The 144,179-nt window shown below is 38.0% G+C and overlaps 3 protein-coding genes and 1 long non-coding RNA gene across 21 annotated transcripts in view; 2 read left to right on the top strand and 2 right to left on the bottom strand.

The window, feature by feature from the left end:
• LHFPL4 (LHFPL tetraspan subfamily member 4) overlaps nt 1-8,151 on the top strand; it is a 38,544-nt gene extending 30,393 nt beyond the window's left edge. Inside the window, exons 3-4 of one of the 2 annotated variants that reach the window (XM_056804592.1) lie at nt 2,265-2,281; nt 3,208-8,151. In XM_056804592.1, the coding sequence (XP_056660570.1) occupies nt 2,265-2,281; nt 3,208-3,258 (68 nt within the window). In that variant the 3' untranslated portion in view covers nt 3,259-8,151. Of the gene's footprint in view, nt 1-2,264; nt 2,282-2,921 lie in introns of both variants that reach the window. The other variant, XM_056804591.1, reaches the window with a different exon arrangement.
• Nucleotides 8,152-24,832: 16,681 nt separating this feature from the next.
• SETD5 (SET domain containing 5) lies at nt 24,833-99,313 on the bottom strand. 11 transcript variants are annotated; one of them, XM_056804584.1, is made up of 27 exons: nt 99,175-99,313; nt 74,783-74,843; nt 71,118-71,304; nt 70,446-70,549; nt 65,984-66,176; nt 65,589-65,694; nt 65,068-65,276; nt 64,673-64,731; nt 64,129-64,316; nt 63,315-63,353; nt 60,198-60,440; nt 59,322-59,470; nt 58,790-58,907; nt 57,450-57,559; nt 54,500-54,755; nt 54,096-54,179; nt 53,346-53,600; nt 51,985-52,305; nt 50,899-51,141; nt 45,416-45,545; nt 40,743-40,996; nt 36,973-37,029; nt 34,539-35,012; nt 33,623-33,918; nt 32,487-32,623; nt 27,800-27,888; nt 24,833-27,418 (listed from the first exon to the last, which is right to left on the bottom strand). In XM_056804584.1, exons 5-27 carry the CDS (start codon nt 66,073-66,075, stop codon nt 26,819-26,821), a joined length of 4,509 nt encoding a protein of 1,502 aa, XP_056660562.1. In that variant the 5' UTR covers nt 66,076-66,176; nt 70,446-70,549; nt 71,118-71,304; nt 74,783-74,843; nt 99,175-99,313; the 3' UTR covers nt 24,833-26,818. The 11 variants fall into 11 exon arrangements, with proteins under 11 accessions (XP_056660562.1, XP_056660561.1, XP_056660563.1 ...); XM_056804583.1 differs by lacking the exon at nt 70,446-70,549; XM_056804585.1 differs by lacking the exon at nt 70,446-70,549 and having other exon boundaries at nt 54,500-54,752.
• A 1,464-nt stretch (nt 99,314-100,777) lies between these two features.
• LOC103095100 (uncharacterized) lies at nt 100,778-111,275 on the top strand. The gene is made up of 2 exons (XR_470770.2): nt 100,778-101,073; nt 102,277-111,275. It is a non-coding gene; the product is annotated as an uncharacterized LOC103095100 (long non-coding RNA).
• A 1,182-nt stretch (nt 111,276-112,457) lies between these two features.
• Nucleotides 112,458-130,920, bottom strand: THUMPD3 (THUMP domain containing 3). 7 transcript variants are annotated; one of them, XM_007500152.3, is made up of 10 exons: nt 130,773-130,920; nt 129,660-129,951; nt 127,787-127,864; nt 124,298-124,801; nt 122,335-122,465; nt 119,851-119,920; nt 115,758-115,873; nt 115,449-115,559; nt 114,006-114,129; nt 112,458-113,815 (listed from the first exon to the last, which is right to left on the bottom strand). In XM_007500152.3, the coding sequence occupies exons 2-10, from the start codon at nt 129,909-129,911 to the stop codon at nt 113,666-113,668; spliced, it is 1,536 nt and encodes a 511-aa protein (XP_007500214.1). In that variant the 5' UTR covers nt 129,912-129,951; nt 130,773-130,920; the 3' UTR covers nt 112,458-113,665. The 7 variants fall into 7 exon arrangements, with proteins under 7 accessions (XP_007500214.1, XP_007500215.1, XP_007500213.1 ...); XM_007500153.3 differs by having other exon boundaries at nt 129,660-129,948; nt 130,773-130,905; XM_007500151.2 differs by having other exon boundaries at nt 130,598-130,840.
• Nucleotides 130,921-144,179: the final 13,259 nt, after the last annotated feature.

Genomic DNA, 144,179 nt, shown 5'->3' with positions numbered 1-144,179 from the left:
ATTTCTCAAACCAGTTTTGGTGGAGACCATCTCATTCTACCCCAGGATCCTCTGCTTAGGGCGGTCTCTCAGGAGAAGCCCTAGATTCCTTCTAGTGACTCCCATTTGAGAGTTTGTTACCTGGTAGCTGAGGCTGACTGGCTAAGCCAAACATGGCCATCACAGGGAATCTTCTGCCATCTTCCCTCTCCAGGCCCACCTTCCCATCCCTGACCTCCAAAGAGCTGCTCAGGTCCAAATCAATGTGCCCAGGTGTTCCCTCTTGGCTCCTTCTCCCTCTCCCCTCTGTAGTTAGTTTTGTCCCCAGGCTTATAGCATGTTTACTTTCCCCTCTGGCCGAAGCTGACTTTCTTTTTCCTTAAGTGGTCCAGCCAGTCCACACAGCCTCAATAGACCTCCATCCTGTTCTCCATAACTAGAACTGAATGGCTAACTTTTTTTAAAACCCTTATCTTGCATCTTCAAGTCATTACTGTGTATTGGTTCCGAGGCAGAAGAGGGGTAAGGGCTAGGCAATGGGGGTTAAGTGACTTGCCCAGGGTAACACAGCTGGGAAGTGTCTGAGGCCAGATTTGAACCCTGGACTTCCCAACTCTGGGCCTGACTCTCCATCCACTGAGCCACCCAGCTGACTGCTGAACAGCTAACTCTTGATTCTCTGAAATAACAAGGCAGGAGGGGGCAAAGACAATTCAAAACTCTGGATAAGAAAAATAAATAAATTTGCTTTCGGAATGGAGCAAATTACACCTGCTAGACCTTGAAGAACAGAACACAGACCATCAGAACTGAAAGGGCTTTGAGATCATTCGGTGAATCCAAACCCCTCATTTTATGAATGAAGTATTGAAAACCATAGAAGAGAAATCATTTCTAATCTTTCAGTTAGATACTGCTACATGTAGCTTACCGTCCATTTCCCACCATCCTCAGCCTTATCCAGGTCTCTCCCCAGAATATTTTTTTTGGGGGGGGAGAGGAGGAAAGGATTCATTAAATAAATACATATATAAAATAAAGATCAAGTTTTTCCTTGTTAATAATCTTTCAATATTTTATTCTTTGCCAATTATATGCACAATTTTTAATGTTTTCTAAAAATTTGATTCCCAAATTTTCTTCCTCTCTCCTTCCTGTTCCCCTTAGATTTTTTAAAATCTTGCACCATTAAATAAACAAAACTCATAAAAAGGTTCTTCTCTATCCAAGAGAAAAACTGTGTACAATTACTCAAAACTACTGCTCATGTCACTATTTCTATAAAAAGACCAATCCCCTTGTGAATATTAGTCCACTTAGATATTTCCTTTGGATCGTGGAAGGCAAGTCTATGCAGGCTCTATTCTCTGAGGTGGGTATTGCTTTTGGATGATATTGGGAGTATTTGAGTCAGGGATATACTGGTAAATGTTTAACAACCGGCTCTATGGAAAAATGTGTGCGCTTAAAAAAAACCCTCACCTTCCACTTTAGAATTAATACCATGTATTGGTTCCAAAGCAGAAGAGCAGACTCATTCCAGAAGGGCAAGATTAGGGACTAGCCCTCTCTAAATCTAAGGGAGTTTTCATTCTAAGGGGCAATGGGTGAGATAGATTAGAGGAGAATTCTAATCCTTCCAGTTTTTATTTCAGGACCCCTCTCTCCCACAGCCCTACCTTCCATGTGTGGGTCCAGAATGTAGAGTTTTACCTCAAGATGCAAAGCTGGGATGTGGTGGGGTTGTGTCTTAGGTGATCTTTATTTAACACTATTTCTCTCTCTCTCTCTCTCTCTCTCTCTCTCTCTCTCTCTCTCTCTCTGTCTCTGTCTCTGTCTCTCATCCCCCTTATCTCTTCCTTCCTCCCCCTGTCCTCCTCTTTCCCCTTCCTCTTTCTCTTCCCCCTCTCTTTCTCTCTCCTTCCCTTCCTTTCTTTTTCCTCTCCCCCTTCTCCCTTTCTCCTCTCTCCCTCTCTCTTTCTCCTCTCTCCCTTTCTCTGTCCCTCTCCTCCCTCTCTCCCACTCCTTCGCTCTCCCTCCCTTTCTTTCTCCTCTCTCCTTTCTTCCTTTCCCCATCCCCATTCTCTCCTCCCCTCTCTCCCTCTTTCCTCTTCCCTTCTTCCCTCTCCCCCTTTCTCTCCCACCTCTTCCTCTCTCCCTCCCTTTCTTTCTCCTCTTTCCTCTCCCTCTCTCTTCCCCTCTCCCTCCCTCTATCTCTCTCCTCTCTCCCCCTCTGTCTTTCCCGCCATCTCCCTTCTTTTCCTCCCCTCCCCTCGGCCTTGCAGATTTTGTTGGCTCTGCGGTAAGTTCTGTGTTACGATCTGGTGGGGAGGTCCCAGGGTGGGGGGCTCGGTCCTGTCCAGTTTCTCACTCACAGGGACCCTGAAGGGCAGGATCTCAAGCCAGAAAATATGAGCTCAACTTGTCCAGTCCCCCTCCCCTGATCCCTCCATTTGAACCCCTGGGGCAGACCCTGGCATCAGACTACTCTCACAATAGTGCTGCCCCCCTGCCTTCCCCTGCCTACCTCCCTATCTCTAGTCCTGGCCAAGGGAGTGGATCGGGGTGGCTTCCTGACCTCTGGAAGGAGGGAAGGCTTGGGCTCTGGTTCCCAATGGCACCGGACTTTAAGGAGAAATAGACTTTCCCTGAGCCTCTCCGGGTTTCCTTTTCCCATCCTCCCTTCTAACGTCACCGGAGGTATCAGAGCCATCCCAGGCCAAGAAATTTGCTCTCACCAGTGGTGACTCAGTGACCAAATTTTTTGGTTCCAGACCATCGGGGGAACCTGCTATCCTCCTGGGGTTCCCCCTCCCTCTCCCCCTTCCTGGCACTGGCCCTCTAGGGTCCCCACCCACAACTGCAGGTTCAGTTCTCAGTTTGGGGGCTGCCCCGCCTGGTGCTGACTCCCTCTGTCCTGGCCCCCCTCCAACCCCTCCCAGAACATAACAGAGATGCTGCCACTGGGCCTCGCCCTCTCTGGAGGCCCCGGACTGGACTCTTTCCCGCCTTTTTCTGCCAACGACGGTTCAGTGACCTGCACCTCGAAGCCTCAGATGCTGCCAACCTCCCTTGGGCGGCCTCCCCGAGACCCCGCTCTCCCCAGCCAGCTCACCTAAGATGAAGATGACCTGCCTGGAGGGAGGGAGCACGGAGTCCTGGGGTCCTTCACCCCTTCCTCTCTTCACCCGACACCCCACTGGCCACTGACCCCACCGCTTTCCCCAGGGTCCAGCCAGCTGCAGCTTGGGGTCAAGACAAAAAGATCGACTGAATTAACTGCCACCATGCAGAGACGCTGGGGAGAGAGGCTGGACAGCTTCTCCTTCATCCCCCCGGGGCCAGGACCCTCCTCCCCTTTCTCGTCCTTTCAGGCTGAACCGGAGCTGCTCCCGGACCCGGGCAGGGGGCGGGGGTTGCTTTCTTTCTGGATCGGGCTCCCTCTCCTCCTGGCCCCCTCTCGGGAGGACTCCTCCACAGACTGGGCCCAGCCTCGACGCCCCTCATCTGCCGCCCCCCCCCTTGGCCTGGGCCTGTTTTGTACAGCACAGAATTCTCAGTTCTTTTGTTGGTGGGGATGGGGGAGGGAGAGTGGAAGAGGGGCCCAGAGACATTCCTCTCCTCCATCTGCCAGTGGCAGAAACTGGCCTGTTTCTTTGATACTTTTATGTGCAATTTGAACTTGCAGCTCACCTCCAAACAGGGTACTCCCCGTCCCCCCCCACCCCGTGCCCCATCTTCTCTCTGCACCCCTACCCCCAATGGGGGGCCTCCACTTCTACCACTTCATGCTTTAAGTCCATTGTTTTGGAGACTTGATGGGGCTGTAATTGGGGCCAAGGGAGCAGGTGAACGTGTGTGAACATGTGTGTTTGTGTGTGTGTATGTGTGTATGTGTGTGTGTGTGTGTGTATGTACTACAGGTAGTCAGAGAGGGAATGGGCTTCTTGCCTTATCTCCTTCCCCCATCCACCCACCCTCTGCCTTTCTTTCCAGAGTGGAGAGATGGAATCAGGGGCACCAGGGGAAGTTCACGGGGTCCTCTGGATCGTAGGAACAGAGCCACTAGCCTTGGGGACCTCAATGGGGTTTGAACCCCTTCTTTCAACTCCTTCCCCATCCCTCTCCAAAAGAGTGGGTGTCCCCATTCACTCTCACGTCCATGGGATTTAGATTGGATTATGAAGATGTCCCAACATAATTCCTCTCCCCCCTCCCTCTCCCCAGTGGATCAGAATCTTTGCTTATCCCCTCCCCTCCCAGGAAAAGACAGAGCTTCTGCTTCCATTCCTTTCCTGCCTCCCATCCCGGTCTCATCCCCTTTGTGGAGTCAGGAGACCAGGTCCCTGGATGGTTTGGGATAAGGGTGGATTCCCAGAGGTCCTGGACTTTCTCAGACCCTTTTCCTTCCTTCCCCACCCAGGGGAATCATCCCACTCATGCACCTCCACTCTGGCTCCAGCACTGTGCTCCCCTCTGACTCCTTCCCCTTCCTCTTCCCACAGGAAAAAAAAAAGAACTTCATAAAAAAAAAAACCCAACCCAAACCACACAGCAATGCTACAATACAGTTAGGGTGAGAGTGGGCATGCGGGATCCAATGACGCTCCCAAAGATGAGGACAGACTCATCAGGGGGTGGCAATGTATGCAATGAGCTCTTTGAACATACACACCAAAGTTCATATGAGAAGGCTCCAGGCTGAGGGAAAGGCAGGTAACAGTCATAAAACAGACAGACAGACGGAAACAGAGATAGAGACAGAGACAGAGAGAAATGATGAAGGGAAGAGACCCAGGAAGTACAAGCAAAAAGGGCTACAAGGAGGGAAAGGGGGGTAAGGGAGAGAGGGAGCCAGATGGCAGAAAGGAATAAGGAGATAAGGGTGGGGAGGGAGGGAAGGAAAGGAAGATAGACTTCGAGAAAGAGAAAAGGAGGCACAGGGGAGACAGGCTAAGAGTTGGGGAGATAGGGAGAAGAAACCAGGTGGAAAGAGACTTGGAGAGAGGCTGGTGGGTTAGAGGGAAGGAGAAGCAAAGCTGAACAGACACAGAGGGAAAGAAAAAAAGGATTACAGAAATTTGAAGAGGAAGAGGAAGACAAAGACTTAAGAAAGGGCATAGGAAGGTAGATCTGGAGAGCTAAAGATAGGAAGGGAAAAGGGTTGCAGATTAGGGAGTGACATTTGGAGAGGGGAGTGGGAAAGGGGAACAGCTGGGGAGGAAGAAGGGAGACAAGGATAGAGAAATAAGACTTGGGGGAAAAGGGAGAGGGAAATGGCCAGACAAGGAGAGAGAGGAAAAGATTTTGAGAGGTGAGAAAAATGAGGAGGGAAGTAGAGATGGAAAGAGACAAAGGGAAACAAGTGAAGAGAGAGGCGAGGCATTTGGAGAGTAATGAGGAGAGGGGGAGACAGTTGGGAAGAGTTGGAAGAGGGAAGCAGATGGAGAGGAGAAGGAGGCAAAGGGAAATGGAGAGGAAGGGAAAGGGACACAGATTTGAAGAGAGGAATAGAGAAAGAAAGATGGGGGAAATGGAGAGGGAGACATCTGGAGAGCAAGAAGGAAAGGGAAGAGGGAGACAGATGGGGAGAAGAGAGGAAGACAGGCAGGGAGAAAGAAAGGAAGACAGATGGGGGAAAGAGGGAAGCATTAAAAAAAGAAAATAAAAATGGGGAGTGAGGAAAACTAACTAATTGGGAAGGAGCCAAATAGAAATAGGGAAAGACAGAGAGGAAGACATTGGGAAAGGGAGTAATGGGAGGGAGAGGGACAATAGGGAAGGGATACAGTTGGGAACAGGGAGGCTTATGTAGGGAGGGAGAGGGAAACAGGCAGGAGAGAAAATGAAAGAAGAGGGTAAAAGGGAACTGGATGAGAAGGGAGAATTTATTTGGAAGAGGGAGACAAAGATGGGGAGAACTACATGGAGGAAGACTGAAATGTGGATGGAGAGAGGAGGAAAGAGAGACCAGTATGGATAGGAGAGAGGAACAGGGAGTTAGATGGGGAGAGAGGCAGGGATCGTCATATAGGGAAAGAGACTGTCAGGAAGTAGAGATGAGGAAAGCTTACCCTTAAATAGTTGAAAAAAGACAGTGTTGCAACTGAAGAATAAGGATGTAAGGCCCCCTGATCACCCCTCCTGAGATGCGTAGAATCAATCCTCTGAGCCTGGGCTAAGGTAGCATACAGAATATCCACAGTTCCCAGAAATCAAAGTCCCGCTTCCCTGGGCCTTAGTTTCCTTTCCAAATACTCTGGGATATGATTCTGCTGGAAACTCAGCATTACCAGGCTGGAGTATGGAGCAGGGAACTGAATTGGGGACAGAGCTCCTATTCAGACAAAGCTGATCCCTGTGGAGAAGAGAAAGGGAGCTTGGCTCTACAGGAGCAACCCTCACTGACATCACTGTCCAGGGCTGTTTCCCAGGGAGACCTAAGCAGAATGAGAGGTTTTGGAAATGGGTTTAAAGACAGAGGAGCCTGAAGGAATGTGGGCTCCAGTGGACATATAGCTCAGGGGACTGGCCCAGGAGAAGTTTCTCTTAGATATACTGTCAGGAACACCAGGTTGGCTCAGACACTTGGTGTTTTGGCCAGCATTCATTACCTAGAGTGGGGCTGAAGCCCACCTGGCTACCTCTTGCTTGGATGCTCTTTAGCAGGAAAGTATGGCTTGGTTGGGCTGATTCATTCATAGGGAAACAGAGGGGATGGGAGCAGAAGGGAGCTCCTTGCAGGGTCTAGTCTTAGGAAGGCAAAAGGGGCGCAGCTGGATTTTGTGCTCCAAAGAATGAAAAAAAAAACTTATTGTGTGCAAGGTGTTGTGATAGGTGCTGGGGATACAAAGAAAAGACAGCCCATGCTCAAAAGAAGCCCACATTCTAACAGAGGGAGACCACCCATAGAAGAAACTTCAGCTGTAAGTCAGATAGATGCAAGGGCTCCCTGCCCAGAGGGTGCATCAATACAGATAATAATGATCTTGTTCAATAGAGCCTTCTAGACACCCAAGTGATACAGGGTGGCAGCCATATCTGAATGACTGTTAGGGTTTGTCTCCTAAGACAACCCTGAAAGCTTCTTAGGACAGATCTATCTAGGCCATCCTATGTCAGGGGTTCTTAAAGTGGAGTCCTTGGATTCATGGATAAATTTCAGGGGGGGGGGGTTGTCCAATTAACCCATTGGATAGGAAGAAAATCATATCTTTATTTTCAATAATGTCTAAAATTTAGTATTTCCTTCAGTTATTTGAAAACCTGATTCTGAGAAAGATTCCACAGGCTTCGACAAACCGGCAAAGGAGTCCCTGACACAATAAAGATTAAGAACCCCTGGCCTGATCAGAGGCACCCAAATGTTTCCTCCATTCCTCTACCCTAGCCCAGAAAGATCTGGGAATAAGTAATGGCAACAACATTCCTAGCCCAAGAAGCTGCCTGGCCTCTTGGACATGCCTAGACAAGGGGATACCTATTTACCCTGAGTTGGGAACTCTCAGGGGGAATGACTTTAGAGCAGGAAAATTCCATCTTTTGGAGACAGTGGAAAAGGCTGCTCTGACAGAGGGGATGATAGAGTATAGGTTTTGGTCAGGACCTTGAAAACTCCTCACAGGCTCTATTGGGATAAATGGCCCAGTGACAGTGGGAAACCAGAGTCGGGGTTGGGGGGAAGGTCCAGGCTTTCAATTTAAGAGAAGGAGGGATGGTGTTGGTGTCATAGCAGAGCTCAACAACCCTCTCAACAACATGCCCTCCTTCAGATGAGACTGTAGTGAGACTTGGGGAAGTGAAGACAGGAATATCCTTTCTACAAAAGCCATGTTCAGTCAATATCTCAACCAAATTGTCCCTGCCTTGGTTGCCATCTTCTTTCCTGGCTTGCTGTTCCTGCCAGATGGAATGGGGGTGAAAGGGGGAGTGCCAGTCTCCAAAGAGCTGGATGCTTTGTCCCCAGGGGTGGTGATGGTGAGGGTCCTATGCCATCTGTTGTTAGGCTAGCTTGGTCTTGTGAATACTTCATCAGTCAATACAGTTTGAGTGTATCTTCACTCTTCATTGTTAGACACGGCAATCTCAGTTTTGGTCCTGGAGCCCCTTCGATGCTGGATTTTAGCTTCAGTGCAGGTGGAATGGTGTTCAATAAAGGAATTTATATCACCAGTTTTGACTGCTTACTCTCTGATTCAACTAATAGCTCCCAGACACCCCAGTGGGCCATGGAATGGCATTCTAGGTGGGTTTTCTTGGATGCTCACAGACACTTTCACAGCCCCTACCCATCTCTAAATTTGTGCTGGCAAAAATCTACCTTTTCATTATATGTCACAAAATTATTCTTGTCCCTTGACTCCGTGATCCCACTTCTAGGAACTATTTCCCAAGGAAGAGATATAATAACTATACAGATTTTGAGGCATTCAGGTCAGCCATGGCACTGATGATAAATTAATTCAAAAAGGTCATAAGCGAAGACTAAAGTGAAGGAAGAATTGGTGCATAACTTCTTGTTGGCAGACAAGTGTACATTCAGTGCAACTTTTGAGGCTGAGATGCAACAGAATATGGAATATTTCTCTGACATTTATGCTAATTTTGGCCTGACAATTAACACCAAGAGAAGATGTTTTCCACCAGCCAGTAAGGAACAGCAAATGAAGAAATTTGGAATGCTGTGGATAAGTTCACTTACCTTGGCAGCATATTTTCCAGGGATACCCGCATAGATAATGAGGTTGATACACAAATAGCCAGAGCTTGCTTAGTGTTTGGGAGTCTTTAAAGGAAAGGGTGGGAGAGAAGAGGTCCTGGGCTGTCTACCAAACTGATTGTGCTGATGCCATTGTTGTATGTCTGTGATATCTGGATGGTCTACCAGTGCCGTGACAAGAAACTTGACTCAATTTCACTAGAATTGTCTTAGGAAGACTGGAGATCATCTGGTCTGGTACCCCGACACTGAGGTCCTTTCTCAAGACTGAACTGCCAAGCACTCAAATTCTACTGCAGAGACACAACTTTGATGACCTGGCTGTGTGGTTTGAATGCCAAATGAGTGTTAGCCTACAAGATATTTCGTGGAGACTTCACCCAAGGCAAGAGCTCACATGGAGGTCAGAAGAAACGATACAAAGAAGGTCTCTGAAGAACTTCGGCATCAATTGTGAGACATGGGAGACCCTGATACAGGGCAGTCCATTGTGATGTGCTTGGATCAAAGGTGGCCCTGTGCATCATTGCAGTAGCTCAAAAGAAATGTGTGACATACAAATTTAGAGACATCTCCATCCCAAATGTTCATGGGGGCTATGTGTGCCCAGCGTGGGGTAGAGCCTCGAGAGCTGATGTTAATCTGAGCACTGTACACTGACTGCAATAGAGTGATACCATTTTGGTCCTCTTTGAGTACGAAGGACTACAGCCAAGATGATAAGTTATAAAATGAGATAAGAACTGGATTTGTGATTTTACTGGAATCGGAAACTCTAGTAAGGAAATTCCCACCATCAATGCAAACTGCAACTTCTCTTCAAATTAGTCTTGGAGGGCAAGTTGCCTAAAGCAATGAGGGGCTAAATTTGCATTGATGAATGGAATTTATACAAAGCTAATTAATGATATCAATGAGATGGTCAGACCCCTCCCCCCATCCTCTGACCCCTAAACATGAAGAAAACAATTAAACCTATGGGCACTTAAATGAAGCAATTTGGCCTGAAGAAAGCAGCATCAGGAAAAGCCCATAAGAGTTCAAAAAGGCAATCTAAAAATAAATGGCATTTTTTGTTATTCTGGTAAAGTATAACTGATACATTTTTTAAAAATCCTTTAAGTTGTAAATAATAGTTATGATTTCCCCCCCACTCCCCATTCTTTTGTATTGATCTAAATGCTTGGGTTTTGTTGTTGGAAACGAATGCCTGAATTCTAGAAGGGAAAAGAAATCCAAGTATCATGCTTGATGCTTTTTCTCTCTCTTTTTATGTTTAACCCTTACTTTCTGTCTTGGTAACAACTCAAAAAAGGGCAAAAAGGGTTAAGTGACTCGCCCAGGGTTACACAGCTAGATAATATCTGAGGCTTGATTTGAGCCCAAGACCTCCATATTCCAAGCCTGGTGCTCTGTCCACTGTGCCACCTAGTGGTCCCAGTGATTCTTTCTCTAAGACAGGTAGTGTGGTCTGATGTTCATTTTAGGGATGATGAGAATGAGGAAAGACTTTATTTCTCATTATAAGTAGCAAACATGAGATGCATGCATATTATCTGACTAAATCCAGAAGATACACTTTCAGCCATTATTCCAGTTTGCTGTATTGCTATTGCTCACAAGACTAGAAATGCATTGGATAGTTTGACTTGACCATGTTGCAACAAGATCCTAAAATTCCTGAGGCTGCTGTATCTACACCTGGAGTATTTCCCACCTGTCCACGGTAGAAAAAATAAGGTGTTTTGTTTTGCTTTTTATCTTTGGCTTGTGAAAAACTTCAAGAGCCAACCTGGTGATCCTAACAGTATATCTAAGAGAAACTTCTCCTGGGCCAGTCCCCTGAGCTATATGTCCACTGTTTAGTTAAGCACAGATTTTAAAGTTCCCAAGGATAACTGAATTTAAGAGCTGAAGGGAATCTTGGGAATCAACTAGTTGGGTAAAGGAAACAAAGGTAGAAGAGAACAATGACTTGTCCAAGGTCTCATAAGCATTAAGCAGAAGAGCTGGGACTTGAACACAGGTTTCTTGGCTTCAGATCCAATTTTCTTCCAACTATACCCTATTCCCTTTACTGGTTGTGTTCCCCAAGTCTTCAAATAATTATACTTTTCCAAAAACTATTCTTTGAACTTTAGATATGGAGAGCTAGTTTCCAGTTTCCTCCCTTAAATTCCCCATATTTTGTAAATTAAATCCAAATAGTGTAAGGATGATATTAGAAAATAAGAATTGTTTTATTAGTTTAGAGATAAGAAGTAAAGTGGCAGGCTTGAGACTAGAACTGGAGTTTGAAGCAGAGCTGAGAGCATGTTAATTTCAGATGTTGACAGTTATAATCTTTTTTCTGTGTCAATTACTCTCTCTGGCAGTTGGGAGTTGGGCTCTGGCAGTTGACAGAGACACACTCAGAGACTCTCTTAGGGCTGGAGGAGGTAACATCTTTGCCTCTCTGTCTGAGGAAAAGATCTGAAGAAGCTCGGTATTTTCCTTTCCCAACTTGGGAAACACTATTGAATATCTATTGTGGTTTTTATAGATTGGTTTATATTTGAGAAGACCAAAGAAAGGTCTGGTCTTTGGTTTGGACTCAGAGTTCTAACTTGATTCTCGTTGAGATTCAACCAGTTAGCCTTTGCTATTTTATAATTTGAAGACAAAGTTAAGATTTATAAAGATAATAGCAGTAGTTTTTATTTAGATAGTATAAATTTGGGTTAAGTCAGTTCAGGAAGGATTAGTGTAGCCTGTGAAACACAGGAGAAGCGGTTCCTTACGGAACCAGGAAGTTTATTTGGGTGGATTTAGAATCCCTTAGAATTAGAATCCTTCTTTATCCTTATATATTTCAACAAACATTTTATTTTTATAATAAAAGTCTCTTTAGCATCCTTGTGCCTGGCCCTGAAGGGAAGTTCATATTTGAGTTTCACTTCATCACTGAGGATACTTTTGATTACATCTATCAAAAGTATAAAAACAGTTTTGAGCCTATATTGAACAGTTTTTCCATCTAAATATTTAATTTTTATAACTTGCCAATTTATTTTTTACAATAGCAGAAAAAAATTTCCACAATATGTTTAATTAATCCAGGAAAGGAAAGGGCTTAATGAAAACAGCTGTAGACTTGGATTCTCAAATTACAGTCTCAGGCTTTTGGAGGTAGGAGGGGTATTGGACCTCAGAAGGTATTCTAGTTAAACTTCCTTATTTACAGATGAAGAAATTGAGGCTCAGAAGTGAAGTGACTTATATAAAGTTAAACAAGTGAAAGAACCATATCTTTTGATTCTAAACCCTTTATTCTTTCCTCTGCTTCAATCTAGGTTGGAATTTTGCTTTTGCTACTTGCAGCTATGCAACCATGATCAAGTACCTCTTGACTTTTGCTAACTCATCTGTGAAATGTTGGATCAGATGGTTGTGGGGTCCTTTCCAGCTCTAATGCCTAGCGGTTCAAGAGAATTTGACTGGAGATTCTAAGGCAGTCTCTCAGCTTCATTTTCCTCTACTGCAAAATTGGGATAAAGCTCAGAGCACAGAGCTGTGCTGAATAACAAATGAAACAATGGATACAAAAGTACTTAACCAATAGCAGTAGGCTCATACAGGGATTGTTTTGCCATCATTCTCCTTAGAAGTTCTGCTAAGAAGCCAAACTGAGGATACAGTGATGTCTTTCTGTTACTATGGTGATTTTGCCATGGTAATCCCAGGAAGCATTCTGCTCTGGCATGGGGAAGGCTTGTGCATATACAGAAGAGCTGACAGATACATGTTCCCAGTTCTAACCTGGTCCTTTCATTCCTTTGTCTCTGTAATAGATTGTGCTGAATTCTGGTTTAAGGATTCAAGGTTAGAGGTTTCACTCAACTCAGGAAGATGAGGGAAAAAAATTAAACACAGATGTGTCAGTTGGAGAGGTTGAACAGAGCCCATTTTAAGTGCAGGGCAAGCCAATTAATCCTATTTCCCTCAGTTTCCTCATCTGTAAAATGAGCTAAAGGAAATGGCAAACCATGCTAGTATCTTTGCCAAGAAATCCCAAATGGGATCATGAAGAGTTGGACACAACTGAAAAACAAATGAATAAAAATTACCAACATTTTAAAAAAAGACATCAATTCAAAAAAATTTAAAAGCCACATTCATGAATACTAAGCTGTTAATCTCTCTATTTTATCTGTATCCCAAATCTAAGAGAAAGGAAACAGCTGTATATATATATAAAACATTTATAGCAGCTCTTTTTGTTGTGGCAAAGAATAAAAAACTTAGGTGACATCCATCAATTGGGGAATAGCTGACAAGTTGTGGTATATGATTATAATGGAATACTGTTGTACATCAGAAATGAGGAACAGGATGAGCTAAAAACATCTGGATTACTAAATGAGCAGAATCAGAAGATCACTGCATATAGTAGCAGAAATACTGTATAATGATCAGTTGCGAAGAACTTAATTATTCTCAGCAATGTAAGGATCCAAGACAACTCCAAGGGATTCCCCATGAAAAATGTTACTCACAGCCATCAAAGGAAATGTTGGGAGTCTTTATTTCCTTCATGGGTTTCTTCCTGGATGTATGATATATCTACAACATGTGGAATATGGACATATGTATCACATGGCAGCAGTCATAATTTATATCAGATTGTTTACTATCACGAGGAAAGGGGAAGGAGGGAGAGAATTTGGATGGCAAAATGTCAGAAAACAATCGCTGAAAATAGTTTCTACATGTAATTGAAAAAAAAAGATTAAAAAAAAAGAATCTCCTTATTCTGAATTGCAAATGGAGCTTTGTAGTATCTCCAGGTAGGTGTCAGTATAGCCAGGCTTTATTATGCAAATTTCAAAACTAAAGTTACTTCAATATGAGATGAAATGATTAAATATAAAGAGTATTTTCAAAGAAAATGTAATTATTTTCTGGACTTCCCATCTCACTTTACTATTAAAACTGTTTTCTTATCAGACATAAGCATTATATTCTCATACCACTAGTTGGCTTAAAACCAGTTCTAAGTATAGCTTAAAATTGTCCTTATGGGGATTTGAGGAGCTGTGAAACCTGACACTATACATGGGAGGAAAATCACAATTAAATCAGAGAATAATATGGTCAAATAAGGTTTTTTCCCTTCACTTTTGTTGTGAAGGAGAGAACTTTGGCCTGTGGCTAGAAGCATGAACTCACTCAAAAGACCCTATAGCTTGAGTAGGATCTGGAGGGTGTAATTTTGGGTGGTTTGGGGATGGATTAGATGGTTCCGATAGGGCCAGTATCAGAAGATTTAACTGATTTAGGAAGGCAGTGTCAGTAGGTTGGCTGTGGCCTGATAGGCTAATAGAGCTTGTCCTGAGGTAACAAACACATGGATGTTGGATTTATTATAACAGGGAAGGGTGAAAAGGGGATTTGGATAATACTAAACCAATCACTACCTAAACCTCCCCCAGATCTAAATATCTCCTGAGAGTCTTCACAGATTCTGAGCTAACCTAATCCTTACCTATCTGTCTAAAGACCCCGGTCCCTAATATAGATAAACCTACACTAACCTAACCTCCTCCCTCCCCCCTTTGATGGTAACAGAGGTAGTGAGAGTTTTGGCACTTTTGCAGGACAGGGTCCAGGGAGAGGTCCTGGGTCCCAAAGGACCCCAGACCCAATCTTACAGACAGATGGCTCAGACGGTTCAGGATCACACCAGGAAGATCAGTAGATGACAAGCCAGTAGGTAAGCAGGTAGGATGGGAAAGACAAGGCAGAAACAGCCACAATGGGAAAGCAGCCAGTCCCTCCAAGTCAAACCCAAGACAGACCCAGCTCCAACCTCAGTTAACTGTCTCACACTCCCCCCCCCCCCACCATATTCTAGAATCTTTTTTCTACATCTGCATCTCCCTGCAGACCCATCTCACATGCTCAAATCGTCTCTTCCTTGTAATAGTTCCCCCCTGTTGCACAAAGCCAAAATAGTGTTGGAAATAACGTTTTGGCATTTGTGCACCAACAAATTTAAATCCCACCTAAACTAAAATTCTTACCCATTAGTCTAAAAACTGACTAATCTTATCCTATCTACCACTACCTTACTCTAGGGATTCAAATCAAGGAAAGGAAAAGGGAAAAAATTATACAAAGAACAGTTACAAAGTTTAAAATACAAAGCAAACATACGCATAAGCAAAACATCAAAATAAAAATACATTCACAAAACTTCATGCAAAACAAATAAGGCATAAAATACTGTTCTTATAAACCAATACCAAAAAAATCCTATCAAAACTACTTCCCTGTATAAAACAGAAAATAGCTAAGTTTTAGAAAAAGTACAATAAATACAACATTGCATAAGTTTTTTACAAAAAAGTCAAAATACAATCAAACGCATATGAAACTTCAAAACAACGTACACAAAACTGTTACATAGAACTGTGCTTCTAATTATCTTATCTAAAGAACTCAATCAGCAACAAATATTAAGCACATACATAATTTAACACATATAATACACAATGCTATACACATGTATACCATACACATACACACTATTTACATACATGTTACATATACACATACACACTTAATGCACACAGAAATACCCTATAATACCTTTTCAATACTAACTATAATACACACTATTTACATATATTTACATGTTTTGTGATATGTACTATGTACCACATATTGTAATGTATGTTGTAATGTAGTTTTCTACCCTACCTTATCAACCCTAAACTCAAATTTAACTACATCCCTATATACTTCCCAACATCATCAAAACAGAACATCTGAACTTGGGCATCCTATCTTAATGAAATCTCCTACACACTAACCTATCTACCTATGCTACTACTATTCTAACCTATCTAAAATCTAAATACTATCCATATACCTACGTGGACACATATATAACTAAATCCTATAGCAAGTAACTATCCATTGATTTGCTACTTGGATCAATGTATCCTAATCATGTTTTTATGTTTATAGTTATGTTGTGTTTTGTTATGTTTCTGTTGTATGCAACATACTTACCACAACTTCAGATCCTCCATCTTGTCTGATGAAATCTCTTCTCCAAAGCTCATGGCAGTAATATGGGCTGTTGAATGCATTGTAATATGAACATGTAATATTACCTAACACAAAATCTTACAACCAATTGTTCATTAATCACCTGATCCTCTTCATTGAAAAATTCTCTTTAAAAGTCTCTATGTCCTTGTCCTCTGTAAATCATTTACTTTTTGCACAATGTCCTCTGTTGTATCTGGATCCTACTCTTCTCTTCCACTGGAATGGTCCTCTGCTTCCTGATCTTTTTGACTGTAGACTCAATTTGACTGATGAAATCTCAGCTTTCCACCAACTTTTATTCTTCTTCAATTTCTCCTTTTATTTCTACTATTTCCACCTTTAATCATCAATTCCATGAGCTAATTTAAATGAGAACAACGGAACCAAGAATCTCTTCCTAATACTTTCACTGATGTAGGTGAAATTAATACAATAGTATAAGGACCAAACCCAACTTTCTTGTATAGCTGATGTTTTGGCAAATTTTTTCACATATACCATATAACCTGATTGAAAATTATGAAGAGAATAATCCAATGGACCAGATTGGATCAATACTCCCATATCATGCAATTCTTTAAAACTTTGTTGTAAAGCAATTAAATATGAAGCAATTTGACAATCTGTCCCCAAGAGAGATGTATAAATAGCCTTACAAGTTTTTGCTTGCAATGGAGCATGACCAAAAAACATTTCATAAGATGATACATGCAAGTCTGCTCTAAGTCTTATACACAGGAAAAACAAAGCTATGGGAAGAATATCTGGACATTTTAGATGAGTTTAAGGACAAATTTTCCCCACCAAAGTCTTGAGTTCCATGTTCAAATGCTCCACTTGACCTGAACTTTGTGGATGATAAGGAACATGAAACTTTGGTGTTATTTCTAGATTCTCATAGACTCTTTTCAGATTATCTTGTGTAAAATGAGATACTTTGTCCAAGCCTATGGTAATTAGAACACCAAACCTAGGAACAATTTCTCTAAGCAACACTTTCACCACAAAACTAGCTGTATTTGTAGTAGATTGAAATGCTTCAGGTCATTTTGTTAAACGATCTACAATTACAAGACAAAACGTGTATCTTCCAGTTTTTGGCTTGCTTAGTCTATTTGCAAACTCTCAAATGGGCAGTATGCCAAAGGTCTATCACCTAAACCTTTCTTTCTAAATTCTCCTTGATTGAATTTTGGTAAATAGAACAGCTTCTACAGATCCTATTTGTAACAGTACTAATTCCAGGTGCTACCTCTGTCTCTTCACAGAATCCACAACAGCTTGTGTATCAAAATAACCTTTTTTATGAATGGCTTGACACAAGTAGGTGTAAAAATCTTTTGGTAAAAGTGGTTTCCCAGTATCTGCGACCCATACACCATGTTCTTTCCTAACTCCAAATTTCTCCTTCCATGTTTGAATATCAGAGTATACATAAGTTTGTTGTAAATCAGTAGACTCAATAGTTGAAAGATTTATTACATGCACTGGAGCATTATGGGCTGCATACTTTGCAGTAACATCAGTTCTATGATTTTCTTTAGACACCGAGTTGTTACCAAAAGTATTACATCTGCAGTGAATTACAGCCAGTTGTTTTGGCTTCTGGATAACATCGTTTATTATTTCTGCATGTGCAATTGATTTTCCTGATGCAGTAATAAAACCACACTGTTTCCAGATTTTGCTTGTTGCAAAACACACTGAAAAAGCATACTGAGAGTATGTATAGATATTTGCACTTTTAGCATAGGCTACAAGACCGGTTTGCTACAAAGCTCTGCTCCTTGAGCACTTATATTTCCAGGTAATGAGCCAAACCACAGGGTCTCAAACTCTGTGATCACTGTAACACCAATACAACGAATACCATTACACAAATATGAAGAACCATCAATGAACAAAACCCAGTCTGGATTTTCAATAGGAGTGTCTTTCAAATCCATCCTAGGCATTTCCACCAAATCAACTAGTTCCACAGACTCATGTAATGGCTCACCATGTTTTGGTAGATCGGGATGAAGTGTAGCCAGATTTAATATACTACATCTTTTCAACTGGATGTTCTCACTACTCAGGAGAATAATTTCATACTTTGCAATTCTTTGATCTGAATAAGCTTGAGTATAAAATTTTCTCATTAGTGCTTCTATTTGATGTGAACAGTTTACAGTCAATGGACATCCCAAAACTAAATCAGCTAACTTCTGGACTAACACAGCAGCAGCTACCCCTCCCTTAGACAAGGTACAGTACCAGCAGTCATAGGATCAAGCTGACAACTATAATACCCAATAGTAGATAACTTTGTCCCAAAGTCTGTGTTAATGCCCCAGAAGCAATTCCTTTGGTCTCATTAACAAATAATTGAAATGGTTTTGCATAATCTGGGATGCCCAAAGTTAGAGCAGATAAAATGGCTTCCTTAAGCTTAGCAAGAACTTGAAGATGTTCAGGCTTAAGTTTCAGAGGTTCAGGTTTTGTGTTCCTAGTCAAATAAGTTAGACACTTGGTTATCTGGCTGTAACCAGGTATTCATTGTCTACAGAACCCAGTTGTTCCAAGAACAGCTCTGAGCTGCTTCTTAGTTTTTGTAGTAGTCAGCTTTTGGATATCAGCTAGTCTTTTCTGTGTGATACTCCATGAACCCTCTGATAATACAAATAGATATTGCACTCTAGGGAAAAACCACTGTAAATTTTGCCTTGGAGATCTTATGCCCATGCTTTAAAAATTCCAACAAAAGAATCCCACTATCTCTAAGACACACTTTAGAATTTGGGGACACAAGAAGGTATCGTCCACAAAATGTACCAGTTTTCTCTCTTTGAATGTTATACTCTTAAAGTCTCTGTTTGAAATGTGCGGAAATTGGCTAGGTGAATCTGAGAATCCTTGAGGCAAACGAGTCCAGGTTCACTATGTCTTTTCCCAAGTAAAAGCAAGGATCTTTTGGAAATCCTCATGAATAGGAATTGGAAAAAAAAAAAAGCTGAGCATAAGTCTACCAGTGAAATATCTTGCCTGGCTTGGAAAGGAAGAAATTATAGCAGCTGGACTTGTACAACAGAAGGAATTTTGATCATATAATCAACAGTCCTTAAATCTTGGATAAAACAAGCCACAGGTTTACCATTCTCATCTAGTTTTGGCTTTTTAATAGGAAGAATGGGTGTATTAAATTCTGAGAAGCAAGGGATTATGATCCCTTGTTGGATTAGAGATTCTATAATTGGTCTTATTCCCTCACTTGCTTCTTTAGTCAAGAGATATTGAGGTACACAAGGAACTGGTCCTCCCTTAGTCCTCACCCTGACTGGAGTAGCAGATTTTAAAAATCCCACACCTGTAGAACACTTTGACCATAGATCTTTAGGGATGTCATCAGGTTTTGATAAACTGAACCTGATTTACCCTCTGTACTCATTGAATCTAAGAAAAGCAATGGAAAGGCTTTCAAAGATTCTTCTGGAAGCTGTAATGAAATTTCACCAGTAGGAATACAGTGGATTGTTGCCCTCAATTTACATAACAAATCCCTTCCTAAGAGATTCATTGGGCAATCTGCCATACACAAAAACACATGTTCTACACTTAATGGACCCAAAGAAACCATCTTTGGTTGCAATTTGGCTACTCTTTGTGGTCTTCCTGTAGCTGCCTCTACTTCCAATGTACCAACAGCTCTACAATTTTCAGGAGAAGTTTGTAATGTTGACTTGCTTGCACCAGTATCAATCAGAAGATCATAGATCTGGTCTCCAATAGTCACAGAAATATGTAATCCTGTGCTATTAGGTGGTTGGAATGTTATCAACACTGGATCCAACACAGTGACATCAGTGCAAAGCTCAGTCATCTCCTGTCCATCTAAACAAAGCTTGAATTGTGTGACTTTGCCAGGATTTTACATCTTTATCACCTTCATCAGATTTAACATTGGTTCCCTTAACTTCTACATCAGTTCCATTGTTCACATTTCCAATCACATTACTGTTATCCATTTTACATTCTCCATTATTTTCCATTATTACACAATCATTAGAATTTGCTATTATTATTACATTATAATTTTTCTTTTTCCCTACATCCATTAACATAAATTACACTTCCTCTTGCTTTAATTACATTATTTACAGATTCATTAGCATTATCCTCAGTACCCCCAATACCATAAACTTTAAATTCATTTTGCATTGATTCACCCAACACTTGAGAACTCTGGGTACACCTTCATAATGAACATGCATCATTGTTTTGGTCTCCTTTCTGGACTACCTGGCTATACTTTGATCTAGCTCCAGACTTTACCCAATTGTGCAAAGTATTCAGATCTGGTGCTTGGACCCCTTGGCAACAAGCATTGGGACACTCAATGACACATTAAAATTATTATTATTGTTCCATCCATTTGAATTGTCTCCATCCATTATTATATGCATTATTAAAACCATTTCCTCTATTTAGTTGTCTTGAAAATTGTCCCCTAGAGCAACAATCCCTTACAAAGTGACTTACACAACACAAAAAACACTGAGGAGCCTCAGACCTCCTTTCCCTAGGACTATATTAATTTTTAGGCTGCACTGATCTCAATGCTGCTACCGCTTTAATTTCGTTGATTTCACTATCTTTCACCTTTTTATTTGCTTCTTGTAATTGTTTTTTCAGATCTTCTATGGCACTATCCTTTTCATCTGAACTGTTATCTTTGTCAGCTGCAACCACATAACAAGCTTTTCTCCTTAATTCCTCCAGACTCATTGGCTCCCAATCGAGACAGTTGTTTCTAAAAAAATTTCTCACTACAGTACAAGCATTCTTAACAGTCTCCTGATGTGAGCAATTGTCTCTTCATATAGTACATCGAGACCAAACTACAATAAGGCAGTTTCCATAAGTTTTTCCAGGAATTCTGCAGGTGACTCCCCAATATTTTGTTTTATATGTTCAAATTTTGACCAGCCATCAGGTCTCTTAGCATTTGTCTTCATCACCTCAATAACAGATTCCCTTGCTTGTTTCAAAACTCTGAAATTGTATACTGAATTCAAGTCAAGTTCCTCATAATTCTCTGGCCATTGTGTTAGATCAGGATTATTCCGGGTTTGTTTTATGAATTGTTCCCTCTCTATTCTAGTTAGAAGTTCTTCCAACAAGAGAGAAAAATCCACAAAGTTAGGTCAAAGATATTAATCACCTTCTTGAACTCTCTTATTACCTTATGGGGTTCATTGAAATATCTAGGACTTCTTTTTATGGAATCTAAATCAGCTGAGAATTTCTTATGGGATTTCAGATAAATAATCCCCCTTTCCGGAGTAACAATAGGCAGGTCTCTTAAAGGAAACAACGAAGCAGGTATTGCATCCAATGCCTCAGTTTCCCTTTTTAGCCTAGAGATATTCTTTAGTACTTCAGGGATCGATTTCCCTCTGCTTGTTGACCATTACCAATATCTTTTTAATTAACAGTAGCATATTTTTCCACATTATCAATCTTTTGTTGTAATAATATCATCTGCTTCATCTCAGAGTCCCTAAATCTCATTGTAAAAACCATCTTGATTGTATAGAAAAGCACAATAAAAATCCATTTAAATTTATATATAATAGAAAAACCCAACAATACTACTGGTATGTAAGAGAATACTCTTTGTATTGTCAATCTCATTACTGGTCTTATCATATCCTAACTTAACAATCCATGCACAAATTCTGGAATAACAATCAATAATATATATGGTATCATCAGCACATAACTATAGACAACTTCCATTATTCCCTGTAACATGTTAGCAGTCATACAAGAATAATGTGGGAACAACACTTTATACAAGAATGTTTCTGAAAAATTTGAAGCCACTATGAAAAAGCAAGCCTCTACTAAAGATCTTACTTGGCTTCAGCACTGGACAGTAGCTGCTATTTTTGACTGACAGCTCTGTCACAAGTGTATGTAACTAGAGTGCTTAAAGGACAGCTCCTAGCTGTTAACTTGGCTCCAGGAGTAATTCTATAACCGGTCAGTTCAAAGTTCCCTCTCAACTGTCTGTGAAAAATACTGACAGCCTTTCTCAAAAGCAATTCAGGTTCAAATCCTCTGGCTCGACAAACTGTAATTTTGGGTGGTTTGGGGATGGATTAGATGGTTCGGATAGGGCCAGTATTAGAAGATTTAACTGATTTGGGAAGACAGTGTCAGTAGGTTGGCTGTGGCCTGATAGGCTAACAGAGACAGTCCAGGTAGAGCCTGTCCTGAGGTAACATACAGACCACTATATAACAGGGATGGATGTTGGATTTATTATAACAGGGAAGGGTGAAAAGGGGATTTGGATAATACTAAACCAATCACTACCTAAACCTCCCCCAAATCTAAATATCTCCTGAGAGTCTTCACAGATTCTGAGCTAACCTAATCCTTACCTATCTGTCTAAAGACCCCGGTCCTTAATATAGATAAACCTACACTAACCTAACCTCCTCTCTCCCCCCTTTGATGGTAACAGAGGTAGTGAGAGTTTTGGCACTTTTGCAGGACAGGGTCCAGGGAGAGGTCCTGGGTCCCAAAGGACCCCAGACCCAATCTTACAGACAGATGGCTCAGACGGTTCAGGATCACACCAGGAAGATCAGTAGATGACAAGCCAGTAGGTAAGCAGGTAGGATGGGAAAGACAAGGCAGAAACAGCCACAATGGGAAAGCAGCCAGTCCCTCCAAGTCAAACCCAAGACAGACCCAGCTCCAACCTCAGTTAACTGTCTCCCATCCCCCTCACCCCTCCCATTCTAGAATCTTTTCTCTGCAGCGGCATCTCCCTACAAACACATCCCATATGCTCAAATTCTCTTCCTTATAACAAGGGGGGAAATGGGAAATTCTCTACACATTTATTTTCCTACAGCTGCCTGGGTTGGTGTTACCTTTAATCTTTTTTTTTTTTTGGATAACTGCAGATCTCATCAGGAGAATAGAAAGGACAGGGGTCTATGAATCAGAAAAAACCAGTTTCTAGTACTGGATTTGGCAGTGACAGTAAAGTTCCTGGTTTTTGCCTGTAAAATAGATACTTCTTCCTGTCCTAATCATACCTGTTGCACTGGCCACAGTTCACCCTATTGTCCTTTTATGAATAGGGCTCTCTCTTCTGTTTTGGTGACCTGTCTCCTGGTTTTCTTCTTACTTGACTGCTCTTTCTCCTTCAGCTTTGCTGGTTTCCTTTGCACATCTGCCCTCTAAATTTGACTGTTGCTTAAGGCTTCATTTAGCCCGAGACCACTTTTTCTCTGCCAGTAGCTCTTTACACACATGTAAAGATCTTTGTAACCTCATTAGCCCCTATGGGTTTAATTCATCTCTTGTGCAAATGACTCAGATCTCCATACTATCTATCCAGTCCATCCTTCCCTGGATCTTCAATCCCACACTATCAATTTTCTATTAAATCCTTCACACTCCAAGTCCTAGAGACACCCATCAAGTCCAAAACAGCTCGTCTTTCTCAAACCTTTCCCTTTCTGTTGCAGGTGTCACAATCCTCATGCCTTTCCATTTGCACCTTGGTGCCCTCACAAACAAAACCTTCTCTCTCAGTGCTCAGTTCCATTGCAACTAAAGCAATTTTCTAGGGAGAGGAGATTTGGTGAAATAATCTGGCTTCAGACACTTCTTAGCTGGGTGACCCTGAGCAAGTCACTTAACCCCCATTACCTAGCAAAAGTCAAAGTTAGAGGGCAGATGTGAGCGATAAGCTCTTCTGTCTTGGAACTGATGAATAGGATTGATTCTAAAATGGAAGGGAAGGGTTTAAAGAAAAAGAGCAGATCTGACCATGTTCCACACTCCAATACTAGTGGCCTACTATTTTCTCTAGAATAAAATTAATGTTTCTTCTCCTTGGCTTTCAAAACCCTAGCCCCATTCTGGTGAGCCTATGGTACATGTGCTGGAGGGGACTGTTCTCCTGCCCAGCAGCCCAATGGCAGCACTTTCTCCTTCTCCGAGTTAAGAGGATGATTCCCATGTGGTATCAGGGTGCAGTTTGAGCTCTAAAAGGTTCCCATCTCTGCCCTCACCATCAGGCCCAACTTACCTTTTTAGTCTCAATGGATATGAGCCCCACAGGCTTTCTCTTTGTTCCTCACTAATGACACTCCACATCTCTTGTCCTTCAGTTCTTTTCTGCTGCTGCTCCGCATGCCTGGGATACTCCATCCTTCCTCTCTTCCTTTAAGGGTCAGCATAGGCACCACAAAATCTTCCCTGACACCCCACACCCCTGCCAACTACTGGCTCCTCCTTCCCAAACAACCTTGCCATATTATATGTGTGTGTATCTCTAAACCTATGCAGATGCAAGTATTTAATAGCATGTTTATGCTACTTACACATATTTATTCATCTCTCTGATTAGAATGTGTTTACTGCAAGCAGGGACTATTTTATACTTTGTATTTGTATCCCTAGTGCCTAGCACATTGCCCAGAATGCTAAAAGCACTTAATACTTATTGACTAATTGCTCTGCCTATATTGGTCTTATTGTAAACAAATGAGACTCTGGAGCTTGAGGTACTTTCTAAAGTTCTAATGATTCTGTAGCCACAAGATAGGAAGCTACATAGTCTACCTCGTCTGGGAAGGTTCTTGCTATACTTGAGGGGCATCCAAAGAGGTTGCCTATTGCTGCTAGTCTCTCTTTATATTTCAAGACTTCTTCACCTATATGCAACAACCACTCATTAAATCCTTTTGGAAAGAATGTTTAGAACAAGGTACTTGTTCTAAGTACCTAAGTCTAAGGAACAAATGTTCCATAGCGGTGTGAGGCAGTTTTCTTCTAACACAAGAGAAATACCCCAAATCACACCATGTTTCATTTATGTATGACCCTGGGTCATAAAAAAGTCAGATTAGTGCACTGATAGGAAAACTCTCACTCCCTCAATGGGTCAGTCTCACTTTGGCATAGGAAGGATGGTACTATTATGAACAGGTTAGAGGATATCATATTAAGAGGAAGTAAAGTTTTAACTTTTTGATTATCAAGGTAAGTATTTTATTATAAAAATTATTACATCTCTTGTGAAAGTTCAAATGTTACAGCAAGGTGTAAACACTCCACTTGAGAAAGAAGTGATACTTCTTCCCTTCCAAGAGTTCTCCCCAACCCCCCACCCCCCTCCCTATCCCCCAGGAGGTCTGGTCTCTACAGCACCCTGCCCACACAGAGTGGCTGGGGCTTCTGCATGTGCCAGGCAGGCTTTCTTCAGCCTGCCCACTATGCTCTCTCCTCTGCTCATGGTGAAGAGGAGAATGTAAACCCCAGCCCAAACGGAGAGGCATTTACACACATTTTATAATATACAAAGAAACCAGCATCCCAGGCGACATGATTCTCATTCCCAATGCTCTCCCAGACTGATGGGCTCTTGCAGGGGGAATGAAGTACTTTGTTGGTTCAATTTTTAAAAATCTCCCCTTTTTTGAGCAAACACCTGATTTCAATTTTGGAAATAGTGAAATTTTGTAACAGTCACACACAAAAGAGAAGACTGTGCATATGATAGTTGTGGAAAAGGGGGAGAGAAAAGAAAGTGGACAAGAGGTAGGGAGGGAGGCAGGGAGGAAATATGGAGGGAGACTCACAGTATTATCCTGTCCAAAAGAAAAGAAGGTCCACTGCAGCACCAGGGATTATACCTGTTGTATATTAGCTAAACCTACGATGGTTATAACTGAATATAAAATTAGATAAATAAAAACACGCCAGATATTACCGTAAACAAGTGAAAGAAAGAAGCTAGCGACTGTATGGAATTGAACGACTGTGCTCCCCATGTAGGCCAGCTCCAGAGCACCCCCAGTGTGTACAGTGGGTGCGAGGCCCAAGCGGGGGGCATCCAAGCTGCTCCGGTGCTGGCCTGACAATATCCATGGGGTGCATCTGGGGCTGCGGGTAGCCTCATGATGGCACCCTGGCACCACCATCAATACCTCCCCCAAATGCTCAATGCCTGCTCACAATCTGGGGGCTGGCAGCGGCAGCCCTGCCGTCACACATGCACAGTGCCCAGTTGGGGACCAGTGCAACAAATGTGACGGTCTACTTTGGATCCTCTTGGAGGCGGGGGTCGGGAGAAACAAAGATTCATGTGATCCCCAAACCACACTGAATCCCAGCCTCCTTCCTGGTCAAACCTATGAAGACCTGCCAAGGAGCAGCACAACTGGCCAATCAGATCCAAATTCTCTTTCCACCCACTGGAGAGGTTAATGAATCTATGAATGGCTAAGAAGGGGATGGCGGGGGGGAGGCGGGAAGGAAGAGGAGAAAGGAACAGGTGGACAGCAGCAGAGAACGGACAATCAACCCCTGAATAATCCAGAGCTGGCTGAAGCCTCGTCTTTAGAGGAGACATCCCTTAATCACGACACATGCTCCAAGCCCCCCTCCCCCCAACTACCCACTGCTTGGGGACTCTAGGATAAAAGAAAGGAAGCATTTGTTTCTGCTGACAAACCTGGACTAGATTTGTTAGTGACTGGAATGGTCATTTAAGGGAGGAATGCCCACCTGCCATGAGTGCTGGAGAACCTGGCCCTATGCAGATGGCTGCTAATCGTACTCCCCTTTATTCTTTTTCTGAATTGTTTTCAAATTGAAAAAGATGTCCTCATTGCAAAAGTGACTACAGGTGATGGGCACAATGGGAGATGGAGGCTCGACACAAGTCATTGCACTTAGAACCGTTATTAACCGAAACACCATTGGCTTTTCAACAATGTACCCTAAAGAGCAGGGAGAAACTTCTCGGCAGTCTCCACTTCAGACAAGATTTACATCTTCCTCCAAGCCTCGAAGCCAACAATGCTCACAAGTCTTGTTCTCCTCATCCAGACCCAATCCTCTGGTGCCTACATTCCCCTCCACAGCAACTTGCCTGGCCCAGGATCCAGAGGCCACTGGAAGCAGCTATGGGCTCATTTGGTTCATCAGTCTGCCCAGAATCCAGAAGCCCTAGGAAAGTCCTGTCTGAGTTTTGACTCCAGACCCTTGCAGCTGCTGTAGTCTGTATGGGTGCACTCCCTCACCGCCACGGTGTGGGTAATGCTGTGAATTGGAAACTGTGGATACCCTGGAGGTCTGGAAGGCAGCTGACTGTCCAGAGCCGGGCAGGCTGATAGTCCGTAAGTCTGATGGCAACGATCTAGAATTTGGGGGGAAGGAAGTGGAACTCCAAGTTCCTGTGCTGGACTGAGAAACAGAGTCTGAGGGGAGAGAAGAGTCTGAGGGGCCTTGCAAGGGAGGACTAGCAGCAGTAGAGGGGCAGCTCCTCTTCTGGATGCTGCTGCTTCCACAATGTGGCTGGCTATTGTAATACCCTGGTGTCCCGGCAAAAAGTCCCAGTGAGTCTGTGGGTGCGGAGTGGGCAGGGCTGGAATAGGATGTAGAAGAAAGGGAGGACTCCGAAGAACTGTGGGAAGGGGTATTTCCAGACCTCAGTGCTGCAGTACGGTAACTGTATCCTGGAGATTGAGTGGGGTGTCCTTTGAAGGGGGAAGAACTCTGTTGAAGGAGGCTCTGTGACTCTGTCCTTGGACTGTCACACTGTAGGAGCTAGAAGGAGAAAAGGGGAGAAGGAAGCGTATGAGAGAATGAATGGGTATTGTACCCCACTCTCCCTGAAATCCCTTTACTGCATCCAGGTTTGCACAGAACTAGAAGTTAACTAGCCTGTGCTAATTTATTAGCACGTTCTCAGAGGTGACACAGGTCCTGAAATAGATGCTATCAGTACATCTGTTTTGCTTACCTAAATTACCCACAACATGTATTTCTAAAACTGATCTCAAATACTTAAAATGATTTTTCATGTGATCCACAGTGGCAGTCATATCATCTCAGAACCTGCAGATCTAATGACTTCATGAAAGTTTCCCCACATCAGATACCTGCCATGGCCTGTAACACAGGACTCAGTGGCAAGCCCTTCCTTACCTGGTAGCTATATCTGGAAGGGCTATAAACAGCAGATCCTTTGGAGAGAGCAGAGCTGGTCATCTCTGGGCCTTCTCCCTCAGTAGGATCTGGAGGGTAGAACAGACAAGAAGCACCTCACTTTTATGGACTTGAAAAAGGACTAGAGCCTGCCTTTAGAGAGCTTCAGTACCAGAAGACAGGCTACCAAAGGATGAGCTCTGGACCATAGCAATGCCTACTAAGAGATACAGGGGAAGGCTATTAAGATTCCTCTTAATAACCACCACCTCCACCACCAAAACCCCCTGCCTTCTGTCTTGGAGTCAATACTATGTGTTCGTTCTAAGGCAGAAGAGTGGTAAGGTCTAGGCAATGGGGATTAAGTGACTTGCCCAGAGTCACATAGCTAGAAAGTGTCAGAGGGCAGATTTGAACCCAGGACCTCCTGTCTCAAGGCCTGATTCTCTGTCCACTGAGCTACCTGGCTTCCCCCTAAGATTCCTCTTGAGGAAGGGAGAATTCACATCTGTAAAATTTCAGAGTCCAGAACTGTCTTGATACTTTTACTCCAATATGCATTTAGAAAATATTTCTTAGCTATTTAACTCATACAAAAATTGTGCTGTTTTTAATAAATTCCTACTTTTTTTCAGTGTCATTAAGTTTTGAGTAATGTCTCCACCCCCCCACCCCCATCCTATTTTTCCATAAGTACTTGGGTTTTTAGTGTGCAATTTTGTATAGCATGGTACTTTTGGGGAACAAATGCCATTTGAAAGCAGAATTGACTAGCATAGTATTTTATGGATAAAGAATCTTGGAGACAATATCTCATTTAAACCTCCTAAGACCCCATGAGAGGAAATAGAGCAAGGATGATATTCTCTCTACTTATACAGAATTACAGTTCAGTGACTTGGCTAGAAACTTAAGATGGGATGGAAATATTAGGACTTAAATTCTGAGTCTAGTGTTCTTTCTGGGATCCCCTGCTACCTCAACAGGTCATAAGGCTTTCTTTGTCTCCCCAGCATTGAGCACACTGCCTGGTAATGGAAACACTTAATAAATGCTTGCTAACTGACTGAAAACAGCTCATTCAACCTGATTGCTGCTATCAGAATGAGCGGAATATGGGAGAAGGCCTTAAGTGGTTAACTCAGGGCTCTTACAAAAAATGTCTGTTCTGATTCCCTTGCCATTCTCCATTTCATTGTTTTATGGAGTAGGATTTCCAGCTTTTGAGAAAGATCAAAACAAATTGTAAAAAATAAAAATCATTAACAAACTAGAAGACTAAAAACAAGAATATATAGTGTGTCAGTAGAGGCAACTCCAACCTGATCGTTTTAAACAAGCTACAAATGCAAAAAAAAAAATGAAGTTGATACAATAGAAACTGAACTATACTCTCATAATTTCTTGGAGAAATGCAATCAGCAGATCAAAAGAGCTTAGAAACCTCTTCAGTCAACAGATACTTCATCAAATTAGAGAGAGGGAACCAATGACAACACTGGGTAGGAATGCAAATTTGTTTGCAAATCACAAAGAGAAAAATAAGCTTAAAGAAAGCTTAGGCACATGCCAGCTAACAGACCTTACCTGAGAGAGTTAAAAGAGGAAGCTGGACAGTGGACAATTGATGGACAAAATACACGTATTCTCATTTAAAAAACAAAAAACAAAAAAAAAACTTACCTTGTGTCTTAAAATTGATCTTAATTATCGATTCTAAGGCAGAACAGTAAGGGTTAGGCAATTGTCTAGCATGACACATACGTCTATGGGCTGATTTGAACCCAGGACCTTCCATTTCTAGGCCTAGCTTGCCATCTTCTGAGCCACCTACCTGTCCCAACAAGATTCTTAAGAGTCCCCTCTTCCCCAAAATAATAATGAAACTGCAATGTTTGAGTTTAATAACCTAGTCCTGGCATAGGGTGCATGAAGGTATGTCATCATTGCCTGATAGGGGTTGGAGATCAAGGTGCAGAAGGTGTGCATTTTGGGACAAGGTAAGTGTGTGTTCTAAGATTCCCCCGCTCCTCCACAGGGTGGTAGTGGTAATGGAGGGAGAGCCATTGAAGCATTAAAAAAAAAAAACACACACACACAGCAATGGAATACTATTGTGCTCAAAGGAATAATAAAGTGGAGGAATTCCATGGAGACTGGAACAACCTCCAGGAAGTGATGCAGAGCGAGAGGAGCAGAATCAGGAAAGCATTGTACACAGAGACAAACACACTGTGGTACAATCGAATGTAATGGACTTCTCCATTAGTGTCAATGCAGTGATCCTGAACAATCTGCAGGGATCTAAAAAACACTATCCACAAGCAAAGGATAAACTGTGGGAGTAAAAACACCGAGGAAAAGCAACTGCTTGACTACAGGGGTTGAGGGGATATGACTGAGGAGAGACTCTAAATGAACACTCTAATGCAAATACCAAGAACATGGAAATGGGTTCGAATCAAGGACACAGTGGAATCCACAGTTGGCTATGGGAGAGGTGGGGGGGAGGGGAGGGAAGGAAAAGAAAATTATCTTTGTTCCCAATGAATAATGTTTGGAAATGACCAAATAAAATAATGTTTAAATAAATAAAATAAAATGAGGCAATTAAAAAAAAAACACAGCAGAAAAGGAAATTTCAGAAAGAAACATGGAATAAGAAGAACTCCCCTCCTATCCAACCAGGATCACTTTTTGAAGGAGATAAACTTGAATTTATTATATACTTAAAAAAACCAACAATACCCTTATCTTAAAATCAACACAAAGTATCATCCTAAGGCAGTAGAATGGTAATGGCTGGGCAATTGGGGTTAAGTGGATTGCCCAAGGTCACATAGCTAGGAAGCATCTGAGGCCAGGTTTGAATTCAAGACCTAACACCTTTAGGCCTGGCTCTCTATCCACAGAGCCAACTAGCTGTCCCCTTTCATTATGTATTTTTAAAAACTGTGAAGCCAGAATTGAATTCAGAATTTCTCATCTCCAGGCCTAGCTCTATTCAGACACCTTCCCCTTTCCCCTCATCTGCCCCTAGCTTGCTTTTTAAATACTAACAGGGGATAGCTGGAGACACAACCTGTTTGTAATAGAAATCTGTGATTCCCCCCACTCCTTTTATTTAGTATGTGAAAGTACTTTTTTTTGTTTGTGACATCAAAGAATATGGGATACTAGATTAATATTACACAGGAAGGTCTGTGTAATTGAGGGCATTTGTTCAAGATATATGAAAATTGGTGATGGTAGCATTTATAAACCACTTTAAAGTTTGCAAAAGATTTTACAACTGAGTAAATTGACATGGATAGAAATTAAGTGACTTGTTCACTAAAGAGGTATAACAGGTGTCTTAAGATCAGATTCAATCTGGAGTCTTGACTCTTAGGCCCAATTCTTGACTCCACCACACCACCACTTAGTGCTGACCTTTTCATAATTGCATTAAGCCCCAGAACACGGAAAAGTTCTTTTAAATAATCTAAAAAAGAGTTTAGTATAACCAAGGGGTAGGTGTGAAAAGTATGCATAACACATTAAGTTTAATTAGCTGTAATATCTTTCTTAAATCTAGACAATCAACAAAACAATAATCAAGAACTGATTTAGAGTGATTGGGGTGGTGGTTGTTGTTTCTGAGGTATAAATACTCATAGTGAAAATTTAACAGTTGGGGCTTATGAACCAGTTTGAGCGGGCACCAGAACAACCTTGGACCTAATCATCCACAAAATTTTGAAAAATCAGGTGGACACTGTCCATACTATGATATGCAGTTAGATAGGACAATTCTAGGGCTAGTGCAGGTGTGCATATACTTTGGATAAACACTACAAATGGATAACATGCTAGATAGAGAAAAGAAGATTAATTTTTTTATGGAAACTGTACATTGCTTTATTTTTTTTAGGCCTTTATTTTTTCCCCTCAATTACATGAAAAAACAATTTTTAACCTTCACTTTTTTCAGTTTGAGCCAAATTCTCGTCCTCCCTTCCCAAGATAGCAAACAATCTGATGAAAAGTTTATGTGTACATTGCTTTCAAATAACCTCAAGTTTCTTTCCAAAATGAAGGTCCATCTGTTTAAATTTCATCATTCTTCTCATGATACTAGCTGCAAGTCATCAAAATTTCTGAAGAATTCAAACAAAAGGCCATCTCTCCCAAGGGGGAATGACATATTGCAGGTGTTAGCAGGTTGTAACATATTACAGGCAAAGACCTACATTGCAGTAGTATTATAAAAGGAATTTTACCAGAGAAAATTGTAATGGAAAGAAAGGTAAGTCATGTAACCAAGTAAAGGATAATCCATGAGAACACTTAGTGTCCATCACTGTCCCTTGGCATTTTCAAAATATCACCTGAACCAGAAGACCCAGTAGGTTGGATGGTTTTATGGAGGGACAGGAGCCATAATTATATGCTGTGATCTGTGTCAATGAAAAGAACAACTGCCTGAAGGCTGACTATTCTTATCAAAGAAAATGATAGGAATGTAGGAAGGTGTCATTTGGGCAAAGGAGAAAGACCAGAAAAACAAATGATGTTCAAGAACAAGAGTCATAGAAGCACAAAACAGGTCAATGTAAAGTTGGAAATCCAAATGGACAGCAGATGTCTACTGCTTCCAAACTCTGGCTCTTGCCTACCTCATCTCCAGAGGCCTCACTCTGCTTACCTGATTCTTTCTCAGTGGTACTCTCCCAAGCTGGGGAAGTCTCTTCTTTCTGTGACACCTTCACACTGCTGCTTCGAAGGACCTTTTTGAGAATGCCTCGTCCCTCTCGGAGACGCTCCACAGATGTGGGAACCATCCTGGGGAGGCAAGAGGACCTTATTTAAATGACAGTTAAAGAGCTCTCCAGGAATTAACCCCACCAGGAGTACTAAAAATCATATTCCTTAGGACCAATTCCACCAAGATGAGACATGAAATGGACATTAATACACCAAGAACCAAAATGTGACCAGTTTACCCCATTCTGAAAGGCAGATTTTTATGTCTTCTTTCACCCTATAGATCCTGGCTACACAGCTATCTAACCATGCTTCATTTCAAGGCAAAGTTCTCCGGTTCTCCAAGAGTCCTTCTCTGAAGACCTCAGCTCTCAATGACCATCCAGACTCTCCTATTTGTATCACTCATAGAATAGAATTTTGAAACTGGAAAGGACCTTGAACAAGATCATTTGGTCCAAGTAGTTCCTTTTCTCAGACAAAAAGCCTTGGAGAAACTTGCCATAGTCTACAAAGCAAATTAGCAGCTCAGCTAGGCTTTTAAGGTCTATTCTCATCACCACAATGTAAACTTGTTCTTTAAGAATTGCTTTATCCTTGGGATTTCTAGAACACTGATGGTCTAGATTTTTTATCTGGCATCTGACAACATACCAGGTGACTGATGGTTATTCTGTGTTCTGAGCCATGATCTTATCCCTCTGTACACCACTACTTAGTAAAGCACTCAGCATAAAATACTCAATAAATGTAATGATGAAGGATATCATTAGAGTGGAACCAGCTCTACTGCTCGACTTACCTTTAGAGTAAATGAGCAGAGGAGATCATGGTGGTGGCCACCAACATTCAAAATTAAATGCTGAAAGGCAGTTTCTTGGATTCAGTGACCTTTCTTAGGTTAGCAGTGAGGGTGAAAGCTGTGTTTTGGTACCATTAGACAGACTGACTGATAGAAAGGAGGGAGGAGGTGGCTCTATAAGAGAAGCACTCCTATAACTCTCCAGGAAAAGTTTAGAATGACTTTAGAAGAACCCTTCTTACAAAGAATCAAAGTAAATTTCCTCCAATACTTACCATCTACTGCTGATATTCTCTTGAGGTCTGCAGTGAGACGAAGTAGTACCCCTAGGGTCTGTAGGGCTTATATCATCCACTGGGGGAACAGAGGAATGGGATGGGGAAAAACCCCTGTGAGGGGAAGATGGGGCTCGGGCTAAAGATCCCTGGACACCAAAGGTTTCAGTGTCAGACACTGAGCTATTGCTGCCCTGCCGGCTGGGAGTCCCCGTACACCGCACAGAGTCACCAACCAAATTCAAAGAATTCTCCTTAGCTTCCTGTTTCCGTTTACGGTACTCTAGCAAAGACACCTGAGGAGACACACAAAAAAAAAAAACAGGGCTTCAAGTAAGAGATATTTACTACATCATCGGAAAAAGATGACAAACAAAAGATTAAAAAATGTCTAAAGGAGAGCTCTTCTATGCATCAAAGTTACTGAAATCATAAATGATGTAGTCAAGTTTCAGCAATCTTCTTGGTGTGAGAGCTAAAATTCAATCTTAAGATACACGAAGAAAGAATAATTCAAAATTAGCAGTAAGAAGCCCTATTCTAGATATTTAGTATACCAAGTTTTAAAGGACTTGATATTCTTGCTGTATGTTCTCAAATCCATAATATATCTAGGTATGCAGGTCAATCACATTGGAGCAACAAATGATCTTAGAGATAATGCAATTTTTTCAGCCTACAGGTAAGGAAATGGAAACCTAAAAGAATTACTTTCCCTATTTTATACATGGGAGAAACAGCTGTTCATTCTTTAGCATGCCAATTTAGCAGATCTTGATCTCATTTACCCTTCTGCTTTGGGTTCTCTGAAATTCTGTAGTTGTGTATACTAGATTAAATCTATGGAAAAGGAAAACTTTGTTGACAGTACTTCAGTTATAGTTCTTTAATGTGGAAGAAACATGAAAATACTTGCCTTTTTCCTTTGAGGTGGGTTCTGAGGGGCAGGCTTGACTCCATCACTGGCCTTCTCACCACCAGGTGACATTGATCCACGTGATATATCTTTAATTAGACCGTGTTCATGTCTGCTGGAATACCCTTCTGCAGGAGAACTACAATACCTTGCATCAGAATTTAAATGTTTCCTATCTCCCACCAGGGGAGAGCCTCGCAACAGTCCATCTGCTCGAGGCATAGCGTTCAAAGGTGAGAAGGCATACATTAAATTAAATTCTGTCCGGAAGGCCTGGTCTGAATTTCTTAGAAGGGTCTGTTGTCCATCTCCATTATTGCCTTGGTGGCTGCTGTCTGATGTGGAAGGGATGGAGGGCTGAGAAACCAGGTCAGATTGACCTGAGTTGAGCAAGACTTGTCTCTCCAGGCAGTTGTTAGTGTTAGGCTCAAGGTATCCTACCTTTGCCATATCCAGATCTGTCCGGAGACCAAGCTGGAAAAACAAAAACCAACGAAGACATGGGGTAGGGGAGAAAGTGAGTGGGGCAGAAAGGAAGGGGAGTAAAGGGTACAGGTGAGAAAGTAAGGCAGAAAAGATGGGGTGATGGTAGTGGAGGAAAGAAAACCATTAATGTGTGCAAAAGCTCCACATAATGACAGTTACACAGGCCAGATGTCTAACAAACCCCCAGCCTTTTCCTACACTGTGTTAAGTCTTTCCAGAGGAAAGCACTCAAGAACTAAGAATTAAAGAATTGGTCAAATGAGGCTATCTCATCTACTCAGCTTTTTTTTTTTTTTGCCGAGTCACCTTGTAACACAATAAGGGACTTGCAGTAAAATAAGGGAATTACCTGAGCCCCATGCACGTTATAGAAGTGAGACTGGTGTCTTAAGATAACTGGCTCCTGATGTATTCATTTCTAAATTAATACTGATGGAGGCTAGGAGGGGGAAGGGCGAAGGAAAGAAGGGTGGGGGGGAGAAGGAAAGGGGGAGTATTTAAGTTACTAGTTCAATTAAGATGAATGGTATTAAAGACATCAACCAACCAGTACTTCCTTCAGACATTATCCATTCATTTTCACTGTTAACCAGATCTGTTTTACACATCCAACTTGGTGATCATTCAATTCTTGGCTTACCATTTAAGGTAAGCATACCAGCACAACAGAAGACCAATAATACAGCCCCAATAAAGCACAGCATTCCAGAACCATCCATGCACCTAAACTCTTATTTCATCGGCTATGCCATTACTTTACAAACTACCACATACTTGCTGCAAATTGCCAACAAGTCATATACACACTGACAGTCAATTTACAATAACGGATCGGTTGTATAACCCTAACTGAAGGAAAAACATCATTCTTAACTATTGATATTCCTTCAACATAGAATGGCACACCAAGACCCTGCATCACTATAGCACCTATGGGTCTTGAGCACAAAGAAAATACAAATTTCTCCCTTTTACATGAAGTGCCAAAGCATATCCCAACTTCCTTTCAAACAGTGAAACACCAACACCTTCACCTTTCAGAGACTACAACATGATCTATATTTATCCCACGCTTTCAATTTTAGGACTTGAACATCTATTTTGAAAGATTTTACATTTTTTCATTTATGAAGCTCTGGCACTAAAACCTCCATGTGCTCTGGCTATAGCATTACAGCTTCCAGAAACAACAGACATGGTTGGTCTTGCTGCTATTTCCAATGCTACTTAGTAGTCAAGTCAATGAAACCACATGGTAAAAGGGTAGCCACCAAAGGCAAGGGTGCCTCATCTGAATGAAACCCTTGAGATTTATTTAGTGGTTCTCTGCAGTGTTTGGCACTAGTCATATCAGACAGTCATTCAGGGAGGTAGTTCTATCTAAAAGTCAGGCAGAATAATCATCACATCCCCAGAAAAATATACTCAACACCTAAAACACAAGCGAATATATAAGACTTATGTTTTTCCTATGGTGTATCAGGGAGAAACTATTTTTTCACCAAACTAAAACCAGTCCCTTCCTTTCATGAGCATGGAAAAATAAACACAAAAATAGCTTTCAACTTCTGGTTCAATTAGTTTCTTCTCCTAAAACTGTTTGGAACCTCGCTTTCTTAATTATTCCTTCTTTTCTGAGGTTCTCAGACATTTTATTAATATGCCTTCAAACTTAACTTCAGTGCCTACCCATTCTTTACACAAGGCAATTGCTTCACTGTTCCACATGCAAACAATACAGGCACCTGACTTTCCTTGATCTATATTTTGATAATCCTGAGCAGTCACACATTCTAAGATTCATTCAACTTACTGGTAAAGGTCAGCCACCCTCCAGCCCATAACCCCATTCACACTCTTCCCTTGGTCCCTCCCCACACACTCAGGTCCACACTCATGCACACTCACTCTCAGCCTCCGAGTGTGATTGAGATGGTGTGATAACTACCTCGGGTGACAGGGACTCGGGCCTATGCGCAGGGGAACTCTCAGGGGAGGATATGTTCTAGAGGAGGGAAAAGCATCTTGTTATTCATCTACTCAAAGTCAAGAAGCAAAACAAAAACAAAAAAACAAAACAAAACAAAAAAAAAAGTAAAAGCAAGCATAGATGTTAGCCATGACTTTTCTTATCAGAATGCACAGGGGAAATACTCAACCGTAGAACTCATCTCAATGGTCAATGACTTGGTATGTTAAATGCTTCCTAGTGCATTAGAAAGCATTTAAATCAAATCAACTGTTATTTTTTTCCCCATGCTTCAACTAAATATCCCAAGGGGATAATAATTGAGTTAGATTGGTATGGTTCTACAGTATGATATTTCTTTATATTCTAGGTCAGAGGTTGGCAACCTATGATTTTTGAGTCATGAGATGGCACCTAATTATTGGTGGTACTCTACAGTTCCCCAATAGCTAAAATGGTTTCCTTTATCCCCCCATTTCCTCTTATCTTTCAGCGGACTAAGAGGGGAGGGTTGTGGGGGGAAGAGGAAGAATGCTGCTTATATCCCTAGTTGTAACTACTGTTCTGAATAGCTATCAAGGGATATGCATTAGGAATAGGGAACTTCTTTCAAGAGAAAAGGTAATATTTAGCTCTTGGCTTAATTTCTTATAACCCACCACAACCTATCCTCTCCTTCCAAACAAGTGTCTATCAGGTTCCCAAAGCATCTCTCCCAGATACTGAAATTCACAAATATATTATAGATCTGAAAGAGTTACAATATAAGATGCAGGGCCTGATATCATACAAAGACATATTTAGTGCTTCATCTTAAGATGTCATCCTCAAAGATAAACATCGTAAGACTACTAGAATGTTTCTTCAATTTAGATTGGGGAGATACAAACTAAATGACTGGAATAGTAAGATCTAGACTGTCAGAACTGGTGGAAAAGCTAGTATAAAATACTGGACTGATTTTGTCCAAATGGAAAGTTGAAAAGCAGATGGAGTTATGGGCTTGGTAAATGGTGGCCAGCGGTAGTGAAAAATAGTCTTAATTTCAGCACAGGAGCCTTGATGGTAGGAATATGGAGGATCTGGGGACCTGAATTGGGGAATTTTTGTCAAGCTGTTGGATGGAAGGGTGGATGTAGGCCAAAAGCACTGGAGCAAAATCTGGGAAAAGGGGGATGAAGGGAAGGTTGTAGGGATCAGGATAAGGGATAGGTGAGAGATATTTGGCCTTTCTCTAGTCTTTCACATTTAACTTTATTTCCAAATGTCCCTCCCTTCTTTTGACTCTGAAAGTCTTTTTGTCTTGGTCCTGAATAGCTCAAAATTTTTCAGTCTCTCCCTCCCAATTCAAAATTATTATACTTCTCTATCATGGACAGTTATGTCTGTTATATTCAATGGAGAAAACAATCATACTCCTTATTCTTTAAAATTTATTAAGTGGAAAAGTTGAACCTGCCTGACTTTCCTCTTTCAAAAACAAAACTCCTTGTAATTAAGCTATGGTCTGTTTTTGTTTGCTTTCTTTTTTATCTTGTGGGTCTAAACCCTTCAAAAACAAAGGACTCCCTCTACCCCTGGACTAGAATATAGGAAAACATGGCAATTAGTGCAGTGACATGGAACAGGCCAGGAAGATGAAGTTTTGCTTTACTGATAAGAAAAGCTTTAATTTTCCTTAATTAAATCAGATTTTAGAACAGTTGTTAGTACTATCTCCTTCCTAAAATTACTTTGTATTTACTTATCTGTATACATGTATTCACTTAGTAAAATGTAAGTTCTTCATAGGCAAGGTCAATTTTGGTTTTGGTTTTGTAGCCCTCGTGCCTAGCACCATGATATTTAAATGCCTGTTGATTTCAATGCTTTCTGATTTTGGGAGAGTAATTATAAAAATTTATAGAAGAGGCTTACTAAATATTGCTTCAATGTTATATTAAAGAACAGATAATAAAATTAGTTTTGGTTGGTAATAACAATCTCCTGCTACATAGGCGGTATGCCAAGTATTAAATTCAACTGACAAGGGAAACTACTCTTCAGTTTTCTAAATTCCTTCTTGATATTTAAAATAAAAATTAGATACCACCCATGAAAGATTAAATGAATATGCACAATCTAAACCTATTTTTGGACTACTGCAGCTGGGAAGCTTTGGTGTTATTGTTTCCCAGAGTCAGAGAAAGTAAGATTCTTTTTAAATGGTGAAAAATGGGAACAAGGGGCTGAATGGCTAAGTTGATTCTCAAAAAGAGATTGGATATTAATTAAATTAATAGAGGGGCAGTTAGGTGGCTCAGTAGATTGAGAACTCGGCTTATAGATGTGAGGCCCTGTATTCAAATTTAGCCCCAGGAACTTCCTAGCTGTGTGATCCTGGGCAAGTCACTTAACCCCAATTGCCTAGCCCTTACTGCTCCTCTGCCTTAGAACTGATACTAAGTAACAAGACAGAAAGTAAGGGTTTAAAAAAAAAAATAAATTTGGTTCTAATTACTATACAATTGCTTCTCCCCAGGGAGAACTTATTCTGTGAAATCTTTATACTATGAAACTTCAAATTTGTTAACTGAAGAGTTAGTTTCAACTACAAATACAAGTGAGATCAAAATTCAAAGAGTGAATTGTTTGACTTAATAACAAACTCCAGAGGAATCTAGTGAAGTAATTTGCTTAAATGGCAAAAATCTCTGGAAAAATTAATTGTAGCCATTAAGATATATTCAAAATAATCTTTCCCAAAGTGTTCCATAAATCATATAATCTGGACCTGGGAAGGCTAATTCCAAGGTGGCAATTTTGTGAATAATCCACAATATTTCTGACCTGGCATTCTATGATCCACTGTGCTGCAGGCCAAGCACTCACTTAAGCTCTGCAGGAAAGGCAGAGATACCTCTGTGATCAGCTAGAATACTCACTTCTAAACAATTACATCTAGAGGAATGAGATCTACATACAGGCAGAGCCTTAGGGGCAGAGCTGAGCATGCTCAGTTAGAACAGACTTTGCTAAAAAGCAGGAAGAGATGGTGTCTTTTTAGTTTATGTATGACACCTATTAAAGCAACATGCATAGATGGATGTTTAATGAAATCCTACTCAGCAAACCTCGTCACACAAGCTGAAATCCCAAGTGGTTTAGGATTACTTTTAGAAAGAGCTGAAGTATAAACTGAGATACATTTCTATCATACACTGGACAACAGATGATAAAAATGTGTGATACTGCCTATTGGATAGCCATTTGTCTACCCCTCATTTCTGAACAAGACAATGAAGTGAACATGAAAACACTCATGTGCCACAATGTTCCATGACATTATAGAATGAGGCAGTAATATGAAATTTTTTTAAAAGGGGGAAAAGAGGGGGAAGACTCTTCCCTAGTCAGTCTAACTAGCATCTTCAGATTGGTGTCAGGTGGTTGCTCTGTGGAGCTAGAGGCTAGGGCACACTACAGATAAAGCAGGAAGGCCAGCATGCTCACTGCCAGCAGGATTGAAGGTTCATGAACTGGCATGCAAAAGAAAGGGAATGGGATGGGTGGTATCACTGATTCTGTTCTGTGGAGAATGGTGGTGGTTCCCAAGATATGAGGCTAAGAGGTGGCCTTGAGAGTTTTCACTTGCAGAGACAGTGTGAGGCACATGATTAGACACATTTGTGGAATGATTACAGCTGTTGTGGGTGTATAATGTACAGAATCTTCATATATGGCCCCTCCCAACACCAAACTCCAATTACCTCAAACTGCAGGGGAGTATTGCAGCGACTAGTAGCGAGAGATGGAATTGGTGAGAACATTAGGCCATATCCATTCCGACATTCCTCCTCTCCTGGAAGGGTTGAGCAGGGCACAGTAAGCTGTGGGCTCTGTGAGCTGGGGATGGAAGGGATGGGAGGTGGAGGTGTGATTGGAGATAGAGGCCTCAGTAACTTGGTAACGTTCTGCTCCATCAGATATCGAGACTTCCATTTCTTTAATGGGCTCAGTAAGTCTGAAATACAAAGCTTGGATGAGAATTTGAAACTGTAGCTTAACAGGAGGATCTGCAATAAAGTCATTAATCTCCAACCCACAATGCTTTTAAATTCCTTTCTGCTGGGAGTCTTGTTCCATTAGTAACTATCCCTATCAAAGAAGAAAGCCCACAAAACCCACTGTAATTTCCAAAGCCCTCCCAAATTCTCTGGGAAACTATAAACCTACAAATCTATTCCCAAGGTTCACCCAAGTAGCAATCTCTTTCAGCCCAAACTAAAAAGGCAACTTCCTTAACGAGAATCTATGAAATCCTTTAAATGTATCGGGCAGAATAATGTCAATTTTTATAAACACTTTTCACATCTCTGCCCCATACCAACAATTCTATCACTAATCTCTACCTCACCTAAGTATTCTCAAAATATTTTGGCTCTTGCCTTTGTCAACTTCCTTAATAATTTCTTCTGTCTTTTCTAAAATTAGCAGAAAAGAGAATTTCCCAATTCATACTTGGGCTCTCAATTTTAGATTCCTAGTTTTAAAAATTATCACTAATACATGAATAAATCTTGCAAAAAAAAAAGTCCAGAAAGAAAAAAGATAGACTAAACATTCTTTTAGAGAATAGTCCTAATTTTCTATACTTCTTGGTTAATATAAATCTGTAAAAATTTACTTATAAAAAGACTTCATAGACTAAATCACAATTTATAGCCTCACTTATGCTAAAAGCTATTATTCAAACAGGCAGTGTCCCCTAACAACGGATCTGCTTTAAGTTTCTCAACTGCTCAGCTGTTTCCCTGTTCCTGATGATACTGGATTCTCTTATAAGATGAAAGTTGTGAGGTTGGGTTCAGAGAAGCCCTGACCTCAGCTTCACAACCTTCCAGAATTCAGCTTTGCTCATATTTAGGCCTTTAGTTGGTATATAGCCTTCTGCTTCCCCCTAAATTTTCTTCTGACTCAATTTCAGTAATCCAAGTTCTTTTATTTTGCTCATTATATATGAAACAGTACAATTTCTCACCTCTCTTTTCTGGCCTGTAAGAAACTCCTGCAAAAATATTCCCAAAGTTCAAGGCATAAGGTTAGGAACTACAGCAGGAGCTGAGCTATCATTGTTGCCCAATAATCCTCAATTCCATTCTACTTGAGTTATTGTAAGGTCCTCTCATTGTGCTTCTTTATCAGCTCCAAGATGGATTTCTATATAACATAACCCTACCAGCAGCTGGGCATTTAAAAGGGAAAAAAGCTGTTAGAGAGGAGGTCCTATCTGAATTACAATATAATTACACCTAAGGATATTAATGTCTCATCATCCTTTTAGCTTAAAAAAATGAACGATTTCAATGCTTCTTCCTAAATGACTGTTACTTGAGTATTGAAACTTTGCCTCTGGCCTATTTAATCTCATTTCAGTAAACCTGTTATTACTGTATAGCATTACAAACCTGCCCATTACTCCTCAAACATAAACTGACAGACCTAACCATCCTAGGTTATCATCCCATACACCTCTTCTCTCTTTTGCAGCTAACCCCTTAAGAAAGCAAAGGCTTTCTACAAAAGGTACCTCTACTTTCTTTCCTCTCAATCTCATTTCTCTCCTGGCTATCCTACTTTCAGTCTCCAATCCACCCTGCACCCTTCATTACTGGGGAAACCACATCTATTCATAAAATCCCATCAGCTTCACTCTCACTCCCTCTGAAAGGTAGAGGTAGAAAATCCAAAGTCTCTATTAAAGGCAGGAACCTAGGTCAAAAACATTCCAATCTCCAACTAGCTGAACTACTTTTGGAGTTCTCCGACTTTACCAATAGGCTCCCACATTGGATGCTTTCCCCAGGGCCCTGTCCCCACCCTCCACTTCTTTTGATGTGTTGTCTTTCCCCATTAGATTGTGAACTCCTTTAAACCAAGAATCACCCCGTACCCATGTCTGTATCCCTCACTTAGCAGAATTCTGAGCACATAGCAGGTGCTTAATAAAAATTTAATGACTCCTCTTAGCTCTAAAGTTTGACTTCCAACCTTATTCACTGAAACGGCTATCTCCAAAGTTCTACTTTGGATAATGACCTTTCTACAGTCTCTATACTGTCAGTCCCCCTCTTCTCTTTTACAACTTTCTTTTATCTAGTTTTTCATGATACTAGGGAAGAATAGTATGAATATAATCATATATTAAGTAATATTAATATAAAATATTATGATAAATTAGCACAATTAAAGGATAATATGTTAATGAATATATATATCATTAATGAATAGTACCATGCTATGACCACTTCTTCTTAATTCCCCTTTGCTAGATAGTCATCCAGACCATTCCTCCTTCAAGAATGTGTCATAGGTCCTCTTCTCTCTGTCCTATCCTATTTTACTTAATGTTCTTATTGGCCCCTATGGATTTGATTATCATTGTCTTGCTGATAATGAATTTACTTATCCAGCCCTAATTTCTCTGTTGGCTTCCAGTACTCTTGTCCCTCAATCACATATTCAAAAACTAAACTCATAACCTTTACCTTCCTCTCTAACTTACCTAAGAGTGTCAAGGGCACTATTGTCCTCCCATTCGCCGAGGTTTACAAACTTACATGTCATCATCAACTCCTTGCTCTCTTCTCATTGCCCATAGCTAATCTGTTGCCAAGACCTGTTAATTTTGCTTCTTTCTTTTCTATAAATATATGCCTCTTTCTCTCCTATGGCATTTCCAAACCCTCTTGTACACAGGCCCTTTCTCATCTGACACCTACCAGCTTGCTCTTCCTGCTATGTCTCTCCTCATTCCAGTCTCTCCTCCATTCAGCTACCAAAGTAATCTTACTACACAGCAATTCTAATCTTGTCTTCTTCCCTACTTCTACCTATTCCCTCTTTTCCCCTCCGTACCATTTGATAAACTCCAGTGGTTCCCTATCACTTTTAGAATCAACTAAAAAAATTTTGTTTGGCATTCAAAGCCCTTCATATCACCCCACCAGCCTTCTTATACCTCCCCAGGTACTCTATAAACCAGTGACATTGGCCTCCTTGCTGTTCCATGAACAAGACACATTTCCCCATTCTGGACATGCCCCCTATGCCTAGAATTCACCCCCTCCTCACCTCTGTGTCCTATTTTCCTTCAAGTCCCTACTAAAATCCCACCTTTTACAGGAAGTCTTTCCTAACTCCCCTTAAACAGAGGTCCTTAACTGGCTGATTATTTCCAATTTATCCTATAAGACAGTTTGTTTGTACACAGTTATTTGCCCTTTGTTTTTCTTCATATCCCCTGTCCATAACAAAGTGCCTGGCACAGAGAAGGCACTTAATGTAAACTGACTAAAGGTATCAGTCAGATATGCTCCACCTTTACTGGGAAATAACTCACTTATCTAGAATTCTGTCAGGAAGTAGGAAAATCATCCCTAGTTTCTCCAATCCTTGCTCCTTTCTTTACATAAATGGGTATCCCCAGACCTATCACTTAAATTAATCTAACCTTTTCATAACCAATTCTGCAGTTATCTGTACACTGTCTAGCTCCTTGTCTGTCGTCCTGGGAAAATTGATCCCTGATTTGAGATCTTTCTCTGAAAAGATAGATGTAAAATAACTATTTAAGACAGAAATATTATTTCCTTTTTTTTTTTAAGATTGAGCATATATAAATTCTCACACTAATAAATATAGAAAGAGCAGAAAAGTTACTAACCTATGTTGGCAGAATGCACTCCTGAGAAAAAAATTCTACCCCAAAATGCAGACTGATTAGCAATAAATCTGCAATTTACAGTTGCTTGAATCTGACCAAAACCACAAAAGAGGGATTTGAACCCAGTTCTTCTTAAGGTCCTCTTATCCATTACATCATATTGCTCCTTGACATTTTATATAGTACTTTAGAAATCAAGATCTATAATTTAAGAAAAACTTTTATATGGCCCTATAATTAATTTCATGCGTCTTAGGAAGTCCCAGAAGAAATTCTTTCTATTAATGCAGAATGATGGCTTTTCTGCAACTTATGTCTTAGACTGAGAAGCCTAAGTATTGAGAAGTTAAGTGACTTGCCAAGGGTCACACATCTAACCAGTGTGTATCACAAGCAGGCCTTAAATGAAGGCAGGCCCCAAGGCAGGTTTCTCTATCCACTAGGCCATGGAACTTGGCTTCTTAAAAACCAAACCACAAACCCTATTAATTTTATAACTATTTACAAGAGTCATGTATGACTATCTTGGTATTGTGAAAGAATAAATTCTTTACAGAGATGATGCCAAGTGAAAACTGGAAGGAATCAGGATTCTGAGTGGCCAGGGCTTTACAACTACTATAACTCCTCCCAATTTTAAGGAATTAACATTTGCTTGCTTTTAAATCAATACTTTGGCTAGTATACATTCCTGTAATTATATTCAAGCATTTATACCTGCATTGTCTTTGCAGATGCTAGAAGAGTTACTGTTCTCATTGCTTTGGTATAGATGCTGAATTCTACTCTCTTGGGGTACAGATGAGGTTTGAGTCATCCCTTCTTCCAGGGCTTGCTTCATCCAGCGCTGAAATAACAAAGGTTCGATAAATGGTCAGTGACAATACTTTTTAAAAGTATGTTGACTTATGTAAAGCATATTAACCAGGTTACCATGTTAATGAGTGAGAAATGTCAATCCACAAACTCAGTTTTACAAACTAACACATAATCATATCCTGTGCTTCAAACAACACACTGCTCAATCAATTCCTTAAAAAGAACAAAAGTCAGGAAATAGGCTTTTAGAATGGGGTCCAGAATAATAAAATCAATGGGCAGCTGAAGTTCTTCTCAATTTTTGTGGACTACTTAGGCATTATGACATTTCCTTCAGAGTCCATTCTCATACTGAAAGCCAACCAACTTAAAACAAACAAACAAACAAAAAAACCCAACCTAAGGATCTCTAAATGTCACTTGTTCCAACCTGAAATACCTCCTTCTAGAGGGAAGAGACTCACAGGAGGAATCTGAAGATAAGTAATTTTCCATTACAGATATCACAACATGCTCCCACTGATTGAACTCTCAAATGTAACATCCTATAATGTTTTTCTGATAAGTGCTACAATTAAATTATGTACAATTAATGCTAATAACCTTTGGCAGAAACCAAAATGGGGAAAAGTCAAGGAGAAAGGCTCTAGCCATCTGCAAATTTCTATAGTGATTATCATTGCCTATATTAAGAGTGAAAATAAGGAACATTTGGGTCAGATTATATAAAGTTAGGATAGTTAAATTATGTATCCTGTGGAAGAGAAAAAATTTCTTACCTCTAATTTGTGTTCTCTTAAGATACACAGTTGTAGGATCTCACCACTCTGTGGCTCTCCTGCCCTAACACAAGACAGATTGGATTTTGATAAACATCAATTTCTGAGTCAAACCCTCCCCCAAATGGGAAGAGCAAGGGTGAATCATCATAATTTTACATCTTGAGAGAACAAAATTACAGGTAAGTAAATATTCTCTTCACCAAAATAGAGCAATTCTAACAGATTTTCACTCTTGGAGACTCAAGCCATTCTTCTAGAAAAACTGGTCAAAAAATGTCATTAAGTTTTCCTTGAAAGCATAATATGGTATCTTGGCTGCATGTCAAAAGACAAAAATAAAATTATGAACACCAAGAGTGTTAAGTATATTTAAAAGCATCTCCCTAAAAGGCCATTTGATAAATATCCACTTTTTAGGATACCATGTTGTCAGAAAAATGCAGGCTCTAACCTCTTACCTTCAAAACAATGGTTTCATAAAATCACAGCTAGACTGAAATTCACATAGTTCAATCATATCATTGTAGAAATGAGGATATTAAAAATAAGAGTCCAAAGAAAATAAGTAACAATCCTCATTGCTGTAGATGTCCTCTATATTGGATCTCCTTCTTTTGGAGCAGTCTACACTCATTTGAGGTCACTATACTTTGTCCAGACAGAAGTTTAATTATTTGGGGGGTTTTAAATGACAAGTAGGCTAGCCTAAAAAAAAAAATTAATTGGTTCTAATGATATGGTAAAATGAAACCACTAAGAGTTCAGGCAGAGAGGTTAAATATCTACAGTAAATTCTCTAGGGCATTTCATAGTATTCTAGGATGCTATATAAAGAATCTTTATTCCTAAAAGGTTTCAATTAAATCTAAAGATTTAAAATATTTTTAAAAAAATCTAGAGTCCTAAATACTTGGACTAAAAACTCTTCTAGTTGTTATGCATATTATTTCTGAAAATGACTAACTCCCCTTTCTGAACCATTACAACCTTCTCTGAATAGCAAGTTCTGGCACTGTTGCCTATGTGACAAGGAAATCACTTTAAAAGACTGTAACATTGTTTGTTACAGACTGTTCCATGTATGTCTATCTTGTTCTTCAGGAGTTTATTACATTAGTATCTTACATTTTTTTGGCATTCCTCCCAACCCTGGCCCAAATACCTTTAAGAGTATTGAGCACCCAGCAGATATTCAAATATTTGCTACTTTGAAAGTATGTGAAGACAAGTACATAATTAAAATGAATAAATCTTTATTATACACTATTAAGTTCTAGTTCAAAGGGCTTTGCTTCAAATAAACAGCAAAGTGCTCTAATGAATCAACAATGATAGCCTTTTTATGTTATCTCAGAGATTTACAGAGAAAATATTGGGGCATTATTGATAGGATACAGCCTTTTAGAAATCTTTATCCACCGAAAAGAAACCCCAAGGCCAAACTGGAAAAGAATACTCCTCCCCACCCCACCCCCTCCAGTTTATTATATTCCTTAACATATAGGTCAATTCTGTAATAAATAATAACTTTAATTCATTCTAGATATTTTGGGGATCAAAATGATAGATACAACATGGGCTTATGTTGGAGCTTTTCACATGAACTAGTTTCACTCTTAAAAGGTAGAATAGACGTTTCTCAAGACACCAAATATTAAATATCCAAAGGTTCTAATATAATCTAATATAATCAAGGAAATGTGGTGAGGTCCTCCCTTTGAAGATGAATACTTTACCAACAATTTAAAATTCTATACCCTTCCTTACATTTTACCCCTTTTTAAAGGCTATATCTGATTTAAGTTACTAATCAGAAGATTTAATTGACTTGCTTATTTTCCTGAAGTTGTATTCTTGTTTGATATAATACCTATTATTCTTTTTTTAAATGAAAAGCAGTCTTTATTCTTTGATTTACCCTATATATTACACTCTTTACAATGACTTTTTTTTAAGTTTGTTTTTTTTAAAATACCTATTATTCTTAACTGGAATATATGTAGGTTTCATATTTAGTTTGGGCAAAAAGTGTATTCCAAATCAGTAGTTTATGGTGATGTTTTTTCACATTCTTTATGAAAGGCAATTTGATATAGAGGAAAGAATAGTGCCTTTGGATTCAGGAATACTGGAATTTGAATTCTGCCTCTGGCAGTGACTTCCTATAAGTCATTTCACTTCTGAGTCACAGTTTTTTCTTAAAAGAAACGGGAATTAACATCTTGGGGGATGTGTAGACTGCTTCATAAACATTAAGATACCACATATATGCTGTTTATGATTATTTCATTAAAATCATGATGCATTCTCACAAAAATTTTTTAAAAATATTTTAATCCTTTCAAGATAGAGAACTATTTAATTATGTGATTGTTCTGATGCTCTTAAGAGAAAAGTGACTATAACATATTCCACATAAAGCAAAACAGATGACAGAGGATAAAGAAAACATTGAAGGCTAGAGATAGAATTCTGGTCTAAGTGAGAATACCATCCTTTTGCCAAGTTACAAAGATAAGAGGTAGTTACATACACAAACAAGATAGCTTGAAGAAAAGCCTCTGCCCACCATATGTGATATGGCTGCAACCACATCTTTTAACTGCCTCAGGTGTCCATTCAGGTAAGTAAGATGAGTAGAGGAATAAATATAAGGCAAAGGAGAGCTGATATTATAGTCAGTCTAGAATTAGAACTGGAAGGTATCCAAAGATACAAATCCAGTCCAGTCTCCTCTATGAAAGACTCTATTTAACTCCTCTCAGATAGTCCTTGATCCTTAATAGGGCAGGGAAGGATATTACATTACTTACTATGGTAACATGTTTAAGTACTTAATCCTCTCAAGAGTTCATTATATCTAGTTCTGCATAGCCAGTTAATGACAAACAAAAGGAAATTATTTTTCTCTGTGTCCTAAAAATCATAACTCACACCTACTTCTGACTAAAAACTGTTTCCTAAGTCTTATAAATGAAGCTAGCTCTAATTTCTACAAAGGTCAACACTCAATATGCAGAACTTATGCTATCTAGGTTTTTACTACTCCTAATCAGTACATAGGCATGTGCCCATCACATTCTTGTTAAAATTGGGCAGGAAGAATGTTAAAGACAATGGAGATTTATCAAGTATTTGTTAGGCAAACTTATTTTTCTTTTCAGATAGCATCAGAGATGTAAGAACTGTAAGGCACAGTCTACCTGGTTGTCTATGTATAAGGAAATACCTGAGATTAAAGCCCTCTTTTCTAGTTTGAGAAATATCCAATAAAAATTACTTTAAAGCACTTTGGGACTTTTTTTAAAATAAAAAGCATGCCACCATTACTTGTACAAAATACTAAAGCAGCTCATTATTAGAGTCATCAACAACTGAAGTCTCTCTAAACTGTTCAAAGTAGTACCTTAAGTTCCACTAATTTCACATACAAATTGATGAGGGTCACAAATACTTCAATAAAGCATGCAAGAAGGAAGGAGCCCACACTCTTGGTGAGTGCTGCTAGACTAGCAGTGGGTGCCTTTCCTCTCTCTAGGATCCCTGTGCCCTCCTCCCTTCTGTATCCCACCCTCTTTGCTTATCCCTTCCCTACCCCCTTTCCCACCCTCCTTGTTCCTTCCCCACTGCCCAAATTATTTCTGCTCTGCAAGGGAGGAGGCAAGCTGTAAGTGTGGAGGGGTCAGGAAGGACCTGCCTGGAGTTGGAGGCTTCAGCACATCAAATAATTTATATGGAACATCCTCATGTATGTGATGCTATAGTTCCAGTGGAGGAGGGCAATGTGGCTGTCAGCCATGGCAGACACTGAGGAAAGCAGCCTGAATCCAGATCTGAGGATAAGAGAAAAGGGAGTTCCAGGGAACAGACTCTGCCTCCAAGGAAAAAGCTCTCCTGAAGTTCTGGTAATAGGGACAGGGCATTAAAAGGTCACCCCTATCCTGAGCAGGCAAGGCACCGTCTCCGGAGAAAAAACTCTGGAAAATACCTAAGGCCTATGGAGAATTCATGAAGAATGTGACATAAGAGCAAACAGGCATCATTGCAACTAGATTAAAATACAATAGGTAATCGGGTACTCTCAATTTACCCCACAGACACTGGGGAAACAACAATTCAAGTAATACAGTCAATTGCATTAAGGGGATGTTCAAAAAACAGGAATCTCACCAGTTATAACTCATTTTTTTCCTTCTAAACTTTATCAGATAATAATGACTGAGTTACTTTAAAGGTAAGACTTAGCTTTTCACTTATAAAAGAATGCTAAAGGACATAGTTCTTTATAATCATAATGAAAATTCCAATCAAGATCTCTCTCTCTCTCCCCACTACCTACAGTCATCAACTGTTACTTTCACTCAGCAATTTCAAGGGATTTCACAAAAGGCAACAACAAATACTCACAAATTTGATCATCTAGATCATCTAGAATGTAGTACACACTCCACTTTGGCCCCAATGGTTTCTTGATGCATTAGTATTCATTATAAAACCACATATCAAGGATATGGCTATATGGAGAGTATGTAGCCAGCAAGTCAGGCAAGTAGGATTACAGGTAGCCTAGGTGAGAAAACAACAAAATCTTGGACCTACCTTCTTACAGGAGCTGAATGTGCCATCAAGCAGAAGGGGCCTTCGACGCCTCTCAGGGATGAAGGGCGAGCCAAATCGGATGTAGTGTTTGGGGGTGGTGCAAATTAACGGGGAATGGACAAGACCAGGCAACATGTTGAGGGTTGTGGCCAGCACGGTGGGGTCCGTGGTGATCCGTAGAGGGCACTCAACTGGGCATTCATGCTTCTCTGCTTTATCATTCAGCCATTCTGTAACTAGATACTAAGGTAGAAAAAGATTGTTAGAAGATGCTACAGGAGAATATAAGTCAGCAATGCAGCTAGTTTCTCATCTGAAAAAACAAAGAGGGCAGGAAGGACTGCAACTAAATAGATCCAAGAATTTGGAAACCAGTTTTCTGCCAAACTTCTAAGGCAAAATTTTTCTTGACAATCCTTGCTATCTGACAGTATATTTTGCAGTCTCTTCTCTTTATGGCTCACTAAAAAACTATTTGATATATCTTTATAATTTAAATGAAATAGCCAAGGATAGCAAGAAAACTGCATATCAAACTACTTTCCCAAGAACTTAAAACAAACAAATATCCCTTACCTTCCAGCTTAGAATTGATACTGCACAGACCTAAAGACAGGAGGTCCTAGGTTCAAATCTGTCCTCAGACACATCCTAGCTGTGTGACCCTGGGCAAGTCACTTAACCCCCATTGCCTAGCCCTTACCATTCTTCTGCCTTGGAGCCAATACACAGTATGGTTCCAAGACAGAAGGTCAGGGTCTTAAAAAAAAAATAAAATGAAACTGACACTATATATTGGTTCCAAGGCAGAACAGTTGTAAGGGCTAGACAATGGGGGGTCAAGTGACTTGTCTAGGACCACACAGCTAAGAAGTATCTGTATTCACATTTGAACCTAGGACCTCCCATCTCTAGGTCTGGATCTCAATCCACTGAGCCAAGCAGCTGCCCCTTCCAAAGACTTTTTAACATTAGAATAGTTTAACTCAACAAATACATAGCTCTCCCACTCTCGGGTATTACAGGTTCTCTTGTTTTAAAAAGACATAGGCCTGGCCATAACAATCTGATGTTAACATTTCTTACCTTTTTGGTTTTAGGGTATTTGAAAACAGCTCGGTTAACCTGGGTTCCAGCAGCCAATACTACTGCTGGGTCAGACCCTGTCAACGGCCTGTTTTCTCCTATATTGTCCACACTTCCAACTTCAGCTGGGGTCACTGAGTTGCCATTTCCTCCCTCATCCAGAAGAACTTGTGATAATTCCACCTGCTGAGAATTGGCCTGTTTTTGACGCTTTAGTCTTTGGGCTGAACTAGTCCGGTACCGAGAAATTCGACTTTTGGGTCGAGGCCTAGAGGGTCTTGATGGAGTTGGCTTGATAACAGGTTTTTCGGCAACGGTATCCTATAACAGCAACACGAAGATCTTAGAAACTTATTAACAGCAACTTCCTTCTGAGTACCCAAAGATAAACAAGAAAAACTCAGAAACACTAATTTTAAAAGAACTCTCAAGTATAAAATTCCCAAACTCTAACCCCACACTTGTATATATTTTAAACAGCCAAATAGGCAATGATTGTCCAGTTTCTGAAAGGGAATTAAGAAATAAGAAAATGTATGTATGTATAGTAGTTTGCAAACCTTAAAGCAATATAAAAATGTAAGGTGTTGAAGACAATCTGATAATTCTATTGCTTATAGGCTTTTCTGGAGACATGCAATTAACTGGAATTAAGCTTGGGCAGGTGTGTGGCACAGTAGATAAAGTTCTGAATTTACAGTTAGTAAAATCTGAGTTCAAATCCCGATTCAGATGCCTATTAACTATGTGACCTTGGACAGTCACTCAACTTACTTGTCACATGGGGATTAATAGCACCGTGCAATTCCTAGGACTGTATGGAGAATAAAATTATATGCAAAACACCTTGTAAGCCTCAAAGCACTATAGAAATGCAAGTCATTATTAGGTCCCTTTTAGGGTTCTTAACAGAAGGGCGCTGGGAAAGGGATAGTTTGGTTTTTATTCTTGTGCAAAAAATATATCAAGTTTTCGTTTTTCTAAAGCCCGGCATTTAGAGTTGATAGTAGGAAGGGACATTTTTGAGGAATGGAGCATTATAAGGACACAATTATGATATAAGGAGGGTCAATACAGAATGAAGGTTCTGTTAGAAAAGATTTTCTGTGAAAGGTTTCTAGTCATTACAAATAACCATTCAATTCTAGTTGGCTACCTGTCCTCTTAAATCCCAAATGTCATCTTTAAGTGTTGATGTAAAGAGATTAAAAACTGCCTTGTACTAATGTTAGGTAAAATTAAATCTTATCACAGGATATCTTGGTGGTTTGAGGACCTCTACAATATGAATTCCACAGGATATAGAATTTAATAATACAATGACACGTCCTTCAAAGACCTGGCCCTTTTGTTCCTCTTACCCCTGCTTGGGCAGACCTCCGGGTATTTACCCCCATGTTATTTGGGGGGCCTGGGGCAGGCACACTGAAAGCTGAGTTTCTGTCTTCAGGTTCAGAGCTCTCTGTTTTTGACTCTTCTAGCACAGGAACCTCAGAGCCAGGGGTCACCTCTATGTCTAGGCGGCCCCTCTCCAATGGCTGCTCTCGTCGCCTTTTCCTCTTCTCTAAATTTTCAAACATATGCATGATTGCTTCAACTTTCCTCTCTTCTCGAGACTGGGGAAAAGGGAGGGAGGATGGAGTATTAACGAAGGACTTCAGAAAATAATAAAGTAGAACAAGAAAACTGGTTAAAATCGAAAGAACACATCAAATTAGAAGGGAAAAACATCATCAAAGCAATATTGAGATGGAAATTCAGATGAATCAGTTTGACTAGGGTGAGAAGATACTTGACAACAGGCTCTGAGCTGGATCTATAAGAGACAAAGAAATGTGTACAAGAATATTACCTTGACCCTCAAAGAAGTTTATAATGTAATTACAAATTAAAGATATGTACATAGAAAATCAAAACCAAATGAATAACTTGTTTAAAATCACAAAATTTAATGAAAAGGTGATAGGCTGACTAGAGAACAGACAAGTATTTTTTGGCTTGAAAGTATCTCTGATTTAGAAAGGAGATGCCATACTTTTATCACCAAAATGTAGAGAAAGTTTGCATGAAGATAGCAGAAATGAAAAAAGAAATAATAAAGGCATACTTACCCTCCTGTTAGGGCCCAAGATTCCCTGATCATCCACAGTCTCTTCTGTATCCTCTTCCAGCTTCTCTTCAGGATTGTCTATGTCCTATAAGATAAAGGCTAACATTCAGTAGTAGTCTTGAACGATGGACATAACAAGTAAATTTATTTTAGAAATCTGAGAGTGACTGGAAACAACTTTCTATGCTTTAATATAAAACCCATTCCCTAGGGTGGAACTTGGAAAATAATCGAAAGGCGGTAAGCAGAAAAACTGCAGATATTCATGATCTACTACCCAATCTAGACATCAAGGGCAACAAGAATTACAAATAGGACTCTAGAGCTCTCATGTGGCAATCCAGACTGTTAATTTGAAGGTCACAACTGTTAATCAATTATTATCCTAAGAACAAGAGAAATTACCTCATTATCACTGGCTACAGTTACTCCTTCTGGAGCTTCCTCTGGCTGCTGGTTACTGCTTTCATCCAAAACATCATTCTGCTGTTCCATTTCTAGCTCCTTACGACGTGCTTTCCGCCGTCTTGTCTCTGCTCCAATGGACAGTAGGCTGAGGGGAGGTGGGGGTGGAGGATCTGCAGCAGCATTTGGATTCCGTCTCTGTATAGGGCAATTCCGATTCCCCTTGTGACATGCACAGTCCACTTTATAATTACTGCTCCAAAAAAACAAACACAAGTGCTCTCCTCAGTGTCCCTGAAAATCATTTACAGTATTGGTCCATTCTCTTGAAAATATTGGTATAGCCCTCTCTTTTGGTAATCTCTGAATATGCAGTGCCACTGAGACATTTTGGAACATCAAATGAATATTCTCAAAATACTATATTAAAGTATATGGCTCCATGTTTACAAAGTCAGAAAATACTATTAAAAGCAACCCTTACTCTTGCCATTCAAATGCACACTCTGACACACTCATGCAGAGTTTTTAAGCTTTAATAGTTATAAATTGCACTGCTTTAAAAAAACAAACAAACAAAAACCTGGAAAAACATGTGAACTGATGCAATGTGAAATGAGCAGAACCAGAACACTGTATACAGTAACAGAAATACTGTACAATGATCAACTATAAAGGACAAAATGATTATTAGCAAATCAAGTTTCCAATATAACAACAATGGACACAATATGATGAAAGATGTTATTTGCAGCCAAAGAAACTATTAGAGTCTGAATGCAGATCAAAGCATGCCATCTTTCACTCTATGCTTTTTTAAAAATTCTAAGTGTGATATGTGTCTTCTGTCATGGATGTATTCCATGAAAGCACTTATATGACTTATATCAAGACTATTTACAACCTGCATTAGTGGGGGGAATCTTAATTGTAAAGTGTTAGGAAATGATTATCAAAAATTATTTTTATATATAATTTTAGAAACAAGTGTAAATTAAAAAATAAATTGCCTCAAGACAATGGAAGATGTGTACATATACTTCTGCAAATTTCAGGGCTTAATTAAGCATTCCCCATCCATTAGCACAATCTGTTCTACTAGGCTGAAATTATCTAGTTATCTGAAATAATCAAGAAAGGAAAAATAAAACATACACTTACAGGGAGGGAAGTGAGACCAAATGTTTCAGCACGTTTTGTTATTCAATTTCAAGTAATTTATTTAGTGTCCACTACGTGCCAGATACCAAGATAAAAATAAAATAATCCTTGCCCTTAAAGAGTAACATAAGAAAAAAAAGTATATCCTACTAGATTTCTAATTTGAGCAGTTTTAAAAGGCTAAAAATGTAAGCTTAGTGGCCAATGGTCACTTTAGTAAAATTTTGAAGGGACCTAGTATCTTATATGGATCTTGTACAGATAAAGGCAAATTCTTGGTAACAGACTCCCTCTTCTTACCAAGGGTAATCCACGTTAATTAACCCCCAGGAGCTTCTTTTAGATTCTTTAGCTTCTATTAATATTCCACAAGTGTATCCCTTTTTATTTAACATATTTTTCCATGGTTACATGATTCATGATTCCTGCCCCCCCCCATGCCCAAAGCCAACAAGCAGTTCCACTGGGTTAGACATGTATCATTGCTCAAATCCAAATTCCATGTTATTCATATCTGCAGTAGAATAATCATTGAATATGAAAACCCTAATCATATACCCACTGCACTACATGATCAATCATATATTTTTCTAATACATTTCTGGTTCCACAGTTCTTTCTCTAGATGTGGATAGTGTTCTTTCTCGTAAGTCCCTCAGAATTTGTCCTATTCTGGATCACTGCATTGCTGCTAGTAGAAAAGTCTATTACATTTGATTCTGCCATAATGTACAATGTTCTCCTGGTTCTGTTCCTTTCCCTCTGCATCAATTCCTGGAGGTCTTTCCAGTTCACATGGAATTCCTCCATTTCTTTATTCCTTTCAGCACAATAGTATTCCATCACCAACAGATACCACAATTTATTGAATCATCCCCCAATTGATGGACACCCTCTTATTTTCCAATTTTTTGCCACCACAAAGAGCGCGGTTATAAATATTTTTGTACAAGTATTTTTCCTTATTATCTCTTTGGGGTACAAACCCAGCAGTGGTATGGCTGGATCAAAGGGTAGGCATTCTTTTAAAGCCCTTTGGGCATAGTTCCAAATTGCCCTAGAGAAGATTGGACCAATTCACAACTCTACCAGCAATGTTCCAATTTTGCCACATCTCTTCCAACATTTATCACTTTCCTTTTTCTGTCATGTTGGCCAGTCTGCTAGGTGTAAGATGGGACCTCAGAGTTGGTTTTAATGTGTATTTCTCTAATCAGGAGGGATTTAGAACATTTTTTAATGTGCTTATTGATAGTTTTTTTTTTCTTCCTGTGAAAAGCTGCCTATTCATGTCCCTTGACCATTTGTTGACTGGGGAATCAAGTGTGCTTCTTTAGCACAAGAGAAACACCATCAAGCTTTGGGATGGGAACCAGAAGACCTGAGGCTCAAATCCTAGCACTACCATTGAATACATACTCCTTATATGATCCTGGATACATAACTTGATTTTTTCTGGACTTCATTTTCCTCAACTGTAAAATAAGAGGGACTCTGATTTTTAAGTCCCTTTTAAGTTCTACAACTATGATCTTATGATCCTTGGTTTGCATTTTATGTTTAGTACAATAGTAATTTTATCTCCTCTGAAAACTATAGGCAACTTTATATCTTTTGACTTCCACTAGATAGCACAATTAACTGCATAGAAAATGCTTTTCAAAATTAATTTTAACAAGAAAATGTCAACTACAAAGAAGGGGATCAAACAATATGGAACAGAATGAAATCAACCTTCATCCATAAAAAAGAAAATGATTGTATTAGGAGAGGTTTCTGGAGGCCTTACCAGTTGCTGTATTCATAATCAAAGGCAATGGTGACTTCTGCATCCTTGGTGATAGCAGAGGCTGCATAGATACACAGGTGGATCATTCCATCTGCAATCATGTGTCGTACCTTCAGAAACAAAGAATACAATCATCAAGGCATCAAAAAAGTCTTGGGATTCACTGTAAAAAAGAAAAAATAGCCCATATAGTAATTATTCCCAAACTTTTAAGAACTCTTTATTATAATTTTTTGGTTGACTGCAAGATCTTCCTCAAAACTGGTGCATAGCATTAAAAAAAAGTGACTACATTACACATGCATGGGCAAATATAACAACCCGAGTCTCAAGTTTGCTAATTTGTAAAGCAGACATAGTAACACTTAAGGTACTTACTTACCTTAAGTGTCCTGAGGAGCAAATGAGAATGTATAATGCCCTTGTTCAAACTTTAGTAAGCTATATCAATGTCAGTTGTTATTAGGTATAACCTTATGTAGCATCAATACACTTAATACATTCATTTGATTGTTATAACAATCTTCTGAGGCAAGCAAGTTAAGTGATATTACTCTCCCCATTTAACATATAAGAAAACTGAAGGTTACATTCTTGATCAGAGATTATATAACTAGTAAAAGAAAGCCCAAACTGGCATGGTAACTCAAGTCTCCTGAGCCCTAGAGGAGAGTGTTTTTTATAATTGCATGTGTTTTGAAAATATTTGGAGACATGCTAGAGGACACAAAGCCATGTCTGGAAATGAATGCTCTAATCCTTAGAATCACCACTAGTATATATTTATTCCAATCTCTATCATGAGACTAAATTTCTTTTGCCATAAGCATTTAGTCCCTCTTCACTGTAGTCAGTCATCTGGTTGTAGGTCTATTCTGATTGATGGTTAATGAATTCTATTTAGAAAAGTGTAGCACAGTATCTTTTCTACATTGACAAATAACATAAGCCTGAGAAGTTGTAGCTAAATGATGTTTAGTCTGTGAAGCCAGATAGCAACATTATCTACCATCCAGCTATGTCTTTCATAGTGAATTATTACCCATTTCTTATCTATTCTAGTCACTAACTAATGTTCCTAATTTTTCACCTTAGAAAATTCCACTTGCTGTGTCTATGTTTTCTCTCTAAAGAAAATTCAGTTTCTTCCTGTCAGGATAGAAACATTGGTGTTTGAGACGTCCTCAAGAAAGGTCACAAACATCAGCGTGAAACTTCCCCAAGAAAGGCCAAAAACACAGTATCTCTATGGATGAGATCAGCAGGATATTTCGGTAGTTTGTTCTGGATGGCTTATATTTCCATTAAAGGAAGAACAGCCTAGTCCACTGAAATCTTACCTCTGCATTTGGGGTACAGGATCGCCTGATGAACCGAGCATCATTACCAAAAGTGCGGGCATCAACACACATCTCTACACCATTGAATTTGGAGTAGAACAGCACAAAGGGGTATGGTCTAGGGACACAATGAAAATTCTTGTAATTCTTAACACAAATGCAAAGGCCACCCCATGACTCCAAATATGAAGCATATGCTGACACATCCTTTGTGATGCTCTAATTTAGGAAACATTGTACATTGTCTGCTTCTGGTTAAAGAATAAAAATAAGCCCATAGCACTGTTTAACACATAGTATAGGCTTCAATGACAAGGCAAGGCACATCTGTTTCAAAAAGGAGTCATCATTTTATACAATCAAGAATTTCCAGCTTTGTTTGTACTTCACTATAAAAGGGCCTCAGCTTATACAAGCTAACCTTCTCCCAAAAGTGGTTATCTTATAATCTAGGAGGAATTTCCTTCTAGGAATATTGGTCAATCAAAGTCCTTTTTAGCCTTTGTCTTAGTTCAATGAAAGATGCTCTTACTTTTTGAAGAAATGCCCATTGACCTCAAATTGCTGCCGTAACATGACTTTCCCTCGATACTCTATTATAAGGGTATCCAATGCCAAATCTCTTGCTGCCCTGAGGATCTTCCGGTGTTTTTGAACACGAGTAACTCTTCCCAGCTGGAGCTGAATAAAAACCAGAGAATAAACATTAGAAATGAAAACAGAACAGATAGCAGTAATTTAGAAGAGATTTTAATATTTCTGGTGAGACTAAGGCCAGCAGAGAAAATGGTATCAAATAGCTTAGTGTTCATCTATTCATTACAATACTTAGCCCAGGGAAGAGAAACTTTGAAAGACCTACAATGACCTTGAAATAACTCCTGTTATTTTCTAGGGAATACCTCCCATCTAGTGAAATTGTCAACCCCAAAATGCAAGAGAAAGTGAGAAACCAAACATATTTGGCTGATTTTTAACGAATTTACTTGCATTTCTAACCATTCCCTTAAAAATGAATTACTTATCTTTAGAAAGAGTCTAAAACAGATTTATCTGTTATTCTTTCCTATTTTCTGCCTAATTGCTGTGTCATCCTCAGGATATAGATTATTCATCTACTCTTAATTTTATAAAAAATATATCCTCTAATGAGGTTTCCAGTTGACACAGCAACAGGCTGGTTAAAGTAGATCAACGTCTAGCTTGCTATTTTAAGGCCAGTGAATAGGAGGGTAGAAACTGCCACAAATGGGATAGGGGGGTGGGGGTGGGGAGATGAGAGAGAGAAAGGAAGAAAGAGAAAGAAAATTTTACTACATGTTGACTTCTCTGTCAGGGCCAGTGCTGTGTCGTAGTTCTGCAGCCCTTCACCATTTTCTTAAGAGACCCTATTCATGCTGATCCTTACCTGCATTTGGGAACCAATCACTGTATTATTACAGGCCAGTTCAGTCTTATTGATGGTGTCTAGGACAGCAGCTTTGCCCACAAATTCCTTACTGGAATTTAAATGCCGTTCAAGAAGATTTTGTACATCTGCACTGTACTGATTAGTGAAAGCTTCCTCATACTGATCAGTCCACAGCCGTATTCGATTCTCCCACCCTTCAGTTGTATTCTCATCTAAAGCATGTGCCTCAGAGGGAGAATTCTGTAGAGAGCAAAGGTTGAGTAGTATCAAAACAGAACAGTTCATAGAATGAAAAAACAATACTGATTTTTCCAAAGGATTAAAAAAGTGTCTTCAGTTAACAATGTGGTTTGCATAGGAAATGGAACGTCAATGGGCCTTGCATAAATCATATACTTCTCTAGGACTGGTTTCTTACATTATGAGGAGTTTAAATTAGATTTAAACTCTATGCTTTCTTTCTAGCACTAAATTTTTTTTAAACATCTAAACTGATGTTTTGGACTTCTTTTATTGTATAAAGCATGAGAGAGAGATGTATTCTTCCTATAAGATTTACCACATTTTAAAAAAGGAATCTTTAGGAAAGTTAACTATGGAATCTATAAACATAAAAGGAACCAGATTATGTTTATTTTCTTATTTGATGAATATATTTAGAAATAAGGCAGTATGGTTAGCAATAATTTAAGTACCCAGACTTTGAAAAATGGTAGTCATAAAAAATTACAGAGAAAATAGAAATTCTCTATATTCTGATATTGGGGGGGAAAATGATAATTTCATAATTTAATGATATAGTCTCAGCAATACTAACATGAGGTAATAATGTAAAATATATTTGTGCTAGTTTTCTTTTCTCACATATATTTATTGGTCACTTGCATAAATTAAATTCTTCTTTGTTTTCTCATTCTTAAGTTCTAAATCTCTGTCCATATTCCAGTCTTGAGTAAAAATGATTAATCAGTCCTTTAAGGTGTATTTTAAGTGGGACCTAGAAGTGGATAATAACTAAAGCCTTCTTCTAAAGTTCATCAAATGGAGGGCTAGCGACTAGATAGCCTTAATAGTATATATACATTGTTCCCATGACTGAGTTTACCACCTCCCCTAAACCCAACAAACTCCAGTAGAATGGAAGTGGAAGTAGTACTGGCTCTGAAAGGAACTGGGTCTGGTTAAGGAGTATCTATTAAAAGTTGAAAAGAGTTATGTAGAGCCCAGATAGATGGGTGCTTATGGACCTAGCTAATCCAGGATTTCTGTAGGTTTTTTATATTTCTGAAATTGCTACCTCTAGCTTCTGCTGTCCAAAGTCATACTGCTCTAGAGTATCACATAATCTCTCTCTCTCTTTTTTTAAAACTCTTAACTTCCACCTTAGAATTGATACTGTGCATTGGTCCCAAGGCAGAAAAGTGGTAAAGGGTTAGGCAATGGGGATTAAATGACTCGCCCAGGGTCACATAGCTAGGAAGTGTCTGAGGCCAAATTTGAACCCAGGCTCTCCCAACTCTGGGCCTGACTCTCAATCCACTGAGCCAACCAGCTGTCCCTTCACATAAATAATCTTAAACAACTTCCTCTTCGAATATTCTTCATACAGCTGCAAGTAGCCTAACTTCTATAGACTTAGAGACAAGAATATTTCTAGATTTAAAAAGGAATTGAATGGGGGAATCACAGTCACTTTTCAAAGCCAAAATCTAACCAAAAACTCACCATTTCCTCAAGCCATAGACATAGACAGCCAACAAAACTAAGGTGAGAGGAAGGTTGGGTAAAGTGAAGTACGAAACTCTCTAACTACTCTGCCTGTAAGAGTGGGCTCTCCTTTGCATTCTACCATGTAGCATAGTTGTTGAAGTCCATTGTCCCTATTAGACTTTAAAGCTTCATGAGGACAAAGGCTTTTTACCTTTAAATTCTTTGAGCCTAGCAGAGTCCCTGATACATAGATAGTACTTAATAAATGTTTGTTAAAAAGGAAAGATTCCATTAGTAGCAAAATTTCCTTTTATTAAAGTCCAAAATTCCTTTATGGAAAAACTACTCTAATTGCCTTGTTCTCCAAATGTAACTACATTGTTTCTGTTACTCATTCACCTAGAAAAATTATAGACTATAATTTTGAAGATCTTTTATTTTAAAAAAGGGAATACAACCTTACATTATATGGGTCTCCTAAAACCAATCTGGTATGCTCTAAGTGTTATAAAAGAATAAGAATAATTCCTATCAACAATATAGCTTTCCTATCCTACTCTAACTGGTGATTAAATAACCCTTCATGTCGGGCTAGCCAAGAGCTTCTGTATCAACACACCAGGAAACATTTACTCTTGATATTAAAAGTCCATGGAAATGACAGAAAAGATTAGCTTCAATTTTTTTGAAAGATTATTCCCAGGGACAGCTGGGCAGCTCAGTGGATTGAGAGCCAGATGGGAGAGATGGGAGATCCTAGGTTCAAATCTGGCTTCAGACACTTCCCAACTGTGTGACCCTGGGCAAGTCACTTAAACCCCATTGCCCAGCCCTTACAACTCTTCTGCCTTGGAGCCAATACACAGTATTGACTCCAAGACAGAAGGTATGGGGGGGGGAGAGGGAGGGAGGAAGGAAGGGAGGAAGGAAGAGAAACAGAGAGAGACAGACAGACAGAGAGAGAGAGAAAGAAAGAGAGAAAGAAAGACAGAGAAAGAGAGAGAGAAAGAAAGAGAGAAAGAGAGAGAGAGAAAGAAAGAGAAAGAAAGAGAAAGAGAGAGAGAAAAAGAGAGAAAGAGAAAGAGAGAAAGAAAGAGAGAGAGAGGAAGAAAGAGAGAAAAAAAGATTATTCCTTTACTCAAAACAAATAAAAACAAAACCAAGTGTGAATGCAAAAGATCCTCTTGAAATGAAAGTCAATTTCACTATGGGAAAATATTTTAGATACAACAGAAAAAGCACAAAAATTAGATAGCAATCATATGACACAAATGGGTAGCAAATCCAAAAAATCCAAGTACCAAGCAACATGGGGAAAAAAATGAATCAACCAAAAATCAATGTAAAAAATAAAAAACAAAATCCATTCAATATATAACATCATTAGGGAAGATGACCACTCACCTTCATCCGCAAGGACTTCCGGGATCCTTCTCGAAATGCCTATTGCAAAGAAAATAAATAAAAAATAAAAAACAGAAGAAACTTGGTATCAAGGATAAAGGAGTACTTATGTAAGAGGTCTAACATTAAAGTAAAAACAAGTTTCCTAGCTTACTCCCCCCTCTGAGTACAAATAAAAAAGAAAATTTCTTTAGTACTATTAGGAGAGAAATCAATATGGCAAAACCCAATTTCTAATGATCTTTTATTCTTAGGATAGGGATATCACTGGTGAAACAAGCACCACTTAGTTCAAAGTCCATATCCAGAAAGAAAGTATACTAAATATCTTATACAGAACCTTTTGATCCTATGCTTTTGAAATCAGAAATAAAAAAACCAATTACTTTAAATGAAGGGCAAAAGAGAAGTTGTCTACAGCACCAAAGTTGCTTTGATGGGAAAAGTTTAAAACTTTATATAACATTTCCCATGGAAATGGTGGGGATATGTGCCAGTGACCTTGACATTGAGAAGTATTTTATTAGTATTCTTTATATGGGAAGATTAAAAAAAAAAGATACATTTGTATTTTGTAGGAAGGGGTATGGATCACAGTGAGCACTGATGGAAGAACTACAAGTTTAGTTCATATAGAAAATAGGAAATCATTCTTTAATACCAGCATGGGCAGGGATCTTATACACAGGGATAAGACAAGTAAAATCAACAGTGGAGATAGTATGATTGACATCAGCTTGTTCAAAAGAATACGGATGATTTCTCTTTCTTTCATCCAAGCCCACTGCAGTTGTATCTCTCAATTTTGTCATACCTTAATCTTTTTCGTCTTTGGTGCTGTACGACCTTTTTCTGGACTCTTTTTCCTTTTCTTAGGTTTAGTTCTTCGGACCCGGTTAACAGTCAAGGTGATACTTGTAGGTGTGTGCTGTGTTGCTGTGTACAGCACAGTGGAGGGAGATAGCTCTTCATCCCAGCTCTCAGTTGCACTGCTGTCCCCACCTAAAAACAGAAAGGAGCTCTCATCTACTATCCAGAGTATACCCAGCCCCATCAAGCCTTAATTAATGACACTCAGATGAATGGGGAATCCATATTACCTCTTCTATCTAACCAACATTGTACTGACACCACCAAACTTAGGCATCCTCACTGGCTGTATCTAATTAATAAATGGGAGGAAAACTACATTCAGGGAATCCTAAACAAACTAATGAAAGATGACAGTCTAACAAAGATTTAATCCCCAACCCCCAAACCTTGGGACCACTTTGGTTCATTAGAACACCCCTCAGAGACAGCTTTCACAAATCACCAAATACTGAGGGGGTAGACTATTTAGTCCACATCATACTTACCTGATACGTTGTCCTGTTTCCTCCGATGAAGTCTAATAACCTTCCCCCTGCTCATTCCCCTACAAAGGGAGAAAACTTGTAGTTCATCCTCTCGTGTGAAGAACACTGCAGTATACATGACTACAGGGTCTGGGCATGCAATACCCGCCCCCTCTCAACCCTCCCACATACCAAATGCTTCTAGGACTTAAAATTTTTGGGTAAAACACATTCCCTTTCACATTCTTTGTTTTTATCAATTCCCATCTAGTACAGAGAATGGAAACCAACTTGAAGGAACCATTTATATCCTGAACATAAATAACATTTCAGTCTACTCTCTACATATACACACACAAAAAACACCCTCCAGTTCCAGGAAGCCAAGATTGAATCTAGGGGGAATGTGAACCTACCTGCACTTGTCACATTTAAGAAGAAAGCCATCCTGAGAAAGTCCACAATGACACCAGGTAGGAATAGATTCCCCTTCAGAGCTCTCACTGTCTCCAGAATTTTCCTCATCAGGTGAGTGGAGGCCATTCAACTCTGCATGAGGGATGATGGTCTGGACAGGGGGAGAAGCAGGGGGGGTCGGAGGAGGAGGGGCTCCATAATTATGATCCTGAAAATAAGATTTTTTTGAATCAATAGTGTTCCAAACATTGGCCCTCTCCTCTCAAAATATTTCATATATTCAAATGAAGAGTAAAATAGTACTCTCAAATTTTTGTTTCAATCAAGAAAGTTACAATACAAAATGTTAAAGTCAAGATGTAACAAAATAAGAGATATAGGACTAAGATCTAAACAGTGGAAGGGAAATGTGATAGGGGTAGGTGCATCATGCTAATAAATATTTAAAGAAAAACATAAGGCACAAAAATGGAGAAGACATTAGAGTAATGGTAGTAAAAATGAATATGCCTATACTCACAGCATATGGTAGTCCTCGGTACCCATGCCTCTGAGCGGTCCCATAGTTATGGGTGGAATACACGTTCTTCTCACAAACTGCTGGACTAGCCTCCACAGATTCAGGACTGTAGAAAGGTGAAAAATCAAGGCATGATAGCATAATAACTAATTCTACCCAATCAATTAATATTCCACTTCCCACTCTAACCCCTCCTCTTTCCACAACCACCAGCCCCTAGAATAGGAGAAAGAACTTAGTGAAACAAAGTAATCTGATTAACATAACCAAGCCTATAAATAATAGTGGGAGTGTTATTAACTGTGTGATGTGTGTGACATGAAGCCAGTACAGGCAGATGTCTGAAGGCAGGCACCTGGGATACAAGGTGTCCCTAATGACAAACATAAACGTACCAGCTGAGCGGGGAGTTTCCCCTAGAGAAGCCACTCTGGGCTGGTTTAGACTCAGAACTATTCTTCTTAATTGGATCTCTTAATACTTCCATGAAACCTCACATGACATTTGCAGTGAGTGAGATGATGAAAGTGCCTTCTGCACTGCCCCAGGGGCCAGGCCCTCTTCCATTCACTACCAAGACAGGATACCCTGAAGAAAGTACAGGTAAAAACAATGGCATCTTATATTTATAGCACCTCTTATCTTGAAGAACCCCCAAACACCTCTCAAAAATACGTAAGAGTAATAATTTCTCAACCATTAGTAGTGCAACCATAGTAAGGGTACAAATACTTAACAGCTGCATGGTAAGCCTATAAAACTTTTCATAATAATCAAAATACTATACTTGTAATTTGAAGTAGTCTGGGGGTAATTACCCAATTTGGTCAGGAAACCAGGATAACATCCTCTCCTTTAAGAAAGTTATTTGGGCACTGGTAAACAATCTTAGAATTTCTTGTTTAATGTCTTTTGAAAGATGTTACCCCTAAACACATACCAGTTCCTCTTGCTCATGCGAACTCAGGTTTCAAATCAGTAGCATACAGTAAAACCACAAGTCACAACTTAAGTTTAGGGAGAACTTAATTCTAAATGAAATTAAATGAAAACCAGAAGTTTACTTTAGCATTTATGATAGAGAATAGGCACAGGTGGCAACAATTAAAGCAAGGCACTTTTGTTACAGAAGAAAAAAAAAACATTGAAACTCTAACCATTATCTGGTTAGGTCTTTGGAATTAGTTAAGAACTAATTAAGTTAAGAACGAGTAAGATTTTGGTATGACTGCACAACAATAGTGTGCCTATAATCAATAAATTAACTAGAGGAGCAATGAAGTAATAAATTTCACAAACAAAACACATAAGGCAAGAATAGTTTAACTTTAAAATGCGAATTTTGGGGACAGCTAGAACCACACAGTAGTGTATACTATTGATTTAAAGTGATAGTGCAGGGTTAGGGACTTTTTTGGCCAATTAGAGACATAACACATTATAGCTTAAAAAAATTATAAAATATGAAAGCCTTAAAAGCCGTTGACTGAGAAGGAAGGTCTGTAATTCAATGCAAGGAGACATCAGATAAAAAGTGAGGGATAAAATAAAGTTATGAGGTATATATCCAACTCACCCAATTTTATGCTCCGAAACTGTGAGAAGAGACCTTATTAATAACAGCAAAGGATAATTTCTGGGTGAAAAAGAACTTAAGACATAGGAAAGGATTCTCTGTTAGTGAAGGGCATGCATTTCATTACTAAGTATGTCTGCAAGGAGCTGGGGGATACACCAATAATGCAGGTCAGTAGTCTTAAGAAAAAGAGTGATTTAGACATGGCTCATTGAGAAGAAATTAACTATCGGGAAACAAGTGGGATTAGAATTAAACCCAACAACTAAGGTGAAACCAAAATGTAAGATATGAATGAAGAGAAATTAGATAGAATCTTTTTTTTAATGGACAGTCAGAGGAAGGCATATTTCATAAAAAGTTAATAAATGACATTTACTAAATACAAATACACCATAGTGCTAACACTTATCTCATAAAAGAATTTTTGCCCCACTAAACATATGGAATGAAATACAATTATCTATCAGAAAATGGGTTGGGGGGGAAGGGGAGGTAGGGTAAAGGAAAAAATGCATGGAATAAAAGATGCCTAAGGAGATGTAACTGCATTGGTTGTATCTCACCCATCTCCAAAACAGGCTAAATATGAACGTATACACTTCATGAATGAGTCTAGGGGACAAAAATAAAATGTTCATAGTGGGAGTTAATAGACAATCCCACTGGACAACAGCTACTAGAAAAAAGAATAACATCTAATATATTACTATTGCATGCTCAATATCAAGGTTTAAGTAGTTATCTTGCAACTTCAATTTCAACTGGTCAAGTATAATATCTAAATTTATTCTGACAATTAAGACAACCACAGATTTTTATCCAAGACATTCCTTGAAAGGTGGTTTTATGCCATCCATATTTTAAAATATGGATTAAACAGAAATTTAGGCCATAAAGATATTTTTATTGCCCAGTCAATATGATTTAGAGGTTGATACAATTCCCTTAAATATAATGTTACATAAATACGAGCCTTAGCCTTTCCTCTGCCAAATCCCCCCAAAGTATTACAGGTCATATCTGGAAGCCATGCTTATAAAACAAACAAACAAACAAAAAAACCCCCACTATTTTTCTCATCCTTCCCTAAGACAGTGGTTTTTAATATGCACCCACCTGTTCAGGCCTTGTTACTTAAAGCCACATCTTTGAGAACATTTGAACTCTGCTATTGCAGAAGATCAGATCAGAAATCCAAGAGAGCTTTCTTTACATCCATCAGATCACAGATCTAGAGCTGAAAGGGACCCCAGAGGCCATCGAATCCAACTCCTTCATCATTTTATGATGAGGAAACTGAGGCTCAGGAAGGATTAAGTGACTTGATCAAAGTCACTCAGATGAGAAGGGCCAGCAGAGGGATTTTACTATTCCCTTTACTCCAGTTTCAAGGTTCTCTGCACTGTAACATCCTGCCTCCAGAGCAAGGAATCCATGGGTTCGTGACAAGTTTTCCAAATCATCACATTTCTGTTGCAGAGTTTAAATTTAGTAAGTAGGATTTAGATATTTTACTTAATTCTGTACAACATGCTAGTTTCACTAGGACGTAATTTTAGGCAATGCCTAGGAAATGCCATGGGCATCAATGGTCCTTAATAAAGATGAATTTAGTCAAGTGATTCAATGCTAACATGTATATTTTGTTGAGACAAAATTTCCACTTATTCTATAAAGAAAATGGAATAGAATAATTTGTGATTAGTTGTTACCATGGTAACAATTATACTAGGAAGTTATAATGGTTAGGTTTCTGTTCACCCTAGGAGTGTGTTGGGAGATAATAGAAATATTTAATCTGTAACCTATCTTGAACTCCTGATTGATTATAGTGGCCTACTTACAGAGACTAAAGTATTCAAGAGGGATGTATATGGACTCCTAACAATACAAGTAGTTCAGCTTCTTTCCAAATGTCTGGATAATAGTAAACTATGATGCTATCAATTCCATAACAATTCAAGAAATATTTCTTAAGTATTTTTTACATGTGAAGCCTTGTTTAAATGTTACCTAACTTCCATGTTCATTTTCAGTTGTCAAAATTGAGTTAAGAAGACAGCTTCAAAGAGATAAATGTTAGTAAGCACAGGTATGCATACTGAGAAACAGGGAGAATTTCAGGTAGCTGTCACTTAAGACCTGCAAGTAGTAATATGCCAACAAAAGCATGGACCAGGCTCCCAGGATGTTTTGCTGAGCTGAAAACTTAGAAAAACTTACAGAGGTAGGTTTGGAAACTAGTCATATTTTGTGGTCAGTGGAAAACACCATATATTTGTGGTCAGTTCTATCTCATAGGAATAATGGTAGAACTGAACTAAGAGTTAAATGTCTGCTCATTCCTATGGCTTTACAGATCCAAATAGCATGAGTTTAGCATTCTTTGTTAAAGCTCCTCACAAATGCTAATGACATCAGCTCTTAGATTTAACAGTAGGGGTGGGGAGAGGTTGATTATTTACTAGGTAGATACCAACTAAAAACTTTCTATCAGTGCTGCTTATCATACAATTAGAAGAGGTGCTTTAAAACTATCATGGAGGTAAAGACCTCCTGAAATTGGAAATCTTGACAAAAAGAATAAATGAAATCTTTTGACCATGTCTGAAAATGAGTCTTTGGGATGAAACCACACCTCTCCCAACCCAATTCTCTTTCCATTCCTTAGCTATAGAGAAGTAGCCCCTAAATGACATTTTTTTTCAAATCAAAGTAAACTTACAGTCCAGGGAAGCTTTCTTTTAAATGCCCCACCAGTGGAATTTGTTATGTAGATTGGCTGAACCAGAGAGTATAGAGAAGTTTAAATAATACATATGAAATGGTTTTAGCTTTAGGAAAGAAAACTACTATTAGCTGCTTAGGAAGTGATATTAAAGGGGATCAAGATGGAATACAGAATAGTCAAATTTTAATACACTCAAACCACTAGATTGCCTCTCCCCCCATAATCTAATTCCTAGTACTGCTCTGGAACAGACCTGGGTTCTAGGTGTGAAGGAATCTTTTCAGTTCTTGTTTTTTTTGTTTTTACTGGTCTGTTGCAAAATGATATAGCCAGAATGCTTTGTCTATAAACACAGATTTTAACTTCCTTTCCAAAAGTAAGCAGTTGTATTAAGGGCAGAAAAAAAAAGAAAAGAAAAGAAAAGAGGAGAATCTATGAATATAGGAGAAACTGGAGTAACTCAGGAAGTAGGGGAGGGGCAAAAGAAGGTTATAAAAGGAAAGGTGGATGGATTTATAACATAGAAAGTTGTGTAATGAAGGCCTACCTTCATATTCATTTGGCAATTAAATTCTTCATGGATTGACAGTCTATTTTAGGGACTGGGCTTTTGGTTTTCGACAAACTCTGAATTCCTAAAGTGGCTCAAAGCTGAAAAAAAGTTTGGTACCACTGATTTTGAAGGTCCTCTTTCCAGTAGATGGTTATAAAGAACAAATAGATGATATGGCTTTCCTGTTTTCTCTCCCAGATGTCAGAAGTTGCAAGTAACCTGCCATAGATAGTTCTCAATAGGGTCAGTCCCTTTACCCTAAGATGATGGGGAATACAGGTTTGAAGTGTTCAAGATAAATCAGACAAAGGAAAGTAGTCTACCCCCCCCCAACCAGAATAGAATTAAACAATCAGTAACTCTAAAAGGCAGGGGTGACACATCTGCTTTATTCCAACCTATACCAAAAAGAAATCAGAATGAAATAATTCTTTTGCAAATTGGATTGTGTTAATTATTCAGTCACTACTCCTATATCAGGAAAAATATGTTTATTTTCTCTCCCTTCTAAATTGCCTTTCCCTTTAGCCCCTGTAGACATTCACAATTCCAATGAAGTAGATTTACTTTAGAAAATCCTAGGCTTTAGTTCCAAGTCCCTAAGAATCTAAGCCTTAAAGGTACCCTCCAAATTTCAAAAAAAAAAAATGGGGAAGTAGCACTTACTCTGAACCAGCAGCCATATCTGAGTAGGATGTATCTGGTGTGGTGACTCCCAGAGGAACGGCAATGCTCATGACGTCCAACACAGCAGTAGGTGGAAATCACGGGATCCAATTAATGGAGACTGGCCACTCTGAGAGCGGGGCTGAGCCGCAGAGCCTCGACCAACATGTCAGGGACATGAGGAATTCTGTGACAGAAGGCAAGATATTTCATGAATATTTCAGTTTTTAAGCAGCATAATAATTTTTAGAAAAAGAACTGTGGCATATTCCCTTTATTCTTACCCCTTGATACACAACAACCAAGAATCTTTCTTTTCTTCTTAAAAGACTTTCTACCCAGAAAGAGAGTGCCTACTCAACCTTATTCCCAAGCTGATTTTCCAGTCACTTTCCAAACTCTACAGCTATCCACAGTCTGACTTACAAGTTAGTTTGAATCTGATTGGAAACAGCTGTTGTTTCTTATTATTTTGTTTCTCACAGACTTCTATAATTCTCACAATTCTACTTTAATGATTCCCTGAAAGGGCAGAGGATTCTACTCAACTGCTAGATCTTTTGGATAACCAATATTGCTAGATTTGAATAGAGAGATCACAAAATGGCAATTTTATGATAAAGAAAAAATAGCAATCTCAAAATGAAAAAGTAATCAACACACATTAAGACAAAGAAGAAATGGAGAATGGCTGGGATGAATTGATTCCCAAACTACTGGAATCTAAGAGCAAACGAAGAAATAGATCTATCAAATTGCTGAAATAAAAAGGGCATGATATAAAACATGAACCAAAGAGTTTAAAGAATTAAGTAAAAGGGGGCTAAAATGTACTAGATACTGACTATGAAAAGAACTTATTAGGTCTAAAAACTCAAGTTTCTCAGAAGAATACAAAAAGTACTTGCATGAAAGTTTTATGGTGAATAAGATCAAAGGTTCATCATAAGACAAACAGATGTAGAGAAAGGAAATCCATGCAAAAATATTGCATACATGCAACGTGGTGTCTAAGAAAGAGCCTTGGACTGGAGGTCAGAAGATCCAGTCTAAGCTCTCCCATCAATTTTTTTCATGGTTTAGTTAAGTCATCCAGTCTCTTTAGGTCTTAGTTTTCTCATCTGAAAAATGGGGCAGACAAAACAATTCTTTAAGGTCCCTTTCAGGTATATAACTTTTAAATTCTCATCTATGGTACAAACCATTGAAATGTCAAATGGTTACTAGCCAGAAAACAACGTATTAAGAGGTCAACTGTACCTATTAAATCAACTCAATAGATAAACAACAACAACAAAAGGAAATTAAAGCTATACTTAGAATAGCTAAAATTTAAATTCTTAAAACCTGAACACATTGAAACAAGTAGAACTGGACAAGACCAGTTTGGGAAAAATAGAGGAGAGAATTTGTCTTCCTATCAAGTCAGACAATTTTTGGAAATCTTAAAAGATTTCACAGGCTTAAAATCTGTGCTACTTCTACTGAAGTCCCATACCTAGAATGCCTCATCCTATAATTGAAGGTCAGGCTTCTCAAAGGTTATACCAGTATAAGCATTGGTAACTCCTGTCAATTAAAAAAAGTTACACAAGTATTGGTCCTTTAATGCTAGTTTTTGAACTACACATGACATGCTCACCACCAAAAAGTTGGTCCCAAGGTGATGGTTTTGGGGTGGGGGCAATGCTCATAATTGGCTCTTTTACTGAATGGCAGAATTGTGCACAGCCTTTGTGGAGTTAGGTACTTATACCCATGTAATCTTAGATTTTTACAAGTACTTTAATAATTTCAATAGTTTAAAATGGGGAAAGGCATTGCTGTTTTTGATTACTACTTCAGAATCCTAAAATGACTATATTCAAGAAGTTCCCCCAAGTACAGGGCACAAAATAGTATCATCTAGTTAGATGTATAAACATTTCATTTAATTTCTATAGGCTTGGGGCAAATTGGGTTCTTAATCTGGGATATGTCACTAGTAAGAGGCAAATAAGGATGTATTTTTGTTGATGGGTTTAGTCTGCTTGTAGAGTTAATACATAAGTTTGTCTTTAAGTAACTGTTTACTCTAAACCCATGTTTTCCTACCACTATCTCCAAATTGATCCACAAAATAGTTATTACAGTTCACCCTCCCTACCCAATATTAGACACTGACATAAAATTTCCCACAATAGGCACAGCAGGCATTCCCCAATAACAAAAAGCTATGAGGGTTGATTTCTACTCTAAGATTCTAAGCCAAACTAATTTGAAGTGAAAGAGAAGCTGCTTCAGCACATAATGTCTTCAGACATTAAAACAAAACAAAGAGGAAAGGATGGTCATGATCTCATGATCCTACCACCCTTAATCAGAAAAGCAAATTTAAGAGTCATGTACTATTAACTGCAGTGAAGGAAAACCCCTCAAACTTACTAAAAAGCTTTTCTTTTATTCAACTATACTTCTACATGTCAAAAAGAATTACCTAGGGTTCTGGGTCAAAGTCAGCTTGGTAAATAAATGTGGACTGTTTTTTTGATATTTTTCTCTTTGGGAGAAATTTTCTGAAAACTGGGTTATTAATAGCAAAGTTTGGAGGAGATGATGGGATGGGTTAGCTAGCATAGTCTGCTAAAACAAATGAGGAAACAGCACAAAGTATCTATGAATAATTGTTTCATGTTTTAATTTCATTCAATAAAACATTATTTGGATTTACCCCCTTCAAGAAAGATTGGCTTAATAAGAATGATGAAATTTATTAATAGCAACCAATTGTTGTTGTTGGGGTTTTTAGTTTTTAATTGAAATTAATAGATCAAATCTCCATATTGATTTTCAGTGAAGATTCCATCCATTTTTGAAACAAAAAGAATCGGGTTTTAATCTTTCCTTCTACAAAACTGTCCTAGAACAAAATCCCCCAAACAAGTGAACCAATATATCAGTTAGGCCATTCTCATTCTAAATTAAAGGCTCCCACTGTGGCTGAGATGAAGGATTAGGATATCCAAGCTCAAATCTTGTAGTAAAATTAACTTCTTTGCAGCTGAGAAATTTGTATACACTCCTTGATTTGCCCTCAATCAATCTACTCAATCAACAAGCATTAGGTGCCTAGATAGTAATGGGTATTACGTCAGGTTGGGGGTGGGGGAAGAAAACCAAAAAACCAAACCAGTCTCTGTCACCTAGGGGCTTACAGTTTATAGGAGAAACACATATACATAAAAATAAACATAAAATATATACTAAATAAGAACATGGTATTTTGGGGAGGTCAGGGGAGGCATTTGCTAAAATGAGGAAATCAGGAAAGGCCTCATGTAGAAAGGGATGCATGAGCTCTACAAAATATAATACAGATGACAAACTTTTAGGTCATTAAGGACCCATATTTATTTACAAATTTAGGTATTATAATGATTTGAACTTTGTAAGTAAATGAGAGATCCCAGTATGGAAAGACTCAGAATCTCCAGAAGCCCTATTTCAAACATTTTTAGAGATGCTTTGGAGAGGACAGGAACACTATGAATGATACAATTCTCCCCATTGGTTACACAGGAGATTTCACTGAGGTCACTGAAAAGGCATCTGCTAAGTAGCAATATGTCAATTTAAAGGACGGGAAAAAGGAAAACCAGCCAAGGGATTTTATTTGGCTCAGTCACCTTTATATTGACCAGCAGATGTGAAGTTCCAATAATCTCTTTGCCAGTGTCCTCTGAAGATCTGGAAAAAGTTGACAGACAAATAATTAGTATTGAAAGGAATGCCATTGGTGGACATAATAATGAACCATTCCAGACCCACTAATACTCTGTTTACCCTCATGCCCAATTCAGTACGTCTTTATTCAGAACTCTTCAGTGTGATACCCATAACAAAGCCTGGCACAAAGTAAGAAAAGGGGAAGAAAATGGTCTTATCTTTAATTAAGAGAAGACTGACTGCTATACTGTCACTGCCTGGCACATTAGCCTATTTAAATCCTCAGTTTCATCTATATTTCCCATGCTAGCCTTTCTTTTCTTTAACATATCCTGGGGAAGTAAGTATCCTTGCCTAATACCTTTTTCTAAACTCCAGCTGTTTTTCTATGATCAAGTCACTCAAGAATTAAACAAAAAGGACATATGAACTATTATTATTATTATGAACATGTGCCCAACCCATCTCCCACTACTATAATTTTATCTTGCCTAACTGGCAGAAGGGAAAGCAACAGAAGGTGGACCCCTGTCATGGAGAAGTCCCTTGAAACATGATGAATTTGTTGCTGTCTTGGTACTGGCTTCAGGGTCAAAATAAGGTATCTACCAAAAGGAAAAAAAAGGAAAAGGAAAAAGAAAAAGAACAAAAGAAAGAAAAGCAGTTAACTAGAGTTTTTAGAGAAAATTGTTGATTCTTCCTTTTAGAATCAAATTGGGCTCACTTCTCAGTAAGCCAAAGCCATCTAAAGGGCAGTGTTTCTTCCAAAAATCTGCTAAATTTAACACTTGTCAAAATCATAACACCTCAGCACTAATACAGTGTATAAAGAGGTCTTCACCAGATTTCAATTATCATGCATTAAAGATGAAATATATTTTATTTCTACTTCAGAGGTTTCCTAATATTAAAATTGGAGACGCAGTATACCTTAAAAATAACTTGCAGAAAGGATAAAAAACATTTAGAGATAAAAAGCATAAGTATCCTCAGAATTATCCTCCCACCCCAAAATACAAGGAAACTATTAACAGTTCAATCTGAAGGGTGTCAAAATCTCAAAATACAAAGACTAAAACATTTTGATGGTTATAGTTAGACTAGGCTCAAGAGAAGCAATGTACTGAAACAGAAAAATTAAAACTACTGGAGAACAGTAACCTCTATGTGTAATAAGCAATAAAGAAGAATAAAGGACAGAGAAAGGGAGTATATATATATATACAGTAAGGGTAACATGACTGCACCAAAATATGAACTCCTCCTCATCATCACTATTCCCAGAAGAATCCATCAGAATCCAAATGAAGCCATAGTTGTCTGATCCAGGTGTAGAACCAGCACATCTTTTAGGACTGAGCACTCTCGAGGAGTCATCATACACGTACTGGGAAAGGCAGTTATAAAGAACATGCCAGAAAATGTTGATAGCTGCCCTGTCCTTTAGAACAAGATTCTTCCTTATTGGCCAATAGACTCCGCTACTGTCATTCTGACATGACTTACTGAATGTACAAAAACTCATGATCTTTCTTGGCCACTCCCAGAAAAAACAAACAAAAAGTGTTATAAAAGCAATTCCAACAGAGATTTCAGAGAAAGAAATTGCATCAGCCAGGTGAGCCGGAAGCAGCTGGGAGAGAGTCCAGTGAAGAGCCAATCCAGTGAAAGAAATTCAGAACAACTGTGCTTCAGTAATGCTGTGAAGAGGACTGGCAGGAAGAGGAGAGCAGCTTCAGAAAAAGAACAGGCCTCATCTGCTTCAGACTGCCTTTGTACAGGGGCTGCAGACCTTGGCCATTCTCCCAGAGATGATGCAATCCTGATGAACAAGATCTGCTGCCAGAGAAACAATTGTTAACAGCCTATGCAGACAGCAACCTAGCCAAGGAACTATCTCTGATCAACTCTCTCCATAAACCACTTCAGAATGTAATACATCTGCCCCCCTAGCTCCAAATATCTATCATCTCCATTCTCCTTTTAAAAATGGCAAAATATGTATTAGCTTGCAGAGTTGTACACATGCATTCAGACATAAGCTCCCACAGAGCAGTTTTGGATCTCTCCACTTAACACCCTTAATTCTCTGTCCCCCAAAGTCATCCAAATGGCTACACATTTCTGAAATTTTTATTTTTAAATCTGGGAACCTTATAGACCTTGACTCATTCTCTTTTAAAATAAGAAAAAAATAACCAGAGTAGATAGTATTTTGAATTTTATGAAGACAGAGAAGAAATTGAGTGAAATATTTTTTCTTCAAAATTTTGCTACTCCTATTAGGAGTGGAAGAAATGGGTAGTGGTGGGTTATGTGTGTGCACACGTGTGTGCATGTATGTGTGTACCTGCGGTGGTGTGTGCACTAAGGAACCTCAAGAGTGGATTTAGACGCCTCAAAGACAAACTAGAATGCCACCGAATCTTTACAAATTGAGGGAATTATACTCAGATAAAATTATACTCAGATAAAAGTCAGGAAAAAGGTTCATTTTAGAAAGGTTTACAAGGTTTGAAACAAAAAGGCAATTCTGGTTAACTTGTTTAATCAGAAATTTCTGAGCAACTTGTACTGAGGATTTTACTGTACATTTAGATTGAGTATATTTTAGCAAAACACTTAGCTATTGTTAATTTTCCCCTTTTGATTGGCTATAAAAAGCATAAAAAGGAGGAAGAATTCCACAAAATTCTTTCTTTGTAATTATTATGCCATCCTGATTTCAAACCACAGGTATTTTAAAATGCATCTAATGAATGAAGATATACATATGTATATATATATACACACACACACATATATACATATATATTGCTAGCATTATAGGCTGATCACTACTTTTAAATATAAATTATTTGATGCTGCCTGGCAGTCAAGGTTCTTCTGCCTTTCTATTCTCTCCATGCACTCTACATTCTGGAATAAACTTAATTCTCTGGCCCTGGAACAAGTTTTGTTCTTTCTGACTTCCATGTTAGAAATTCCCTATTCCTGAAATTTTACTTGCTGAAATTTTATCCATCCCTTAATGTCTAACTCAAATGCAGCCTCTCCTCCATGAAGCATTCATTGATCTTCTGTTGGTCAGAACTTCCAAAGACCTTAACAGCATTGCTTTTCACTTCTCTAGTTCATTTATATATTATTTGGCATTATAGTTAACTTGTAGAATACCCAGGAAAGCTAACTAGTAGTTTCACCCTAAACTGCATTTGCTAGGGTTCCTTCCTCCAGAAATTACTTTGTATATATACGTGACCCAAGAAGTCTTTAAGCTAAGCATAAAATTGCACTAAGACTTTCTGGGACATTCGGAAGGTTTTATTTAATTTTCCATTCATACGTTGTTTCCCCCCAGTGAAATATAAGCTTGATGGCAGACCTAGTTGATGGCAGTTCAGTTTTGTCTGTGTCTTTAGTAGGACAGTGTCTGTCTGGCATACAGCAGGCACTTCATAAATATTTGTTGAATGAACATCTGGGTTTTCTTATCCCCTTAGCATACTCTATGGGAAAAGACTGTCTTTGTCTTAAACTCTATTACTCCTCAACAACTAGTACAATTCTGTACACACAGTTGGTACTCAATAATTATTGAAGTGAAACAAATGTTAACACTTTACTGCCTAATTCAGTTTTAGTCTCCTGCTTCTATGAAGTTATATTGAGTGGTAAATTCTGCTTCATATACTTTAGTTGATTTTAAGATGGAAAGCTCCCAGAAGGTATAAACTACGTTCAAACACTATTCTTGGAACAATGCCATGAGTTTGGTACTGTAGGAAGATTAATATTACTGTAAGATTTAGATGGCTCTTGGTCCTTAAGCATCAAAGGTACAAGCTACTTCCCTTATTATTTGCTAAATAACTGTAAATAAAGTTTTTGGTACCTTTCTATCTTGCTCCAAATTTTATAGTAATCTTCGAGGTGATAGAAAAGAGTTAAAAAGACCAGGAGACAGAATATAGGCATAGGGAATATCAAGAAATAACAAAGGAAGAAGGGAAATTAGGTACTAAGGGTTAGAAAATTACTTTAGGATCAAATGGTAATTTTTTACAATTCGAGGAGACAGGTTATAGAAAACAGACTTCAAAGAAAGACAAGTATTACCCCGAAAGCAAGGAAAGTTTAGTAATAAGCTTAGGTAAGGTGAGTCAGAATGGATCAAAAGTGTGAGGAAAAAGAATGGCCAGAAGTGAAATGAATAAAATGAAAAATGTTAGGCAAAGACCTAAAAAAGCAAACACTTTAATAGAGAAAGAAAACACATACATGGAAGCAATTGTTAGAAGATGGGAGAAGGTACTTTTGAAGTGGCATGTCTAGGAAATTGCACGGGAGAGCTCTAGACTAGATAATATTAAAGATCACCAATCAGAGCTCAGTTCTTAGTAGTGGGAATTTAGGAAAAGGTAAATTAAATACTTTAAAGGATCAGAATCTAAGATTATAGCATGTAGTACTTTAAAAAATTGAAACACTTTATTTTAAAGTAAAACCAATTTTAATGTGCCTGGTCCTTCTAGTGTTAAAATGGACTGGGTGAAAAGAACAGTAGATTTAAGGGATTTGGAACCACAGTTAAGAAGTTTACACCACTCCTCCCCATTCTTTACCTTGTTTCACTGTCTCTACTCCCTCTATTCCTTGTCTACATCTCACTTTCTCCCCAATGGCCGCCCAAATTTGGCACAATAAGTTTAGTAAAATGAAGTAAAAAAATATCTAAGCTGTCTAGGAAGAGTTGGAATAATTTCAATTTGTAAGAAGTCAGCTTTAGTTGATAGTTCTTATTAATAAAGGGTTGAAAAAAAACCAGCAACAAACCTAAATTCAAAATACAGCATACACACACACACACACACACACACACACACACACACACACACACACACACACACACACACAATTTCAGATGATTTACAAAGTGAATTAGAAATATCCTGAAATAATGGTGACAGGGTGGGGTGTCATTTAAAATCTTTTAAAAAATAATAAATGTTTGCTACTAAATCGTAATAAGCAAACCATTCATTATCCTTTAACACTGAATGTTTGAAAATAAGTGATTTGGGGGTAACATTACATCTAGTTGAGGAATAATTTTTATAAATTTTCATCATATAATTTAACAAACTATATTTTTATGAACAAAACTACATTTAAACCTACCAAGATAATCTACTGTCAGCTTCTGACCTTCTAAGTCAAATGAAGCCCAGTATACCTCATTTTCTTTTCTTCACTTAGTCTCATGGAAATGGATTCTGAGGAGTTTAACAGATAAATACTTGTCAAATATGTCTTCAGATCTGATGAGAAACCATTAGGTTTTTAAACACATCCCTATATTTTTTCAAGGGCTACAACTTCAAGGCAAACTTCTTTGTCCAGCAAAAATAAATAAATCTACATAGTTACTACTCTGCAAGCAAATACTTTCCCTGATTTTTTGCTTTGTTTAGTTCACAAATAATTATTGAACACCTACAGTGTGTAAGACAGTGCTGTGCTAAGGAATAAGAAATATGGCAGGAAAGATTAAAAGGAATTTCCTGCCTACTTATGTAGTTTCATTTCTAAGGGGGTTTTGTATATAACAAAACATACAAATAATAGTATAAAAATGGTGTATTTGTATTGACTTTTTTTTACAATAAAGATAAAACCACACTTAAATATTCCGAGGAAACATACATTACCAATAATACAGCAAAGATTTCTTTCTTAATCCTCTAAAAAGACTTTACTGGGAATTTTATGAAGTCCTGGGACTGCTTATAATATAAACAATCCTAGGAAAGCACAAGTCAATAACCTGACTATACATACAGGTTCCATACCACTTGGTAGATCAATGATCTCATTGCAGGAGCAGAAAAGGAACTAAAAGTTTAGCAAAAGTGGTACAATGAGCAACAAGTGCTTTAACACTTTTGAGAAAGAAAGCTAACTTTTCCTCTAAGTCTTTAGGGTGACAAGTGAGTTTACTATGTTTTCTATTCCTAGAATCCCTAGGACACTGCATTACAATACTTACTTCCAGTACTGAACTTCAAAATAATTCTAAAATAATCTCTACTTGATCTAATAGTCCTTGTATTATTCTTTCAAGACCAATGATTTTTCTAGTTGGGGATGGGGTGGGGTGGGGTGGGGGAATCTTACAGGCTATAAAAATAAGATGACTAGCTAGATGCAATTTTTGAATCTGAACCAAAAGCAACATTCTAGAACCAAAGCATTTTCCCCAGCTGTCCTAAGAGAATTTCTTTGTTTTTAAATTATATTCCTTAAAAGAAACTAGGATGCATGAAATCCTAAATTTTTTTCTTTTTGAACTAGAAGAAAAACTGCAAATCAGATACTATCCATTTATAATCTAGCTGACAACTACAAGATTCTACACGGAAAGTGTAGGTAAATTATTTTAAAAACTTGGAATCTAAATTCCAAATAAGTTCTGTAAGTGCTGTCCTAAGAGCTCAGCTTTAAAGGAATCTAACATGTCTTATTTTTAGCTATTTGAAGTCAAAGAAACAACCTAATTGTACCAAAACTCATAAAAATGTGTCTGTTCTACTTTATACTCATTTTCAATTTAGTTATATATACATATATTGCTATTATGTACACAGTATTGTTTACTGAGGGATAAGAATGAAGCATATTAATGTATATCATACTCAGTAAGCTGACACCCAACTGCTCTGAAAAACCAACCAGTATAGACTAAATTGTGCATTTACTATCAGATATTTTATTTTTTGCTATATGGACACTAAAGAAACTCCTAGTCAAGGGCCTGCATGTAGATAACTAGAATGGAAGACAATTAGCGTCAATTCTTTTGATCCATCTCCCAATTTATTGCCCCTTTCCCATCCTAAATCTATGGTCTTCATGTACTATTCCAAGTTCCAACTCTTTTCCCCTCCAGTTTTTGGACTCTCCAGTCCATTTTGCATTCTACTTCTGGCTTGAAACCTTCCTAGCCCTAAGGCCTACTGGATAAGTCCAAACTTCTCCACAAGCTACCACACTTTTCTCATAAACTGGCCTATCAACTTCTCTTACTAACTTCCCTCCCAGCCTTTGTTCCTCTATCTATCTCTGACCAATCCCAATCCTACTTTTTTCCAGGTTAGATCAGAACCTACTTCCCCCATAAAAGCATTTAAAACTAATTTAATTTATAAATTTTCTTCCTTTATACTGAACATAACTACAGATCAAAGAGAATATTATAAACCTAACAACTAAAAAGTATTGCCTCAAGTAATTCCCCCTTACATAATGATCAACTGCTTTCCTCCCTAGTAAGGTCTCAGAAGAATAGGTCTTGGATTACATCACAGAAACTCAGTTAAAGGGGATAATGTCCAGATGATAAGGGGGAAAGGGGACTGCTAAAAACTGAAAACCTCTGCAATTAAAAAAACTAAGCTGACACTTATTTGCAAAGAAATTTTATTATCTATTATCCCAAATATAGGTATTAGTACTAATTAAGCAAACCCTTTCTAGTCATCTATCAGCACATGTAAAAAATATCAACAAAACTGTGTATAATACAGCTTCATGTTGTGCCTTATTTAAGCATCAGGTCCACAAGCACATATGTAATTGTTTCAGCAAGGGCAAAATTTTTGAATCTTTAATTCTTACATTTTCAAGCACCCTCATAGATCATCCATAGTTCCATATCCAAAACCATGAAAAAACTGAAATCAAGACAGGTAAAGTGACTTGGCCTGAAAGTCATACAGCTAATTAGTTCGTGGTAAAAGTGAAACAAGAACCTAGGTTTCTTGACTCCCTGGTTCTTTACAATATACTAGCATTAATACATTGGTCAGATAATATATTTTATGGTTAATGAACAAAAAAACAGCACAAGTTTCTAATTTTTATACAAACAGGATCACTTCTAATACATAATTCCCTTTCACACTAGGACTCAAGTGCATTAACTAGTGCAAATTTAAAGATTAAAAAAATTTTAAAATATATTTTATATTTATATATTTTATGTATTTTTAACTTTATTTGCTTTTTTAAACTGATTTCTTCTTTCAGCACAAATGTATTTTAAATACAAATAATTACAACCAGATTTTTTAGTTTTATCCTATTCTATTTTCTTTGCCTTCTGGATTAAGAAAAAAATGCAGTGAAGAGTTTTCCTTTGAGGTATTCTTAAATTACAGTTCTATTGTTTAAAAAAAAAAAAGAGCTTCATACCTTTTTGAAGGGGGAAACTCTCATTTTATTTTTTTTATTGATTAGCTCTACCATACTGTGATTTGAGATCCACATTTGATCAGCTTAGAAATTTAAAGAACAAAAATCGTCAACCATTTAACACTAGAAGGACCAGAAGTTTGAAATATATTAAAAGACCAATTTGGGTTGACAGTACACATTTAAAAATTTTCATAATGCAAAGAAGATAAAAATATTTCAAAATAAAAGTACAATTTTAGCCTGTACTGATCTTTAACATGTATTTTGTTTACAGATAGGAGACATTATAGCGGATTATAGTAAAAAAAATTTTAATTGTTTGTGTCAGTTGATGCCCTTAGTCCTTCTGGTGTTAAAATTACTCAAAGAAGGTGATCATCAACTGGTGAATAGCTAAACATAGCACATAAATGCAACAGATTATTATCAAGCAAGGCAATAAGGCAAAGCAAAGATGAAAATGAATTCAGAAAAACATTGGGATTTTTATGAACTTATGTAAGGTGAAGCAAAACTAAAACAAAACACCCAACCTTGAAACAACTCTGTTATGTACAGTGATAAAACCAATGTAAAGTCTGTACTCATATCCCATGTGTAATTACAACCAAGTGTGGCCCTGAAGATAAAAAAAAAATCAGAACATTTCACTCCCTTCTACGCAGAGGTGATGGAATGGTGGTTATGGAGCATAGCATGTGTTATTTAAACACAGTTGATGTTTTGATTAATTTTGCTAAATTATTGTGGCTCCTCCCCCAATACGGGAGATAGCTCTCTAATGTGTGGGGAAAGGATGTATATGGAAGTGAATATGTATGTGAAATAGCAATGTGCTATGACCTCTAGATTGAAATCCATCTTCCAATTATGTATTTTGTTTTTCTGGTCAGAGAATATACTAAACATTATTTATGTGAATCTTGCAGTATCTGAATATTCCTATTGATAAAGGACATTCTAAATTCTAACCCCCTTTGCCTACTATGCCATTCACTATCCACCATGACTAGCTTTCTTAACCTCCATTCCCTACCCCTTCTTTTTTCTCTGAAAAGACTTATTTTTATTGTTAACAAACAGCTCTTCACATTAGCCCTGTAGATATGTTAATATTTTTTTTTAAAATGTGGTTATGTTGCTTTCCTCCAATAGAATATATGTTCCTTGATGGCAGCAATTGTTCTTTATATAAGCTGAGATAGTAAATTATTGCTTGTGGACTGAATCTAGCTACTGCCTGTTTTTGTATGGCCTACAAGTTAAGAATGTTTTTTACATCGTTAAACTACATTTTGAAATAAAAAAAAAACTATTTTAAAATTTACATTAAAAAGTAAAAAAAAACATTTTAGCTCAAGAACTATATTGGCTTCCAGACCACAGCTTGCTGAGACTTGTGCTTAGAAAAGTGACATAGTAGGCACAAAATAAATTCTCATTGAACTGAATTGTCCCTCAGATATTAACTGATAAACTTAATAACATTCAATCCAGGAGTGAGTCTTTATAAAACACCAAAGAGAATAACCATGAATCATTGAAATACTTGAGTAAAATCCTTCCAATAAGTAGTTATTGTACACACAACAATTCAGTCTAGGCCCTGTTAACATTTGGGCAAACTCTGTGACTAAACTGGGAAACAACTTATTAGAGATGTAAAAAATGGGGCTCCAAATTTAGTTATGAAAGAAAAGAACAACTTCAGGAAAACTGAGTTCAAAGCAAATATAGACAAATTGCCACTTTCTGTACCTTCAATGGTGGTAGGGTTAGAGGGGGGGAAAAAAAAAGCACTAATAATTTGGGCTCCTTACACAATCTAAGATGAAGTGTTGTTTTTCCTGACTATACCAGATCAAGAACTGTCAGTTCTTCTAGACTAGAAGATAAATCTAACAGCTTTTTCAATGTTCGTTATTATTGCTGCCAGAATGATCTTTCTTACATGTAAGATCTGGTCAGGTGAAACCTGTTTATCTAAAATTTCCAGTGGCTCATTTCTGTACCCCGAATAGAGTTCAAAGTCCTCTGGCACTCAACCCCCCCCCCCCAATCAGTTGCTAATCTCTCTGATTGTCTTAAACTGGCAAAGCATGGTTTTAGAACTCAAGTAAGACATTACATTTCTTCCTCATTTCATCTCATTAGATTAGGCCCAATGTTGTAGTCAGGAGTGAGTTTCATCCAATGTGTCAGCTCTCTTGCAGCTTTTGTGTCGTTTGTTAATTTGATAAAAATGCTATTTATGTCTTTATACAAGTGACAGATAATAATGTTAAATGACAAGGACCATACAGATTCCAAGTTGTAATAGAATCATTAAAGATTTCATCATCATTAACTATATTCTTTGGAAGTTTTAGTAAGCTACTCTAATAAGTTTCCATCTAAATCTCCCATGTAGAAATTTGTAAATTGTTTTTGCCTCTCTGCCATCAGTCCAGTACATGTTCAAAACTTAAGATGTCCCATTTCTGACTTTTTCATTTTTATAAGTTTTCTTTTGTAAAAAAAAAAAAATCTTTGATTTATCAAGTAGTCTAGAACATTTGTGAATATATTGTGATTACCAGAATAGCAAAGTACCCCAGGCACTAGTAAAGAAGCTTTGTTCTACTTATGCACTTTTTGTATTTTTTTCTAAATAGGAAAATTACTTACATTCTCATAACCCAAACTGAATTCCCAGAGCATGTCTTCATTGAGGACAGTGCAATGGTGGAGAAAGAATGAATGGTAAAGTTTTAGATCAAATAATTCCAGCCATCTGTTCTTCCTGGTTAGGTTGTTAGAGTAGTAGCCCCAGGGTATCACTATATACTAATTTGGGGGGGGGGGTCAATTAATTGATTGGGAAAGATGGAGGGAAATATTTGGGACTCATCAATGTTGGGAGTTTCTAAAGAGTAGATGAAATTTTGAAGAGTTGTAAGGTGGAGGTGAGGTTGTAATTCTTTTTTCTACCCAAGAAGTCTGAATTTACAATTTATATTTAGTACCAGATAAGGACTTGGTTAACCTTTTTTGCTTCTTTTCACAAAAAGTCCTTTATGATTCTCAATTCTATCAGTCTTTGAAATAGCAAAGGAAAAGTACAAAGGGATTCTAATTACAGATACAGGTGATCTATGAGAGGAAGTAAAATAGTAGGGCAGAAAAAGCAAATTTCTAAATACAGTATACTGTGGTAGATCAATTTTCTAGCTGTTTTGTCCATGGAGCTCAAGGAGAAGTGGGAGGCTGAACATATATCGTGGACTAGAATCTTCAGGTAGTCCTAAGAGATACACTTTCCCAATACCCCGATTCAGCATATTACAGTAACTCTCGATTTTACAAAAATTTTACAAAACGAATCTGGAATAAAAAGATTGGATCATAAGAAAAGAGGGAAGAATTAGAGGTATAGTTATTAATCTGTCCCTCTCCTAAACAAGCAACTAGAATCAGATTTCAGAGTTTAAAGGATTTTTAGAATCAAGTCTATCTGTTCTTTAAAGTTATTTTAAACTTGCAATATTACAAGCAACACTGGATACAATCACAATAGTTAACTTTTAGAAGATGTTTTGCTTCAATTTCATTTCTTTAAGTAAACCATTATTGTTTTGGGAATGTTTCAGATCACAAAACTCAAATGTTTTATTTTAAAATTTGCTGTATTAAAAATAATTGATATATATACACACACCAAATAAATGAACTGAAATGGAACCGCCTTTAAATTAACCCTAAAGGTTCTGTCTTCAGTCCTTTCATTTCTCTTCCAGTTTTAATAAAGACTACTAAAATGAACTCAATCTCATCTCTCAATTTATATTTTCACCCAACATCTTTCTTATTTCTATCAATGGTACCGCTACTCTTTAGGGTTGAAGGTTCAAAACTTTCATGGACTTTAATTATTATCAAGTAAAATAAAAACAATTAATCCTGGCATATTTAAAACTCACAAAACAAAACAAAAAAAAACAATTTACCCCCCCCCCAAAAACACTCCACAATGGGTACCGTTACAGAATTGTCAAAAACCTTTTCCTTTTATTATCTCAGTCTATTAATTCCAAGCAGAATTCTGCCCTTTTTTTCCTTTTGTCTTTTTGCAAATTTCCCCCAAAGCCTGGAAAGGTCTTTCCTCTTTCCCCTTCCCCAAAAGGCCCAGGTCAGATGCTTTCTCCTTCCAGACAATCTCACCATCCAGACATAGAATAACAGCAGATTGTCCACATATGCAATTTTTACTTCCAAACCCTGATACACAGTAGGTATGCAATATTTAATTCAATATTTGTATTTTTCTGTATCTGATATTCAAACTAGGTTTGGGGACACATTTCATTATCAGACACTTGATTAATATGTCTTCTTCCTTGTCTCTTCAAACTTCCTAATGCCACTCTATTATCCTTGAGGACAAAAGTACAAAAATAACAATTTGTTTAAAAAGCATCCTAAAACTCTAAAGTACACGATCCTTTAGATATACCATCCAGAGAATAACCACCGTACCATCATTCATTAGTAAATATATTCAATGATTAAAAAATAGAAAAGAAGTCCATTTTAGAGCACATGTACACTCTTCAATGGCTCTCCATATAGATGAATACACATGATATGGGTGACCAAAGTAGATAGCAAAGCAGATGATTTTGCTAGATGTCCATTGTCTGCCATTACAACCTTTTTCCTTTCTGGAACTCCATTCCATTCTGAGGATTTGATCTACTCTATCTCATTTTATAGATAAAGTAACTGTGGCTCAAAGAGGTCATGATGGTTTGCCAAAGATATCACATAGCAAGTGTTGAGGATGGGATTTGAAGAGTGAAAATGAAATTTATTCTTGCAGTTTTTCTGGGAACATAAAAGGTAGATAAATCTTTAAAGCCTAAAGTTAAAAAAATTTTTTTCTTCACTAATTTTGCTTGGCTTTTATAAATGACCAAGAAGGTAACTTCTAGTAGTTAATAATAAAGAAGACATTTGTTTTACCCAGACACTACCATATTGTTTCATCTTTCCCTTTTGATATTCTGATGATCATATCCTTAAATGAGCAGAATTCAAAGTGCTATAAAATAAATTTCAAGTTCTTATAAAAAATGTCACTGGCTTCTAACATTTGCTAATTGTGAGCTCCTTCTGTGGATTCTCCTGAAATGGAGACTTAAGGAGAATAATTTATGCTCATAATGGGATTTATACAGCACTTTAGTCTGCAAGGCTATTCACCACATTTATTCCTCATAACAACCCTGAAATGTAATGATGAAATTATCATCATTCCTACTTGTCAGATGAGGAAACAGGCTTCAAAAGACTGGGAGACTTGCTCAGGGTCACAGTTTTAGATCCTTCAGCTCCCCAAGTTCAGCACTCTACTGCTGCTATATTAATAATAATATGGCCCATGTTGCCATATTGCTTCAAATATAGGTTACAACTCTATTCCTACAATTTGGCCTGATCAAAACATGTATTCACAGCCTATAAGCAGTACAATTTTTCAGTGCATAACTGTAAATTATTTCCCTTTTTATTTTTGAGTAAAATCTACATTTGGACCAAAACATAAACTAAAATGAAGGTACAGAATTTTTTTAAATGGTGAGAGATCTAGTTCATTTTATATCATCTGATATATTATAGCAATTTTAAAGATATTTAAACTACAAACATCTTCGAATCTGGAGTTTTACTGAGAAATAATGTAAACATTTTGGCAGCATTTACAATAAAGAAGCAATTAACTATTGAAATCGTGCTGTGTATATTATCTTCCGTGGAATAAGCTAATCAACTTTCAGCATCATAGTGAATATATGTTGTCTATATTATACTCAAGAAAGAGTTTCAGTGTGAAAATTTTAAAACAAAGTCAGTCTAGTAAGCTGCTTAGTCAATTTAAGGACTTATATTCAAATTTTTTTTTGGAGGCAGAGAAATTGTTTTGAAATTGATTAGAATTCATGGTCTGAAAAATGTACTTTTTACAAATGAAAACTTATTATTGGTTTGTGAACATGCATACAGAAAAGCAAGTACATATAGTAGGTATGGGGGAAAAAATCAAATGTTTTGGAAGTGATTTAAATCAAATCTACTGACTGACAAGTTATTGGAGCTATCATTTGGAAAGTATAGCAGAAAAAGTACTTGATGAGTCTAGAGACAATGGCTTTAATCCTACTCGAAATGCTTCCTAGCTAGCTGTGATCATGGGTAAAGCACAACCTCTAAAAGCTTCAATTTCTTTATCTATAAAATGGAGATAATACTTTCACTGCCTTACAGCATATTGTTTGGAGGACAGCACTTGGCAAACTCTGAAAACACATAAATATGTGTTTGGTATCCCAAGATATGGAACAAAACTCTACAAGTCTGGACTGTTCACTGACTTTATGTTAAGAGAGATCCCAGAGTTAAGAAATTTTTACAAATGAAAAATGAGCTGCTAGAGGTGCAAAAATGTGAAGGAGTATATAACTCTTAGCAAACAAAACCCAACTTGCTTTAGAGATGACAATTTTCCTTCTCAGAAAATTTTCAATGGAGTTGGCTAGAAATTTTAAACAGAAATACATTTTTTGTTATATAGCTGGGAAAAAAAGATGAAGAACTTCACAAAGCCACATAATTTTAGATTTTACAAGGACCATTTCTTTTTTTAAATGATGATTTACTAAATTAGCACTGAGACTTGATTGAGGTTATTATATACACACATTTGAGAAAAAGTGATTAATAACTGTCTTTTAGAAAGACAGACACTCTGACTTTTCAGGCTTCTTCATACCTTTCCAAAGTAAAATTTAAAGATAAAAGCAGGTACTTAACTGAAACCTAGATTCTTTCCAACTATAAAATAAGCAATAGTTTCTCCTTGTTGGGGATATGAAGCTGACAGACAGTCTGCTTTCTTAGCTGACCCTCAAATACATTTATTTCTGTTGCTCCTAGCAATACTTCTAGTCTTAGTGGCTTGGATGGGCAGGGTAGCATTTGGGCTGATGTCCTTTATACCAAATTAGCTCCAGGACTGGCATTGTTTCTTATCTGGTCTAAAACAAGGTGGTTTTGCCAATTTCAGACCCCTATATGTGATATTCTGGAACTGTTTTCACCTCTGGAGTTTTTATTTACCAAGAGCTCCATGAACCATTTATATAACAAGACAATCAGTCCAATGTTTCTGTAACTACTTCAACATAATTACATTTATTTTAATTAATTAAATACCTTTCCACCAAAATAACTAAACTAACAAAATAGGAATATAAATTTGTATATAGGAGCAAAACTTTGGATTCATCAATATTTTCTGCAAAAGTACTAAAAGAAGCACTGATTCTATGATTTTGCCTCAGCCCACCTCTCCTTTACTGACAACTTTAATAGTTTTAGCGTAACAAATAAAACTAGGCTCTCTTGGTATGAGAATAAGTAGTAGAAAAGGGTTTTCTCCATTTATCTTAAATTTGTTTTTAGCAGTTAAACTTTGTTCTTTAAGCCCTAGTCATGACTGTTGTTATGAAGCAAACTATAAACTTTTAGTAGATCACAGAATAATTCAATGTAAAAATACTCTTTAAAAAGACTAACGCTTCTATTTGATAGATTTGCTGAAGTTAGATTCTATACTGATATAATTAGACTTGAAAAACAAACTTAAATAACCATACTCTTACTAGACATTTCCCATCCTCTAATTGGTTTCCTTATAGGAAACTAGTCAATTCTCAATTGTTGTTATAAACTAGATGATAGCAGAGAGGGTTCATTTTAATATTCCTAGGTTGCTAAGAATGTTTTAATGATTATTACTAATTACCTTACTTGTGGTGTATGTATATATATGGCTTATCTCAAAGCACAAGTCAGTGCTGGAGGGGAAAAGGCATAGACTTTTTCAACATAGGAATCAGAAAGGTTAAGGCACAATCCCCTTCAAATACAAGTTAAGATTATCTAGGGAAGTGAAAGTACAAAAGAACAGATCTGTAGGATATCATAAATTACAAACTGAACATATCAGTATGACTAAAATGCTGAAATGAGATTAGGCTTTTAACTAAGGCATAATTTCCAGTAAGTAATCTTTGTACTATATCCTTGTTTGGATGACTGCTAGAATTAGAAGAAACTCCCCCCTGATGGCTCCTCAATCCCCCACCCTTCCAAGGCATTCAATTCAATCTCCTCATTTTGCAGATTAGGGAAAGGAATCTCCAGGAGGTTAAGTGACTTGCCCAAAACCACATAGGTATTAATTTAACTGGCAAAGCCATGATTTCTTTATAAATCCTCCAACTAAATCCCACCCTTATAGTATGGAGGAATTGGAGGGGATGAATGGTGGTCAAAGAAGAGCAATAAAACTGACCCAATAATTAAAATTTTATAAGGTATTTTGAAGGGAGAGGAGCCAAAGGAACTGAATCTGTGGATAACTGGAGGGGGGTAGGGGGAAGCTTAAGAATAAAAAATATTCTTTTAATAACCTTAAAATAAATAATAATGGTAACTAGCTAATCTCATCTCAATTGAGTTAAAATATGGTAAAGAGAAATATAGTTAAGGGCATAAGAAAAGCTTTTTTTTTTTTTGAGCGTAAGAGAACTGCAAATTAAAATTAGTACAGGCCCACAGGACTCGGGCTTGAAGGGCTCATACTGTTGGCAAGTGAAAATACCCATAAAAATCCCAAACATGATCTACAGCATTTTGGAGGTTAAAAAAAATTCATTCTGGCATCTAATCATAATATTGACTGTGAATAACTGGTGAAAACCCAGTAAGAATGTTCTCAAATCTTTGGGATGAATCAAAAACATCTAACTATAAAATCTCTTACACCAGGAAATCTTTAGGAAAATCCTTTATACATAATACACATAAACATTCATTTAATCAGGATTAACACCGATCATTTAAATTTTCCTGTCACCCTCCCTTTTTTGGTAATTAAAAAAAAATTATGGCTAGTAGTAAGAGGGTAGAAGGACTGCAAAGGAAAAGATAGGTTGGGTTCATTGATCTACTTTTATTTTAGACTGCTGCTCCTTCAACAGCAAAGGCAGTATTCCTGTAGTAGCAGCCGTGGAAGTTAAAAATATCTGTTTGGGAGGGGAATCTTAAATCTGCCCATGATCATCATACCCCTTAAGATATAGGTGATGATCCCCAAATTCTAGTCTCTGCTATGAAGTTCTCTAGGCAAGGTTCAGACAATAGCTCTCAGTAATTCCAATGGAGGATGTTCTCTCCATTGTTTATATCAGCAGATTTTTGCTCAGGTTGGGAGTTGACCAGAAGATATGATTTAAAGATGATTTTATTTAGATAGCAGAAAATGAACTACATAATTTCCAAGGTAATTCTGAAAGTCTTTAAGAAAATCAACTATGTGAAAGAACTATGAATGAAATTACACTGAAATTCCCGAAGTTATTTCCTTTGCAAAATTCTGTGGAAAAGATGCTACCTTCATTTTAATGATGAAAAAATGGAGAAGCTCCTAAACTTAAAGCAGTATTCAGAAAAATTAGAACCTCAGGTCTTCATATTCAGTTCAAAATAGAAATGCAATCAGTTTTGTTGGTTGGTACTAATATAGCACCCTGTCAATTTCTCTCCACATATAGTGTAAATATTATATTTATATTATAAAGAAATGTCACAAAAAGCCTAAGCAATTTACTCAATATAACAATGTACATAAATGGCAGACAAAATTCTGCTCAGTTCATCAAACTAAAAAACACCTATTTAAAACATTTTGGCAGATAGCTACAGGCCCAACCAGTAAACCAAAATAATAATTTCATTTATTTAATAACTATGATGCAGCTTAACTGGAAAGCAAGATAAAATATATTTATTTTAAAAGTAGTTTAATGGCATTAAATTAATTTTAATACAGGTGTGCCTCAATTTTTCTTGGGGGAAAAGAATTTAATTTACAGAATTTAATATGTAGAAATATATTTGGGGAGTTTACCATTTAAATAAACTTTGTGGTTAATCATTTTGTAAAAAGAATTCTTTAAAAAGGCAATCAACAGTAACAGCTTTAAGCATAGATTTTCTATATATTGGGTTTTTCTTAAAGCAATCATACCTTTACTGCCTTACATAATAAAAAAAAAAACCTGAAGGTGAAAGCAGTTTTCCCTATATGGATCATAAATCTTAAGAATGTCAGGGATGACTTAGGTATACCTCAAGGCTATGATGGACCATAACTCTTCCAACCCTGTGATTCTTGTATTGTGATAACCTGGATAAACTACCTTCAGTTGAGGCTAAGGCCTAACAAGTCAAAGGAAGCTAGGTCTGACCTAAAAAATTAAAACAGATGAATAATCTTCTCTAGGAAAGTGGTGATGAAGATAAAACAATAACTAGTCCTCTCAGTGACCCAACATTGAAATGTGGGAAGATGTTCATCTCATTGATTTATTGTGAAATTGGAACCTAACAATATGTAACCTTCTCACAAAGGGAAACAAGTTATATGTTCTAGTACAATCCTAACCAAAATAATGACATTGTATGTCTCTAAATCTCCAGTAATTTCATTTGGACACAGTATTCCTTTTGATTTCCTAATGAGAATTCAGCTGTGAACTGCCATAAAGCAACCATGGGCAGTACTGATATTACAACATTTAGTAGGAGTGAAAGGTAGGATTTGGTTTCATCTAAATCTGTAACAGACTTTAATTTTTTTTCCCCTTAGAGAGAATTTTATCATCATACCACATGCTTCAGGACAATTTGGGGGTTAAAAGTACACAGTTGGCACAAATTCAATGCTCAAGTGGAAAACTGAAAATGATTTCTTTAATTGTATGCCAAAGTGAATAATCTCCCAGGGAAAAGAACCGCCTCTTCCTGCCCCTCCCCCATCAGCATAGCCTCCCTGCTGTGCAAAGAGCCCTTTGTCCAGCCCTGCACTTATCTAGCTGTTTGGCCATATTGACAGGCCTACTGGAGGCATAATAAGGGAGTTAGTCTGACATCAGCAGCTGGCAGTTTGAAACAAAAATCTTGCTATTCTACTTTAAGCAAACCCTGCTATAGTGGTCTTTGGCTTCCCTCGTGGTGTCTAAATCTTCTTCCTGTTTTATCTCAGTTTCCAAATACAGTAGTCCAGGAGCTAAAAACACCCACCCAACATCCCCAAGTATGGGGGTTGGAGAACAGAAGTTAGAGTAGATAAAAAACTTGACTCAGTTATGAACTCTGTTAGCTAACACTAGATAGTCTTTTATACTTTTGTGCCTCAGTTTAGTCAAAATGGAAACAGGTAGAAGTATGTGTGTGTGTGTAAGAGAACAAGAAATGGATTCCATTTATTTTACTTTAGTTACTCCACCAAGGCTCTTGTTTTCTTTGAATTTGATTAGGGTGGGAAAGGGCACAACAAGCAAAAAAGATTACAGTAGTCTTAGGTTATCAGTGAAACTGGTCAATCTAGGAATCTTATAATACTATATACAATACACATTTCTCCAATGAGAAGGACTCCTTGTCTTCATTCAAAGATAGTGGATTGACTTTTTAGCTGTATACCCCTCAGGTATACAGCTTGTAAAGTGGATAGAGGTTTTAGTTCATTATAACATAAATCCACTGGTAAAGTTTTAAAATGAGCTGTTGAAAATAATTTAAAGCTTATCAGAACAGCAAAATTTTATGAAGCATCAAATCTCAATAAATAAGAAAAAAGTGACTTCTAGAAGGCCTACATTTGTTTTAGAATTGTCAAAAAGAACAATTTTAATAAGAATCAAAGTGATGGGGAAAAGTATATAAGCATAGATTAATACGACTAAGCACCACGGGTTCCTAGAGTACTTCCTTTCCTTCCTCCCCCTCAAATGTAAAACTTCCTTATAAACCATGTGAGTCTACTTAAGTAAAGGGAATAAATTGCAACTCTGAATTCAATACTTCAAAAAAAATTTTCAAGTCATTTTACCTCATAATTTGGAATTCTTTGAACTAAAAGGTGCCACTCAAGCTTGTCTAAACACAAGAATTACACTTATTTTCATGGGGCAATCACCTTCAAGTGATAGGGAGTTTCATTTTCTATCAAATTCCAAGTGACAGTAAGCTATAGCTATATCATGAGGTTTACATTTTCTTCAAGTTTCAAAGTCAAAGTCATTGCTCAATGGCTGTAAGAAAATTCCTTGCTTCAACAATGGAACCTTTCAAAAAAAAAGATTCAGTTACTAATATCTGAAATTATTTCCTAAAAAATTAACTGTTAGGGAGGACCTCCAGCTTCAAATTAAGCTGAGAACCACCAGATTTGAAACCTAAATTTATGAGAAAAATTTATTCTTTTCATGATCTTTCTACACATATATTTCCAGTGAGCTTTGGTGGTCAACAATTGGGGCCTAATATTTCACAAATTACTTCTAATGTAAAAGGAGGAACATAAGGAAATAACATTCTCTACTTCTGAGAATTGATTTGATATTTTTCTTACAGGCAAGAAAAAAAATAGCCATTTATTTCTCTAAAAAGTAATATGTAAATAACACTTAATTGTCATATAAGGTACATATTTTTGGTTATAGGGTTTGAAAAAACTTTTAGATAGGGCAAAATGTATTTTTGAGATTTAATAGACCCTCCTGCCTATGCTCATTTCTAAAAATCTTTTAGACTACAGTTTGATTTAAACAACAAAACAATACAAGTGAAAAAAGCACATTTATTTGATATGGCATCTTTCACGATACAAAGTATTTTGAAATTACAGTTATGGTACAAAATACCAGAAAAATTTAAAAATATTCTTTAAAAAAGTTGTCATTAGTTTGCTTGGATACTGGCTAGCAGAAAACACAGTTCACATTTGTGAAAGGCAAAAACTCATTTTCATTCATCTTGGTTCCCTGTCATTTATAAATACAGGAGTTACCACTATTATATCATAAGTATCTGTGGGGCTGAAGTACATTCACATGAATTTGAACAACAAAAAAAAAAACCAACTTTTTTTATTATGTCACTAATTTTCCTGTTGGGGATTTAAATTTAAAAACAAAACCAACCAGCTTTTCTTAATTATAGGTAGTAGGTTGCAGTCCATTTGAGTGGTGGTTCTCATACAAGTACTGCCATACTTAGCAGATTGCTCTGCTAATATGGAAAACTTTTTGATGAAGAGAAGCTGTGGGGGGGGAGGAGTATAAATTGCTCTGATGCAGTCTTCTCAGGTGTCCAGTACTAGAGATACTTTCTGTATATTCCTTCTGGTCTACTCCATCTCTTCATGGATGGGTCCAGGTGTATCAAGTTCAAGGACTGTATCCTTGTAATGTCAGATGACCAAATATACCCAATGAGACAATTAAGAGTCAAAACTTTTCCAGCAGATATTATTTATCTACATTTGTTAGTCTGTATACATAATGCAGCAATTTAAAAAAAAGGAATATTTGATGTATTAATCACCATTTGGAAAGAAGTAATTGGTTTATCCTCTTAAGATTCCAAAGTCTAGTTTTAATAACATGCTATTCTACAATCTGCAAATAGAAAAATTCTCAATAGTATGGCATGATACTTATATGCATTTTACATTGCAAAATTTTTATTCAATAAAGATATGTCCTAATTAATAGAGGGAAAGGACATAAACAATAGGGTTTATGTAGTATGATTAACTAGTAGGAATGGAGGAAAAGAATGTGGACAGTAGAAAAAAATGTACTGCATATGTGTATTTTTTCCTCCAGCCCTCTTTTTAAGGAAGAATCTCAATTCTCCCTACTTTAGTTTCTCAGGGGCTCAAAAAAGAGTAGATTGGAAAAACCTGGGATTTTCAGTAATATCCTAGAATAGTCCTTTATGATTACCAAAAAATGCCAGTAAAATCCAGTTTTCTAACTACTGATATAAATGGGTAGGTTATGAATTAATTTTCCTCTCTATATAGACAGAAAAATTTTAGCAACAGATTAGCAGAAACCAAGGTTCTTTCTCAGTAGTAGAACCAGCCATCTCCCTAAGTGCAGTTCCCTGCAGCCAACAGCATTAATGGACGCTGCACTGCTGTCCTTCCCTGGAGACAGCAGCCAGCACTACTCAAGCTTCTCACGTAGCAACCAGAGCTCCAGAGCCAGCAGCTGCTGCTGCCTTGTATACTCACCCCTGAGATCCAACCCAAAGGAACAACCCTCTTCTCTATTCACCCCACCCCCACTCCTTACACACTTTCCTCCCCATCAGTGCTTCTTGCCAAGCAGACCGGAATTTTACTCACTTGAAAGAAACCACCCCAAGGTTCCATCTTTTAGGTATTAATTAGAAGGCCTTTATTAGAAAATCGAGATTTACCTAAAAGGAAATTTTTTTCTTTATTTGAGCAAAACCAGTGTTTTGAGAATAAAACTGCCTTTTAGAACGACATTTTTTCCAAGTATGTTAAAATCTTATATTTGTTGCCAAAGTGACAAATCCTTGTACCATATTCTACAAAAGGAAATCACAATTCATTCTTCTGTCCACAGTCAGAGCCTGAGTTAAAGCACACTCTAATCACATAATGGGTCAGAACCCTGGAAGGCAACTAACTTCTAAATAAAACTGGTACAGCTTACTTTTAAAAAAATTATTTTTCCTGATTCTCTTAGGCCTGCAAACACAAGCCTATGGATTTACTCTGTGCTTCATTCTTAAAAGCTCGAATTTCACACAATAGAAAACAATCACCACCTAGCAGTTTTTCTTTAACAAATATGCAAACATTAATCATTACAAAATTTAGCAAATTTATTGATGTGTTCAAAATTTCATGAAAAGGGCTTACCACCTAACTTGGTATCTGGGTTCCCAATTAAGTGAAAAAAAAAATTCCCGAAACATGGACCCAATAAACAAGGATGGGGCCCTGGCAACTGAGTGAATGTGACCTTGCCCACTATTGTATGTCATTAAAAACAACTTGTTTCAATAAAGCGCTGAAGGAAATTGAGGGAGAAGCTGGGGAGACACCCAGCCCTGTGAACACATTTCAACTGAAAATGGAAGAGACAGACAATATAATTGGCAAACCTCAAATGGGGCCTAGAGCTCTAGGCAAGAAATGAGTTATTAGCGAACACATTGCACAAGTAATATGAGAAAGCAGAAAATGCAGGTCAAAACGCACCCCCGCCCCAGACCAGCAAGGCTGGCAAGCAGCATCACGACCCTGGGGAGAGATGCCCCCCTCCCCCTGGAGAGAAGTGAGAGCCTCAAAGGAGCAAGAGAATAGATTAGCATATTAGGGGTTTTTCCCACAGTTTAACTTTCCCTCTCATCCTACAGCCCTTCCAATTCTGATCTAGTCTACCTTGAGCCACCGGTTTCACATCTCCTTCATAACACTGAAGTTAAGAATTCCTATATCACACATTATTCTGCCTTTAGTTAAAAAAAAAAATAATAAGTCCCTAAAACGATGGCCCTCCACGCCCAAGGCAGGAAAAACGACACGAGCTGGCCGCGCTCCAGCTTGGAATCGTACAAAACCCAAGCCCTCGGCTCCCTCCTCGGAGATGCGAGGAGCAGGCCGCGGGAAGTCCAGGAATGTGCAGGGGGGGAGGGGTGACGAGAGAGCTTGGAGGAGGCAGAGGCTACCCTGTGGGAAAGGAAGCAGCCATCAGAGAAGGGAGCCGAGACACGGACTAGGAGCTCCAGGCTTGGAGCGGAGGACAGTCGAGTGAGGCCTCGGAGGCGCATTGCCAGGGTCCACGGAGTCGAGAGTTGGAAGCCTGGTCGAGCAGGCTCTAGGGATCCGCGGACCCTGCCCAGGCGCGGGGTGGGGGATTGCTGGGGGAGGGGCGGGAAAGGTCCCGACCCGGTCCAGGAGGCATCCTGAGAGCCTGGGAACGCTCCTAAGGAGAGGGATGCGGGGGTGGCGGGCGGCGAAGGTGGTGGTGGGGGGAAGCAACTTCTGAGGTTTCTTGCGACGCACGGCTCAGGCCCCGGGCCCGGAGGAGGGCAGGCCCAGGAATGGGGGAGGGGGTGATGACCCCACGCGAGGCAGGCCTCTTTTCGTCAGACCCCTTACCTGTGTTCCTCCCAGGCGCAGAGGCCCGGGCCCGGGCCCGGGCTGCGGTGTGTGGCACTGCTGGGGAGAGCAGGACTCGAGGTAGGCCCAGCGAGGCGCCGCGGAGTTTCCTGGCCGGTGATGGCCCGAGCCTGTGAGGTGGGGGTGGGGGTAGGGGCAAAAAGGCGGAGCGAACCGAGGGCGGGCGCGCGGGCGGGGAGGGGGATAATGGGGAGGGAGTGTGGGCGGACTGGCGGGGCAGCTATTGCTGCTGTTGCTGCTGCTGCTGCTGCTGCTGCCGCTGCGCGAGTCTGTGAGGAAGCTGGCGGGCGGCGGCCGCCCCTCCCCCAGCGGCGGCGGTGGTGGTAGCAGCTACGGCTACGGCGGCGGCGGCGGCGGCGGCGGCAGCGGCGGCAGCTCACTAAACCCGCTGCCCGAGCGGAAACGCCACTGACCGCACGGGGATCCCCGGCACTGGCGCCAGGGGCACCCGAGACACGCCCCCTCCCGCCGCGCCATTGGCCTCCACGCCCAGCGCTCCACACCCATTGGTCATGAGGCCGCCAATCAGGAGCAGCCGCTGGGGTCGCCGGCAGAAGAGGCTGTGCGCGGGGGCACCGGCTCGTCAGAGAGCCAGCTGCTAGGTAGGGGAGCGGAACTCTTCAGGGGGTGTAGGTTGGCCTGCTGACGGGGAAGATGGGTGAAGCCACCAGAGGCGGAGGAGGTGGAAACCGTAGTGTCTCGTTCAACGGAAACTGAAGGGCCGGGCCTGCCCGCCGCGTTGGAGGGGGAGGGAGAAGCAGAAGGGAGCAGATAAAGCAAGGACAGAACCCAGCTATGGCTCCTGCGGCGGGAGGAGCTCTTCAGGCCCGCCTTCTCTCGTTGATTGGGCGCCTCGCCTCCCGCCGCGTGTGAAAACACAAATGGCGCTTGCTGGTTGGAGTGAAGCTCCTGTCAGTTACGGCCTCGAGAGTACGCTGCTGCCTAAGCGTTCGGACTGCCCCATGGGCGGGGTAGGTAGGTTGGGGCGGGGGAAGGGCGACCTAGAGGGGGACGTGAAGGTGCCTCCCGCTTCTCCCGACCCGTAGCGGCCGGGAGGGGGTGGGCCTGGAAACAGCCTCTCGGGTGCCCCCGCCCTTTTCCGAAAGAGTTCGGTTACCCGCCGTCTGGATGGCCACGGGGTCTAATTGGGTCTTGGAGCTCAGAATCTACTCTGCTATTGGCTCCGACTTGAGTGAGCGAAACCACTGCTCTCGGCGGCGGGGGCGGCGGGAAGCCCTCCTGCCCCGCGGCGTCCGCGGTGGTAGGGTCTCAGCCCAGCGCCGCAGTGTCTGGCTCGTCGCCCCTGCGCAACGTGGCAGGAAGAGGGCCGCAGAGGCATGGGGAGGAGGGGGCTTTAGTGAAGACTTCTGGGTGGCGGCTGCGACGCCGCCGCCGCAGTAGCAGCAGCAGCAGCTATGGAGCCGGGGGAGGAGGAGGCGGAAGACGAGGAGGGCTCCTCCTCCATGCAGGGATCCCGCCGGCCCCTGAAAACCAGGCAGAGGTCTTGGCTGCCCGGAGCCCCAGATTCTCAGGCCCCAAGGTTCTCGCTTGGTTAGAAGGACGTGAAAACCCCAGGTGGTGCAATGCGGGGATGTTGGGGGATGGGGGAAAGGAAGGAGGGCGTTCTAGTCTCCCTGCGGCCCCTTCCAGAATCTGGTAATAAAGGGAGTGGACGGGGTTCGCTTTCTAGGGTCTCGAATCTCACTCTGGTAGACAACCTGATGAGGAGGCATCTCGGGCTCATTTCTCCGGGCTCCTGAGAATGGACGTGGGGTCGCGCAGAGTCCTGTTGGTGTCTCCATTTTTTATTTCCTTTGTTAGATAAATACGTGCGCATTAGCACACAGGATAGGGCAGAGAAGGACCCGGGTCATACCCGTGAGTTACCCCCTCTTTACGTTTTAAAACTAACCCCATAATCTGGTAGAATCGAGCAGGTGTATATAAAAGGTGAAGAACGGCGTTAAGAAAAGATCATGGCTAAGTTTAAGCAGGACGTCTACCCCTCTAAGTATTTTATCTTATATCCTGGCTTCATTTTTCCCAATTTTTCAGGGGACCGAAGATTCTGAAAGGATTGGAGTAGGAATAATGATGGACATTCCCTTTTGCAATTAACTACCGCATTCTCATTAGGCACTTTTGTACCCCGCCCCACCCCCCTAGGCACGTCCCACACCGCCATCTCCCTAAACTAGAATATACATGTATTCCCTGGCACTTGTCGGACGGACACACCTTAAAAAGGCACCATTTTGAAAATCTAGCATATCCTCCCTTCCCCCATCTGGTGACCAAGTAGCCATTCTAGCCTCCATTCATTACCTCAGGACATAAGAGTTACTAAAAAGCTTTCTATTGGTACCTAAACTTGTTTATTAATCCTCACTATTTGAATTTTCTCTACCTGTGCTTCTAACAATTTTTCTTGCTGCAATTTCAGAAGCCTAAAATGGCTTCCTACTGTCACTTATTTTAGAACAAATTTCCTTAATTCTCCTTTTCAAAGCTTAAGGAGAGGCAATTAGGTACAAAGTGGATAGAAGGCCAGGCTTAGAGTAAGTTCTATCCGACTTAGACTGAAAGTATCATCATGACAGGTCACTTCATCTCTTAGTTTCCCCATATAATTTAAAACTATAAATTACAAATGATTTGCTTATCTGCATAAATAGGACTACTTTTCACTAGATTCCAACCTTGGAATCACAGGTGTGACTCTTCCTCAGATTCCTGAAATCATCATGCATTTACTGTCTTTTTTCTCAGAAATCTTCATTTATTCCCAACATTCCTGATGCTTAACTTTATTGTGATCCCTTTATCTGATTTTCCTAGCCTTGTTTTTTAATTGATCTTTCTATATAAATGTGGCTTTCCCAGGGTATTTGGCCAACCCTGTCCTCCAGGAAGTCTACTTCCTTCACTAAAGTTTCCTAGATTGGATGGAAGATAAAGTGATAACCTGGGAGTGGCCAAGATAAATCACCCCCTAGAACAAAAAATATTACTCAATATGGGTGCTGCTGTTATTAGTTTATAGACCTTTGATAGTCTTAATTTGATTTTTTTTCTTACCAGCCTAATTCTACAAGTCTTCAACCTGGCCAGAAGTCATCTTGGCTTCCTACAAGTTTTGCCTGTATGCCTGACAGGTCTTACCAAACTGGAAAGGCCTTTCATATGGGCTTGGTAGCAGATTGTGTGGGAACCACCAGCCTAGCCAAGTTTAGAAAGGTTCACAACCATTTTGGCTGCCCTGTGCTGAATTGTTTTAAACCACGGTTATTCTTGAAGGTCTACAACCCTATATAGTAAGTGGACGGAAATGTACATGATATCAATTAAATCACAGATTTTTTAAGTACCGAAGGTTATGTTGTTGTTTTTTTCTACAAAAGCTACCAAAATTTTTTTGCCCATTTTTCTGTTTAACTTAAGGTTTTCTGAGAATCATAAAGAAAATCAAGTTTGTCACTTTTATGTTAGATTTGATGAACAATAAAAATAGTGATGGTTTCTGAATATAAATTTAAAATTTTAAGTTGTAGCAAGTTCATCTGAATAAATATGTAATAAAGAATTTCAATTGAGCTGGATTTAAACTAATACAGAGTAGCTAAGAGACAGGCAACTTAGACTTCATGTCTGAACTTAAGGAAACTATCAGACTTTTTGACTAAATAGGAATAATTAAAATCAATGAACATTGATTTACCAAAGGAAGCATTTCTACTTGGAATATATAGTATTACCCTTTCATTTTGTGCTGACTTTAAAAAATTAACAATTGGCCTTGGAATTATTTTCCTTTAGGTGACTTAGTCCTAATTACAATAAGACCACTCTTTCATCTGGAATAGAAAAATCTGATATGGAGGTTTACCTCGAGTTTCTGGGAAAGAGCCAGAAATCTCTTTATTTTCTTTTCTTCTTAAATGAATTCCCTTCTTTTTGACTCCTTTTTTATTTTTAAATTATTTTTAGAATCAAAAAATCATAAGATGCTATATAATAGGATCACTGTAGGTCAAATATATTTTATTGATTTTGTCCCAAGACCTTTGGAAGTGGAACATATTAATACAGTACTAATTTTTGTCTTTCTGTTTGGACTAACAAATCACAATTGACAGATTTCAAATGAAAAGAGGTCTAGATAAATTATGTGATTCTGTTTTGCTTTTTTTTTGCATGTTTTGCATATAGGCATGTTTGATAGCCATTTGATGTTACCAATTTAATTTCAAGTGAATATACTGAGGCAGATAACTGCTTGTTTATGGTATTCTCTTTTTTTATCTTGGATAACTAGTGCAGAGTAGCTGTGCAAAACAAAATCAGACTATTTATGGGACAGGCAGGATCTTGGGAGTAGGTTTAGGTTAAGCCTATTGTTAGCAATAATGGAAAAAACAGCAGCTGTCCTTTTCACTCTTCCTTTAGTGTTCCCATAATACTCAGTTTCATGTTTCCTTTTTACTAAGCCTTTGCAAAAACTGAATCACCTATCTCTAGACTTTTAAAGTAGTAGCTGAGTTACCTGTAGCTGCAGGGAGGTTTGTAAGTCCATCAAAATTAGCCTCACCTGTATATGCAGCAGGTAGCAGCAGCATCTGATTTTCATATCTCATGCCCCAGAACAGCTACACTTAGGGAATCACATGATCTTCCAGATCTAGATTTCTCCTTAGTCCCATGAGCCCTACCCCAACTCCACCTAACAATACTGACCTTATTCTCATCTAGTATTACACCATCCTCAATGTGGTTAGTCTTACTAGCTACCTCCTTGCACTGGATATTGTGTTTTGGGGTGTGGTCCAGGTGGCCCTTTCCAGTAACCTGTTAGTTCCTGCTTGCCAATGAAGGCCTTGGTAGCAGTCATCCATGGGTCTCCCCTACCAGATGCTGCATCAATACTTGGGATTTCCCTTCATAGCATATGCCCAGACCTCTTTGGATTTTAATTCCGAGGTCATGAGTTTACAATCCTGGCTGTGATCCTTGTTCCCCATGAGTACTCAGATAAATCTTTGGACCTCTCTGAACCTCATCCTCATCTGTAAAATCACAGAGCTGAACTAGAAGTTCCTTCCAGCTCTAAATTTATTATCTTTGATCCAGAGACCGGGCTACATCACCAATTACATTTTTTACAACATTAAGAAATTTACAAAGAAGCTAAGGCCCCTGTCCAAAGAAACTTATAATCTAATAGAGATAAAACATGCATAAAGTGGGATTGTAATACAAATTAGAATGTTTTGATCAGATAATTATGTCATTTCTAGACCTATCATTTCATTATCAATGGAGGAGATATGGTAAATGTTTTTTTGAATGGAAAAGCAAATTTCTTTAGAATACTCTGGGATCAACTATAGGTAGATGTGTTTCTAGTCAAGTATATGGTGTTTCATGTGATCACCAGTTACAGTCCCTTAGCTTGGCAGGTTCAGAAAGCCAATACTGTTAATAGGGGAATCCATCCAGAAAGCAAGTTGGTTTGAAGGCTAAGACGGAAATTGGCTTTGGTTGTATTGTACTGTATTAAGAGGATGTTGGGCTACATAAAGTGAAAATATCCAGTGACAAATTATAAATTAGGGACTGGAGCTTGAGAGAGAGGGTCATAAGAAAATCAGTTGTGTTATATCTGAGAGAGATGAACTGAATATTAGAAAACAGGTTGGTAAGAGTGATGGGTGAGAACTGGGGCACAATCCAGTACTTAGCAAGAACAGTAGCAGCCAGGGTTCTTTACCAACTACAGTTCAATCTATTTGGGAAGAAGGCATATGGACCATGTATACTCTTCCTATTTGTGCTTGTCTTTTAAGTTATGGTAGCATAAATGAAAAGCATTTCTCCTGTTATGTATCATGAAACTAAACTAGATGAAATATTTTATGTAAAATTGTTTTCTAGACTATCCTCTGCCATAGCCTACTTGAACAATGATAATTCATGTTTATGTAGTGCCTCATGCTTTTAGGCTCAGCTGAAACACCATCTTATTCTTTCATTGATCTATTTCCTCCATTCTCTTCCCCCAAACTCCACTACCTTGTGCCCTTCTCCCTGGAAAAATGCTTTGTCTTCACCTATATTCAGGTGTTCTACCCAGTAGGCTGTTAAATTCCTTAAGGCATAGGCTTCCCCTCCCCCCTCCAAGCCCTACACCTTAAATGGTTCCTAGAACAAAAGGCATTTTGTATTTGTCAGTTGGTTCCCAAAACACTATTCTCACAACACTTATCCCCCCTCTTCACACATGAGGAAACTGAAGCTCAGAAAGGTAACCGATTTGCTCCCAGGGTCTCACAACGTGCCAGGAGCAGGATTTGCTCTCAGACTCAGGCCAATACTCTTTCCATTATACCACCTTCACTTATTTTTAAATCCACATGAAGAGTTAAAATGATGTTAAATATTGTATTTGTTTGGCATCTTATTAGATACTTTATAGAATACTGAAAACATTTTCTGAGTTCTTACAAAGATTCTTTTGCCCTTAGTCTCAAAATTCTGCATTAAATTGTTACAAGGGAATCACTTTAAAAGACTGATATATATTAATTTAAGGTCGCCAAGGAATCAGCTATGTAATTCCTAAATGAAAAACTCAAGTCAGCCGTCAGCCTTTTTTGGAGTTTAATTACAATAGGAGCAAGAAAGGAATTAGAGATATATATAGAGAGAGAAAGGGGAGAGAAGGGAATAGGGCTTAAATACCCCTTCTGTTTAGGCTGGGCCAAAAGGCCCAAGCCCTTAGATAGCTGGGGCAAAGAAAAGAGATCAGTCCCTTTCACTCACGTGTCCAAAATGGAGAAACAGTCTCAGAGGCCCCCACCTTCAGCTTCCTTCAGAGCAAGCTTCCTCAGAACCCAGGAACCACACCGACCCAAAAACTCAATCCTCCTCAAGTCTCCAGACCCTCCTATCTTTAAGGAAACCATCCAAGTTGCCTCCCCTCAGTCCTCACATCTACCAATCACTCTTCATCAATTTCCCTGTCAATGGAGGCTCTCGCTTAACCCAGGACCGCCCAGAGGTTTCTGGCTTTTGCACATGTCTGTTGAAGGTCATATTTTTCAAATGATTAAATCTTTACTCTTTTGTTACAGCCCTTTCTAAATCCTGTTAACTTGAGTATGGTAGAGATTGGAATAATTAAATTTTGATCTAGGCTGCAGCCCTTACTCAATCCTATTAGGACTGAATAGGGTGGAGATTTATTCCAAGTATCTCCATTGTATCAATTCTAAAATCAATCAAGACTCAAAGAAATTCCTGTTCTATGCTTAAGCATAGGTCAAAGTCCTTTCCATTGTTCAGCAAAGGGTTTCTGTCCTAAAGTAATCTTAAGAAGGGAAGAGAAGGAACCTCCCATGCCAATGGAGTTCCCATTCCAATAGACTATCAGTAAGAAATTTTCCAAGTATGAAATATCCCAATGGTGAAATTTCCAACATTTATAAGTCTAAGGAATTTTGAGGTTTACAAAATTCAGGGACCCTGTGATCGTACTTTTCCCTCACTGGCATCATCAGTTCTAAAGTTTCTATTATCATGACAGTAAAGTTGCTTGAACACTGTGCCATCTTAAAAAGTGAAACTTTAGAAATTCAGAAGGTGGAATTTCCTAAGAAACTCCAGCCCAAAGCCCAATAGTATTGTCTGTTTATCTTGTGCACTGTGTACACATTGAATAAAGGTTCTCTTCTCCAAAAACTGTTAAGAAAAATATCAAAATTCTGTCTGGCCATAGGAGTCAATAAAGATAAAAACTAGCTACAAATTTAGGACTTGGAATAAGGGCTGTACTCTTAATACTGCTAGGAAAACTAGAGCTTAAAACACATGAAGGTAGGTAGCATTCAGACTTGTTAAGTCAGAGGCAGTAGATAAAACTGAAATTGAGGCTCATGACAACAATGATAGGCACTGATAACGGCAAGTTTCAGGGACTCTGTACAGAATATAGAACAGATAAGGAGTGAGCATCATAGCTAAATAGAATGCAAGACTCCAAAAATATCTTAAAAGATTTAAATCCCTTTATTTTAAGCCTAGAGATTTGCTCAGTCAGTGAAATGGCAGAACTAGGACTTAAGATAGCTAATGTTCAGGGTTTTCATTTGTTTGCAAAAGTTGGCAGTTATTTGCAAAATATACAGTTCTGATGAATAAGAGGCAGTATTTAAGGGAGAGGAGGAGAATTAAAACAGGTCAGAAGAAAGTGGTCTGGACAGATATTTTCCCCAGGCTGAAATTCAAAGTTTTTACAAGAAATGCTTATCAGGATAGCTCAATAGAACTTACAGTGGATTAGCAGCTAAAGGAATTCTTTTGGTGTGGGCCTCATCTTTTAAAAAAAATTTCTTCTTAAAAGGGAGCAATTCAGTGAGAAAGAAGAGAGTTCTAGAAAGTCCTACTTTTAGACACTACAATTGGTATGAAAATGTTTAGGTTGCAAAGGCCTTGAGAATCGGGATTGTTTCCTTCTGTTCACAGTGTGTGGACCCTTAGTAGGTACTTAATAATATACTTAATCATATTGATGGGGGTGGGTGAAGAAAATGATGCCATCGAGATCAGGGGCTTAGATTCATTCTAATTATGCCATGTTTATCAAGGAAAAGCATTTTATTACATAATCTGGAAACTTGTACTTGACTGACTTGATTTGTCATTTAGGTGAATTACTCTTCCATTTATTTACTTGTTAGATGGGAATACTGTCACCAAATTAGAGGCACTTTTTAGCCTCAGTGGATTGCCTGCTGATCTATCCCATGGATGCAAACAACCCCAATTTATGAAGCACTTAACAAAAAGCCCTCAGTGAATATAAACTTACTGCACCTATAGCATCCTTTAAAATTTGGAAACTGTTTCAGAAGTTAACAATAAGTTAGAAATTCTGGCCTTGGAAAAACTAAATAGCTTGGCCCTGGAACCCCCTTATCTAATGAGTTTCAGCTCCTCCGGGGGAGGGGGCAAGTGCCTCAGTTCTGGGACAAGGTCAAGGGAACAAACCCAATAAGTTTGCAAAGTCAGCTGTGGGGTGGGGTTGGGGGTGGTCAGACTCTGTGCCTCCTTATCTTTCTCCTTTGCCCCATCAACCAGTTATAGTGCTCAAAGATTCCAAAACCTAGATCTGGGAATTGAGGAAACTGGCAGCAGCCTGCTTTTATCTAGAACTTGGGGAAAGCAAGGAGAATTGGTGAAGCCTTACTGTGACCCAAGTCAAGAAGTTCTTTATCAAAAAAGAAAAGATGTGAACTAGGCCATTTTTTTGACTGGACCTCCAAAAGTTAATCTGAAGCTATGAGGGCTTGCTTTGACAGTTGGTGGATGCCAGCTTCCAAAGATGTAAGGAAAATCTCCAATAAATCTCATTTGGAAATGATAATCTTTGTTTCCCTTTATTGTGAATGCCAGTTTGCACAATAATTGCTCATTTAGTCAAAGGTTTGTTATGTAAACCTAAGAAAAGGAGGACAAGATATTACTACTTGTATTCTTGAACCTAAAATAAAATTAATTCACAAGTTCAGTTTCAGTTGTACATGGTCTGTATATATATCCCTTTTCACTACTCAGTGGTGTTTCCCAAAGCAATCCTTGGTCCTTTGCTTTTCTCTTTAACTTAATTTCCTTTTAGAGAATTTCCAGCAGTCTTCAGGATATATGACTTGAATGCCACTACTGGTCACCTAAAAGCAATGGCCAAAAAAATTATATTCCTAAACAGCCTTCCTCTCTCAACCCATTTCTGATGCTCCCACCATTATTCCAGTCATTTAGATTTGAAACTTTGTGTTCTTGTCTCCTTCCTCTCATATCCAGTAGATTGAATTCTGCCTTCTTTTGAAATGTCTCTTTCACAAATGTGTTCCTTGCCATTCCCACTTCCTGGTCAAAGCCATAATTTATCATGTCATAACACTACTACTTGAATAGTTTAGTATGGTTGATGGGCCTTCTGGCTTTTCTGTTATCCTTTGAGAATACTTTTTCCTAAACATCAGTTTCTTTCATTATGTTAACCAAATTCTAAATTATAAGAAAAATTGGCATCCCGTTTAAAATCTAAAAAAGAATGTTACAGTACAGAAAAAGGGAAATAATTAATCTACACATTCATTGTCCTCAAGTACTTAGTGCTGTTATAAAGGAAAACAGGGTGAGATGTATTTAATGTTGCCTCAGAAAGCATAACGTATGAGATATAGGGAAATATTCCTGACAAACGAAGAATGGCTGTCTTGCATCTTAGTTTTATTCAAGTAGATTTTCTAAGAAACATTCAAGACCTGTTTTGTGTGACTTTACATGTATCATTGATATCACATTGCTTGCTTTATCAAGGTTTGTCAAGGAATTGGAAAGAATTTGAAACTCAAATGAATTTTTTTTTGAACATGTAATTGAAAAATATTTAACAACATAAATCAAAACATGGGGGAGGGAACCATAGTAATAAGCTTTTTAAAAATATGCAAATAACTTTGAAAAGCTGGAGCATGTTCAAAGGAGAGTAACCAGTGCTGCTCTGTATGTGTATAAACATACAAACTCCAGATCATGCTGTACAAGTTATCAATTGAAGAAACTGAACCTTTTCAATCTAGAGAAATTAAGAGGAGTTAGTTGTCTTTTTAAATATTTTGATGGGCTGTCATCAAGTGGAATATTGCAGATTTCTTGGCTTTGTCCCAAAGGGCAGAACTAGCAGAGGCTAGTCAATGAAATTACAATTTTCCAAATAATTATTTTCCTAATGTAGATTAATTAGGCTGCCTCAAAAAAAGTAAGACATTTCCTACCACTGAGTATCAACCAGAAAATAACTATAGATATATCATAGTTCTGTGATCTAGGACAGTTCCAAAGAAACTGGGTTGAAAAATGCTATTCACCTTAAAAGAACTGATGTTTTTTTTTTTGTTTTGTGGTCTGTTTTTCTTTGCAACATGACTAATAGGGACATATTTTGCATGACTATACATATGTAATCTAGGCCAAATTTCTTGCCTTTAGGAATGAGATGGGAAAGAATATGGACCTCAACATTTTAAAAACGTTATATTTTTACATGAATTTGAGAATAAAACGTTGAGGAAAAAAAGAAAATAATGAGGTATCTCCCAATTCTAATCTAGTTGAACTCTGTTGGCTAAGAAGCCCCAAATGAGACATCTCAGCCTACCTATTCAAGGATAGGTTCTAATGACACCCAGGCCATCAAAAATTAGTTTATTCTAATTTAATTAATTTTAAAAAGTTGGTTTAGGGGGCAAATGGGTGGCTCAGTGGATTGAGAGCCAGGCCTAGATATGGGAGATCTTGGGTTCAAATCCAGCCTCAGGCACTTCAAAGCTGTGTGACCCTGGGCAAGTTACTTAACCCCCTCTGCCTAGCCCTTACCACTCTTTTGCCTTGGAACCAATACCCAGTATTGACAAAAGATCAAAAGATAAGGGTTTAAAAAATTGTTTAAAAACAACAAGAAAAGTGTATGTACTCACATATTGAGACAAGCACAGAAATGTTAAGAATAGAACTAAATGCTGTTAAAAGGCCATGAGAAGGCAGTTCTTTCACTTACTGGCAAGGCAGGAAAAAGTCTCTGGGAGTGAAAACTGCATATATCAGACATTTTAGATATTGATATCACTGAATATTTCTTTTTTTTGTTTCAAAGGACCGCTCTCTGGAAGGTATGGGGGGAAGGATATACTGAGAAATAAATCGCGTAAACTTCCAATGACACAATAAGCATTAATTATGTGCTTCCTAGGTACTAGGCATTAAAACCAGTGATCACTGCTGACAATACTATTTTATTTTGTACCTTTTTAAGGCATTTATGTAATGTATTTATAGCTATCTTTGTGTTTCACACTACCCTACTTTTAAACTCTGAGCTCTATGAAACCACAGTAAAGTTTAAGTAATTGTAATTACAAAAGTCCCCTTTGGATGGTGACCCGGTAAACCCATGACCTCTCAAGATATGTGATCCATAATAAATTTTTATTTTTTTCTTTCACCTTTCTTTCTTTCTTTCTTAAAAACAAAACAACAACAACAACAAAAAAACCCTTCCCTTCCATCTTAGTCAATACTGTGTATTGGCTCCAAGGCAGAAGAATGGTAAGGGCTAGGCGATGGGGGTCAAGTGACTTGCCCAGGGTCACACAGCTGGGAAGTGTCTGAGGCCAGATCTGAACCTAGGACCTCCAATCTCTAGGCCTGGCTCTCAATCCACTGAGCTACCCAGCTGCTCCACTCACCTTTCTTTTTTAATATCCTGAATCTTTATTTCATTTTGCTTAAAATAATGACTTCCTATCCTCTCCCATACTTTCTTAAAAATTACCAACCAATGCCAATAGAAATTACCTTAAAGTTTCTTATCTTGTACTATTACTTTTAAAAAGCTCATATTCTAGATAAGACCAAAAATAATTTGATTTTATATTGTGAGATCTTGGAAAGGAACACAGGTTTCTCCTCCCCTCTTCCCCAACATACCATTACCATCTTCTGGTGAATTTATAAGTTACATGTAAGGGGAAATTCACACACATTACTGTTAAAACAATCTATTTCATTGTATTGAATACTATTTTTCAAGTGAAATTTATATGAAGGTTAAAACTATACTACAAAAGTATTTTTCCTATAATCGTGTTAGGTTTTTATCAGGGATAAATTTTATATGATTTAGTCACACCTGCTCAGCCAATTTACGTGCTATATGTTGTTTGGACTTTCATGGCTGATACTTCTTTGGTTTGAAGTTCAATTTGCTGTCAGAATTTTGTTTGTGTGGGCTGAAGAGACAACTCAGAGCTTTAGGCTTAGACTGATGATTCTAAAATCTATTAAGAGGCTTAATACTTTAAAAAATGTGTTGCTTGGGGGCAGCTGGGTGGCTCAGTGGATTGAGAGCTAGGCCTAGAGACAGGAGATTCTGGGTTCAGATCTGGACTCAGACATTTCCCAGCTGTGTGACCCTGGGCAAGTCACTTAACCCTCATTGCCTAGCCCTTACTCTCTAATGCTTTAGCACCAATACATAGTGTTGGTTCTAAGATGGAAGGTAAGAGTTTTTAAAAAGTGATGCTTATTTCCAGATGAAGATAACCAAGTCGAGAATCATCAGCCATATGGCTCAGGTGATTTATCTAAAAGCATGAAATGCTGTTAGGGGATTTTCCCCTCCTAAATGTGAGACATCAAAATCGGTTAAGTAAAACTTTATTACAGTAACATGGCACTAAGAGATCAAATTGAATGTATCTGGAAACTGAAAAAAGTTTGAACATAAATCAATTTACACCAACCTTTCCTTTTTTGGACCAAGTGTATGGTCCATGGGAAAGATACCCCATCCAATGAGCTGAAGGCATTCGGTTGTACAGATTTGTGTAGTAGGCAGTACTATAGTATAAATACTGCTGATTATGGAGAAAAGGCAGCAAAAGAAACCCCAAATTAAAGCTTTTATCTAAACACAATGTGATTATATAGTATTACTTTCTTTAAAATGACCAAAAAAGGTTTTCTGGAGTCAGAATCTGACAAAATAATATATATTTGCTTTTCAACTTTGGTATCTCTATATAGCTCAAATACAAAGTTACTTAAAACAAGCTTATTCTTATGTTAATTGACCTTGCCCCATGACTTACTCATCTATTAAAAGGCATTCCTGTTATAAAATTGAAATAATTTAGTTTAAGATAATCACCACCTTTTCAAAACTATCTTTGAAATTACTCAGGTTAGCAGTGTAGTCAATTACACTTCATTTTGTAAGGCAAATGGTAACTTTCCCTAAATATCCTGTGACTTTAGTATTTTCTTCCTAGGGTAGCATTTGCATATTATCTGAAAATGAACTGATGTCTAGTTGAGGTAAGAAGAAAGAATGAGTGTATCACTTAAAGTAAGGCTATTTCTTAACCAAAATATAATCTGAGGCACTCCATGTCCTTTACCTTTCACTATGGCCAAGATATCTTCCCAAGAACCTCAATGGAAAACCTGTCCTATGGAGGCAGATCTAAAACATAAAATGCCATATATACAGAGAAAAGCATTTAAGCAATCTTGAAATATTTTAAAGCCACTTGCAGAAATAGAAGTTATACACAGCTATTCCTTGGCTCATTGGGGAAATGAAACTTTTAAGGTTTACCCAAGGGAACAAGTCCCTTCTGAGCTGTAGGGAATGCCTTCTCTACCAGAATATTCATCTATGCTATTCCTGTTAAATGAGTTATGTTCAGACCAGTTTGGATGCAGGGCCAAACTAGCCTTCTGTTACTATTCCTCTGTGTTTTAGATCTATTTCTCATGCTGCCTCAGATATTTTCAGTGGTGGGAGGCACGTGAAACTTAACTTCCAAAGACATGAAGAAAAGCCAATTTTTCATCTTCTTTATCCTCAAGGCATCTCTCTGTCATGCTGCAGTTCTGCAGGATGAATGAACACTTGAGTAGTACGTTTGAGGAGATAAACTGCAGCGTGAAGACCCCCTATGTTCACCCAGACTGTATGCACCTTCCGCCATACATGCCCCATACTGGATAACGCCTGTGTAAACACAAAACCACAACACCCATTTTATTATATTAGCAATTCTCTTAGTATATGAAGGGTGATGGTACCCTATCTGAGGGAAGGGGGGGAAAAAAGGCAAATCACATCTAAAACAAACCACGTTATTCCTCCGATGTTTTTCTACTTAATCTAAGGACTCAGATGAACAGTTAAAGAACATTACCTTGGCAAAGCATTTCCTGTCCTGAGTAAGTAGCACAGCTCGACCAGTCCCAGGTCTACAGACCCGGCTCATTTCTTGGAGACAAGATGGATAGAGATTCCAGTTTCTTTTCTTAGATCCTATCCTACAAAAGTCAAGGTCAAGTACTGACATTCCATTTCACAGCAGATTTTAAAAAATAGCCCATACAAAGTGATGAGAGGTCACAAACATTATCACTGACCTTTGTTTTCAGAAATAGAACTATCTCACATGCCAACAGAATTATTAGAGTATTTATAAACTGACATGAATTCTGAAACTTTTGTATAAAAATTTTTTTTAACTTTGATGACTTAGAGATGAATGTGTAAAAGCTATATACAATGCATTAATATAATGCACAATCAGAGGTACAACAGGAAAGATAACATTAATTCTAAAGGATCACAAAAAAAAAATACTTGAACCAGGAAGTCCTGACTGTGTGAGATACACATACCATAATGCACAATTCTTCTGCACAATTCCTTCCAAAAATTCTCTGCTGAAACTGACTGGTGGGGGGTGGGTATTAAAATACCAGTACAAAGGGAGTTGAGGAGAGGGTGGGGTGGCGTTCCTTTCTATTGTTTGTTTAATCTTTATTGGCTTTTTTCTGTTCATTACCCTGAAAGCCCTATTTGCTCTTCCTCCTACAGCCCATGTTTTGCCTGCAAAATCTTAAGAAGCAGCTAGGTAGGTCAGTGGATAGAATGTTAGTCCTGGAGTCAGGAAGATCTGAGTTAAAATGTGATCTCAAATCACTTACTAGCTCTGGGTTGTTTTAAGGATCAAATGAAGTATTTGAAGAGCTCTTTAGCAAACCTTAAAGAACTACATAAATGCTGTTATCTCCACCAGCATCAACTTTGTTCTTATTTCCTTGCTTCAGTATCTCTTAAAATAAATAAAATACCTGTTTTAAAGTTTAGCCTGAGAGGAGGGAAGTTTGTAATCTGCCTAAATTTTCAAATCATAGTAATTATTATTGCATTTTACAAATTGAGAATATTCATTTTACATCTTGAGCTCAAGTGCAAAAGAGAACTTCTCTGGCTTGTCCTTAATTTAGAACAAATCTTAGAATCCCTTGAAATATTGCTATAGTAAATACTTATGACTATCCTTAAATAAAAGTAATATAACCAAGTATCAGTACTGGAAACCATCTTTCAATTTTGTATAGTCAGTAAGTTCCTGAAAGTAAATAAAATGGGTGAAATCTGTCACAATGCTGTGGGAAAATAGCAATATTGACCAGTTGTGCTAGCTGAGAATGCATGATTTTTTTTTTCTTTGTTGTGGCTATGAATAAATCCCAAGAAAAAATAATAGCAAGCTATTTTCCTTTAGATTTGTGGGTACTACCATAAGAACTGAACACAAAGTCCAGCACTTTTATATTTATTTTTAATATCCTACCTCTTTCCAAATGGCATATCTGTGACAATAATATCCACAGAACCAGTCCTCAAAGGCAGGTTGCAGATATCCCACTGAATAGCATCTATAGGGAGGCCCCAGAATGCTTTGCTGTGAATGAAATGAGAGATCTTTTAACACAGGTAAAGATAGGAAATTCAAAATTAAATTGGAATTTCATATGCTATTATGTTTATTGTATTTGCAGGCCCATCAAAATGGACTTGAAATCAATAGAAAGAACCATTTTCAAAATTATTTTCTTTCAATAAACAGCTGTTATAGATTCTACTTTAGTTTTATTTTTACCTTTCTTTAACTTGGCTCTTTGTCAGTAATGACAAGATGTTATTTGCTGCTCTTTTCACGGCCAGGGGGTTGTTATCACCAGCAATATGATAACAGTTAGGCCACTCGGCAGCCCCCTAAAAACCAAAAGCAAATATTGTAAATTTGCAAATGGAAAAAGATGGGTTAAAGAATATAAGCACTTTCAATATTGAGCCCACATAAACAAAGCATTATTTAGGAGAAATAAAACTTTGTATTAAATTTCTTTTCGTATTAAGTAGTCCTAATATAATCTTTATGTATTGATAGTGATGGTAAAGTTTATATTGTTATAGTTGAAAAAGCCAGTATACCATGCCATTTCTTTTTTTGCAGGGTTTGTTAATGCTAATCCATAAACATTCTAAAGATATAAGTCAAATAAAAAAAAAACTTGAATACCATATTAGGTCAATGTTCTCACTATGTCTAACAAGAAAATGAAGACAACATGTCACCCTCTAGGAAATCAACTTCAGAAGCCAGGTATATAAAGTAAATTACTTTTTCTTTTGTAACCAGTAATATAGTAGCCACTTATTAACCTTTCTTGATCCTATTTATGCAGTCAGCATTTCCTGCTGTGGAGTGGAAAAAGCACTAGCCTTGGATTCATAAAAAATTTCAAATAGTGGCTTTACCACTGCTAATAATGGTGTGCCTTTGAGTTGGGAGAAGGAATTTTTAAAAGTTAACTTTCATGCTTCAAAGGCTTTGCCAAAGATACAGTAGTACCCAAGGTTTTATTAACTCAAGTCATACCTCCTTTACTCTTCAAGGATAAAGTCTAGTCTGCCCTTATAGGGAATTCCATCAAGAACCTTATCTTGGGGGCAGCTGGGTGGCTCAGTGGATTGAGAGCCAGGCCTAGAGATAGGAGGTCCTAGATTCAAATCTGGCCTCAGACACTTCCCAGCTGTGTGACCCTGGGCAAGTCACTTGACCCCCATTGCCTAGCCCTTACCACTCTTCTGCCTGGGAGCCAATACACAGTATTGACGAAGATGGAAGATAAGGGTTTAAAAAAAAAAGAAAAAGAACCATATCTCTTTAGTTGCCTTTTTTGGACCTTTGCCAGTTCTATCATACTTAATTAAAGGGCAATGTCCAGAACTATCGGCATATTGGAGAAGTTGACACACCATAACTGAATATACTTTATGATAATGCTTAGAATTTTTCATCTTTAGAGTTAACGCTTTTAGGAAACAGTTCATAATGATTCATTGCTATCTCTTGGATTTAGCAGATAGTTCAGGGCTAACTTTCTTTTAATTATAATCTGGGATATTTCTTAAATGGATTAAGTTTCTTATTGACACTTGTTTATCTATCTACTTCAAAGACTTATGAAATATTCCTGTTGTTCATCCTCATTAGAGATTTTCCCACATGGAAGAACTTACTGTGCCCTGAAAACTGGAGTGTACTATATGCAGTTTTCTCCTAGATAATATATAAAAATTCAAAATTAATAATGATTTTGACTGAATAGCAGGGGAAACCACATTAATGCTACTTGGTTCTACAAGGTTCCTCACCTTAGTTTTTGAGCAAGTTAAATTCAACTTTACATGCATTTAATGAGCATCAACTACATATAAAAAATACTGAGTTACATGTTGGGTATATAAAAGACAAAAATAAAAAGTCTTAAAAGTTTTCTATAAGTTGGTAAGGGGATAAGCAGAAGAGCACTTTGGGATCATTTAAGTCTTCCTTTAGAAAGTAACATATAAAGTGAACCTTGAAACAAATTAGGGATTTTAAGAGAAGATATGAAAAGAGCATATTCCAGGCATGGAGACAGACAATCTGGGCAAAGGGGAATGATGAGTTTGAGGAACATCAAACATAGGCAATTTGGCTAGAAAATAGATTTATGAATGGGTGTGAAAAGGCTCTAAAATATTCAAGTGAAGAATTTGTATTGTATCCTAATGGCAATAAGAAGTTATTTAATTCTCAAGCAGAAGAGTGACATCAACAAACCCATACTTTAGGAATATTTTTGTAGCTGTAGAAGATGGAAGGGATCATCCTTCTGAGGTAAAACACTTCTTCCTGTTTTATTATATTATAACTTAATTTTAAAAGAACCTTTTAGTGTGGAATCTTTCATACAGTTTGATCTAATCTAAGTTTCTCTTTGCTCATCGACTTATCAAATCAAAGAACTTGTTAAAATGTGACCCTCCCGGTTGAAATCATGCCAACTTTTCAGACAAATACAATTATACATTCTATTATCTTGCTTATTGCTACCAATTCTATCTGTATATAAGTTATATAAGTATGAAACTAATCCTCAGGAGCCATTATTATGGATAGGACTTATGATGATATTTTACCCAATTTCCTTTGCAGAGTAGTTGAACTGACTTTTTATATTTTGGCCAATATGACTACAACTTCCATCCAGAACTGCTTTAAAAACTATTGGGTCAAGCCACTCAATTTTGTTGATTTGTTTAGATCCAACTATAATCTCCAAAAAGCATGATATATGGTGACAACAGAAGAGAAAGGAACAAATTACATTTCTAATCTATAGATAGGGGTGCGTTCATGAACAAATAAGGAGAGTTTCATAGATGGCATAATGTACAGCTTTGATTATATAAAATTAACAAGTTTCATACAAACAAAACCAATGAAGCTAAAATTAGAAGGGAAGCAGAAAACGGGGGAAGTCTTTGCAGCGACTTCTCTGACAAACATCTCATTTCCAAGATATGTAAGGAACTAATTCAAATGTGTAAGAATAAGCCATTTTCCAACTGATAAATGGTCAAAGATGACCACACAGTTCTCGGAGGAAGAAATCCAAACTATCTTTAGCCACATGAAAAAAAAAATGTTCCAGAAGGCAGGTAGATGGCTCAGAAGATTGAGAAGCAGATTTAGAGACAGGAGGTTCTGAGTTTAAATTTGGCCTCAGATATTTCTTAGCTGTGTCACCCCTGGGCAAGTCCCCACTGCCTACCCCCTTCCCACTCTTCTGCCTTGGAACCAATAAACAGTATTCATTCTAAGACTAAAGGTGTAAGGATTTTAAAAAATGCTCCAAATAACAAATAGATGCAAATTGGAACAATTTTGAGGTTTCACCTCACTCCCATCAGATTGGCAAAGTACCCCCCCCAAAAGGTAATAAATATTGGAGGCACACTAATATAGCATTGGTAAAGCTATGAATTGTTCCAGTTATTCTAGAAAACAATTTGGAACTAGCCAAACAAAACTTTTTAAACAATACCAATATTTAATCTATATCTGAAATAAAGAAGCCAAGAACCCATTAATGAAAATATTCTTTTTGTGGTGGCAAAAAACTGAAAACCAAAGTAGTGACTAGGGAATGGTCAAACATTATGGTATATGAATATACTATGATACACTATAACAAAAGAAATGATGAAAAGCATAACACTAATGCAGGGTGAAATGAGCTAAATAACAATAGCACTGTAAAAACAAAGAACTCCTGTTCTAAATACTAAAGTGAAGAATTTCTATTATATCCCTAACAGCAAGAAGTTACTGATATTCTTAAGCAGATCATCATCAAATCTGTACTTTAAGATTATTTTAAGAAATTAAGACCTCTAATCCAACGACCAAATATGATTCTTGAGCAAATGGGGGCCACTTATACAATAAAGATTCCTGTGGGGGCATATTGACCACTTTTATTTATTCTGTTAAATATTTCCCAAGTTTATTTTAATCTGGTTCTAGCCATAATGTGGCATGTCAAGAGCCACTACAGTTTGAACACTTTTGCTTTAGAGGACCAGCATTTTCCCATCCACCTCTCAGCAGGCAGAGAAGAGGGGATGGACTCGGCATAAGGAGATGGTTTTTCAACAAAACCAATAAAAGATTTTGTTTTACTTAACTATAAATATTTGTAATATGGGTTTTTATTTTCCTTTTTTCCCCAGTGATGCTAGGGGTAGGGAGAGGAAATTGACTTGTTAATTTGAAAAAATAAAATTTAATTGAAAAGAGAACAAGAATCTTATGTGTTTACCACTATCAAATTCAAAAGCTAGATAAAAGTTATTACCTCTATTGGTATGGCACCTGTTCCACACATGGGATCTATTATTATGTCAGTAGGCTGAGGAGAACAAAGCCTAGAAAAAAGAAGCAAATAGTCTAAAGGAAAAGAATTTTTAAAAATTAGGGACTTATAAAATGAATCTACCAAAAGGTATGGTATTAATACACTAATACTATAACAACTCTTTCTTAAGAAAATATGTGCAAAGGAAATTTCGCCTCCAAATGCACCAAGATATTTATAGAAGCTCTCCTGTCCTAGCAAAGAACCAGAAACCAGGTGGAAGCTTATGAACTAGGGAACGGCTACACTATGTTGTGATAAATAATGAACATAATGAATATTATGCATGGGAAGAACTTACATGAACTGATACAAAGTAAAGTAAGCACACAGAACCAGGTAACAAAATATATCACTTGCAACAATGTAAACGGAGAAGACAATTGCTGTAAAACAATGAAAATGTAAAAATTTAAAGGCCAAGCTTGGCCCCAAGAAGGGAAGTAAGAATTCATCTTTCTTTCCACCTCCCTATCTTTGTAGGAGTGATGAAGGTTCATAGGTATGGAATACTACATATAATGTCAGATTTTTTAAAAATGTTGATTTGTTTTAATATTTTCTCTCTTTAAAATTTCTTTATTGAAGAGATAGCTCTCTGAGAAAGGGAGAAAAACGGATACATGGCAAAATCCAGGTGATATAAGAACAAATAACAATTAAAAATGTTAAAGTATTATGCTTAAATATAAATACATCTGTTTATTAAAACCCATTCAGAATGTCTCAATGAACTTGGTGAAAACACAGAAAATTCTTGAAAACAACAAAAATCTTATAAGGATGTATTTTTAAAATAAGCAAATTTCAAGTGATTACGAGCAGAGCCTAGGACAAGATTCAGCAGTGCCCCTTTGGACAAGTCTTTAATTTGAACATCCAGGGCAGGATGATGGCAGAAGGCCTTGAATACAAGTCATCTGAGGATTAGTTGAAGAACCTGGAAATATTTACCTTGTAGAAGAGAGGATGTCTTTAAGTATATGAAAGGTAGGGATTAGTCCTAGGTCAGAACCAAGAGCAATGAGAAGGTGGAAGTTGTAAAGAGGTAAATTTAAAGTTGATATGAGAAACTTTTAACAGTTATGTCCAAAGAGAATAGCCTGTCCATAGTCTTGGTCTTGAAGCTATTACCTATATGACCACTTGCCTGGTATTTTATAGTGGCTCTTACTTTCATGCATGGCTTATATTAAGATAGCTACTAGTCACTTCCAATTCCAAATCCTAGGATTCTGAGAGTTTAAATAAGTTCCTGTGAAACAATTTACATCTGCCCATTGACTTTTAATGAGTAAAGCTTGTGCATAAGCGGGAGATGAATGTCATATACTTTGGCTAGCTATACCTGGGAAGAATATAGTTGAAAATTTGCAACTGTCAAAGAATCCAAATTAAATACCAGGGGTACAAGAGTGTCTTTCCTAAGCAACTGACCTCATTTTTCTGTTGCACATGTCAAGATCAAATCATGACGAACTATGTTAAAGACAGGTCTCTAGTCATAATACATAAAGTCTGTGAAGAGAAGAGGATAAGGAAGAATGCAAATATAAGGAGAGGAAAAAAGGAAAGGGTTACTCACAGGGAGAAAGGAAGAACTAACACTGAAAATTGGCATGTCCCATATGTAAATGTGGTTAATTAAATAGCTTGTTCTGTAATCTCAAAGGGCCCATAGGGTTCTTGAAGATCAAATGAAGTAATAAGTGAAAACATTCTGAAAAGTACAAGTCACTAAGCAAATGAAAATTATAATTAATTTTCTCATCATGATCTGCTATCCATAAAGCATTCTCTATGCAGTGCTTGTTCAGTAATTATCAGAGGAGTTAAAAGTCTTTGCTTATTTACTGCACTAAAGTGGAAATAAAGGAAAATTTACAATAATTTCAAATAAAATATTTATAAAGTCCTCTTTCTGATGCTTCCCTGTGTTCTAAAGGCCTTAACAGTAGATTGCAAATTCTTACAAGTTCTCTCAACCTGAAGAACTTAATGAATAAACTGCATGTTTGTCTCAGAATCACCTAGAGCTCAGAGAGGCTCCTCTGGGTCGGCTAGAGAGGGATGCATTTTTAGCTATCAAGACCCTTAAAAACGATATTCATGAGGAGGCAGCTGGGTGGCTCAGTGGATTAAGAGCTAGGCTTAGAGATGGAAGATCCTGAGTTCAAATTTGACCTCAGACACTTCCTAGCTGTGTGATCCTGGGCAAGTCACTTAACCCCCATTGCCTAGCCCTTACTTCTCTTCTGCCTTAGAATCAATACAGAAAGTAAGGGTTTTTATTAAAAAACAAAACAAATTATATTCATGAGAAGCTTTTGAACTGTGTTAGTATACAATGTACTCACATGTGGCATTTATTAATGATTTCAACCCAAGCTGTAACCAGAATGGATATCAAACCCACTCATTTACCTGAGCATGCCATAAGCAAGAGTGGATCGTAGAGTTGTTGGACCAAAATGTGTAATATTTCTTCGATGGAGACTCTCTTCTGTCAATGCAATGCCCACAACTATTTCATTATTATGGACATTCAAGAGAACCTAGGATAAAGTTCAACAAGATATATCAACTGGATTTTTGTCACGTTCACACTGTATAATCACTGAAACAAATCCACATTTCAAATCTCCGTAACTTTATGTAGAATAAATGGAAAATTTATGAAACCCATTTCTGTGCATGATAGAGTTAAACAAAGGGACCACTCATAACTTTAGTAAAAAAAAATTTTTTTACAGAAGCTCAAAATATTTATTTTCTAGATGGTATCTTCTTTCCAGAGTCTAAGTGCTTATATATGTATTTTTCTCTCATCCATCCTCACAAGCCACACTTAACTTTGTTTTACACATCCATGAACACAATCCTATAATGGAAGTTCTTTTAATTAAGTCTGACCTATATGCTACCACTTCATTCCTTAGTTCTTTCAGCCTCATCACAAATCAATTAATTTCTTGTGGAGTACAGGAATAACAGCAAAGTCAGAGAAATAAAGAATTTTAAAGGTCCACCCCTCCCCCTCCCTCACCCCTCTAACACAAGTCACTTCTCTAACATCTCTGACAAACTTCTTCTGGAATATAGCCTGTGATGGAAATCTGCTTCCTCAAGAAGTCATCTCACTCCATTTTTGAAGAAGCCTAAATAGGAAGGTCTTCCTTTTGTTGAACCATGATAATATAATAGCTCATGGTACTCTCAACATCCCATGAGGTAAGTAGTAATAACAGTAACCACCTATTTGAATAAATAAAACATGTTTTATAGAAGGAAGTGAGCCTCAGAAATCACTTTCTGGTATACAAACAGCAAAGAGCAGAAGAATCACTTTCGTCCACACAGCAAGGAGCAACAGAAATCAGAACTTTTCTGTTCTCTGAGTCTACAAAAATTAAATCTTCCTCAAATATTTTATAGGTAACTATGTTATTAGGAAGTCTTTTTGTCTGAAGGTTATAACCATTACCTAGTTCCCCATATATGACATGATTTTGACATCATTCACTGTTACCCACAACCCCCTTTTAGATTAGTAATGTCTCTCTTTAAATGTAATAACCAAAATGGAGCACACCATCCCAAATATGGTTTGACCAGTATAGCATTTATTGGGACTATTCCTTTCCCTGTTCTGAATATTGTACTTTTATTACTGTACCCTAAAATTACAACTTTTAAGGAACTAACATCACACTTCTGACTCAAACTTAAGTAATACAACTACTTTGTAAAGTTAAATTTATCTCTGTTATTTTAACAGATTTGCCTTTATTCCAACCTATTGTGTGCTTGAAATTCTGATTTGGTTTCTCAACTACAAATTTTATATATATATATATAGTTCATTAATTTTTTTTGCTCAAATTGCTGATGAAAGTAATAGCTGGCATTTGTATGATGCTTTTATATTTACAAAGCACTTTATATTTATTCTCTGATTTAATCTTCCTAACATCTCTGTGAGATCAATAATACAAGTATTGCCACTATCACTTACCAAGAAGTAAACTAAAGCTTAACAATCAAACAACAAACTACCTGGACTTGAACCAGGTCCTCTCATCCAGCTGGGTCAATATACAAGGCAGCCTGGCATAGTTGGAAAGCCTAGATTATCAGGTAGGAAGCTATTTCTTTCTAGTTTTGGCTGTCTTAACTAGCTGTGTAACATCCCTGGGCCTGTTTTTTCCCAATGAAAAATGGAGCTAATGGAGCTGACCTAGATGTCCTTTATTGGGCCCTTCCAAATCAACAATTCTATGATTCTATTATTCAAGGACCTTTAATCTTTTAAATGATCATAATTCTAATGTTCCTTGGCAACAAACCCACAAAAATCACGCCCAATATGTAGATAGATAACCTGTACCTCTACATCAAAGTTGGTCATGTCAGCCTTCCATTTGAAATAGTCCTGAACGGCTCCCCCAAAATCTCTTGCTGCTTCATTGGAAGTAAAGCTATGGTTTTCTCCTGCCCGGTTGCATGTGACTCGGAACTTGAGCACTTGAGATTCGGCTTCCTCTTTGTGGCTCTCATTAAGTCCTTTTTCTTTCTCAATGGCAGATGGTATTTCTGATACTATTTTGCTGAAAGCTAATATGGGAGTTTCATCAATAATGCCATCTTGATTTTCAATAGTTTCTAACACCTCCTCCATAGTATAATTGGTGACCTGTTCCTCAACATTCTTCTCAGCTCTTAGGTCTCCTTGTTCATCATCCACTTTCTCTTTACTTATGATATTTTGCTGGGTTAATTTTTTGCGTTTTGTTTTTTTTTTCTTAAAGCTGGTATTAATTTTCCATACTTTTAAAGGGTCTGACCAAGGAAGCTTTCCAGCCAAATCTTCAAAATCTTTTAGAACATCTTCCTTTAAAAAAAGAAAAACCAAAATCCATGCATTTCTCAGGCACTTCCATGTTAGCAATAATTAAGCACTTTATACTATTCCAAACATCAAGAGAAACACAAAATAATTACTTTTCTCAAAAAGCTTGTCCTTGAGAAAACAAGATATGCATTTATGAAATAAGTAATAGTCCAAGGTAGCAAATAATTACTATGTATACGAATGCTTAAGTTTAGAAGAGAGATGAGTGCTGGTTGGAGTACCAGGAAAAGCTTTCTTTGGCAGGTATGAATATGAGATAAAAGAGAGGATAGGATCAGATACTTTTGATTTTAAAAATATGGAATCATTTGGACTATCTAATTTTTTTTAACATACCTAAAGAATAAACTATTGCGAAGTTCTAGCATGAGAACCAAGAAAAAGGTTGCAAATAGTAAGAACATTTTTTAAAAGACAGAAAGAAAGAACTCTCCATAGAGTAGGTGCCACAAGAAAAAAGAGCAAAAAAGCAACAACCTTTTCTGTAAGTGTGGCAAATCTTGGCCCTTTTCCTGATTCACAAAGTGGAAGCTACAACAACCATAAAAACAAAGTTCCTGGAACTATTAGCAAATGTCCCCCACAAAACACTTTCCAGCAACCATAGTATTTGTTGCTGCTTTTCAGTCTCTTTTAGTGATGATTCAAGAAGACTTCTACAACCTTCAGCAGGATGAAATTCATTGAGTTCACCAATCCTCAGTGCTCTAGACAAGAGAAAGCAGTCAGCTTTTTATTTTATTTTATTTTTTTAAGGAAAAGATCAGCTGTGAGGTCTGCTTGAGCACTATCTGAAATAAAAGGAAGAGTTGTGTTCCTTCTGACAAGAAATCTGAGACTGCCCCCCCCACCCAACATCTCAAAAACAACTACAAATATATGTCAAGGAAGCTAAACAACTTGAATTCAAAAGAAAAGTAATTCCTATAAGAAATCTCAATAGGAAAAATAAACAAAAAAAATAAGCGTGACTGAGAAAAAAGTGATCAAGCAAAAAAGCCTGACTACAATAAAAAAAATACTAGGAGGTAAAATAATTAGGCTAAAACTACAGAAAAAGAATAATTCAGAAATAACTACAGTTAGAATAGAATCCCAGATGGATGGAATAGCCACCAGGACTCCAAGCATAGGCTTAATCACAGAACTGAAGAAAAAAATAAGGAATGAAATTTCAGCCCTTAATAAAGAAACCTAACAGAAAAACTGATAATTTTGAACAAGAGCCTAAGGCTTCTGTATGTTTATGTAGCTATAAATTCCATTGGGGGGTCGGGAGGCAGAATTAGAGAAATTATGGAATTATGAGATTCATAAAAAATATTTGAGCACTATCAAAAAATTAACAAAATTGGAACACATAATCAGTAACTTATGGTTTGGCAAATTTTAGTTCCCTATATAGCAACCAAAAAAGGGCAAGTTATCCAAATCCATTAAATAATAAAATCAGTTATTAGTATCAAATCTTAAAAATTTAGGACCCTCAAGATATACCTCCCACAAGAACCTTGGAATTAAAGATTTTGTTACTATGACAGATATATAACTATGCAGAGAACATTTGTTATATAAACAAAGTTTTAACTTTGAGTAAGATTCACAATGAAAATTTCTGCAATTTTTTTCAGTCTGATTATTTTTTCCTTCTGTGTTTCTAAAAATATGCCTTGACTGTGATCTATTCTCATTTTTCTAATCCAATTTTGAACTTTTCCTGTAGTTACCTACGAGGCATTTCTCTTAAGTTGGTCAAATGTGTGAGATTTAAAATGATTGAGGTCTTAAACTGTAGTGGTTAAAATAGTGGAAGATATAAATTGTGATAGATATAAGAGAGGGTGAGTAAGTTTGACCGCAGAAATATGTTTCACTACAGTGTCTTGGGTTTAAAATTAAATATAAGGTGGTCACCAGGGAAATATTCCCAATTATTCAAATACCCAAGTCAATTGGGTTTTATAGAGATTTTAATTAACAATACAATGAGTAATCAAAGAGAGAGAGAGTAAGAAAGGAATAAGTATGAAGGGCCTCAAAGCCAATATGGCCTAGACCTGAGTCTTAAAAGAGAAATCAGTCAGTTTTTTATAACTCACCATAAGATCTGTCTAAGTAAGGATTTCTAATGACACCAGGCCAGCAGCATCTCAGCTGCTTTCACCAGCTCCCTCCTCCATCTGAATGTTTCAGAATCAGTCTCCTCAGAATGAGTCTCTCCAATCTGAATGTTTCAGAATGACTCCCCAGATCTTCCCTGAGCTCTTATTTTTAAGGGCAAAATCTTCTCTGTCACCTCCCCTAAGTCCTTACATCTACCAATCACTGTAGATGTTTCTAAAGGACCGCCCATTCTTAGTCCACACCTAAGAAGGTGTGGATTTTTGAGTAATTCACACCAGGAAAGCTCTGAGTAAGTTTTCCAGTTCTTTGTTCCTTGTAAATTCACAAGTTGCTTGACCTTTATAGGTACTTAGCTTAAGAAAAGTATGGGTTTAAGTACTTTTCATTGTTCAGAAAAGAGTTTACAACTTTATCTTCCCCTAGGGCAGACCCAAGTAGGTAAAGTAGAATTCTCACATTCCTGCTTTAAGTAGAGTTCACTGCCCAAATGGGGAATGGTCTTAATCCAATCTTATAAAGTAGAGTCTGGGAAATTTTAAGGTTTACAAATGCTCCATAGGAAACATGATGAACTCAATTTAAATCACTACATAACAGAATTTCTTAACAACCTTAATAAGCAATTTGTTGTTATTTCCTATAAATTCTGTTTTATATAAATCTGATGTCCTTACTTAAAGCTATCTTCTAGAACATAATAGTAAATCTCAGCTGTTTGAATATAGTTCCATGTTATAATTTTCCACATAATTCCAATTTATAAAAGACCACAGTGACATAACTCAGTGTATGAACTGCAAACAGCTTCTTGGAGAAAATAATTTAGTTTGGATAACTCACCTTGGTTTCTTTGAACTGGTAATCTCTAAACTCCTGAACAACAACAAATAAATTATCAACTGATCTTAGACCATGAACCTGAAAAAAAAATGTTATAGGTTTATTTCTCTGGCAAGTTTATTTTTTCACCAAATATTTACTGTGTGCCCACTATGTACAATGCACTATAGGGTACACAAAAGCAGTTTGGGAACCTGATTTCATGGAATTTAGTCTAGTGGAAAAGAGATAAACACATACAAATAAGTTTAATATAAAGCATAATGTGAAACTACATTAATAAGAAAGGTTCAGAGTACTATGGAAGCTACAAGTTGAACTGAATTGTCAACACATCAACAAGCTGTCATTTCTCAATGTAGGTATTGCCTGTGTAACTCAATAGATGGTTTTTGGGGAGTGGATATAGCCAAAAAGTTCATTAGCCTGTGGCTTAACTTGAAATAAGCTTCTCAGAATTTAACTAGACTAGTTCTCAGACACTGCAGAAACACAATCCAGCACCAAGTCCATACTTGAAACCTTTCTTGTTTGATAGGACCTGCCAGAGCTTGTACTCCAACAACATTGCCTTTGAATTCAATCACCTCAATGAGGAGGTGGAGGAACTGTCAATAGTTAAATATAAACAGGTTTGGAGGTTGTAGAGCTATCTTTATATCCTTTAATAAAAACTTGAAAAATACAACCTTGTTTCAACTTCTTTGATTACCATCCTGCTTCCACCTTTCCCCAAAAGTAACTGAGGGTGGAAATTGGAAGTAGCTTAAAGGCCATAAGAATAAAGGATCAAAGTGAAGAGGTCAGAAACATGGCCTTATTTTCAGTCATCTACAGAGGAATGCTCCCAACTTTTAAGTTCTCATATTTCTATAGTGATTCACACTTAGTCCTTTAAAAAATTTTTTTTATTTCTATCATATATAATATATATTACCATTTTTTTTTCTTACCTCAGAACTCATAGTTGTTTTCAGGATAGAGATGAATTCTGGGTTACTACACTAGACATCTAGAAATGATGCTTTTAAAAGCTTCTGACTTTTGAAAGTACAAAACAACTGGAAACTTGTTGGATTTTATGCCAGAGGATCTGAGAGTTAATCCTTACTCTGCTACTTATTTGTAACATTGAGCAAAGTCATAACCTCTTTGAGTCTGTTTTCTTCTTTTTTTAAAAAACCCTTAGTTTCCACCTTAGAATCAACACTAAGTATTGGTTCCAAGGCAGAAGAGCAGTAAAGGCTAGGCTACAGGGGTTAAGTGACTTGCCCAGGGTCACACAGCTAGGAAGTGTCTGAGGTCAAATCTGAACCTAGGACCTCCTGTCTCTAGTCCTGGCTCTCAATCTAATGAGCTACCCAAGCTGCCCCATTTCTTTTGAATAAAACTAGCAAATTAGATCTCTGATGCTTACTACCTGTGTGACCTTGGGAAATAACTTATTTTGGCCTTAGTTTCCTCATTTGTAAAATGAGGCAACAGGGCTAGATGGTCTCTTAAGGTCCCTTCTAGTTCTAGGTCTCTAATCCTATGATTCAGGTGAAGGTATTTCCCAGTTATTGATCCCCTTATTTATAAATCTAATTACTAATTTTGAGGGGAAGCCTAGACTTGTGATTTATTAAAGAACTCCAAATGAGCAACTATTATGTATAACTTCTGATCTTAAGGAAATTGACTGGAAGTATAGAGAAGTCACAAGTGACTTATCCAGGTTAGCTTGTTAGGGAGGTAAGACATCCTCTATCCAATTACATTACTATCTTTCAAAGATATAATTTAAAACAAATGGCTTAGAATATAAGTGGATGTAGGCAGACTGGAATACATAAAAGTTTAGGAAAATATTTTAAGATGTATATATGCAAACCTTAGACAGACTCTCCACTGAAATGTCAAAGTATATCTTGCCCCTGTCCTTGCTGATTCTTGACTGTGAGCCTAGTTTCTCCCTTACTTCATCTGCAGCTGTCTGCTCAAAGCCAGTTGGCACAGTGGCTCCAATAGTAACACATAGATGCTCAGGATTGTTACTGGGAGGACTTTCTATATTTTCTGTGGCACAGCAGTCATCGAGCTTCACTTCATTGAACTGTTCGGAAGCTGCTTCGACTTCAGACATATTGGCACCTCTTCAAACTGTCAATATTGCTCACCAACTGCTGAAAGGAAAAATATAATCTAGAGAACTGCAAATGCTGCACAGATTCTCCGGGACGGATGAGACCAGAGGCTATGCACAAAAAGGCAACAGAAATATTTTCAAGGAGCCAACACCAACCAGCAAACTGAGATGTGTGGAACACAAAGGAAGAAAATCGGCACTGCTCCACCAGTGGGGTATTGGGGGTGGGGCACAAAGGCTAAAGGTACAGGTAGGATAGAGGAAAATACACTCGAGCAAGCCCTCAATACAGAATTGTTTTGTTTTTAAACATGAATATAAAGATATAATCCCCACCGGCAAACAGGAATAGGGTGCAGGTGTGAAAGGAACCACAATTGCTACTTGAAGTAGTTCCCAAAATGGGATGAAGGCCGTCCGCAGGGTCGGGGTCGTAGCCCACCTTCTCCTCCGCAACCCCGGGGGCTGGGCTAGGGAACCGCAGAGAGCCCCGCCCCCCCTGAACGGCTGGGCGAGAGCACAGCGACACCCGGGCCAATGGAGGTGGGGGGCAGCAGCGGGACCGGGTTACCTCAGGATCAATGGCTTCCCCCTTTCCGCCCCACGACCCTCAGAGAAAATTTCTGCCGTAATGGCAAGGCCGCACCCGTCCCTCTCCCTTCTCCTCCCTTCCGCTTCCCTACCCCTGGAGCCGCTAGCACTCGCGGGCACCATGCGGTGGCCGTGACCACGCCACGCAGCACAGGGGAGGAGCGAGAGCCGGCTCGCGTGAGAACTCGCGGCCTCGACGACCCAGCGGCTCAGCCCCCCCTCCCTGGCCCTGGCTCCGCCTCTTCCCAGATCCGTCAGCCCCGTTACCGGCTGGCCGCGCCTAACGCCCGGCGACCCCCAGCGAACTCCTTCCGGCCAGGCAGCGAGTGAGCCGGTGTACTTCCAGGTCACGCCTCCGGAAGCGGAAACTTCCGCTTGTTCTCACGCAGTTTTTGACCTTCTCCCGGATTAGGCCTTTACAGTAGAGCTGAAGTTAACCTATCCGTACTCACTGGAGGCTGGCACGCTGAGTAAGGCTCCTATCTCAGGTCTCGGTGTCCCCTACTGAGAGCAGATATCTTCTCTACGCGTCCTACGTGGTTTGCGGGGAGCTTGGCCCCTTTGGAATGCTCTAGCTGAGTTTTAACTGACATTCGTCCAGATTTGCCTCCAGCATCTTCTATCCTTAGCTTTGTTCTAGGGCCATACAGAACCCGCCCTACCGTTCTTCTGCATGGCTGCCCTCCGAATACTTGAAGTCAAATCAGTTAGCACACAAGCCAGAGAGACCCTGCTTACTGAATAGGGAAGACTACGCATCAAGGGCATCTAAAAGGAGGCGAGAGCTGTCATCCAGCGTCATGACGTGGGGGAAGGTCCTAGAGTTTCCTGACTTTAAAGTTAGGGCCAATGTTGGCTCCCTGATCAAGACCTTACCAGCTAGAGTTTCAATCCTCTGAACTCTGCTGTGGGGCACAGCTCTGTGTGGAGGCCCAATTTAGCACTGAACACCTTTTCTTAATTATAGTGTTTTTTTTTCTGACTAATAGTAGTGTGTTTTTTCCCAGTCAACAGTCTCAATATAAAACTATTTTCAGAGAAAAGTATATTTGTGTTCTTGGGAGAACAGGAAGGAGAAGACTGGTCTTAACCTGGAAATAACACAGAATTACTAAAGTAGTCAGAAAAAAAAACAAGTCTAATCCAGAAAGAGATCAGTTCAATAATAGGCCAATATCACAGAGCCAAGTGCCACAAAATCCACAGTCAACACCCTGGGGCTAGATGATTCTACAAAGAACAATAGAACTTGGGGGACTTATATACCTTTTGAGGAACTAAGGCCAAAGAAGTATGGTTGGTATTACCATGGCTACAAGGAAATGAGAAGTGGATTTTCAGGGAAAGGCTGATGCTTTACAATGGATACAAAAGGGAAAGGACCAACCAAGGGCTAGGCTACCTGGGAGAGGACTTTGATACTATGGGAGAAACTACTAGGAAAAAAAGGTACTTAACATTTGATTTGGTCTTAGACCCACCTGGGCTGGGACTCTTAAGTACTTTAAATTCCATTGTTTAGCCTGTAAGGGCTTAGTCTGGGACTTCCCTTAGGGTGAATTCTCAGGAGATAGGGACAGATTTAGGGTCTCCAGATTTCAAGTTGACCTAGGTGTATACTCAAGGGGTACCACTGAACTCCTTTACCTGGGAGAAGTTCATGATTCTTTTTCTACATTTCTACTGCAACTCTAAGGGCCCTCTGGCAGTTGACAGAGACACACACTCAGAGACTCTCTCTCAGTAACATCTTTGCCTCTCTCTGTCTGAGAGAAAGACCTGAGGAGCTTAGTGTTTTCTTTTTCCAACTTGGAAAACACTGTTGACTATTTTTGTCTTCATGAATTGGTTTATATCTGAGAAGACTTTATAAAGAAAGATCTGGTCTTTGGTTTGATTATTGTTGAGACTCAACCAGCTAGCCTAGAAGACAAATTTAAGAATTATAAGTATAATAGTGGTAGTTTTATTTAGAATAGTATGGATTTGGGTTAGTCAGATCAGGGAGGATTAGTATAGCCTGTGAAACACAGGAAAAGTGGTTCCTTGCGGAACCAAGAATTTTATTTGGGTGGATTTAGAATCCCTTAGAATTAGAAATCCTTGTTATCCTTATGTATTTCAATAAATATTTTAATTTTTATAATAAGTCTTTTTAGTGTCCTTGGGCCTGTTCCTGAAGGGAAATTCACATTTGAGCTTCACTTTATCACTGAAGATACTTTTGATTACATCTATCAAATGTATCTGAACAGTTTTGAACCTGTATTGGCATAGTTTTCCCATCTATTTGTATAACTTGCCATTATTATTTTTACAGCAAGCATCTTCATGGAATCTTCTCCAAACAGTTCACTTTCTGGATTCAGGGAGGCAGCCAGTTTCTTACCCTAAAATTACTCTCAAAAGAATTTAAACTTTGCATTTTAGGATAATAATACAATCCCCCCACCTGAGGAGGGTATTGACAAACACAGATCCCCCAGGGATACATGGCTGAGTTATGAGATATATGAATCAATTGTCAAAAGAAAAAAAAATAAATGAGAAAAAATAACTTCTGGATTAAATATAAAATATCAAAATCTATGTGTAAAAATCTTATTTGTAAAAATTCTAAGTAAGGAAAAATAAGCCTATCACAGGTCTTTGTTAGGGTACAATTAAAGAGACATGTCCCACAAGCCTGCGAGGCAATTATATACTTATCCAATCAGCAGCCAGGACTACAGAAAATTACCACACTACGAAAGAAAGAAAAAAGGGACTAGATTTTAACAGCAAATGGTAAGAAATATTCATTAATCTGATTTTACCTTTGTGTCAGGGATAGGGGAACCAGAATGGCCACCCAAGTGAGGTACTTGGTAGAAGTATGTCACAGGGAAGACCTGCGTCTGATGTATGTCAAACAGCTGCAACCTTGAATCCCAAAATAAGTTTAAGTCCCCTGCCTTGGTGCAGAATCTCCATCAATCCCACCAGGATTGGTTGGTCTCTTTGACTTTGTGCTCACTGGTACTGTGCAGGTTAGCTTTGTGCTCCTTGGCACTGTGCAGTGGCTCTTTTGTGATCCCTTCTCCTGGAATCAGACACAATTATTAATAAAAGTCCCATAATATTTAACAATCAATGGCAGGTTTCCATAGTCTTAAAGCTTTTGCCTATGCATTGACATTAGGGCTAATGGACATTTTAAACTTACCCTAGTGCCAAATCAAAAAACCATTTCTGGCAACCTGTGCTTCAAGTACAAAAAAGGAGAGAAAAAAGAAAACTCATACTGTATTGCACATACAAGGGAAAACAATAATTTAAAAAAAAAATCAAATCACAATCAGTAACACACTGTGTCATCCAAGTAGAGTCAGAACACAAAGGTTTCTCATACAAAAACAAGATCCATTTCCTTTTTAAACGTGGCCATGATGCACAGTGTGATTGCAAATTATTTACACCAAATAACAGTTTTATAAAACAGAGCAGCAGATAATGCACATTCAAAGAAATACCCCAAATTCACAAAATTTTTAAAAGCACATCAAATTATCCAAAAGTTACTAATACAAGTTTTGTCCAGTTAGTTTATGGACTTTTATAATGGCATTTTCTCCAGTTCAAGCATAGGATGGTACAAATAAACAGTGCAACAGAATGTACACATACACACACATACATACACACACACACATATATATATACATATATAATAGCCAAAATACAGTAACAAAGTGACAAAGTATAACAAAATATTATAGATTCACTTAATACATAAATTTAAAAACAAAATTAAATGTTAAAACCAACAATCAGCAAATACAATAAACATGATAGGATACAATCACTCATTATCAATAGAAGGTACTCTCTTTACCTGTGAGCAAGTGATCCAAGAGTCTTTTTCTCCAATTTTGATAGCTGTTGGAGTGGTTAAGAGGACTTGAAATGAACCTTCTCAGGCAGACTGAGTTAACCTAGTGTGCTGGAAATTCTTTATGTACACCTTGTCACCTGGGTGCAAATCATGGAGCAAGAAGTCTATAGGTCCTGTTTGTACAGCAGCTCCAGATTCATGAAGTGCTTGTAATTTGATTTGCAAATCTTGTATATATGAGGCAATAGAAATATCTCCCTCTAGTAATGATGTGTATGTAAGAGAGTAGGGCTTAGCCTGCATAGGGGGATGTCCAAAAAGCATATCAAATGGTGAGATGTATAGATCTCCTCTTGGTCTGCTTCTAAGATAAAATAGGGCCAGAGGTAGAATTTCAGGCCATTTTAAATGAATCTCAGTGTGAAATTTGCCAATCATAGTCTTAAGATATCTATTCATTCTCTCAACTTGGCCTGAGCTCTGGGGATGGCATTATAAAGATTAAAATTAATATGCAATAACTAAATCTATTTTACAAAGTTTTATTAATAATAACTAAAGCAAAAGAACTGCCTGAATTCATCCGGGTTGCAGGTCAAAGAGAGCACATGGGAGGAGCATATATCCACTTAAATACTAATAACATGATCTTGCCAATGTAGAGACACAGGAGAGATTATAGGAAATTTTGGGAAATACTAAGGACTTCTGGGGAATGAAGTCAAAGGTTCAAAATCTTCATTTATAGATATCCTCCTGTGATCCTATTGGGAAACCAGTTTCGCCAAAAGGATCATGGAAACATAATCAACTTAGAAATTGCAATAATTTGTGGATAAAGGGGGGGGGAAGGACAAAACCAATGATTACTAGGTCGACAAAAAGCCAATTTGGGGGAAAGTCCCCTTTGACATAAGAGTATATATTCAAAACAAAAGCATTTCAACCCCCCATAGTTCAATTCACATCCCAAAGTTCACTCTGGATCTTCTGGTGCAGCATGAGGTCTCTGCAGGCATCTATCTTCATGGAGCATTCTGGATTCTGGGTGGTAGCAAGTTTCTTATCCTAAAATTGCTCAAATTTAAATAGAAGTTCAACAACAATAACTTGCCCCCCTGAGGTGAATAATAACAAACACAGGGATCACTCAGAGATGCATGACTGAGTTATGAGGTATATGAATCAATTTGCAAAAGACGATAAAAAGTGTGAAAAAATCCAAATAAAAGAGAAAAATACCTTGGGGATGAAATACAAAATGTAAAAGTCTTATGTCTAAAAAAAATCTAAATAAAGGAAAACTAAATCTATTACAAATCTTTGAATCAGAGACCAATTAAAATGATTTAAGAAATTATACAATACCCAATCAGTAGCTAGGACTACAGAAAGTTTGCCACAACATGAAAGACAGAAAAGGACCTAGATTTCTGCAGCAAATAGGAGCCAGGATGGCAGTGAAAAGGAGGTGCTTGATAGAATGTGGTTCAGAGGAGGTCCTGCATTTAACACATGTTAAACAGCTGCAACCCTGAACCCCCCCAAAAGTTCAAGTCCTCCTGTCTTGGCTCAAAATTTCATCAATCCCACTGGGATCTTGTCTCTTTGATCTTGTGCTCCATAGGCACTATGCAGGTGCTCTGTGCTTCTTTAGCACTGTATAATGGCTCTTTTGTATATTCCCTTCTTCTAAAATCAGAATCATGAAGCAAAGTCTCATAATTTTTAAACAATCAATGGCATCATTTTAATAGTCTAAAGCTTTTGGGTATGCATTAATATTAGAACATATGTATTTCAAACTTATATTACTGTAAAATCTAAAAAAGTTAAAAGAAAAATCTCAATACTGTTGACATGTGCTTCAAATATAAAAAAGAGAGAAAAAATAAAACTCAGATGCTATACTGCACATGTAAGGAAAAACAATAATAAAAAAGTTAAAAAAAATAAAAAATATATACCTTATAATCAGTGACACACTGTGCCAGTCAAGGAGAGGGAGAATACAAAGGTTCCTCACCAAAAATGAGATCATTTCCTTTTTAACTTAGTCATGAACCATGGTGTGGTGCACTATGATTTTCAGAATAAAACAGTAACACAGTAGATAATGCACATTCAAAGAAGTACCAAAATCCCCCAAATTCACTATATCCCAGTAAATTACAATAGCAAACAAACCCACTATCATATTTCACATGAAGTAGCCATATGACATAAAAAAATAAACCTATGAACTGATGGATATTTATCACAATCTTTACATGTAACAAATCTTTCAACCTTGGCAAATATATTTTTAATCAATGTAAAACTTATTTGGATCTAGAACATTATTAAGAAATCTAGATTTTTCTGGTGGAAGTAAATTAAACTGAATAGTTTTGCAGGCGCTCATTTTGGCTTCTTGATTCATAGAAACACCTTAGTAGGAACATTTCTTTGTTTCTCTACCTTTAATACATCATTCGTTATAATATATCTGTGTGTTTGTGTATAAATATTTTAAAAATCATTCATTCAGAAACCACTAGTTATCTAAAATTATTTCTGAAGACCCCTTAAAATTACAATTTAAATTCTTAGCTCATTAAATTATCCAAAGGTTGTATATACTTTAACCAGTTTTGTTGAAATCCAACCATTATCATCTATGTGACAATTAACAAAGGCAACATGTGAACTCCAATGGATCTAGTGACAAGGGTTTTAGGCAAGACGTTCATGGGCTTATACAGTGATATTTTGTTCTTCAGCAGAGGTAAAGATACAAATTAAAGATCAATATAGGCAAAACATAGTAGCTTAAATTGATTCAGTATTATGGAAAGGTATCGACTAGATTAATACAGATAAACTTAAAAAAATGTAAACCTTAAAGCAATCAGAAAATACAATAATATAAACAAATGAGAAGGTGCAGGCTGGCAGGCAGGCAGTGCAGTCAAAATCCATCTTTACCAATCCCAATAGACTTGTTCTATATTATAAGAGGAGAATAAACTCAAAATAAATAGCAATAAACTTCCATATCTCTTTTAAAGTTTACTTCCCCTCCCCCAGTATTTATCATCCATTTGCATCTCTTTTATCAGAGCTCTGAAGTTTCTGATAGAAGCACTGGGCAGAATCTCTACTTTGCATGTTGAAAGTATTTAAGACTTTTAGAACTTTGTCAAAATATTTCAGTTTGAATTGTAGTTTAAGTAGCATAGTTTGTAGCATATTCTTGAGGGGAAGTAAGCAGAATGGGAAATAACCAGTGAAAATACCAACAGCTAGCAAGATTCAAGTAGAGTCAATATGTGCTGACTAGCTCAAGCAATTCAAACTGTTCTTTGAGAGTTTGAAGAATGGTTTGGAATAGCATTTTTTAAAAAAAGGCAGAATTGAAAGGAATTAGTTAGGAGGCTTGGAAAAGTATTGCTCTTTTACCTCCTCCCTAGGGGCAAATCTTTTAGAGAAAATAATAGCATATTTGCATATGATAGAAAAAGTACTGCTTCTTGGTGTTTTGGGTTCAGACAAAAAAGGGGGAAAAAAAACAGGCTTATTTCCCAAAATTGACTAAAACCCTTCTAAACTAGGAGTCCAAGATCAGCTCAAAAAAAAAATCTGTTTGAAAATTAGGTGTGGAGTTCTTTTCTCCACCCTGAAAAATGGCTATGGCAGGCTAAAAACACCCTCATGGAGTGTGGAGAGGAATTGGGGTGGAAAGATTTTTATACCTCACCCTCTGTGAAAAAAATCAAAACCACATGGCTTGGAGTGGCAGGCGGGTCTGGTCTAGGCTGTTGGAGGGCTGGAGACTGGGTGGGTACAGCTCAAGCTGAATCAGGAGCAGGCGGAGTGCAGTGGCCTGGGTGGTGCGAAAACAGGTGGGTGGGCATGGTGCAGGCTTGAAAAAAGATATCTATTCTATCTTAAAAATACTTGAAAATTCTATCTCTTTGTGGTCTCCCAAAAGTAAAAATTAAAAATAATATACAATAACTAAATGTATTTTACAAAGTTTTATTAATAATAACCAAAGCAAAAGAACTGCCTGAATTCATCCTGGTCGCAGGTCAAAGAGAGCACTTGGGAGGAGCATACATCCACTTAAATACCAATAACGTGATCTTGTTAATGTGGAGACACAGGAGAGATTATAGGGAATTTTGAAAAATACTAAGGACTTTTGGGGAATTAAGTCAAAGGTTCAATCTCCATTTATACAATATGGTAGATGGAATTTAGGAGTTATCTCCAAACAAGAATAAATCTGAGACAAAACCAAATCGGTGAAATGAGTTTCTCTTTCTGAATCAATTTGTGGGAAGAATAATCTCTTTTAAAAACACCTTGGGGGGCAGCTGGGTAGCTCAGTGGATTGAGAGCCAGTCCTAGAGATGGGAGGTCCTAGGTTCAAATCTGGCCTTAGCCACTTCCTAGCTGTGTGACCCTGGGCAAGTCACTTGACCCCCATTGCCTAGCCCTTACCACTCTTACATAGTATTGACTCCAAGACGGAAGGTAAGGGTTTAAAAAAAAACAAACACCTTGGCAACAAAAGCTGCTGTGGCTTGAGCACTAGGAAATGCTTCAGGCCATCTGGTCAGCTGATCTACTATGACAAGAAAAAACATATACTGTCCAGCTTTTGGTTGAGTGATAAAATCAATTTGCAGGTATTCAAAAGGTACATAAGCCAGAGGATACCCACCAAAATCTTTGCCATGAAAGGAGTACTTATTGAATACTTGGCAGTTAGGGCAGGCTGTACCCACTTTAGAGGCTATGGTAGTTATGCCAGGATATCAGTACCAAGATATAAATACCAGAATATTCATATTCTTTTATTTTTTTCATTTGATTAAGTTTATTTAGTCAATTTAGAACATTATTTCTTGGTTACAATAATCACATTATTTCCCTCCTTCCTCTTCACTCACTCTTCCCGTAGCCAACACGCAATTTCATTGGGTATTACATGTGTCCTTGATTCGAACCCATTTCCATGTTGTTGTTTACACTAGTATGTTCATTTAGAGTCTACATCCCCAACAATATGCCTTCAACCCATGTATTCAAGCAGTTGTTTTTCTTTGGTGTTTTTACTCCCATAGTGTTTCCTCTGGATTTGGATAGTGGTTTTTCTCACAGGTTCCTCTGAGTTGTTCAGGGTCATTGCATTGCCACTAATGGAGAAGTTCATTACATTCGATTGTACCATGGTATATCAGTTTCTATGTACAATGTTTTCCTGGTTCGGCTCCTCTCACTGTGCATCAATTCCTGGAGGTTGTTCCAGTCTCCATGGAATTCCCCCACTTTATTGTTCCTTTGAGCACAATACTATTCCATCACCAACATATACCACAATTTGTTCAGCCATTCCCCAATCAAAGGGCAGCCCCTCATTTTTCAATTTTTTTTTTTTGCCACCACAAAGAGCGCTGCTATGAATATTCTTGTACATGTCTTTTTCCTTATTATCTCTTTGGGATACAAACCCAGCAGTTCTATGGCTGGATCAAAGGGTAGGTAGGCATTCTTTTAAAGCCCTTTGGGCATAGTTCCAAATTGCCCTCCCTCCAGAATGGTTGGATCAATTCACAACTCCACCAGCAATGCATTAATGTCCCAACTTTGCAACATCCCCTCCAATATTCATTACTTTCCTTTGCTGTCATGTTAGCCAATCTGCTAGGTGTGAGGTGATACCTCAGAGTTGTTTTGATTTGCATTTCTCTGATTATAAGAGATTTAGAACACTTTTTCATGTGCTTTTTAATAGTTTTGATTTCTTTTACTTAAAACTGCCTATTCATGTCCCTTGCCCATTTTTCAATTGGAGAATGGCTTGATTTTTTGTCCAACTGGTTTAGTTCTTTATAGATTTTAGTAATTAGACCTTTGTCAGATATTTTTGTAATGAAGATTGTTTCCCAATTTGTTGCTGCCCTTCTAATTTTGGATGCATTAGTTTTGTTTGTACAAAAACTTTTTAATTTGATGTAATCAAAATTATTGATTTTACATTTTGTGATTTTTTCTAGCTCTTGTTTGGTTTTAAAGTCTTTCCTTTCCCAAAGATCTGTGTTCGCCTAATTTGCTTATAGTTTCCTTCTTTATATTCAGGTCATTCACCCATTCTGAGTTTATCTTGGTGTAAATGAGATCTTTATCCAAACCTAATCTGCCAAACTGTCTTCCAATTTTCCCGGCAGTTTTTATCAAAAAGTGGGTTTTGGTCCCCAAAATTGGGGTCTTTGGGTTTATCATAGACTGTCCTGCTGAAGTCATTTACCCCAAGTCTATTCCACTCATCCTCCTTTCTGTCTCTTAGCCAGTACCAAATTGTTTTGATAACCACTGCTTTATACTATAGTTTGAGATATGGGATTGTAAGGCCTACTTCCTTTGCATTTTTTTCATGATTTCCCTGGATATCCTTGATCTTTTGTTCTTCCAAATGAACTTTGTTATGTTTTTTTCTGATTCCGTAAAGAAGTTTTTTGGTAGTTCAATGGGTATGGCACTAAATAAGTAAACTAATTTGGGTAGGATTGTCATTTTTATTATGTTAGCTCATCCCACCCATGAGCAATCAAAGTTTTTCCAATTGTTTAGATCTAGTTTTAATTGTGTGGAGAGTGTTTTGTAGTTGTGTTCATATACTTCCTGTGATTGTTTCGGCAGATAGTTTCCTAAGTATTTTATATTGTCTATGGTGATTTTAAATGGAATTTCTCTTTCTAATTCTTGCTGCTGAGATGGATTGGATATATAGAAATGCTGATGACTTATGTGGGTTGATTTTGTATCCTGCAACTTTGCTAAAGTTGTTGATTATTTCGAGTAACTTTTTGGTTGATTCTCTAGTATTCTTTAACTAGACCATCATGTCATCTGCAAAGAGTTATAATTTGGTCTCCTCATTGCCAATTTTAATACCTTCAATTTCATTTCCTTCTCTAATTGCTACTGCTAGTGTTTCTAGTACAATGTTAAATAATAGGGTTGATAATGGGCATCCTTGTTTCATTCCTGATCTTATTGGGAAGGCTTCTAGTTTATCCCCATTGCAGATGATGTTTGCTGATGGTTTCAGCTATATACTGTTTATTATTTTTAGGAAAGGTCCTTCTATTCCTATACTTTCTAGTGTTTTCTTTTTTCCCCCTTTTAAACATTATTTTATTTGGTCATTTTCAAACATTATTCATTGGAAACAAAGATCATTTTTTTCCTCCTCCCCCTCCCACCACTCCTCCCATAGCTGATGCGCGATTCCACTGGGTATCACATGTGTCCTGGATTCGAACCCATTTCTATGTTGTTGGTATTTGCATTAGGGTGTTCACTTAGAGTCTCTTCTCAATCATATCCCCTTCATCCCTGTAGTCAAGCAGTTGCTTTTCCTTGGTGTTTTTACTCCCACAGTTTGTCCTCTGCTTGTGGATAGTGTTTTTTCTCCTAGATCCCTGCAGATTGTTCAGGGACATTGCATTGACACTAATGGAGAAGTCCATTACATTCGATTGTACCACAATGTATCAGTCTCTGTGTACAATGTTTTCCCGGTTCTGTTCCTTTCGCTCTGCATCACTTCCTGGAGGTTGTTCCAGTCTCCATGGAATTACTCCACCTTATTTTTCCTTTTAGCACAATAGTATTCCATCATCAATATATACCACAATTTGTTCAGCCATTTCCCCAATTGAGGGGCATCCCCTCATTTTCCAATTTTTGGCCAACACAAAGAGCGCAGCTCTGAATAGTCTTGTATAAGTCTTTTTCCTATTATCTCTTTGGGGTACAAACCCAGTAGTTCTATGGCTGGATCAAAGGGCAGACAGTCTTTTATCACCCTTTGGGTATAGTTCCAAATTGCCCTCCCTCCAGAATGGTTGGATCATTTCACAACTCCACCAGCAATTAATTAATGTCTCTGTTTTGCCACATCTCCTCCAGCATTCATTACTTTCCTTTGCTGTCATGTTAGCCAATCTGCTAGGTGTGAGGTGATACCTCAGAATTGTTTTGATTTGCATCTCTCTGATTATAAAAGATTTAGAACACTTTTTCATGTGCTTATTAATAGTTTTGATTTCTTTAACTGAAAACTGCCTATTCATGTCCCTTGCCCATTTATCAATTGGAGAATGGCTTGATTTTTTATACAATTGATTTAGCTCTTTGTAAATTTGAGTAATTAAACCTTTGTCAGAGGTTTCTATGATGATTGTTTCCCAATTTGTTGCTTCCCTTCTGATTTTAGTTACATTGGTTTTGTTTGTACAAAAATTTTTTAATTTGATCTTTCTAAAATTTTCAATAGGAATGGGTGTTGCATTTTGTCAGAGGGTTTTTCTGCATCTATTGAGATAATCATGTGATTTTTGTCAGTTTGCTTGTTTATACAGTCAATTATGCAGATAGTTTTCCTAATGTTGAACCATCCTTGCATTCCTGGTATGAATCCTACCTGGTCATAGTGAATAACCCTTGTGATGAGTTGCTGGAGTCTTTTTGCTAGTATCCTATTTAAGATTTTTGCATCTATATTCATTAGGGAGATTGGTCTATTGTTTTCTTTCGCTGTTTTCACCTGCCTGGCTTTGGAATCAGTACCATGTTTGTGTCGTAAAATGAATTTGGTAGAACTCCTTCTTGGCTTATTCTGTCAAATAGTTTGTTTAATATTGGGATTAGTTGTTCTTTGAATGTTTGATAGATTTATTTGGGAATCCATCTGGACCTGGGGATTTTTTCTTAGGGAGTTCTTTGATGGCTTGTTCAATTTCTTTTTCTGATATGGGGTTGTTTAGGTAATTTATTTCTTCCTCTGTTAGTCTAGGTGATTTATATTTTTTTAAGTATTCATCCACTTCACCTAGATTGCCATATTTGTTGCCATATAATTGGGCATAGTAGTTTTTAATGATTGTCTTAATTTCCTCTTCATTGGAAATGAGGTCTCCCTTTTCTTCTTGGATACTGTCAATTTGGTTTTTTTCTTTCCTTTTTTTAAATTAGACTGACAAGTACTTTGCCTATTTTATTTGTTTTTTCAAAGTACCAGCTTCTAGTCTTATTTATTAAATCAATAGCTCTTTGACTTTCAATTTTATTAATTTCTCCTTTGATTTTTAGGATATCTAATAAATTCATCTGATGATTTTTAATTTGTTTGCTTTCTAGTTTTTTAATTTGCATGCCCAATTCATTGACCTCTGCCCTTCTTAATTTGTTTATATATGAACTCAAGGATATAAATTTGCCCCTGAATACTGCTTTGGCTGCATCCCATAGTTTTTGAAAGGATGTCTCATCATTGTCATTTTCTTCAATGAAGTTATTAATTGTTTCTACGATTTGTTCTTTAACTAACTGGCTTTGGAGAATCATATTGTTTAATTTCCAATTAATTTTTGACTTACCTCTCCATGTACCCTTACTAATTATTATTTTCTTTGCATTATGATCTGAGAAGATTTCATTTATTATGCCCTTTTGCACTCGTTTGCAATATTTTTATGCCCTAATACATGGTCATTTTTTGTGAATATACTATATGCTACTGAAAAGAAGGTATATTCCTTTTTGTCCCTATTTATTTTTCTCCGCATGTCTACTAACTCTAATTTTTCTAAGCTTTCATTCACTTATCTTACCTCTTTCTTATTTACTTTTTGGTTTGATTCATCTAGTCTGGATAAAGGAAGGTTCAGGTCTCCCACTAGTGTAGTTTTTCTGTCTATTTCATCCTTGAGTTCCTCTAGTTTCTCCTTTAGAAATTTGGATGC

This window comes from Monodelphis domestica, chromosome 7, assembly GCF_027887165.1.
Source record: "Monodelphis domestica isolate mMonDom1 chromosome 7, mMonDom1.pri, whole genome shotgun sequence".
Classification (NCBI taxonomy): Eukaryota; Metazoa; Chordata; class Mammalia; order Didelphimorphia; family Didelphidae; genus Monodelphis; species Monodelphis domestica.
The sequence above is the reverse complement of the archived record's forward strand: the minus strand, read 5'-3'. Positions and strand labels throughout refer to the sequence as shown.

Excerpts from the sequence above, each read along its gene's own strand:
- SETD5 (XM_056804584.1), bottom strand. The coding sequence starts at position 66,075 with ATGGAAGTATTAAGAGATCCAATTAAGAAGAATAGTTCTGAGTCTAAA. Across the intron at positions 58,908-59,321 it reads AATGGGCATTTCTTCAAAAA|ACCATACCCCTTTGTGCTGT; the intron begins GTAAGAGCATCT and ends TTGTGTCCCTAG. Across the intron at positions 53,601-54,095 it reads TCTTGGGCCCTAACAGGAGG|TCTCGAGAAGAGAGGAAAGT; the intron begins GTAAGTATGCCT and ends CCTTTTCCCCAG.
- THUMPD3 (XM_007500152.3), bottom strand. The coding sequence starts at position 129,911 with ATGTCTGAAGTCGAAGCAGCTTCCGAACAGTTCAATGAAGTGAAGCTC. Across the intron at positions 127,865-129,659 it reads CAGTGGAGAGTCTGTCTAAG|GTTCATGGTCTAAGATCAGT; the intron begins GTTTGCATATAT and ends TTTTTTTTTCAG. Across the intron at positions 119,921-122,334 it reads CTTGCTTATGGCATGCTCAG|GCTTTGTTCTCCTCAGCCTA; the intron begins GTAAATGAGTGG and ends TCTTTTTTCTAG.